At 37.4% G+C, this 144,179-nt stretch overlaps 2 protein-coding genes, 3 long non-coding RNA genes, 1 other non-coding gene and 1 pseudogene across 11 annotated transcripts in view; 2 read left to right on the forward strand and 5 right to left on the reverse strand.

Moving 5' to 3' along the window:
- The window catches only part of LOC145820604 (uncharacterized), a 12,913-nt gene extending 10,426 nt beyond the window's left edge, over positions 1–2,487 (reverse strand). Inside the window, exon 1 of the long non-coding RNA XR_014362486.1 lies at positions 2,267–2,487. This is a non-coding gene — a long non-coding RNA (uncharacterized LOC145820604). The remainder of the gene's footprint in view (positions 1–2,266) is intronic.
- Positions 2,488–37,254: 34,767 nt separating this feature from the next.
- Positions 37,255–38,211, reverse strand: LOC145820612 (uncharacterized). The gene is made up of 2 exons (XR_014362495.1): positions 38,089–38,211; positions 37,255–37,416 (listed from the first exon to the last, which is right to left on the reverse strand). It is a non-coding gene; the product is annotated as an uncharacterized LOC145820612 (long non-coding RNA).
- LOC114284901 (putative disease resistance RPP13-like protein 1) lies at positions 37,923–47,136 on the forward strand. Of its 6 annotated transcripts, none has more exons than XM_082916848.1 (5): positions 37,923–42,482; positions 43,697–43,887; positions 43,979–44,040; positions 44,376–44,444; positions 46,710–47,136. In XM_082916848.1, the coding sequence occupies exon 1, from the start codon at positions 38,178–38,180 to the stop codon at positions 42,447–42,449; it is 4,272 nt and encodes a 1,423-aa protein (XP_082772974.1). In that variant the 5' UTR covers positions 37,923–38,177; the 3' UTR covers positions 42,450–42,482; positions 43,697–43,887; positions 43,979–44,040; positions 44,376–44,444; positions 46,710–47,136. The 6 variants fall into 6 exon arrangements, with proteins under 6 accessions (XP_082772974.1, XP_082772973.1, XP_082772975.1 ...); XM_082916851.1 differs by having other exon boundaries at positions 38,034–42,482; positions 43,712–43,887; XM_082916847.1 differs by lacking the exon at positions 44,376–44,444.
- Positions 47,137–49,745: 2,609 nt separating this feature from the next.
- On the reverse strand, positions 49,746–87,054 carry LOC114308918 (K(+) efflux antiporter 2, chloroplastic-like). Its single transcript, XM_082913398.1, has 16 exons — positions 87,007–87,054; positions 86,105–86,234; positions 76,684–76,780; positions 76,472–76,641; positions 75,125–75,266; positions 74,610–74,660; positions 74,413–74,451; positions 55,695–55,866; positions 55,461–55,551; positions 54,827–54,963; positions 54,658–54,717; positions 54,416–54,535; positions 54,169–54,236; positions 53,661–53,732; positions 51,414–53,375; positions 49,746–50,035 (listed from the first exon to the last, which is right to left on the reverse strand). Exons 1-13 carry the CDS (start codon positions 87,052–87,054, stop codon positions 54,222–54,224), a joined length of 1,272 nt encoding a protein of 423 aa, XP_082769524.1. The 3' UTR covers positions 49,746–50,035; positions 51,414–53,375; positions 53,661–53,732; positions 54,169–54,221.
- Positions 55,227–55,330, reverse strand: LOC114308935 (U6 spliceosomal RNA). Its single transcript, XR_003645639.2, has one exon. It is a non-coding gene; the product is annotated as a U6 spliceosomal RNA (small nuclear RNA).
- Positions 56,487–62,509, reverse strand: LOC145820611 (uncharacterized). Its single transcript, XR_014362494.1, has 2 exons — positions 62,370–62,509; positions 56,487–56,674 (listed from the first exon to the last, which is right to left on the reverse strand). It is a non-coding gene; the product is annotated as an uncharacterized LOC145820611 (long non-coding RNA).
- Positions 87,055–90,166: 3,112 nt separating the features above from the next.
- Positions 90,167–92,662, forward strand: LOC114270354 (serine/threonine-protein kinase BSK3-like; annotated as a pseudogene).
- The last annotated feature ends 51,517 nt before the right edge of the window (positions 92,663–144,179 follow it).

A 144,179-nucleotide genomic window follows, 5' to 3' on the forward strand; every position in this document is an offset into this window, starting at 1 on the left:
TGCTTATCTATGGAAGTGTTGATATAGCTCATATGTTTATTTGTTGAAATGTGGATACAGCTTGTATGCTTATCTGTTGAGATGTTGATACAACAAGTATGTTTATCTTTTGTAAAATGAGAAATGTTTAATGTGAGTCACTGTCTCATATAAGTGGTTGGCCAGGTTCTGAGCCGTTGATGTAAATTGTGAAATTGATAAGAAATGGAAAATGAAATGAAACATGAACATAGTGGTCATGTAATGGGAATGAGTTATGAATTGATTTATGGGAATTAAACACTTATCAATTGCTAATGTTTTAGTTACTGCTCATACTGTGTTTAGCATATCTCTACTGGGCGTTGGCTCACCCTATATGGGACATTATTTTCATGTACAGGTAGCATGTCACCTCCAAGGACATAGTTTGGATGATGATGAGAGTTGAAGACTCTTTTTGTTTATTTTGTTTGTATTACATGTATATCAAGCCAAGGGCTTATTTTGTATAGAGTTAGTACTCTTCTTTTGTGTAACCAAGTGTTAACTTGGAAAGCTGTAAGCCTATAGGGCAATTGCTTTTGTTGTTAACATGTAATACTGCTGTAAGAACTACTCTGATGAATAGAAATGGTTGGTTTCTTTATATCAATGCATGTCTAAAGTGATGGGTTTTATGTATTATTTTGAGGACGTTACACGAGCGGTCTACAAAGCTTTATAAAAATACTAGTTGGCCTCAATGTTCGCTCGAGCAGTGACTTTTCCGCTCGAGTGGCTAGCAAAATTCCTCAACAAATAATTTCCAAACACATTTTCAAAACTTAAACTCTTGCATGAACCAATTCAAACATGTAATTTTATTAATAAAGATGAACCCATGACTAATTTTCTAATTTCTAATACAAAAATCTCTTTGATCATTAAGATTAAAACCAATAATTTCATGAATATAATAATTCTAACATTCTTCTTCGTTGTTTTATAAAACATAAATTAAAACTATAACGCTCCTTCAAAATATTTACATGTAAGAAATTTAAATCAAAATCAAACTAATTTTTGATTCTCAAATATAAATTATAATTTATTTTCATATTGATTGACCTTAACCATGTTTATGAATTAATTCTTTAATTCCTCCAAATTACATGCATGTAGAAATAAGATTCAAATTCATATAAGATATTCAAATTCAAATCCAAAATAATTAATTTTTAATTTAACATCATAAACTTGATCTTAGCTCCAATTCTTCATTTTCTTGTCAATTTCCTAGCAAACATTGAATATATGTAATTCAAATAAAACTAACTAATTTAATATATATTCCAAAATTTGTTTAAATTAAATAAAACTCTTAAATTACATTACATGAATTGGTTAATAATCAAAATCAAAATCCATATTTTCATGAACTCATGGTTTCCAAACTTTTCTTCAAAATCAAATGTATAATAAACTTGCATAGTTCAAATCCTATCAAAACTCATGATGCATGCAAATATACATCTCATATATATCAAGGTTTCCAAATCTAAGCTCAAATTGAAGAATTCTTACAATTATTTCCATAACCATAAATATGCATGTAACCCATTTAATGTTTAGAACCCAATTTCCTTCTATAATTTTGAATCCAATTCAATTTCTTCATCATTTTACGAATTCCTCTTAAATCATGAAATTAAAATTATAAACTCTTTTAAAGAAATATTTGCATGTATGAAATTAGGATCAAAACTACTGATTTTATATTTTTCCCAAGCAAATCATAATTTAATTCTTGAATTACTCTAATTTAGATTTTTATTAATTTTCTTCGTATCTAACCCAAATTTAAACTTATAAGTCTTTTACAGATAAATTAAGGTCTTGTTTGGAAAGACTAAATAAGTTCACACTTTTTATATTTTTTAAGTCACATCAATCAACATCTTCTCTCTACTTTTCTACACATCTTTTTATAAAAAGTCAAAAAGTGTACTTATTTAGAATATCCTAAACAATCTCTAAATCTAAAACCTTGAAATTCTAACATGCATGTAAGGATGAGTTTCAATTTATGAAGAATAACAAAAATTAAACTCTAACTAATTAATTTCCAAATTTATTTCCATAATCTTAAACATAATTCTAATTTTCTTCATCTTCTTGCTAATTCCTATTAATTACATGATTTTTGAGTCCCATTTCATCTTTAATTTCAAGTGTAATACAAGGATTCTATAAAAAAAAAAAAAAAAAAAAAAAAAAAAAAAAAAATTAAGATTGAAATCCTTACCTTTAACCTTCAATAGCTGAATTTCTTTTTAATTCCTTGAATTCCCTCTCATATCTTCATTTAGATCTCTTAAACCCATTTCTCCAAAGCTTTTCCAGCATAGTGGTTTGACTTCTCTCTCTCTGTTCTTCTCTCCCACTCTAAACCGTATACAGCAAAAACAATTCTGAAGAAGAAAAAGGAATAAGCCCACTTCTTCACTTGAAATTGGCACCACGTACACACAAAGCCACTTCCTGATTCAACACTATTCACACGTGCACATAAGGTTCCAATACAACAAGATTAGAAGACTCTAAAATTAACTAAGTTACTAATTAAACCCCACTTGTCTTAATTAAACCCCACTTGTCTTAACTAATTATAATTAACACTTGATTAATACATAATTTGATTAATCACAACTAATTAAAAATCTCACATAATTTACTCTGTCTAATTTGACTTCCATTATAGCCCAATTAATTATATTTAAATTTTTCTGAATAAGATGTTTTATTAAGGCCGGCCTAGTTAGTTTTGTTTTGGTTGTGTTCCCTGCTTTTTTTTTCATATGATCAAAAAAAAAAAAAAAAACTCCCAAAAAGCTCCAATTATTAAATTGAACTTATTATCATAATCAATTTTGGTTTCGTAAATCACCCAGGCCTTCAATTTCAAATCAAATCCAAAATCCTTGTCAATAAATTTTATATTCAAATTGGATACCTCATAAATAGATTTAATCTCTAATAATCATAATTTCTCAAACCTTATAACATAATTAACTCCAATTTGGACCCAGTTAATCAAATCTTGATTTTACTCTGAACCAAATAGTAATTAAATTTCCAAATGGGTCCGCATTTAAAATTAAATTGATTCAACTTATTAATTTCACTTCCTTAAGCCATTTGGACCCTTAATTTCTAATTCCAAAATAAATCAATATTAAAATCAAATACGAATCAAACTCCAAAATTCCCATAAATCCCAAATTACTTTAGAATAATATCCAATTAGAATCCAAATCTCCTTAATCAATTAAACATAAAATCACATATATAATGAGATTGGCTTAATCTAAGGTTTATGCTAATTAAGCTCAATTAATTCATTACGAATCGAACTTTTGTCAAATTCCACCACATGCTCTAAAAAAAATGCTAAACACAAATGTAAAGTCGGCTTTGGTTTTTGGCACCACTAAGGCTATAAATTCTCAGTTCAAAGCCCCCAATTTAAATAGATTTTTCTACACTCAACAGATAAAAATTCATAATCACATAATAACTCATATAATTAAACATATAAATTCATATCAAACACGTAATCATATGAATAATTAAGTATATTATGGGTTGGGTTATTACAGAATTCAATTTTTAAATAATTAATTCCAAAGTACCGTTTTTATCTTCATTTTTAAATATATTTGCAATCACTTATAAAGGATAATTTTGAAATTTTTGAAATTTAAAGTTTTGACTTTTCAAAGTGAACATACATTTTGGGATAATAAAAAATGTAATAATGGATCAATTGTAACTCCCCAACTTCCACGCAATTAATAAATTAAATACTCCTCAAATTTATAATTTTAGATAAACTAATAACCTCAAATGTACCAATCATCTCCAAAAATAATCACACAAATGTTTCTAAAGTATAACTTATACAATTGTCTCTAAAATTAGTATATAGTGGTGGGCTCCAAAATCTCTAACTCAAATAAATCCTTTCATACTTCAATTGCCACTAAATTGCTTCACACCTGAAAAATAAATTAACTCGGGAAATATACAATACGACCGGAATAACAATACTCGGATAGAGAATAAATAAAAAGAGATTCAACAATTTACAACATTGTACAAATGATTCTATATTACCAAGAAATTTACCAAATTGCACAAACGAATAAACTCACATATGATCATTTATCCAAGACCAAATACTTGGTCTTACTCAATACATGACCAGTGACCGACCTTACCCATCTCACCCAAGCACAATCACTTATCCATGTATATTGGTGCAAGCTTATTGGCAGAGTCCACTTGATCCATGTATAGAGCATTTTCATGTCATTCAATCAGACAAATCAATACTATCAATATAGAATAATTTCAGAAAATTTATCAAATGGCCAAACTAATTAAGAGGAATACAAATGAGAAATAATCAAAATAAAACTCTTTATAAAGAGATTTAGAGAAAGCATATTCTATACCAGTCGAATTATCTCAAAAAAATTCATCCACTAACACTTTAATTATCTAATATTGCTCTATAAATCTCCAAAGGCAGCTAATCAAAATTCTAAGATACGGAACAGAAGAAAAGATGAAGGAGAAAGTACGTGGTTTAGTTTTGGAATTGTGATTTCAATAAAAAAGATTAAATTCATAATCAAATAGTACATAATTTAAAACTTAATTTAAATATTATTTTTTAAATTTATAACCAAATACAGAACTCAAAACTCAATTCAAATTCTTTTCAAAACTTCTAACCAAATTTTTTTCAAAACTCTATTTTAGACAAAAAAAAAAAAAAAAAAAATCAATTTTTTTTATTTTGTTTTTTAAAATTATTTTTTATTTAATATTTTTTTCAAAAAATATTTTGCTTATTTTAATTTTTTCAAAAAAAATATTTTGTTATTTTTTAAGTATTGGCTAAATAATTTGTTATGATTTAGATATATATGAGTGGTCCATTTTTTTTTTAATTTTAAAAAATTCAAATATTTAACAAAATCAAAAAAATTTAAGATATTAAAAAATTCAAATATTTAAAAAATAAAATATAATATTTAAAACGAAAAAATTTTAAATATATATTTAAAATAAAAAACTAAAATTTTCTTCAACATTTATAAATGGGGAACTTGTTCATAAATCTCTTTTTACATATTTATGTTCTATTTAGTTTACATTATTTTCTTATGTCCCAATAAATTTTATGGGTGATATAGTTATCAAAATATCCTTAATAATAATATTCACATTTGCAGTGTGAATGTTTACATTGTCAATGTGAATGTTCACACCATCAATGTAAATGTTAACACGTCAATGTGAATATACACATCATCAATATGAATGTTCACACTGTCAATGTGAATATTGACAATGTAAAATATGAAAGTTTACGGCTCCGTTTGGTAAGCCTCTCAAATTATAGTTCCACCCATTGATTTGAGTGTGTTGTTTGTTTTGAGCTTTCAAATCATAATTCTACACCCATTTCTCAAAACTCAATTCAAAACATAGTCATTACTTTTCAAAACTCATAACCAAACACATAATTCAAAACTCTTTTTAAAACTCAATTCAAATAAATATTTTAATTTTGTTAAGATTTTAAATATTTTAATATTTAAACATGTTACAATTTTTTTAATTTTTTAATTTTTTGAATATTTTTAAATATTTTAATTTCAAAATATTACGATTTTAATTTTTTAAATTTTCAAATATTTTATAAAAATAAATTCAAACTCTATTTTATAAAAATGTTTTTAAATATTTTAATTTTTTGGTTATGTATTTGGTTATGATTTGAGTGTGAAGTTGTGAAAGTAGTATGGAGTTCCGAGTTATGTGTTTGATTATGAGTTTTAAAAATAATTTCTTAATTGAGTTTTGTTTTATGTATTTGGTTACGATTTGATTGTAGAGTTGTTTTTAAATTTAAAATATTAACATTTTAAATTATTTAAATTTTTACGATTTAAATTTTTTGAATATTTATTTTAATTTTTTACTTATTAAATTTTTTAGATTATTTAAATTATTTAAATATTTATGATTTAAATTTTTTGAATATTTATTTTGAATTTTTTTTGCCTTTGTAGTATTTCAATTAAAAAATTGATTAATGTTATTTTTTGTTAATAATAAATTTTTTTAATTGAATTTTAAAAAGAGTTTGGTTATGAGTGTTGATCAAAATTTTTAATAGTGTGAAAGTAGTGTGTTTTGTTATGAGTTATAACAATTTGAATTAAGTTTTGAAAACTCTTTCCAAAACTCATAACCAGACAAATTTTCTTACTTCATATGTCAAATCAAACTTTCAAAACTCAATTTCACACTCAATTCAACACTCTATTCAAGAACCATAACTAAACAAATTTTCTACACTCAAATTATAATTTCACAACTCACAAACTCAAAATACAACTCATACTCTCAAATCATATTTACAAAACTCTACCAAACACAACCTATATCATCAAATTGCTAACTGTTCAAAAAATATTTATAAAGGTATAAATATCTATACAATACCTTAAATATGAGAATTAAGATTTACTGGATAATATTCAAATAATAGAACTTATTAGAATACAAGAATATTTTATAGACTAATTGGGATATAAATATTTGAAAAAAAGATTTTTTAATAAATCTTCTATTTTTAAATATTTAAAAATATATAAATTCAAAAAAAATTAAAATATAATTCAAAACACAATTTAAAACGCTTTTTAAAATTTATAATTAAATAATTTTTTCATTTTAAAACTGAAAATATTATTTTACATTTAAATTATAATTCTAAAATCAAATCAAACAAAGCAAACACTCGGCTGAAATAAATGGAGGAGAAAGAAGGAATAAAAAAATTGAAAACAAGGGAAAAAGAATAGAAGCAAAGAACAAGGAAAAGAAAGGAAATGTGAGTGATGGTGATGTGTGAGCACATGGGTTTGTTTGTTTTGGGGAGAAGATAAAACAAATAAATAAAGGAAAAAAAAATTGAAAAGCAGAGAGTGGTCAAGGAGGCTGGCAGCCATGTGCTGTCGGCCACGTTTGCTGGCAAGATATATATATATATATATATTTTTTGCCTTTTCTTAATACCGAAAGAAGGATGGGAAATAATAAAAAAAAATGAATATAAATATAATATTAATAATAATGAGCAGGAGAGATAAATGTTTCGTGTGGTAGAATTTTTTAAATATAATTTAAGAATAAAATTATATCTTAAATTTGTAAGTTTTAAAATTATTATTTGAGTGAAAAATTTATTTGGTAAATGAGTTTTGAAAAGAATTTTAAATTGAATGAAAATTTTTTGATCTGACATATGATATTTGATATAAAAACTTACAACTCATAATCAAACATGCAACTCAAAATTCTATTCAAAACTCATAAAAAATTTTAAAAAATTTGAAAAATATTTTTTTATTGAATATATAAAAATTAACATGTGTCAATTGTACAAAAAAAAATGCACTGTTTTGGTTAATCGGCTAGACAACCAGTGGACGTCCGGTGGGACGACCGGTTAGTTCAAATTTTTCTGCCTTGGGCAATATTTTTCAAAGTGAGCGTATAATTAATTTTTGAAAACCATAAACAAACACGGTATGCAAATCAAAGTCTGGAACTAACGTCTCAAAACTCTACCAAACAAAGCCAAAAATTTCACCTAAAACTCTCACCACCAATTTATTATAATAAGCCCTCATTTGGTTTTCTCGTTGGAGCTAAAAAAACATAAAAAAACAAAATAGGCTACATAAATCAATAAGATAAAATACTACTTTTTATCCATGATCATTACACTTTTTCTCTCACAAAAGTCAAAAAAGTCCCAAAACAAAACCAAACGAGGCTAAAAAAGTCAGGATAAAAAAGTCTCAACACAAAAATTTGATTATATTAGTCAATATCAAACGACTCCTAAATCATAGGTTCTGTTTGGAACGATTTTGGAAATATAATTCTACCCACATATTATAGCTTCATGTTTGGTTCCTATTCTCAAATTGTATTTTCACAATCAAGAGAAAACTCTGTCTCAGGCACGATTTTCAAATTTTTCTTTTTGCAAATTTGGCCTCACCAGACGTCCTACCGGTAGTTCGACCGGTTGATCAGAATAGTGCAAAAATTTTTTATTTTTATTTTATGCAATTGACATGTTAATTTTTATATATTCGAAAAAAATATTTTCCGAATTTTTAAATTTTTTTATGTGCTTTAATAGAATTTTGAGTTGTATGTTTAGTTATGAGTTGTAAGTTTTTGTATCAAATATCATATTTCACATAAAAAATTCCCCACTCAATTCAAAATTCTTTCACCAAACAAATTTTACACATTCAAATCATAATTCCAAAACTCATAAATTCAAAATACAACTCATACTCTCAAATAATATTTACAAAATTCTAACAAACGCAACCAAATACTTCTCATTAAAATATTTAACATCTAAAAAATATGAGATTTCACACCAATAAAATGGGATAAAGATAGTATTATTGAAAGAGTCAAAATTTAAATAAAAAAATATCATCATATATGGGATAAGTAAGTTATATGCATAATAAATAAATATTAGGGTTAATTATAAAATAAAATAAAAATCCAACATTTTACTCGTTTTTTACTTTAAATCTTAGTATTTTTCACTTCAAATTTCAAAACAATTCTACATTACCTTACACAGATGAAGATGGACAGAAGGACTACATTGAAACATGGATAGAACTCCAGAATTTAATTTGTTAAAATTAAAATACTAAAATTTAAAATGAAAAACAAGTAGAATTTGAGGTTAATTTTGTAATTAACCCTTTTTTCTTATGCTTTTTGATGTTCACAAACATAACATCATTATGGAGTGTCAAAATAAGGTGGAAGTGAATTATAATGGTGGGTCCACGGGAAGAAGAAAGTAATGACAAAGTAATTAACAATAATAAAAAATAAATATATAGTAAAAAAAAAGCATTAAGCAAGTCTCTCCCCTAGAAATCATAGCAATGTTGGAGTATTTTATTTGTGGGACTGGAGGATATTGTTAGACTCGTGCGGGTTCACTACAGGTCCTGTTTTGATAATCCGAATCGTTCAATGTGTAGAACTTATCGAGCACTATACACTTGTAAAAAATCACGTTAATCGAATATTGATAGCTATTTTATCGGATCAAATTTTTGTCAACCGTTTATTTTTTTATCATCTTTTTTTTATATACAAAATTGATTTGATCACGTAATTATCAATATCCAATCCATGTGATTTTTTATAAGTATATAGTACTCGACGAGTTCTACACATTAGGCGGTTTAGATTACCGAAATGTGACCCGTAATGGACCCCCACAAGCTCAACAATACCCTATAATCCGATCTGAGATTGGAGGGAAGCCAGACCCTTTATTTGTGGCCCATAACCTTTCTTTGTAGTTTCTCAGGCATTTCTCTACATTTCGCTACCAAATTCTCAAGTTTGAAAAATATATATATATATTTTCAGATAAAACTTCAATATAGGGAGAGTAATGACAAATCAATTACCAATTAAAAAAAAATAATGAAAAAAAAAGCATTAAGCAAGTCTCTCCCTTAGAAATTATTGCAACGGTATCTATTTTATATGTGGCTCATAACCTACCTTTGCAATTTCTCAATCATCTCTCTACATTTCACTAGCAAATTCTCAAGTTTAGAAAAAAAAAATCTATATTTTCAGATAATTAACTTTAATAGTGGGAGAGTAAACATAATAATAGTTAAGATTTTTGTTAAGTTAATGTAAAAAAAAAAAAAAAAGCTGACTATATTTTTGTTTTCAATTATGTTGATGAAGAATATTCAATTAATAGTAATATTATTCACTTTTTTGTGTTGGTATAAATAATTACAGTACTTATTTTTGACGAAAAGTTAATTGTACTTTTATCTCTTAAAGTTTGAATTCTAGATATGTTCTTGATTAAAGACCTTGTTAAATAAGTAGACCTTTTTAACATTTTTGTTTGGTAAAAAAATAAATAAATTGGAACTTGATATGAAAATTTTGTTTAATAAACTGTTTTTGATAATTATTTTTGGGAACAATTCTTTTTTATGTAGTGAAATTAAAAGATCCTTTCAATAAAAAATGTGTAAACATTCACACTTTCTTATTTTAAAAATACAAAATCATTTGATAAAAAAATTGTGAATTTTGACACTTTTTCCCACAAAGATTAATACCAAACTCATCTACAAAAATTCCATAGAGAGAGAGAGAGGGAGGGGAGAAACATTTCATTGTATGTGATATGAGAAAAGCCTCATGCAGGCCAAACAAAAACAATTACTCATTGCTCGTTATAATAAGAAAATAAATATGTGCAAATTTTAATCATTAGTTTCTATAGTTTGGTTTTGGTGTCATTTTAAGACAATTACAAAAATATCCTTCTCTTTTCATTTTTAAATATATATATATATATATATATATAATATTATTTTATAAGGGATAATTTTAAAAAAAATTAAATTTAAAATTTTCACATTTCAAAGTGGACATACATTTAGGAATAACAAAAAATGTAATAACGGAACAATTGTAAAACCCTAATTTTCGGACCGTTAACAAATTAAATACTCCTCAAATTATAATTTAAGATAAATTAATAACCTCAAATGTATCAATCATCTCCAAAAATAACTACACAAATGTCTCCAAAATATAATTTATACAATTGTCTCTAAAATTAATATATAGCGGTAGGTCCCAAAATTTCTAACTCAAATAAATCCTTTGATAGTTCAATCCCCACTAAATTGCTCTCCACCTGAAAAATAAATAAATTTGGAAAGTATATAATATAACAGGAATAACAATACTTAGATATAGAATAAATAAAAACAAATTCTATAGTATTGTACAAATGATTCAATATTACCAAGGAATTTACCAAATTGCACAAATAAATAAACTCACATATGATAATTTATTCAGGACCAAACATCTGGTCCTACTCAGTAGATGACCAGTGACTGGCCTTATCTACCTTACCCAAGCACAATCGCTTATCCGAGCGTATTAGTGCAAGCTTATTGGCAAGATTCACTCGATCCATGTATGAAGCATTTTCATATCATTCAGTCAGATAAATCAACACTTTCAACACAGAATAATTTCACAAAATTTATCAAATGTCCTGACTAATCAAGAGGAATACAAATGAGAAATAATTAAAATAAAATTATTTACAAAGAGATTTAAAGAAACTATATTTTATACCACCTAAATTATCTTAAAACAATTCCTCCGTCATCAATACTTTAATCATTTGATATTGCGCCATAAATCTCCAAAGCTAACTGATCAAAATTTTAAGATCATTTGAAAGGATTGATAAAATCTGTAATTTTTTTCTCAAATAAAAATGTCAATTCTCACTCTAAAATATTTCATGATAATTAATGAGCGAGAGGGAGTTGAAGCAAGTGAACGAAGCAGAAGAAAAGATGGAGGAAAAGCGAGGGTAGTGTTTGGTTTAGTTTTACAATTGTGATTTCAATTTTTTGCAAAATTCATAATCAAATACTCAACTTAAAATTCAATTCAAAAATTATTTTCAAAACTTATAACCAAACATACAACTCAAAACTCTTAACCAAACTCTTTTCAAATTTTTTTTCAAACCTCTATTTAAAAAAAAATTAAAAAAAATGTTTTTTAAAATTATTTTTTATTTTATATTTTTTTGAAAAAATGTTTTTTTCAAAAAAATTTGTTTTTTTTTTTTTTGAACACAAATATTTTTTATTTTTTGTTTTTTCAAAAAAAATATTTTGTTATTTTTTAAGTATTGACTAAATAATCTCTTATGATTTAGGTATATATGTGATTCAAAATTTTTTAAAATTAAAATATTAAAAAATAAAGTAGAATATTTTTAATGAAAAAAATAAAAAATATTTAAAATTAAAATTATATATTTAAAATTTAAAAAATTCTTAAATATTTTTAAATATTAAAACTATAAATTTTAAAATACAATTTAAAACTCAAAATATAACTTACAATTCTTTTTAAAATTCCAAACTTTATTTAAATTTTTTTTAAAATTCATAACAAAATATTTTTTTTTCTTTTTAAAACTTAAAATATAATTTTATATTCAAATCATAATTTTAAAACAACGAAACGGGGCAATATCTCACCAACACTCGGCTGAAATATATAGAAGAGAAAGAAGGAATAAAAAAATGAAAACAAAGGTAAAAGAATAGGAGCAAAGGACAAGAAAAAGAAAGGAAATGTGAGTGATGTGATGGTGATGGTGATGGAGATGGTGATGGGTGAGAACATGGGTTTGTTTGGTGAGAAGATAAAATAAATAAATAAATAAGAATTGAAAAGCAGACAAGTGGTCAAGGAGGCTGGCAGCCATGTGCTGTCGGCCACGTTTGCTGGCAAGAAATATATTTTTTTTCTTTTCTTAATACCGAAGGATGGGAAATAATAATAATAATAATAATAAAAATAATATGAATATAATGTTAAAAATAATGAGCTGGAGGGAGAGATAAAAAGAAATATATAAAGAATTAGGTTATTTTCATCTAAAAAATATCATCACTAAATTATTATATATTATAATAAATTATTAATACCTCATATTAAAATATTTAATAATACCTCTTATTAAAACATTTAATACTTTAAAAATATGAGATTTTACATCAATAAAATGGGATGATGGGAATATCATCAGAAGAGTCAAAATTTAAATAAAAAATATGATCATATATACAAGCACACATGTATATATACAATAAGATATATTAGGGTTAATTATAAAAAAAACTCTAAAGTTTCACTCATTTTTTATTTTAAATATCAGTATTTTTCACTTTAAACCTTAAAATTATTTTTATTACTTTACATAGACAGAGATGGACGGAAGGAACACATTGAAATACGGATACAACTCCAGAGTTTAATTTGTTAAAATTAAAACATCAAAATTTAAAATAAAAAACGCGTAAAATTTTGAGATTATTTTTGTAATTAACCATTATGCTTCTTGATGTTCACAAATAACATCACTATGGAGTGTGAAAATAGGGTGGAAGTGAATTATAATGGTGGTTTCACATGGGAAAAAGAAAGTAGTGACAAATCCATTTTGGCGACTCGGTTTAAAGTTTTTTTTTTTTGGTTTTCTTTTTCCACATCACCTCTTTACTTTTTATATATATTGTTAAAAAAAATTTTAAAAAAGTTAAAGTTTAAACTACTTAAAAAAAAATAGTGAAAAAAGCATTAAGTAAGTCTTTTCCCTAGAAATCATAGCAATCGTGTTTATTTTATTTGTGACCCATAATCTTTCTGTGTAGTTTCACAGTCATTTCTCAACATTTCACTAGCAAATTTTTAAATTTGAAAAAATATATATATTATATTTTTAGATAATTAACTTTAATATAGGGAAAGTAGTGACAAAATAATTACCAATAAACCAAAAAATTAAAAAGTAATAAAAAAAAGCATTAAACAAGTCTCTTTCTCAGATATCGTAACAATGATATCTATTTTATATGTGGTCCATAACCTTCTTTTTTTCTTTTTTCTTTTTTTTTCTTTTTTTTTTTTTTTTTTTTTTGTAGTTTCTCAATCATTTCTCTACATTTCACTAGCAAAATCTCAAGTTTGGAAAAAAAATCTATATTTCAAAATAATTAACTTTAATAGAAGGAGGGTAGACATAATAATAATTAATATTTTTGTTAAGTTAATGTAAAAAAAAAAACGTCTGATTATATTTTTTGGTTTCAATTATGTTGATAAATAATATTCAATTAATACTAATATTATTCACTTTTTTGTGTTGATATAAATTAAAATTTAAATTTTTACAATACTTATTTTCGACAAAAAGTTACTTGTATTTTTATCTCCTAAAGTTTAAATTATGGATTTGTTCCTTATTAAATATCTTGTAAATAATTGAACCTTTTTAACATTTTTGTTTGGTAAAAAAAAAGGAAAATTGGAACTTGATATGAAAATTTTGTTTAATAAACTGTTTTTGATAATTACTTTTGGGAATAAGAACAATCCTTTTTTTTTTTTATAGTGAAATTAAAAGTTCCTTTCAATAAAAAAATGTGTAAACATTCACACTTTCTTATTTTGAAAATACAAAATCATTTGATAAAAAATTGTGAATTTTGACACTTTTTTCCACAAAGATTAATATGAAACTCATCTACAAAAATTCCGTAGAGAAAGAGGGAGGGGAGAAACATTTCATTCACAAAAAATGAGTAATTAGTATGATATGCTTGTGTGTGTGGTATGAGAAAAAGCCTCGTGCAGACCAAACAAAAACCATTACTCATTATAATATGAAAATAAACATGCACAAAATTTAATCATTAGTTTTTATAGTTTTGTTTTTTTTGTCATTTTGATCTCTGTAATTTTAATTAATTCAATTTCAATATTAATTTTTTTTATTATTTCAATTTAAACTAATTGGCCCAATGATTAAGTTTTTTTTTAAAAAAAAAATACAAAAGGCTTGTACATAAGTAGTAAGTAGCATGTGTTATTCTAGTTGGCCACCATGCCTTCCTTAGGACTTAGTCCCAAGGAGGTCATGGGTTCAATTCCTCTTAGAATGGTTGAAGTAAGGGAGTGCAAACACTTAGGTGCTTTGTCAAGGGTGGGGATATTTTCTCCTACAGGTGCTAATCTAACAACTAATATTTGCCAATCAAAAAAAAAAAAAAACTAGCAGGTGTTATACTTTTAAGAACAAAATTATGAATTTTCTTAAGTGAGTCAATCTCAACCATCTCATTAATGATTTTACTTCAAAAACACTAATTGACGTTATTAATTGAATCAAATTAATACAAAATTTAAGATTAAAGTCAATATAAAATGTGAGAATCAAAATATATATGAGACAAAATACAAAAACTCCCAATTTAATTTACCCAATAAATATTACCAATTTTCCTATCCTGATTCTAGGAAAGATCCAAGGCTATAGGTTGGCAAGTTATCAACTTGTAACCTAAGACAAGCAAATAAAACAAACAAAAAAATCAAATCAATGCCCAAAAGAAATGCACATAAATAAATAAATAAATAAATAAAAAGCCATGGTGAAAAAGAATTTTTTTTTATGATTTTCAGGCAAATCTTCGAAGAAAATTTAACTCTTTCTCAAATTCCAGCAGTTGAAAATGTTTTCCAGAATCAACCAACCTCCATAAATAAAGTTCATTATGGAGAATCTTCAAGAAATATTCCTAGAATTGCTCCAACAAGACATTTTTATCCTCGAAGCACTCCTATGGATATTCTCTATGAAGAAGACTTTTTACAGACACAAAAATCCTATCATGGGAAAACCATTTATGAATGGAACATAGATGGCCTTTCAGAATATCAAATATTTAAAGTTTTACATCAAATGATTATGTATTCGACTATTTGTAAACAGAATGAAAACGACGATCATGAGATCGCTCGATTTTTAGTTAATGGTTTTACTGGCATCCTCAAAGGATGGTGGGATAATATCATTACTGATGTCCAACAGACAGAAATTCTTACAGCCTTTAAAAGAATTACAGATCCCTTAACAAACACTGTTCAATTTGAACAAGATGCTGTTTATACTATTATCAATACAATTCTACATCATTTTGTTGGAGCTTCTCTAGATGGTTTAGAAGATAGGAGTAGAGAACTTTTACAGAATTTACGTTGTCCATCTTTATCTCATTTCAGGTGGTATAAAGATGTTTTCATGATGAGAGTAGTCAGAAGATCTGACGCCAACAGTGAACATTGGAAAGCCAAGTTCATTGATGGTCTACCTACCCTCTTTGCAGAAAGAATACGAAAAAAATTAAGGGATAAGCATGGTAAGATGTCTATTCCTTATTCAGAATATACGTATGGTCAACTCATACAAATTGTTACAGAAGAAGGTCTTGCTCTTTGTAATGATTTAAAATTACAAAATCAAATGAAGAAACAGAGTCATAATGAATTAGGCGAGTTTTGTGAGCAATTCGCCTATGATACTAAAATCCAGTATCCTTCTAAACATAAACATAAAAAACAAAAGTATGGAAAATCTTACAAAGATTATTCTAAAAAATACAGAAAAAAGAAATATTATAAACAGCAACCTGTTGTCCAGCAAACCCAGTCTTCTAAGGCTAAAAACAAACAGAAAAAATCTTATCCTAAGAAAGATAAATCTACAGTTAAATGCTATAAGTGTGGTCAAATAGGCCATTATGCTAATTGTAACGCCCTCAAAATAATGACATTAAACCCTTATCTGAGACATTCATTGACATGCAAAATATCCACATTCTTCTATTAATCAGAGTTTCATTACAAAAGTATTACATGTTAACAACAAAAGCAAAATGCCCTACGGGCTTACAGCTTTCCAAGTTAACACTTGGTTACAACAAAGAGTACTAACTCATCTACACATTAAGCCCTTGGCTTGAATATACATGTAATACATCAAAAGAAAATAAACAGCAAAAATCTGCTCGCATCTAGCCTCCCAAGCTATGTCCTTGGAAGTGGCATGCTACCTGCACCTGAAAATGATATTCCCATATAGGGTGAGCCACAGCCCAGTAGAAATACACTAAACCAACCATGAACAATGACTAAAAGTTCAGCAATTGATAGATGGCCAACACTGATACATCCACATAAATCACATTTTTATGCCATACAACCTATGGGTCCAAGTTACCTTTCATTTTTCCTTTTTCAACAGATAAACATATTAGCTCTATCATCATCTTAACAGATATGTATAAAGACAATATCTCACATTCACAGATAAGCATATAAGCTATATCCACACTTCACAAAGATAAGCATATGAGCTCTATCTTTACTTCTCTAGACAAGCATATTAGCTGTATCTACGGAGTTCATCCCCTATCTTCTTCCAATACTATCCGGTTTAGAGGTACATCCCCCATCTCCCCCTAAACCACGGAGTACATCCCCCATCTCCTCCTCTACACATAATGTATACAAACACATTGGTTCTATATACCATCATTCAATACATACAGTTAATGTATTCTATCAACCGTCAAATTCCATGACACATTCCATTGATTAGTTTTCGTTTGCCTAATCATCATGCATTGTCTACAACAATCACGACTATCCTCCACCGATAGCCCAAAGCAGTTATTTCTAAACAGAAAATAAATGCACAAATGGATATTCAATCAACATTTCATTTCGGTGAGTGATAAATAGTTCAACTACACCCTTTAACCCCATACATTCCCAAGCTCAACAATTCCATTTCATTTCCTCATTTCTCACAATTAATTATCCCAATTAATCAAACAATGTAATTAGGTCATTTTCCATGATTAACATTTCAACCCTTAGGTCCTATTTTCATCAATGATTCAACATTAATTCCATTTCTCCATGCCAAACATGCATCTAGGTTTATTATAAATAAAACCCCAACTTTTGTAAAAGTAACACAAAAGCCCCAAACTTTTACAAAGTTACTAAACCAACCCCAACATCTCAAAATACTAAAATTTAAAGACAAAATCCATAGAGAGGAGTAGGATATCCCTACCTCAAATCCGGAGTCCCAAGGGAGAAGATGACAAAACCTAACGTGCTCCAAATCCCGAAATTTTCAGATTAAAATGTAGCCCTCGACGATCAACAACTTTTTTGTAAAGGCCAAAGATGAGCAAATCACTCCTACTAGATCAAAACCTAGAGAGAATGTAGAGTTCTAGAGTGAGAGGCTCAACAATGGTGTTTTTGGAAAAGTAGGAGAGAGAAGAGAAAGTGAAAAAGTGATTTGAAAAGTCAAAACATGGAGCTTTAACCCAGTCGCCCCGCTCGAGCGTCAAACACCCCGCTCGAGCGCCACTCACAGAATCCCGCTCGAGCGTCAACCATCCCGCTCGAGCGGTGGATGCACACTCCCAGAACTTTTACAGAGCTAGGCCTCCGCTAGAGCTTCCAACTCCCCGCTCGAGCGGCACTCACACAACCCCGCTCGAGCGGCCAATCCCACGCTCGAGCGTCCAACACTGCACAGGAAATACTGGATGGGTGCAATTCCCGCTCGAGCGCCAAAATCCCCGCTCGAGCGGACAGGTCAAAATCTGGGCAACTAGTTTTGGTTTCTAAACTCAACCAACCTGTAACAAACCTGTCCAACACATCCCATTACTCAACTACAAAGTAAAAAGGATGTAAACAAGATAATAATCAACTACCAACATCCACGTACAACAAGGGTAAATCCGGGATCGCTATAACCTCCCCCCTTAAAGAATTTCGTCCCCGAAATTAAGCACAAGTTTTCAAAAACAGGTTTTCCTCCATTTTAAACAATGTTACATTTTAACATTCAACAATTCGACCCATTGCCGGTCATCCCATCCCTTTAACAAGAGGCATTTCACAATATGTAAACAACATATGTACTTTCAACATGCATCAACATTACGCATTTTCTTTCCAATTTCAACAATATATTCAACATATATAATGTTACATTCAACTTCCATATGAGGCAAGTTCCAAAACATACTTCCAATAAATCAAACATTTTCAATGTTTCACAACTTAAGACATATATAAAAGCTCTTAAGTTCAACAATAGTTCAGAATTTAAATACAAGATTACATATCAACAAACAAGTCCGGATATTTCTCACGGACTTCCAACTCACGTTCCCAAGTGGCTTCCTCCACTCCGTGATGTTTCCACAAGACCTTCACCAAAGGAATAGTCTTGCCACGCAGGACCTGATCCCGCCTATCCAAGACCCGAACCGGTCTCTCCTCATACGAGGCACCCTCATCTACCTCTAAATCGGTCCAATCCAATACATGTGATGGATCTGGATCATACTTCCGAAGCATACTAACATGAAAGATGTCATGAACTCTGGATAACTGCGGCGGTAAAGCTAACCGATAAGCAACCTCGCCAACCCTCTCAAGGATCTCAAAAGGACCAATAAACCGAGGGGATAACTTCCCACTCTTCCCAAACCTCATCAAGCCTCGCCTAGGTGATATCTTCAGAAAGACATGATCACCTACCTCAAACGCCAAAGGCCTCCTCCTACGGTCAGCATAAGATTTCTGACGACTCTGGGCTGTAACAAGCCTCCTACGGATAAGTTCAACTTTCTCCGTCGTCTCCCTAACCAACTCCGGACCCAACAAAGGTGCATCACCCACCTCGGCCCAACAAACTGGAGACCTACACGGTCGGCCATACAAGGCCTCAAACGGTGCCATACCGATACTAGACTGAAAGCTGTTGTTATAGGCAAACTCTACCAAGGGTAAGTGCCTCTCCCACGTCCCACTGAAGTCCAGGACGCAACCTCGAAGCATATCCTCGAGGATCTGAATAGTACACTCGGACTGCCCATCAGTCTGAGGATGATAAGCCGTACTAAAGGTCAACTTAGTGCCCAAGGCACTCTGCAAACTCTGCCACAACCTGGCGGTAAAACGAGGATCTCTATCTGAGACGATCGTCACTGGGACCCCGTGCAATCTCACTATGTCCCGAATATACAAATCGGCAAGATGATCTACCGAATCTCTCACGCGCATAGGAATGAAGTGCGCCGACTTAGTCAACCGATCTACAACCACCCAAATAGCATCACTACCCCGCTGAGTCCTCGGAAGACCTACAACGAAGTCCATAGTGACATGCTCCCACTTCCACTCGGCAATAGGCAAGGGTTGCAATAAACCCGCTGGCCTCTGATGCTCGGCCTTCACTTGCTGGCAAGTAAGGCACTTCGATACGAAGACAGCCACATCTCTCTTCATACCCCGCCACCAAAACTGGCGACCCAAATCCCAATACATCTTAGTGCCTCCCGGATGCACCGCAAGACGTGAATGGTGAAACTCTCGGAGTACTTCCTCTCGGCAAGACTCCGGCACAAACAAACGGTCTTGGTATTTCACACTCAGGTCGGGATACACCGTCAAACCCTTCTCAACTTTCCCACTGGAGATCTTCTCTCGGAGGGATTCTACCTCAAGGTCACCTCTCTGTGCCTCTAACACTCTAGTCACAAGTGTAGGCTGCGCGACAACGGAAAACAAGGCCGCAGCCTCAACAGATTCGCCCAGTAGCAAATCAAACTCGCCAAGTGCTCCTAACATCTCCCATTCCCGAATGGCTATACAAGCTACATCACTAATGGATTTTCTACTAAGGGCATCGGCCACAACATTGGCCTTTCCCGGGTGATAGTGCAACTCAAAATCATAGTCCTCAATGAACTCCATCCATCTCCTCTGTCTCAAATTCAAGTCTCTCTGTGTAAACAGATACTTCAAACTCTTGTGGTCCGAGAACACCTCGAACTTCTCACCATAAAGGTAGTGCCTCCAAATTTTCAAGGCAAAGATCACAGCCGCTAACTCTAGGTCGTGTGTAGGGTAATTCTTCTCGTGTATTTTCAACTGACGTGAGCCATAAGCTACCACTTTCCCCTCTTGCATCAACACACAACCCAAACCCTCTCGTAAGGCATCACAATAAACCGCATAACCCAACCCTCTCTCCGGGATAATCAACACCAGAGCGGTGGTCAATCTAACTTTCAGCTCTTGGAACGACTTTTCACAAGTCTCACTCCACACAAACTTGACTCCCTTCCGAGTCAGTCTAGTCAACGGTGACGCTAACTTGGAGAAATCTTTCACAAACCGACGGTAATACCCAGCTAATCCCAGAAAACTGCGAATCTCAAACACACTCTTAGGCTGTGCCCAATCTTGCACTGCCTCAACCTTGGATGCATCAACAGACACCCCTTTCCCGGATACTACGTGGCCTAAGAATTTGACTTCCCTCAGCCAGAACTCACACTTCCCAAACTTGGCATACAGCCTATGGACTCTAAGCAACTCAAGCACCACTCTCAAGTGTTCCTCATGCTCCTCCTCAGAAGGCGAATAAATAAGGATGTCGTCCACAAAAACGACCACAAATCGATCTAAGAATTCCCGAAAGATCCGGTTCATCAAGTCCATAAAGACTGCCGGTGCATTGGTAAGCCCGAATGGCATCACCAGAAACTCATAATGGCCATACCGCGTACGGAATGCCGTCTTAGGAATATCCTCCTCCCTGACCCTCAACTGGTGGTAACCCGATCTCAAGTCTATCTTAGAGAAACAACGGGAACCCTTCAACTGGTCAAACAAATCATCTATACGGGGCATAGGGTACTTATTCTTGACCGTAGCCCGATTCAACTTCCGGTAGTCTATACACAATCTCAAGGCACCATCTTTCTTTTTAGCAAAGAGGGCCGGTGCTCCCCACGGTGAAACACTAGGGCGAACAAAACCCTTATCTAGCAATTCCTGGAGCTGAACTTTCAACTCAACCAACTCTGCTGGAGCAAAACGGTAAGGTGCCATAGAAATTGGCACCGTGCCGGGCACTAAATCAATGGAGAACTCGATCTCCCGATGAGGTGGCAAACTAACGAGATCCTCGGGAAAGACGTCCGAGTACTCACAAACTACCCTCGGCAAAACAACCTGGGTTTCATCACACTCACCACTCTCAAAGCTAGCAAGTAGACCACTAAGCTCACTTCGCCCTCGCGAATCATACCCCGGTGGTAAAACACAACCAACCCGGTCTCCCAAGAAATGGAACCACTCCCCGCTCAAGGTACATAACGTGACCCTCTGGCGGTAGCAATCGATAACAGCCCGGTATGACGATAGCCAGTCCATACCCAAAATAACATCAAAGCCCTTCATGGGCATGACAACAAACGAAAAAGGAAGCCTATGGTCGGCGACCTCTATATCACAACCTTTAACACCTTGTTTCAAAATCAACTCACCACCAATAGGCGATACTACACAAATAGGAGATGCTAACTGTGCCAACTCCAATTCCAAAACAGATGCAAATGCAGCAGATACAAAAGAATGAGATGCACCCGTGTCAATCAACACACTAGCAACCGAGTTGCAAAACAGAAAAGTACCTCTCACTACCGATGGAGCCGGTACTAAATCCTGCGCGGTAACAGCATACACGCGCCTGGTAGGCCCCTGATCTACCTGCTCACCCCTCGGAGCAAAAGGCTGCTGCACAGACTGGGATGACGATGCTCCCGGATTGGCCCTCGAGGCCTGCACAGACTGAGTTGGCTGAAAACTCTACGTCTGCCTGGAACCAGACGCTCCCGAAGTGGCACTCAACTATGGGCAAAACCTCTTCAGGTGCCCGGCTGTCCACACTGATAACAAGACAAGGCCTGTCCCCTGCCCAAGCTCTGACTCTGCGGTCTAGCTGAAGAAGAAGCAGCTCTCTGACCCCCACCCTTCTGCGGGCAAACTGAAACCTTGTGACCCAGCTGGCCACACTTGTAACAAGCAAACTCCCCCTGATTGCCTCTCCCCGAGCCTGCACTCGGCACTGGAAAGGTCGATCTAGAAACTGCACCCTGAGGCTACTGAGGGTTATAACCCCTCTGTCTCCTCCCATCACCCTGACTATCCTGGCTCCTCTTGGAGCCTCTCTGCTCTTCTTCCTCTTCCTGCATCATAATTTCCATATGAGCAGCGGCATCTACCAGGTGTCTATACTCTCGGATGTAAGACCCACCAACTCTCAACTTGAGGCCCCGTCTCAACTTTCGCTCGAACTCATAGCAACGGCGTTCCTCAGACGCCACCAGTTCAGGCGCAAACCTGGACAGACTGGTAAAAGTAGCCTCAAACTCGGCCACTGACAAGCCTTGCTGTTTAAGCCGGCTAAACTGATCCCTCAGCTTCTCCCTAGCTGCTGCAGACAAAAACCTCTCCTGAAAAGTATTTACAAACGCCTCCCATGTACCCCCAACACGAGCCTTCTCGTACTTCCACCATTGACCCGCATCTCCCTTCAGTTGGAAGGCTGCCAAGGTCACTTTTAGTGCTCCGTCCTCGATGCCAAGCATCTCGAACGTCTTACTCATTTGCTCTAGCCACTCATCAGTCTTCAGTGGCTCCTTCGGATCCCCGATAAACTCATCCGGATTAGACCGGAAAAACTCCCTCTTCAAGAAAGAAGGCCCTGCCTCAGCTGCCTGATTCCCAGCCCTGAGAATACCCAAAGCTCCTGCTATCTCTCGTGCCAAGGCACTCATAGCCTGTTGACCCGCTGGCTCGGTCACGTTGGCCTGACCAACTCCCTCCTGTACTGCCGGAACCTTCTCCGGTAACGGTACTTCCTGCCTCGCAGGCCTACCACGCCTAGCACCTCTTCCTCGTCCTGACATCCTAATAAAAGTAATACAGAACGTTAGCACATTCATAAATGTGCCGAAACTAAACACTCACGTCCTAATGCACGGACAATAGTAATTCACTCCACGTAAGCACATAAACACATAAGCACTTACGAATTTCATTTCGGGATAATGAAAGTCCCGAGACGTTACTAGAATTCCGGTTAGAAACAGCATTGATCAAGTGCTTTTCCAACAAGACTCCCAGAAACCCAAGGATCCAATCAACATCCTAGAAACTACATTCCATACCCACATAGTCACATAAGCATGTTATCAATTAAGCACATAGCATATGACACTACATCTAAGTCTCTATCAAGCGAGACAAACCCATTGTGATCCTAATCACTTCCCACGTACCCAAAGTATTCGAACCCGGTACGCTTTGATACCAAGTTGTAACGCCCTCAAAATAATGACATTAAACCCTCATCTGAGACATTCATTGACATGCAAAATATCCACATTCTTCTATTAATCAGAGTTTCATTACAAAAGTATTATATGTTAACAACAAAAGCAAAATGCCCTACGGGCTTACAGCTTTCCAAGTTAACACTTGGTTACAACAAAGAGTACTAACTCATCTACACATTAAGCCCTTGGCTTGAATATACATGTAATACATCAAAAGAAAATAAACAGCAAAAATCTGCTCGCATCTAGCCTCCCAAGCTATGTCCTTAGAGGTGGCATGCTACCTGCACCTGAAAATGATATTCCCATATAGGGTGAGCCACAGCCCAGTAGAAATACACTAAACCAACCATGAACAATGACTAAAAGTTCAGCAATTGATAGATGGCCAACACTGATACATCCACATAAATCACATTTTTATGCCATACAACCTATGGGTCCAAGTTACCTTTCATTTTTCCTTTTTCAACAGATAAACATATTAGCTCTATCATCATCTTAACAGATATGTATAAAGACAATATCTCACATTCACAGATAAGCATATAAGCTATATCCACACTTCACAAAGATAAGCATATGAGCTCTATCTTTACTTCTCTAGACAAGCATATTAGCTGTATCTACGGAGTTCATCCCCTATCTTCTCCCAATACTATCCGGTTTAGAGGTACATCCCCCATCTCCCCCTAAACCGCGGAGTACATCCCCCATCTCCTCCTCTACACATAATGTATACAAACACATTGGTTCTATATACCATCATTCAATACATACAGTTAATGTATTCTATCAACCGTCAAATTCCATGACACATTCCATTGATTAGTTTTCGTTTGCCTAATCATCATGCATTGTCTACAACAATCACGACTATCCTCCACCGATAGCCCAAAGCAGTTATTTCTAAACAGAAAATAAATGCACAAATGGATATTCAATCAACATTTCATTTCGGTGAGTGATAAATAGTTCAACTACACCCTTTAACCCCATACATTCCCAATCTCAATAATTCCATTTCATTTCCTCATTTCTCACAATTAATTATCCCAATTAATCAAACAATGTAATTAGGTCATTTTCCATGATTAACATTTCAACCCTTAGGTCCCATTTTCATCAATGATTCAACATTAATTCCATTTCTCCATGCCAAACATGCATCTAGGTTTATTATAAATAAAACCCCAACTTTTGTAAAAGTAACACAAAAGCCCCAAACTTTTACAAAGTTACTAAACCAACCCCAACATCTTAAAATACTAAAATTTAAAGACAAAATCCATAGAGAGGAGTAGGATATCCCTACCTCAAATCCGGAGCCCCAAGGGAGAAGATGACAAAACCTAACGTGCTCCAAATCCCGAAATTTTTAGATTAAAATGTAGCCCTCGACGATCAACAACTTTTTTGTAAAGGCCAAAGATGAGCAAATCACTCCTACTAGATCAAAACCTAGAGAGAAGGTAGAGTTCTAGAGTGAGAGGCTCAACAATGGTGTTTTGGAAAAGTAGGAGAGAGAAGAGAAAGTGAAAAAGTGATTTAAAAAGTCAAAACATGGAGCTTTAACCCAGTCACCCCGCTCGAGCGTCAAACACCCCGCTCGAGCGTCACTCACAGAATCCCGCTCGAGCGTCAACCATCCCGCTCGAGCGGTGGATGCACACTCCCAGAACTTTTACAGAGCTAGGCCTCCGCTCGAGCTTCCAACTCCCCGCTCGAGCGGCACTCACACAACCCCGCTCGAGCGACCAATCCCACGCTCGAGCGTCCAACACTACACAGGAAATACTAGATGGGTGCAATTCCCGCTCGAGCGCCAAAACCCCCGCTCGAGCGGACAGGTCAAAATCTGGGCAACTAGTTTTGGTTTCTAAACTCAACCAACCTGTAACAAACCTGCCCAACACATCCCATTACTCAACTACAAAGTAAAAAGGATGTAAACAAGATAATAATCAACTACCAACATCCACGGACACATGTCCGGATCACTGTACAACAAGGGTAAATCCGGGATCGCTATACTAATCGTTGTAAAGCTAAAATTCAACAAAAATTAAATGAATTAGCTTTAAATGATGATATCCAGCAACAAATCCTTCAGATGCTTTCTGAAGACTCTGATTCAGATTCCACTTCAAATGATGGTATTGCCGCAATATATTCATCATCCTCTGACAGTGATTCTGATTCTTCTCCAGAAATTTGTGCTTGTAAACCACAATTAAATCATATAACAGATGAAGTTAATTATTGGAAAACAATAGTTGAGATGAATGGACTTGATATTAGTGGCCCTAGTATCAATGTTCTTACAGATGATCAGCAACAGATGCTCAATATTGCTGACCAAATAGCAGATCCAGAAATGAAATTAAAATTTCTCGAATTATGTTATCAACAACATAAAAAAAAGGAAGTCTTACCGCCAAAACATTACAGTATGAAAGAAGTTTATAATAGAGTTAAAGGAATTACTGAAGAAAAACCTTTAACAATCCAGGAATTAAAAATGGAAGTAAATGCTTTAAAAGTTGAAATAAAACATTTACAAACTTCCAATATTGCTATTAATTCAGAAATAAAACGAATTAATAACAAGCTTAAAGAATCTACTTCAGAATCAAATCCAGAAAAAGACAAAGAACCTGATTATCTTATGCTTATGAATTCAGTAACGTTTCAGAAATGGTATATCAGAATTACTTTCATGATAAAACCAGATTTCATTATTCGAGATGCTATTGGTCTTGTAGATAGTGGGGCAGATATGAACTGTATTCAGGAAGGATTAATTCCTACTAAATACTTTCATAAAACAACACAATCACTTACAAGTGCAAGTGGTAATTCTTTATATATCCAGTATAAATTACTAGAGGTTTTAATTTGTAATCAAGGATTATGTCTTCCAATTTCTTTTGTTCTTATCAAGAACATGTCCCAAGCCATAATTCTTGGTACTCCTTTTCTATGTTTACTTATGCCAATTTCCAAAATTGATTATGTTGGCATACATACAACCCTAAATAATCAAAAGATTATTTTTGAGTTTATTACAGAACCATACACAAAAGAGCTAGATCAGATTAAAGATTTAGTACCTTTTAAAGAAAAACAAATAAATTTTTTACAGAAAGAAATTAGTTTTTTAACTACAGAACAAAGACTTCAACAGTCTTCCTTCCAGCAAAAAATTAAATCTCTTGAAAAAGAATTTCAAGTTGAAATTTGCAGTGATGTCCCTAACGCATTTTGGAACCGCAAGAAACATATAGTTTCGTTGCCTTATGAACCAGACTATGATGAGCGAAAAATTCCAACTAGAGCTCGACCCAGTCAAATGAAAAAAGAGTATTTAGAATTATGCAAAACTGAAATTAATACTCTTCTCCAGAAAAAACTAATTCGATCCAGTAGATCCCCTTGGAGTTGTACTGTTTTTTATGTAAATAAAAATGCAGAGATTGAAAGAGGTGTACCCAAGTTAGTTATTAATTATAAACCTCTCAATGAAGCCTTACAGTGGATCAGATACCCAGTTCCTAATAAAAAAGATCTTTTAGATCGTCTCCAAGATGCTGTCATATTTTCAAAATTTGACATGAAATCAGGATATTGGCAAGTCCAAATCGCTGAACATGATAGATACAAAACTGCTTTTACAATACCCTTTGGGCATTTTGAATGGAATGTCATGCCATTTGGCTTGAAAAATGCACCATCTGAATTTCAGCATATAATGAATGATATTTTTAATCCTTATACAGAATTTTCAATTTGTTACATTCATGATGTTCTAATTTTTTCCTCATCCATTGACCAGCATATGAAACACTTAAAAAATTTTAAGCATGTTATTATTAAAAATGGTTTAGTTGTTTCTGCTACAAAAATGCAACTTTTTCAGACTACAATCAGATTTTTAGGCCATAATATTCATAATGGCACCATTATTCCAATTAATAGAAGCATGGAGTTTGCATCTAAATTTTCTGATGAAATTAAAGATAAAACTCAATTACAGAGATTTTTAGGTAGTTTAAATTATATTCATGATTACTATCCTAATCTTGCTACTGATGCAGCAATGTTATATTCCGGACTTAGAAAAAATCCTCCACCATGGGGTCCTGAACATACAGCAGCTGTTCAAAAGATAAAAGCTAGAGTAAAGACTCTACCTTGTTTATCTTTGCCAAATCCCGAATGGAAGAAAATTATTGAAACTGACGCCTCAAATCTTGGATTTGGTGGCATTTTGAAACAGTTTAACCCAAATACTAAAAAAGAACTTTTACGTTTCCACTCTGGTATTTGGAATTCAGCAGCAAAAAATTATCCGACAATTAAAAAGAATGTTTAGCTATTATTAAATGTGTTTTGAAATTTCAGGATGATTTATTAAATCAACATTTTCTCATTCGTGTTGATTGTTCAGCAGCTAAACAGATTTTCAAAAAAGATGTTGAAAATTTAGCCCATAAACAAATTTTTGCCTCTTCGCAAGCTCAACTTTCAGTTTTTGATTTTGATATCGAATATATTAAAGGAGAACAGAATTCTCTTCCCGATTTTCTAACTCGAGAATATTTACAGAAATCTCATGCAGAGTAGAGGGCGGGGCTCTGCCAGAAGGGGCCATGGTAGGGGTAATCCCCACAATACAGACTTTCCAGTCCTTGGGACTAATTCCAGTAAACAAGGGGAATCTTCTAGTCGTTCGGCTAAAGATGTCCTCCTTACTCCAGAATCAACATATTTCCAGAGTAATATTGTAGAGGAAACTGTCCTTTACATTAATACAGAAGATATCCAGTGGATGACTGATCCGTGGGAGACTAAACGCCGTTATCTTACCACTCAAAATGCACCACCTCATTTTGATCAATACAGATATGTTTTCGAACAAATACTTACAAATCTTGCATCTGTTCATTTCCAGCATACCTTGGCTGAACCGAACAGGACTGCTAGTCCTATTAATTACAGCAAAGCTACAATCCAGCAAATTTTGCCTATGCAAGCATGGGGTATGCATCCTCATGTCACCAGAACTCTTGACATTCGTAACAAAGAGTCCAGATACAGTTATTAGGATTATATAGATGCTTTTACTCAAGCATTCTATTACATGAATCCTCCTCGGAGCCATTCATGGTTTTTTCGAGTTCTTTCTGATATCCTTTCCCGAAACGATCTCCCAAACTGGTTTCTCGTTTGGTGGGATAAGTTCGGACTTCAACTCGATGCTTTTCCAGATAAGGTAAGGCCTGCATTCAACGAATGGCAAGCAGCTTACAGTAAAATTCCAGTTAATAAAGACATTCCATGTCCAAATCTGTAGCTCATTTTGTTATTAGATTTGGTATCCCATGGATATGGAAATGGGATTTCCAGACTGATTTCCAGAATAAAATCCCCCGCTTAAAAAGAGTTTTCCTTTACAAGTGGTGGAATAAAATGGATGATGCTAAGCCTCATCAAGAATTAATCCAGAAGATCAAAGCCCACACTCAGGCTTGCTGAGATGCCTCTCCAAAATTGATTCCAGCTGCTCCAGTACAAAATCTGTTTGTTCAAATTCAAATGGAATTACAGCAAAAGTTTCCAGAAATATCTGAGCAGGAATTAATTATTAAAAGTATGGATTTCATGAAAGAACAATTCCTGCAATCCCTCTCCAGTGATACAGTTAGCATGAAGTCTGGTTCCAGCACCCATGGAGAAGAAGAACCATTTGGTCCAGTAGGTGATGACAATGAATTTACAGTCCTTGCGGGTGAATCACAGGACCCGAATGATCTAGCCGACCCGACTGAAAATGAACCCAGCCTTGGCGATTTCTGGGATTCTCTTACATGCATGCTTGTAGAAAAGATTGCAAAAGACAAAGGAAAAGGGAAAGAGGACTGATGCTTTCAACTTTTGTCCCCTACTTCAGACAATTCACTTTCCAGCTCTACAAGGTGACAAAATACCTTTCGGCAAAAGAAGATGCATTGTCTGCCATTACTACAGAAGACATACCAGCTATCCCTCCAGCTGGCATTTACCGACAGAAGTAGATAAGGGAATCCAAAGAAGATAGGATGCTCGACTCCACCAACTAACCAGGACACGCCACCTGTCTTGCTTATCTTATCCCTTACTTTATGTTTTTCTATTTAATGGGTAGCCTCAGACTTGTTGAAGGCACCTCGAAATTTTAGTTTTCTAGTTTCATATTCTGTAATCTCTCCATCTCTTCTATTTTCAGTGTGTTTCAAGTTCCAGCTTTGGATTATAATAATAAAAGTATTGTGCTGATCGTAAGTATTTCTCTCTTTGTATTTATTTTTATGCATGTCTGTATATCAAATTAGTATATTAAATGTTTTGTTAGATTTTTGGCAAAATAGAAAAATTAATCTTGAATATTATTTAACAATCTCACCCAATGATTCTTGGAGTATCCGAGAATTAGAAGTGTGTAATAATAAAATAATACAAGTCCAGAATCAGATTCAAGAGCAAATCTGCCTTTTGGCCACGGCCATTCGGCCTCCTCCTCCAGCACAGTAAATTCATGAGACCATAAATGCCATAATTAAGATAAAATAAAACAAAACTATAATAGATAATATTCCTGGGTTAGTGCTTAATGATGGTTAGAATAGAATTAGGGTTAGTGGGACGTCATCCAAGTCGCGTAGTGTCAGACCATTAGGAGAGATTCTGGTTAGGTCATTTGATCACATAAATCATTGACAGACGTGCTAGCTTTAACCTATGTCAAGCACCATTATTGGTACCAGAGCCATGTCTATTGTTTATTATAGTTAATTTTATTTGATTTTAATTATACATTTATGGTCACCATACATCTTAATGAGTACAGTGCCTACAGATAGTGTGTCTACAGTATCCAATCCAGTAGCCAACTCAGAAGCCTCAACCTCTGAGGCAAGGGAACTAGTAGCTTACCAGGAAGTTAAGGAAGCCCTAGATAAGTGGACTATTCCAAAGGTTAAACCAGACACCATATATAAAATTGGTAAATTAAACTTTTTCAGTAAACAAATCATTAAGACATTTGAGTATGCAGCCTCAATCCAGAATGATGATGAAATCATGTATTTGTTACATCTCCAGGATCTCATACCTTTTATGGATAAATTTAAGTATGTCCATATAGGACTTGTCCAGATAGCGTTTAAACCTTTGACACTTTTAGGTCAAAATACTAGTATCCAGTGTACCTTACGTGATGGCAGATGTATCAATTGGAGAGCTTCGCTAATGGGAGCCATTGAAACTAGCTTAGCCCATGGTCCAGTATATTTTGATATATATCCAAATCTAAGTGTAGCCCTGTCAGATCAAAACCTATCTAAGGTTTTGGAATTAAGAACCTTAGCTCATGGATATGAGTATCTTCCAGGATCTCCACCTTTTACAGTTATTTCCAGAATTTATTTGAAGGTATTATCAACCTTAAATCCTTACATTCGGAAACAAAGTCCTCATGGACAAACAGTGTTAATTGACACTAATTTATACAGTAGCCAGGTAGCTGTCCCAAAAATGATTGAATGGGAAAAAATTACCTTTCCAGAACGATGGAAAATTACTAATGCTGTACCTCCCAGACCTATAGTACAACAAAATATCGATGAAATAATCCAGATAGAAAATGGTAATGTTCATCTTCGTTTCCAGAGACCCCCAAGGCAACTTACAAGAAGTATGTCAACAGCCAGTGTTAGGTCTACACCTTCATTCCGCCAAGAATACAGAGTCGATCTACCTGAATCCTCCAGGCATTCTTTTGTAGAAATACCAGTCAGACCTCCTAGTGATACTCCACAGGAGCCAGACCCTGTAGTACAGGGTATACAATTTTCAGAAAATCAAATACCACATGGTATTTATGGATCCAGAAGGCATGATGAGCCTAGGCGACCTTATAGCCCTACAGCCAGTGATATGAATTTTGAAATCTAATGGATTTTACACCAGGAAGTGAAATCAGAAAAACCCTTAATAAGGACTTCCAGAAAGAAGAATACAAAACATTTAGGGAATGGTATTTTAAAACCCATACACATATCCAGTTATCACAGTATAAAATCCAGTATTATGAATATTTGGAAAAATATCAGATTATCCAATCTTTTCCTATTTGGTATGTAGAAAATATTACTCTTACAGAAACACAGGTAAATATACTTGAAAAGATCCAACATACTTGGGTGAGTACTGATGGAAAACAAAGTGTGTCTATCTATTCACCAACTCAACCTTTAGAGCTACTACCAACAAGTAGTGATACGGGTACAAAACCATTAAATATTGCTGCTTATATGGAAGTACCTCACAAATCTCAAAATAGAGATCCATTCCTTGTTCAAGATCTAATTCCCATTATTAAACAACATAATTATACTAATCTGTTTTGTCAGACTGCAGGAAAACAGATGTCCAAAATAGAAGAAACTGTGAATCATATTCGAGATAATTGTCATTTGCAACCAAAATCAGAGGTTAAACAAGAAGTAATTCTAGTAACAATTAAACCTCCTTTAGAAGTAACTAAATTTAAGTTATCTTCTACTAAAAAAGATACAGAATTTATGGATACTTTGGTTGATAAAATTAAAAATCTCAAAATTGGAGAACCATCTTCCATAGGTACCATAAATATGTTAAGAAATAAAAAATTTAGTCCTCAATCTATATTGAAGATAGTTGTTTAGATTCATAGAATTCGGTACAAGTTTATGATAATCTAAACTATTCTTTTCTTTTTTTCTTTTTCTTTTTTTAAATTTTCTATTATTTAGTATTTTCAGAATACTGCTCCACATTATTTATGTTAGAATACTTGTCCAATAGACCTTCTTAAACAAGGCCTAATAAACTCCTTATGTTGTATTTGATTGGAAAAATTGGAAAATAATTTGGAAAAAAAAAGGAAAAGGTAAGTTAAATATGAATAAAATATACCTACATTTTATTTAATTTCACACAACTTTTTTCTTTTTATATCCCTTTCCAAATTCTCCAACCAAACACAATATTAAACTATGACTATTTGCACTGCCCCTCTAAATTTTAAATCTCAAGAGTTAACTACTTCAATGTATTATCTTATTACGTTTAACACATTCCGTTAGAATATTGATAGTGATTTAAAAAAAATTAAATTATGTGTAAAGCATATGACATATTTATTATTTTTTAAGATAATAATACATTTATTTGGTGGTCTTATTTATACTTTATCTCATTTATTTTAGTAACAAAGTACAAACAAATCAAAAAATAAAAACACTCAGTGTGTTTGGTTTGAGTTTTCTGAATTAAATTTTTTGAAAATTGAGTTTTTTGGTCTTCGTATTCTTTTGTTTTTAGTGAATATTTTTAAAATTTAAACATTTTTTTTTACTTTTTTAGATGCACCTCAGTTAGATGTATCTAAAAAGTAAAAAAATTGTGAAAAAATATTTTAAAAAATTAATAAATACATAAAAATACAAAAAATGTACTGAATTCTTGTATTTTTGATATTTAGTGAATTTTTAAAAGATTTTTTTTACAATTTTTTTACTTTTTAGGTGTATTTATGTTAGGTGTGTCTAAAAAGTAAAAAAATTGCTTAAAATATTTAAAAAAAATTAGTAAAAACAAAAAAAAAACACGAAAAATAAGAAAGTAGAATTTTCTGAAAAGTGTTTTCTGAAAAATAAAAACAAGCAAGCTCATCTTAACATATGACTTAGTTGTATGTACATCTCTAATAGAATCGTAACAATCATAACGAAAACGAATTAGCGGGTTTCACAAATTTTGCTCCTCCGCCCGAGCGGCTATTCTCGCGCTCGAGCGGGATTCGTCAACTTTTAGTATATTTTTGCAGTTTTGAAAATGCTGGAAATGTGCATTCCACGCTCGAGCAAAACCTTGTGTCTGACACTTGAGCGGACTGCGGATATTTCAGTTCGATAAGATGACATTTTGAATCACTTTTTCTTTTTTTTCTCTCTCTTAAACTTTTCAAAAAACTTGTTTTTGAACTTCTCTCTCTACAATTCACATTTTCTCTTAGATTTTATCTAGATTTATTGAGATTTCCACCCTAGTGCTGTTGGGATTTCTCTTACAATCGCCGTTATTTATTGAATTAATATGACATAATTGATAAAATTAAAAGGTAAAATTAATTAAATTAAAATAATAGGAGCCAAAATAAATAAATAAAAACGATGTCCCAAAAAAATTGAAAACAAAGGAAAAAGAATAGAAGCAAAGAACAAGGAAAAGAAAGGAAATGTGAGTGATGGTGATGTGTGTGAGCACATGGGTTTGTTTGGGGGAGAAGACAAAATAAATAAATAAAGGAAAAATAATTGAAAAGCAGAGAGTGGTCAAGGAGGCTGGCAGCCAAGTCCTGTGGGCCACGTTTGCTGGCAAGAAATATATATATATATATATATTTTTTTTCCTTTTCTTAATACCGAAAGAAAGATGGGAAATAATAATTAAAAAAATGAGTATAAAAGAGATAAAATTTTGAAAAATTTATTATAAAATCTTTTTTCAGGTGTTTATTTTTTAATTAATTCATAAGATATTCTTGTATTTTAATAAGTTTTATTATTTGAACATTTGATCTACTAAATCCTAATTCTCATATTTAAAAAATTTTATGGACATTTTTACCCTTACAAATATTTTTTGAACAGTTAGTAATTTGGTGATGTGAACATTTATATTTTACAATGTGAACATTCATATTGCCATATGAATGTTCATTCACATTGACATATTAACATTCATATTAACAGTGTAAACATTCACATTGTAGATGCGAATATTATTAAAGATATTTTAGTAATTATATCATTTATAGAACTTATTAGAATATAAGAAAATAATATGAATTAAATAGAACATAGATAGGTGAAAAGAGATTTATGAAAAAGTGTCCCTAAAATTTTTCATTTAAAAATTTCACCACCAATTTATTATAATAAATCATAAATACTTCTCATTAAAATATTTAACATCTAAAAAATATGATATTTCACACCAATAAAATGGGACAGATAAAATGGGAGGAAGAAAGTATCATTAGAAGAGTCAAAATTTAAATAAAAAAAATATCATCATATATACAAGCACACATATACATACACAATAAGATATGTAGGTGTTATATATATATATATATAAATCAATAAATAAATATTAGGGTTAATCATTAAAAAAAAACTTCAACATGTCACTTGTTTTTTATTTCTCAGTATTTTCACTTTAAATTTCAAAACAATTCTACGTTACCTTACACAGACAAAGATGGACAGAAAAGGCACATTAAAATATGGATAGAACTCTAGAATTTAATTTGTCAAAATTGAAATATTAAAATTTAAAATGAAAAACGTGTAAAATCTAAAGTTATTTTGGTAGTTAACTGTTTTTTCTTATGCTTTTTGAAGTTCACAAACATAACATCAATATTCCGATAAAAAAAAAAAAAAAAAAAAACATAACATCAATATGGAGTGTCAAAATAAGGTGCAATTGAATTATAATGGTGAGTCTCACACGTGAGTAGTGACAAAGCAATTAGTAATAAACAAAAAAACAAAAAAAGTAAAAAAAGCATTAAGCTAGTCTCTCTCTTAAAAATCAGAGCAATGGTGTCTATTTTATTTGTGGGACTGGCTTCCCACTATTCTCAGATCAGACTGGAGGGTACTATTGGACTCATGAGGACCCATTACAAGTCCCATTTTGATAATTCGAACCGTTCAATGTGTAGAACTCGTCGAGTATTATATGTTTATAAAAAATCACGTTGATCGGATATCGATAACTATTTCGTCGGATCAAATTTTTGTCAACTGTTTATTTTTTCACCGTATATTTTATTTTATACAAAACTGATTTGATCGCGTAGTTATCAATATCTAATCAACGTGATTTTTTACAAAAAAATAGTACTCGATGAGTTCTGCACATTGAACGGTTCGGATTATTGAAATAAGACCCTTGGTAGCCTCCTAAGGCCCAATAGTACCCTCCAGTCCGATCTGAGACTGGAGGGAAGACCGACACTTTATTTGTGGCCCATAACCTTTCTTTGTAGTTTCTCAGTCATTTTCTTTATATTTCACTAGCAAATTCTCAAGTTTGAAAAATAAATAAATTATATTTTCAGATAATTAACTTTAATATAAGGAGAGTAATGGCAAAGCAATTACCAATAAATAAATAAAAAAAGTAATGAAAAAAAAGCATTAAGCAAGTCTCTCCCTCGGAATCATAGCAATGGTATCTATTTTATATGTGGCTCATAACCTTTCTTTGCAATTTCTCAATCATCTCTCTACATTTCACAGGCAAATTCTCAAGTTCGGAAAAAACTCTATATTTTCAGATAATAAACTTTAATAGAGGGAGAGTAGATATAATAATAGTTAAGATTTTTGTTAAGTTAATGTAAAAAAAAAAAAAAAAAAAGTCTGATTATATTTTTGTTTTCAATTATGTTGATAAAGAATATTCAATTAATACTAATTATTCACTTTTTTGTGTTGGCATAAATTAAAATTTTAAATTTTACAGTACTTGTTTTCGATGAAAAGTTATTTGTATTTTTATCCCCTAAAGTTTGAATTCTGGATCTGTTCCTGATTAAAGACCCTGTTAAATAATTAAACCTTTTTAGCATTTTTATTTGGTAAAAAAAGAAAAAGAAAAGATAATTGGAACTTGATATGAAAGTTTTGTTTGATAAACTGTTTTTGATAATTACTTTGGGGAACAATCCTTTTTTATAGTGAAATTAAAAGATTCTTTCAATAAAAGATCTGTAAACATTCCACACTTTCTTATTTTGAAAATACAAAATCATTTGATAAACAATTTGACAATTTTGACAGTTTTTGCCACAAAGATTAATACGAAACTCATCTACAAAAATTACATAGAGAAAGAGGGAGGGAGAAACATTTTATTCACAAAAATGAGTAATTGGCATGATGTTTGTGTGTGATATGAGAAAAGCCTCATGAACACCAAACAAACACCATCACTCATTACATATTACAATAAGAAAATAAACAAGTGCAAATTTTAACCACTAATTTTTATAGTTTCGTTTTAGTGTCATTTTGATATTTGTCATTTTAATTGATTCAATTTCAATCTTAAATTTTTTATTTTTTCAATTTAACCTAATTGATTGCAATCTTTAAGTTCTTTTTTTTTTTAAAAAAAAAAAATTATGAAAAGTGTACACATAAATAGCATGAGTTACGCTTTTAAGAACAAAATTGTAAATTTTCTTAACTAAGTGAGTCAATCTCAATCATCTCATTAACGATTTTACTTCAAAAACACTAATTGACATTATTAATTGAATCAAATTAATACAAAATTTAAAATTAAAATCAATATTAAATCAATTAAAAATGTGAGAATCAAAATGATATACAAAAACTCCCAATTTAATTTACCCAATAAACATTACCACTTTTCCTATCTTGATTCCAGGGAAGATCCAACAAGGCCACCGGTTAGCAAGCTATCAACTTGCAACCTAACACAAGAAAATAAAACAAACAACAAAATCAAATCAAGGTTAAAAAAAAAAACCAAAACAAAAAAAAAATGATGATGAAAAAGAATATTTTTTTTATGATTGTCAGGCAAATCTTCACAAAAATAATAAAAAATAAAAAATTTAGTCCTCGATTTGTATTGAAGAGTGTTGTTCGAACTCATGAAATTCTCTATAAGTTTTACTATGATAATCTAAGCTATTTGATATAGTGATTATATTATTCCGGTGATCTTTATAATTAATTTTAAATTTCACTTTAATTTCTTTTTTATTTTACTCATAGTATTTTTTTCATTTTAAATTCAATAATAATAAGGAAAAAATCACATTTCAACAACAAAAAAAAAAAATGTATGAACCAAAACCCAAAACTATATTGTCGGGTAAAGATTGGAAAACTGCCAAGCCGCTCTCTACCAACTGAGAAAAACCATGATATATAGAGATATAAATTCATTTGAAAATATTTTAAAAAATAATTGGGTTCTACCAACTTGGGTTCTTTTATTTTTTTAATATACACGTCGTTTTCGCAAAGGGACCTGGAGCCAATGAAAGAAGACGCCATTTTTGACTTATCTCAGCAATCAAAAAATAGTCATTTTGGAGACTGCTAAAGCTTTTTTTCACTCAAGAAAAGTCAGCAACCTCCATCTTTGCTTTGTTTTGCTTTTGCTTCGCTTTGCTTTGCTTTTGCTTCTGATCTGTTGGTTTTTTTCCTCCTGTAATCGGAAACAATGCCTGTAGCAGAGATCTTTCTCTCTGCCTCCGTCAAATTGCTGTTTGAGAAGATGTCCTCTTTTGCCTCCTCCAAATTACCCTCCTTTGAAGGTGTTGATACCCAGCTCACCAATTGGACCAATATGCTGTCTCAAATTCAAGCTCTTCTGATTGACGCGGAGGAGAAGCAAATGCAACATCTAGCCGTGAACCTGTGGCTCGACGATCTCGAGGATCTAGCATATGATTTGGATGATTTAGTGGATGAGTTTGCCACCGAAGCTTTGCAACACAAGCTAAAGGCAAAGCCGCCCCAAGCTAGTTCGAGCAAGGTATGGAACCTCATCCCTCATTTGAAGTCCAGAGATGTTATGTTTAATTTCAAAATGAAGTCCAAGATTGAGGAGATCAATACCAGATTGCACAATAGTTTTCAACAATGTTTGAAACTTAATTTGGTTAAGATTGTTGGACCCCCCACACCTACTAAGACTTGGCAAAGACCAGACTCTACATCATTAATTGATGATCCTCGTGTTTGCGGTGTTTACGGCCGAGAACACGATCAGAGTAGGATAATTGAGTTGCTCGTAAAGGGGGATGTATCAAATCATAGCAACGTTGGCATAATTCCCATAGTGGGTATGGGTGGGATTGGCAAGACCACCCTGGCTCAGATGGTATACAATGATGAAACCGTGAAGAAGCATTTTGATTTGAAAGCCTGGGTCTGTGTGTCAGATGAGTTCAACATTATGAGAATAACAAAATTAATTCTCGAGTCAGTGACTGCCCAGACATGTAATTTTAATGGCTTGGATCAAGTTCAAGTTCAACTGCAGAAGGCTTTGGCTGGAAGGAAGTTCTTAATTGTTTTAGACGATGTCTGGAACAAAAAATACAGTGACTGGAATGTTTTGAAAAAACCTTTCAGTGATGGAGCCCAAGGGAGTAAAGTTGTGGTGACTACACGTAACAGAGATGTTGCAAGAACGATGGGAGCTGTAGAACTTCATGACATTAAGGTCCTATCAGATGAAGATTGTTGGTCGTTGTTTGCACAATGTGCCTTCGAGCATAATAGAAGTATTGATGCAAATCCAAATTTGATATCAATAGGTAAGGAAATTGTGAAGAAATGCAAAGGTTTGCCTCTGGCTGCTAAGACACTCGGTGGCCTTTTACTTGGCAAAGAACGAGATGAGGAATGGGTAGATGTATTGTGTAATAAAATATGGGATTTATCACACGAAGACAGTGACATTCTTCCAGCTTTAAGATTAAGTTACCATCATCTCCCTTCGCATTTGAAGCAGTGTTTTGCATACTGCTCAATAATACCCAAGGACTATGAATTTGAGGAAGAGGAGATAGTCTTGTTATGGATGGCAGAGGGTTTCATTCCGCCAAAAAAAGAGAAACAAATGGAAGATATAGGAGGTAAGTACTTTCGAGAATTGTTGTCAAGGTCTTTTTTCCAGCCATCAAGTACCGATAAAAGCTCTAAATTTATGATGCACGACCTCATCAATGATTTGGCTCAAGTAGTTGCAAGAGATACTTGTTTTAGATTGGAGGATAGATTGAAATATCAGGAGCAGTGCAAAAATATAAAGAAAGCTCGACATTCATCTTACATGCAGAAGTACTGTGAGGGTATGAAAAACTTTGAGATCTTTGACAAAGCCACGCATTTACGGACCTTCTTGCCATTTTCCTTAGAATCTGATTTAGGGTTTCTTTTGGCAAGCAGTGTTCCCCGTAATCTATTCCCGAAGCTAAGACGCTTAAGGGTGCTCAATATGAGTAGATATTCCATCACAGAAGTTCCAAATTCTATTGGAGATTTGAAACATCTGCGGTATCTTAACCTATCCCACACCTCCATTGAAGAATTACCTGAATCACTAGGCTCTCTCTACAATCTACAAACATTGATGTTAAGAGAATGTGGAAAATTGAAAAAGTTGCCAACAGACATGGGAAACCTAATTGATCTACGTCATCTTGATATTACAAATGCACATTCCTTAGAAGAAATGCCACAGGGAATAGGTAAGTTGGTTAATCTTCATACATTGTCCAATTTTATTGTTACTAAAAACAATGGGCTTGGGATAAGAGAGTTGGGAAACTTAATTTATCTTCGGGGGAAGCTTTGCCTATCTGGGTTACAGAACGTGGTGGTTCCATTAGATGCAAGGGAGGCGAATTTAAATGTTAAGAAGGGGTTAGATGTGTTATCAATGGAATGGAGTGTTAACTCAGATGATTCACGAGATGGAAGAGTTGAAACAGAAGTGCTTGACATGCTACAACCTCACAAGAATTTAAAAGAGCTCCATATCAAAGGCTACCTTGGTACAAGATTTCCGACTTGGATAGGAGATCCTCTATTCTCCAATATGGCTGACCTAAGTTTAGATAATTGTGGAAATTGTGCATCCTTGCCACCACTCGGACAACTACCCTCCCTCAAAAAGCTTTACATTAAAGGAATGAGAGTACTAAAGTATGTCGGTTGTGAGTTCTATGGGCAAGGCGGTGTTCAACCTTTTCCGTTACTGGAGACTCTAATCTTTGAGAATATGCTAGAATGGGAGGATTGGTATACTTTTGGAGATCGCAAGGAAGTTCAACCATTCACTCATGTCAAGTATCTCTCCATAATAGAATGTCCCAAACTTCTTAAAATGTTGCCTACTGATCTACCTTGTTTGAATAATCTTAAGATTAGGGACTGCCCCAAACTCTGCTGGATGATGCCCAGGGATCTACGTTGTTTGAATGATCTAGAGATTTCAAAGTGCCCACAATTCCTAGTTGAAGGTTCCAGCAATAGCCTCCCGTCACTCACCTCGATAGCTATGAATGACGTTCCTCTAACAAGCCTTGAAGCAGTCCTTGAGATGAGGAGTATGGTTGATGATGAAGTGATATCGACAAATGCAAAGTCTAAGCATCCGAGTTCAATAACTTCCTTGAGGATTGGGATGGTTAAGAAACTCGAGCTCTTGCCGAAATGGGTTACTCATGGGCTGATGGAAGTCGAAAGATTTTACATTACTAGGTGTGAAGAACTCAAGACACTGTGGAAGAATGAGGCGAGAGTGCAACACAGCTTCCCTGCATTCCGAAGTTTAGCAATTGCAAACTGCCCCCAGCTAGTTTCATTGTTTGAAGAAGATGAGGATGAAGAAAATGAAGGGCAACATCAGCAACAACAAGAAGAGGGACTCCCTAGCATAGTGAGGCTTGAGCATCTAAGAATAGATAATTGTGAAAAGCTGGAGAAACTGCCACGACTGCTACATACCTTCACTTTTCTTCGAGAGTTGCGTGTCTGGAAGTGTCCAAGTCTCGGCTCTTTTCCAGAGACAGGTTTTCCGTGCACGCTGAAAAGACTCGAGATACGTCATTGTGAGGCTCTGCAATCCTTATTCGGGTGGATAACGCAGATTAATGACAATAGTCTTGAAGTGTTAGAGGTTACGAATTGTCCGTCTCTTACGTGGTTGATATCGTGCAGAGGTGGGGGGCTACCACCCACACTCAAAGAGCTTCTGATTTGGGAGTGTAAAAAGTTGGAGGCACTGCTAGTAGAGGAGGGGATGGAAATTAACTGTCCATCTCTTGTGTCTGTTTGGATCAGTGGTTGTGATAGGCTGAAATACTTGCCAGATGCCCTTCCTAATCTCAGGAATCTCAGTCGATTGTGGTTGTATGGGTGTAAGAATTTGGAGTACATTCCGGAAGGATGGTTCCACTCCGCAACAAATCTGAGACAATTGGATATCACGGGATGCAAAAAACTGAAGGCCCTACCACACGGATTGCAGAGCTTCAACTACCTCACTTCTCTTCAACAGCTGGATATGAATATTTCACAATGGAACAACAACTTCAAGAAGATTGGTTTGCACAGCTTACCCTCTCTTAAAACACTGTCGATTTCAGGGGAAGAAGAAGAACATCCTGTGGGTTCCAGCTTTCCGATAGATGGGATGTTGCTGCCCACCTCTCTGATCGTACTTTGGATCCGTAATTTCCGAAATCTGGAGAAGCTATCCTCTAAGTTGTTTCAAAACCTCGCCTCTCTTGAAATACTTGTAATCCTTGATTGCCCTAGGCTCAAATCTTTACCAGTGCAAAGGCTGCCTCCCTCACTTAATAAATTGTCGATCGAGAGATGTCCGAGACTAACAGGGAAGTGTGAAAAGGGGAAAGGCAAATATTGGCCCCACTTAGCTCACATTCCTCAAGTCGAAGTTTATGAAAATGGAAGATGATGGGCACCGCAATGCAAGCAGTCAAATTACCAGGTATCAAAACAGAAACTAATTTGATAAATATAAACATTTAAAAATTATTTTCAGATTTTAAAAACAAAATATTTTTTCAAAAAGTGGAAAATCATAATGAAAAAAATTTGTTAAATTTAAATTTGGAGGACCATTATGGGATGAGTAAATAATTTTTAAAATTTTGGTTGGTTTTGGAGGTTTCAAAAATAGTTTTAAATTTTTAATTCGTATTTTTTTAATATATTGACTCATTTGTTTTATTTTTAAATACATCTAATCTGCATATATTTTTAAAAATTTTAAAAATATTTAAATTTTTTAATAAATATAAAATACATACAAAAATCTATTAAATTTGTATATTTGTTAATATTTAGTGATTTTTTAAATGATTTTTTTTCATAAATTTTATATGGTTTAGGTTTATTTAGATTGAGTGTATCTAAAAACTTAAAAAATATTGATTAAAATACTTAAAAATTTCACTAAAAATAATAAAATATAGATTGAAACTTAAAAACTATTTTTGAAAGCTCCAAAACAAAACAGAGTTTTAAAAATTATTTCAAATTCGAAAACTAAATGACTTTTGGATTTTCAAATTTCTAAAAACTATTTTTAGAATATACAGCCAAACAAATTTTTAGAAAATTATCTTTCAAAATTGATTATGAAAACCAAACCTTAGTTTGGGTTTTCTAGGCTGGTCATTAAAAAGGGCGTCTCCGGTGTACGAAGCTCCCGTTTAAGCGGGGTCTGAGGAAAGGTTGATGTACGCAGCCTTACTCCCACAAGTAGAGAGGCTATTAATAAATTATTTTTGTATTTGTTAAGTTGTTGCCTATCTAGTGACCGGGAAAAGTCAAATTGAAAGTGATTAAGTTGGTACAAATTCTTGTTTGAGGGAGAATTTTTTGGTCAGTCAAATGAGGGTAATGTTAAAAATAAAAAAAATAAAAAATGAAAGAGAATGAAATGCTGTGAAATTATGTAAGTAGTTTGCAAATGCTTAGAAAAATTAAACAATTTTTTTGTTACTATAAGAGCTAACTTAAAAAGTTACAAACAAATATACGCATATCAGGTGTCCAAATTTCATTTTGGTGAGTTGTTCTAATAAATATGGAAACTGAAAACAATTTTAATTGTATACTTGGAGTTACATTTTTTGCATGAAAAGAATTTATTAGAGTATTAAGTTTTATCAATCTATAAGGGATTTTTTGATACAGAAATGTGCTTTCAAGGATCTAAGCACAGAGAAAGACTTCTTCCGATAGATTTCCTCATCTGCTTTTATTCCCAAGGAAACCACAACAAATGGAAGAGTTCTCATTTCTTTCCAACTTCGTGCATTTGTTCCTGGATATCCTGTCCATCCAGTGATTGTTCACTATCCCCTTGTACACTTTGACCAATCCTGGTAAGAATTTTCTTTAGTTGAAACAGTTTTGGTGTTGTCTTTTGTAATATCTTTACCTAATTTGCATCATATGGCCTTTCATTTTGTTTAGGGGAAATATAGCTTTGGGAAAGCTCATGTTTAGAATGTTCAGACTTTCACAATTTCATGGAGGTATGTTGAGTGATTTTTTATTTATCTATAGTTACATATATTGAAAATGTAGTGAGTTTGGCTTCCCCAACTATTTTTGTTTGTAAAATTTTTGGGTAGTATGGTGTATAAGGTGGCAATTTATATATATAGGTTGTTATAGTCATGCCTCATTTTGCTATTTTTATTTTAATTACTAACTCACTCTCGTAGATCATCAATACTGATTATTCATCAGCTTAAATGTACATGCATTTATATGATGTGTCCCTGACTATATTATAATTTGAATTTTGGTTACTGAATAACTTGTGTGTTGTAAAAAGTTGAATGAAGTCATTTATTGAATTGTACAGGTAGAGTATCTTCCTATTTTTTTACCCCTTGAAAATCTGTAGGAAAATGCTGCCCATTTTGCTCGGAGGGTGAGTCGACATTATTTGATTAATCTTTGTTTCCTTGTTGGCTATAGTTGATATTTTAATATTAAGTATATTCTTATACATCAAAGTTTTTAATGGGCACATTACATATAATTTGTTAATTTTTTGTATATTGTTAACATGTTCTGTATTTCATATGCTTAATCTCCTAAGCAATTCAGAACCAGTGGATGTTTAACACACCGTAAATATTGTAATTGAATTTGTGTGATGTTATGTCTACTGCATTTGTGTGTGGAAGCCTGTCCTTTTTTTTCGCATCTCTGCACAAAGAATTAGACAATTGATGAATGGCCTTTGGATTTAAAGTAATATTATATATATACAAAGATCAAAATTTCGTTTCGGTGTGTTGTCTCAAAAAGTACAGAAACAAAAACATCTCGGAAATATTTTATGAAATGAAGATCAAATCGAATGTTTGAAAATATAAATTGAAATATATCTAAATGTATAAAAGCCTAATAATTGATTAATTAAACAAATTGAGATTGGTATAGTCATTCACGTAAAAGAATTAAAAAATTAATGTTACTATGAACTAAAAATTATTAAGTATTGTCAAATAACTCAATTTTATTAAACAAAAATTTCCAATAAGGTCTAAAAATTTACTGAAACAGTAGTAATAAATGTTTATGAAAATTTCTAAATTTGTATAGATACAGTATACTCTTTTGGTATATCACACTATGTTTTGGTATGTTTCACTATGTTTTGGCGTGTTTCAATGAAAACACTAGAATTTTGTTATTCCACTAGTGTTTCGTTTCAGTCTCTTGGAAAATGGAAACACTTCATTTCAATGGAAACAAATGACAATTTTGTTCCTTAGATATATTAAAGATAAATCCATATCAAAAAGTTTTTCATTCATGTGTTGTCAACGTTTTCCATGTTATTTGGTTCCAAACAAATGTCATATGGTACCTATTAAAATTGGGTGTAACTGCACATGCAACAGCCCTCATATCTTCTATGTACACTATGTTAACTTACTACAATTGAAGGAATAGTTTCCTATTGTCCATCTTTAATTTGGAAAAATTTTCCCTTTTGTATTCTTTTACTAGTTGTTGGTGTATTGCCTTGATTCTTAGGGTCAAGTGACCCCACTGGAAATTTGAAAATCTGAAATTATTATTCGGACTTTTTGAAAATTTTATTTTAAATGAGGTCAATCTTGTACACTAAAAGTATGAACTATTTTCATAAAGCATAGAGATTAATATATACTCATGTTACCCTTTTTTTCCTTCTAATATTTTAGTTATTCTTTTTCATTTTCTTCTTTCTTTGAATTCTTTTGTAGGTGTTCACGTGTTATTTACCTTATATATCACTATTTTCCTAATATCCAAGGAGATGATTACGACATTCTGTGACAGTTTAGGAGAGGATTTATGCTTATATTTAAAAAAGGTGGGAAAAAAAAAGAGAGAAGAGAACTTGTGGCATTAAAAAGGAATTGCCAACAAACACGGTGTAGTTTTCTTCAACTAAATTAATTAAACAAATCTTATGTTCAAAGGATATATTTGAATTAAATTTGTTCAAAATTTTAATGAAGGAAAATATTATCCATTTGTGATTTACAGAATCAATTGTTTAACTTTATTAGCATTTATGGAATTTTAGTATTAGTGATGTAAGCGGTCATTTATTTGATTTTTGTAAAAATTAACTATTCTGGTTTTTGCTTTCATTATAGTATTTGTAATTTGGTAACTATAAATTACTTGATCCAGTTTTGTATATTACGCAAGTTTATTAGCATAAATTATGTGTAATTGAAGGTTGATATTAGTAGTGAATTGTTTAATGGACGTTTCTGGCTCCGCAATGGTTGATTCTTAGAACTTATTCTTTGTAATATGGAGAAGAATCGTATTTTTGTGAACTTGATGATTATCTAACAGCACACTCCATTTTTGATTTGTCTTGATTTGCCATTTGAGCTGCCTTGAGTATATATATCATTCTCTCTAAGTTATTTGTGGATATTGAGTTTTTAATCTATCAATTCATCCCTGATGGATATATGCAGACTAGCCATGCTATAGCTACCTCTCTTAATGTTACAAATGAAGAAGTTATTGAAACTGAATGATTTTCATTAGATTGAAAACTCAGATATACAGTACCTTATATACACTCCACATGTTTACAAAATATTTAACTAAAACATCTACCTAACTCACTCTGTTACAACAAGTTGAATTAACACTAGACTTGTTTGATTTGCAGGACAACATATCTCTAGTCTAGTCTTAGATTGAATCCTGGATTGCTGAGTCTTGATTGGTTACACTAACTGTACAAACATCTCATTCCTATGGGGACATCATGCAGCTTGCAAAAGCTTCCGAGTCCAAACAAGTCACTTTTCGTGCTCCATGTGTTTTGGCTTTATAGTTTATCTTGCTTTTAGGTCGCAAAAATGATCTTGTACTTCATTCAAACATTCTATGAAGTGCTAGATTTTAGCTCTTAAACTTAATTTGATGGCCTTTTTCGTGATGGGCCAAGAATATTTGATGCAGCTGCAATGATGGAATTTATATTGTCTCCTTGGGATCTCGTAATGTATTAGGTGTAGGCCTTGAAGCACACCATTTGATGCTTATAATTCCTCTCTTCCAAAATAAATAAGTTGAATCAATGCTTTTATTAATGACTATTGATTAATCTATATATTACTGAATGGAGGAAGGATCATAGATTAATTTGAAAAAATAAAGGTGAAAAACGCACCAGAGAAGTTTTGGAAAAACTGATGTGCCAGTAAAAGGTTTTTTATTCCTTTACTTCTAGCAAGGAGATATTTCCATCTCAAATGGAATCTTGAAATCGATCTTTAAAATGTAAATACAATATTACTTCTATCTATATTAATTGGTTTCTTTTCTATGGTTTCAGTAAACTTTGAATTGTTAATCAATGGAACATGAAAAAATAAAATACCTTGGAAATGAAATTTAAGGTCGTAATTTTGTGGGAAGGAGAGTATAGATGTTTGGTGCATTATGTCTGTGTCATAGCACTTGACATGTACACCTTGAATATTTAGTGAAGGTGTAGATAAGCCAAATCAAGCAATATATCTTGCAGTCCAAATTCTTAAGCATACTTCTAGCTGCTTAACCTTGGCTGGTGAGGAGTAGATTGTTTTCAAACTTGGCAAGAGCTAAGCCAATCTTGCTCAATTGATAAGTGTATCATCATTGCATAATGGGTAATCCATTATGGAAAACTCGAATATCGGTGTAAGGTGCAGGTATGTGTCTAGGTGTTCAATTTATCTAATTCTCATGTCCAAGGACACCACAACATGACTAGATTTCATATTTGTTCAACATTTTTTTTATTCAGTAATGATACGTAGCTCGAAATTTCCAAGTTCGAATTTGCCCCGAATCCAAAACGACGTCGTTTTAAACGGTAGTTTCGTTTTACAAGGGGGTTATTTAATGAAAATTATCTTACCGGTAAGAGAATTTTAATATATCTTATCGGTAAGAGAATCCAAAACGGCATCGTTTTGAGTTTCGAGCCAATTCGAGCCAACTATTTTCGAGCTTCCAAGTATTATTCTTTTTTATTTTATATTTTTTTAGCATAGAATGGTATTTGCTACAAAAAATTGAGCATTTTATGAATGAAATGGAAGTCTAATGCATAGTGATATAGTAAACTCAAACCATTTAGACATTCTTGTTTGGTGCATGTCCAACTAGACATGTCAGTTGCATTTCCCATACGGAACCCTTACCCTTACACACGTGGCATGTCTATGTATCGGGCACATCCATGTGGCTTGTCAAATTATTAATTATTATTTTTTGCAAAACATGATGGGAACACTTCACGAACACATGTCCTATGTCTGAATAATTCTCTTAGAAAATTGATTTGGGTTCAAAGTAAATATAGGGAAATGGGGGAGAGAAGTGAAAAATAAATAAATAGTAAATACACCCACATATAACATCAATGCTTCTCATATCTTTGTGCCCTAACTTAATGTTCATATACATAGCAAATAAATATATATAAAAGAAATTCCGTACCCCCCGTGTTCGTATCTTAATTTTTTGAGAATTCCATGTCCCATGTCTGTACTCATATCCAGGTCTCTTAGGCTACCACTGTGAAACCTAAAAGGATACACGAAAGCACTTCACTTTCAAACTCAACTGAGATATCAAATCCATTCATACATTAGCACCTTCTTGATACACAAAGCCAACCAAATGGAAAACAACAAATATAATTTTTTTTTACTTTAAGCTCATATGATGGAAATCCATCTCTTAGACTGTGTTTGGATCATAAATTTGGGTTTTTTGAAATTTCTATCCAAATCTATTATCCAAACACAATCTTAGTAGATGCATACTACAGAAAGTTTTGGGTGCCTACAATTTTGGATTTTAAGTTTTAGGAGACCTAATCCTCCAAAATTGTCCTAAAATGAATTTTCCTTCACTACAAGAAAATACACCTTCGGCTACTAAAAAATTAGATTTTTTAGTCACCCAATTAGTCGCCGCAGGCATGTTGGCAATAGTATTTGGTGACTAAATTTATGTTGGTTTCTAATTATCTTCTCTTACTAAATCTAACTTAATGCCTAATTGACACCTTTTGACGACTAAAATTGTAGTCGCCGAAAGTTCTTAAATAAAAATAAAGTTCTCTATTAGTGACTAAAATATTTAGTGGCTATTATGTTTTAGTCGCCAATAGAACTACATTTAGCGACTAATGTTTTGGTCGCTATTTTATGTCACATTTAGCCACCAAATAGTTTAGTTGCCATTGTTTTTTATGACTAAACATTTTAATCGCCAAAAAAATAAATATTTTCATCCCATTGTATTTTACGACAAAACATTTTAGTTACCAAAGGATGTCATAAAAGGCTTTTGTTTTTGTTTTTGCTTTTGTTTTTTTTTTTTTTTACTACTAAATATTTAGTCACCAAATATCTTTGCTTGCTTTTTCAACCGCCAAATATTAGTCATCAAAAACTTCACTTTTTTTGGCTACTAAATGTTTAGTTGCCAAAAACTTTATATAGTGTTTTTTTTATTAATTTCGCAACCAACTGTATTTATTCCATCATTAATGCAATATGTACCCTGTATATAAACAAAACAATACATATACCGATTATATTATCATTCCACAATGTGTGCACACACTTCACTTTCAACCATCCAAAAAATTCATATTTAATGTCAAATTCCAAATATAATAGATTTCCATACAAACCAATCATAATCCAACCTCAAAAATAAAATTCCATATGAAATAGAGGATTATTCAAAAACCATATCTTCTGTACACAAAAAAGTAATATCTACAATATCATGCCAAAAGGTAATATGTACCATGCCAAGTTGAGAGTAATCTGTACCACGTGAATAAAGTAAATTGTACCACGCAAAAAAAGTAATCCGTACCGCACAAATAGTTATCTGTACAAACAATAGTAATCTGTAGACAAAAACCAATGTCTTCCGTAGACAAAAAAAAAGCCGTATCCAAAATTCCACGGCAAAAACCATCTGTAAAAATAAAATTACTCATTAGTATTGATTTTTTATTGGCATATTTAAAATTATAAAAGAAAATCATATAAAACTCGAATGTATATATAAAAAAAATTATATAAAACTCAGAGGCATATGCAAGGCAACCAGTTGTCTTTTCAAAGTAATCATTGTAGGTAATTAATCATTAGTTTTGCATTTTCCCCCTCTGAAAACCTTTTTCGACTAAATTTAAGATGTTTTCAACTCTAACTCCCAACCAATGTGTCATATTTACGTACCGTCTATCCCCACAAGTTGTATTTGTCACGAGGAAGCTGCACGTGACATCCATTGACTGGTTTGGGGGCTGTTTTGCATGTTTGCCCTCCGAACGCCCTTTTTTGACTAAATTTAAGGCGATTTCGACTCTAACTCCCAACCTATGCATCCTATTTACAGGCATAACTCTATTGTAGACTTTAATTCCTTTTTACTACTGCTTATCTATGTGTTCTAGATCAAATCAAGGATCATACCTAGGGGATCAAGTGCCCAGAAACTATAGCTTCCTCTTCCCAAAAATAGTAATATTAATATATCTATAATACTTTGAATAATTTAATTTTATATTTCTTAAGTTATTTGCATTCACCAGATCACACTGTTCAGTTGAACTAAAACATCTGTTTCAGATTTGTAAATTAAACTGAAATAGTGCATATGCCATTGGAAAAAAGATGATAGCTCCGAAACTCATGCATAAATGGTCGAAAAAATTGCACCCATTAGTATTTGCTTGAATAAGATTGGCATTTCAAATTATAAAATAAAAAATTATATAAAACTCAAATGTATATAATCTTTTCAAGATTTTGTGAGTCCTAATTAATCATATGTTGCATGTCCGGAGAAGTTGAGAAAAGAAAGCAGAAAGAAGGGGGAAGTGGGTTGCACTTTATTGGTAGAGGCTTCCATGAGAGGGAAAACAATCTAGTTCTATCTACAAATGTAACCAGACAACAATTACAAATAAAAAATAGAGAGCTAGTACTGAAAATGCATGCCCACCTAAAAAGGAACCAGCCAATAGAGCCATTTGATTTTTGTATTTGGCTGTTTTGACACTAAACAGTAAATCCAAGCTTCTCTATATAAAGGCCTTTTAAGGATATAACCCGGGAGCAAAGGATTAGTATCATTCTCTAGTGAAAATATGGAATTAAAGCAATGCTTGTACTTGGAGTACTTCTTTGGGGTTTTGCTACCTCTTGAACATGTTTGCTTTTTCTATGGCAAACAAGACCATCCTTAAACACGGGCAGAACTCTTTTTTTCAACTTTTCAAAACAATAATGTCAATATTTGAATTTTTCTAGAAATTCTAGTATCATATGAATAAAAATGTTCTTACCAAATAGTAGAATGACCATCTCAAGGCTGCAAGAGGCTTGTGAGCCATGAGACCATGTTGTTCAAATGATTGAGTTGTACTTGTGCCTCCCGAGCTTTTTTCCCATCTTCGGCTTGTTTCATCAACTCCTCTCTCTCCCTCATCATCTCTTCATGATCTCTCTTGCCCTCCTCTCTGCCCCTCATCAGCTCTTCATGATCTCGTTGCCGCTCCTCATGAAGAGCGTCCATCTCAGCTCTCATTGCATCCATCTGTTGATCACGAGCTCGTGCCGCAGCATCAAATGTGGAAGAGGGTTGTGGCCCGATCACAAATCCACGCAAGTAATTTTTTTTCTGTCCAAGCACTCGCCTTTGACAGTTCCTCTTGAGTCTTGAGTATCAACTTTAAGGTATTTCCTTCCTATCAACTTTAAGGTGAATATACAAAACAGACCCCTTTTAACTAGGACATGTATGCATATATGCACATTTAAAGAAGTAATTTATATCATACCAAACATGAATCCTATGGATTACAAACCCCGATGCATTTGTAACTACAATATACTTTAGTTCATTGATATTCTATATATATATGATTCTCATGTTTGCCTAGTTAAAAACCACATATTCATATTAAATAATGCTGACTCACTTAAAACAGAATTAAATCAAGTCTTTATTATGTGGACCCTCATACATGTTTGAATCCAATACCCAGGAATTAGTAAAATTAAACAAACAAACAAAAAGAAAGAAAGAGAGCTTAGCTGCATAAAATATCAACGATCAGACAGTAAAATTTGCAAGAAAAATACTTAGTTCATAGAGAGGAAAACTTGATTAACAGCTTCACCAAAAGCCACAAATGCAAACTCTCTACCCGGAGCAAGTAGAAGACCAACTCTTATTGCAGATATGATTGAAATACCAAAAAGTCTACCTGCTACAGCAACCAATATAGTCTTGCCACCAATTAAAAGGTAATGTCCCCATAATTACCAGAAAATTTGAAACAAAAAGTTTTGGATCAATTGACATTCCAACTTGAAACCCAAAGAACAATGGCCGTTAACCAGAGGTATCGGAGCAAACTATTCCTGTTCATCAATACTGTGATCATATCAATCTGTTAAAATTGATAGCGTTCTACTTGCATGGACGAGTAATTTTTTCATTGCTTCTGTAAGAAGACCGGATCTTCTAGAAAGAAAAAGTAATTTATTAGTTAAATTAGACAATAAATGAATCTTATAGAAAGAAGTAATTTGCTACCATCATGAAGAACAGACCCAATAAAAGGCCACGATATGGAGCAAGATCTGATTCAACCCGTAAAGAAAATTACGTTTCCGCAAGAAGCAAACCAGCCAAAAACGCTCCTAATGTCATGGAAAGGCCAGTCTGTTCCATTTATAATAAAAAAAATGCATACACTTAACAGTAGAATGATGTAAAAGAGTAAAACTTAATAACACATCAGCATACCCTAGCTGTAAGGAGACTAGTCCCCAGAATAACAAGGAGCCTATTTGCAGAGAATATTTCAGCATTTTGATTTTCCGCAACTTGCTTATAAATCGGCCAAAGCGGCTGAAAATTAGCATAAGAATGACTAATATCATGAATTTCACAAACGCAAAAGAAATCTGAAAATCCTTGGCTTGTGCACAGTCAAAAGCTACGCCATGGTTATGCATAAACTCAAGTAGACAATAATTTTTATCTTTGATACAACACACTGATGATGCATGATGATATGCTTTATTAAAATTTCTTGAAAGAAGGATACTTGTTGAGAAGTTAATGATATAAATTGCATCGTCAGGCATAAAATGTGGTTTCATCACTTACGATATCATATTTATGTTCAGCAACACAGAGAACTCACCAAGCGCCCTCCAGCAATTATGGCAGTAATTGCAACAATGGCCTTCACAGCAGCTAATCCAAGAGGTTCCGCAATTGCTTGGAAACCAACCTAAAAATGAGGGGAAAATTACCCATAGTAACAACAGAAAAAGAAGAAGCAGCAATAGCACTGGCAGAAACAACTAAAATACCAGTTGCAGCTATCCTACACAAGCTCAAAAGTGAAACAATCTTCAATAATTATTCATTTGACTTTCCCAGGTAGGAAACAAATATAGTTAAGCATCATATGCCTAACAGAGACTGCAGAAGAAAGGGTGATGTGGTAGTTGGCTGTTCATCAATACATGTGGTATGATAACCTAAAATTTTAAGAATCAGTAAGAACTTTTACCCCCCCGCCCCCTTTAGATGAATTCGGTGAAATAAGAGGTGTGAGTATCAGCAGAACCACAACAGCCAAATCCTGGAGGAAAAGGCAAAAAAAAAAAAAAAACAAAAAGGAGCCAATAAAAACAATAGTTCAAAAGAGACAAACACAATCAAATCAGATAATATAACTGACAAAAAAAAACTATGAAGGTGCGATCACATATGATAATTAAGGAACAAATACAGACTAAACTTATTAACGCATTATCTTTATTTCTGCTAATTCAAGCATCTTAAATGCATGTCTTAGATTATGACACCTAAAGGCAGAAATGGTGCAAAAGCATTGGATCAGAACTGTGTTCTACATTACACAGGTGTATGTAGTTCCAAAATGTTCACCTCCAAGACACATAATTATGGCATAGTACAGTTGTACAGTATCAGAAGACACTGTAAATTCCACCAAAAGCAATTCATTCACTTCATGACATCCAAGGTCAACATAATTTCTGAGACCACACAGGTACCTGGAAAGCAAAACAGAAAATGTAGCTCGTCCATGGCGTGACATGCTCTCACCTCATTCCTGCAATACCTGCAGAAAAAATACAATAAAAATAAAATAAAATATTATAAAATTATTCAACTGCCTAATAAAAGCATATCAACCAACAAATTTTGAGTCCTGACTACTTGATCCTAATGGAACAAAGTGACATAAGAACTAAAAATGGGATAGCATGAGAACTTACAAAGCTGCTCATTAACTGTTACTTGAAGGACAACAGCAGTGGAAGATAATGCCAGGCCATCCCCAATGATAATTGCAGCAGGACTGGGCTGACCAGCAATAAAGCGAGAAACTAAGCCAACCACCACTGCGGTCACCAAGACCTGCATTTGTTGTGCACGTTACAAAAAACAAAACTAAGATACAAATGCATCAATGCACATAAAACTGCTGGCTTGTGGTAAAACACAAGTGATAATATTTGAAAAACAAGTTTTCCAACAACCTGAGCAGAGCCCAAACCAAAAACATATTTCTTCATAGAACTCAGTCTTTCAACAGAAAGCTGCAAAATGAAGACAAAATGCTTAGCTTTTCTTTGTGTTATTAGCAGGTCAAATGTCATGGCAAATAGCTGTCTAGAGAAATTAACTTCAAGGTTTGATGGATTCTACCTCCAGGCCAATATTAAACATCAAGAAAACAACTTCAAATTCAGCTATCGCCTTTGTTTCATGTACATGATGAATAATAGAGAGACCATAAGGTCCAATCAATATGACAGCAGTCAAATATCCAAGAACAGGACTGCCTAAACATTGCAACAGATAAAAAACATACATCATCAATGAAACAAATAAAACTCCAAACACATATTAGAAGAAGAAAATGGCCAGAAAATACATGCAGATGATGGCTGAGTCCAAGAACAGTATGATTGTTGTTATCAAACCCATTAAATTGTACTCCTAACAATTATAGTGTTCTACTTCTAGACGTTTACAAAAGCATAATCAATAACAAACAAGGATAATGAAACATGAGCTATGAAATGCCAAGTAGAAAAACCTGGATATAAAAGAGTTCAGATAGTGGCATTTGTATGCCATCCTTCTGCAGGAGCCATGCTAATCCTCTATGTACCATTCCAAATTTATCTGATACTATATAGGAACAATCATGAAGTGCATGTACCTTATACATCCAAACATGAAATCATGCCACATGCTGCAACCAACTTACACTAAAGAAGTCAAAGATGAGGCTTCAATTTAACTACTACAATAATAGATCATGAGATTCAGTTACCTCCAGGGATTTTTTGGAATATAGGCACATATATGACACTTGCAAACAGCAACCACGACATGTCAAAAAGAGAAGCTTCCTCCTCATTTACCTAAAAAAAAGAAAAAATAAAAGAAGAATACTAAATCATGTAAACTGAAACAAAAAATATAATAAAATCCTAAACAAATAAGTAGTATGGAATACTAGGTTCTGAGGGCAAACAAAGTAAGCAAGGGAATTTCAAGCACATGCCTCTTGATAAGGAATCATCTCCATTAGTTTCTTAACTCTCTTGGGCAATTTCCGTATTTGACGAATCAAAGGCTTTGTATTTGATGAGACTTCGTCGATACCAGCGGTAATGATGTCTGGTTGTAGAAATAGCTGGTTAATTCTCTCCACCCGATTGGTGTAAAAGGCAATCCTGTCATAAATCAAAAAATAAACTTTTGTATCAGATATAGAAATCTAATAAATGTTCACAAATCCTGTTACCAGAAATAATTGATGATAAAAATCTAAAATCAGTAACAACCGTCAACTAATATTCAAAGGGATACATGTAATAAATATTACTGTAAAAAGGATCATAGACAGAGAAATTCCATCTTTGAAAACGTTGCATATACCCGGCTCCAATGAGCAATGAGCCAACGACCAGCTTAGGCAATTGCTTCCTTGCAGACTCAATAAGACCATGGAAAAGGGATTGCTGGTGTGAACTCAGTCCCATCTGAAAAGAAGTATGATGCAGAGAAGAAACGAGAAGATTTCTTCAGCAATGCTTTTGGAGCATTAAATGGTGATCCTTCCCTCGTCAAATCCTTCTGTAAATCTTGCTTTTTTGTTTGAACCATGTTCTTTGACTTTTCTGAATCTATTTCAGTATCTTTTGATGACTCTAAACTTATTTTTCCATTTTCTTGATCACTATCTGAAGATAAACTTTTTGGTTCTTCAAAACTCTGCCAAATCCATCAAATTGGGTACCTGGTAAAAGCACAATAACCAAAGAGGTAGCATCAATTTGCACATCTATTTCCCTTTCAATAACACCACCACCTGAATTTCCTTGAATCAACTTTCCCTCCTCAACCAATTCGTCCTCACTTTGTTGTACAATAGTTTCCGCACAATCAACATAAGAAACGGAGACATCTTTTTCGGCTCCTTGTAAGGCAATCTCGGCATCATTTACATATTGTGCTGTAACAACCCCGACCTGTGATTAACTGTTAAACCATGATTAAGGATGCCTAATAAGTTATTAAGAAGAAATTCTGAATTAATTGCATGTGTGTCACATTATTTGTGTTTGTATCTGTCAGTCATAGAAATATCTGTTTGTGTTTCTGTCTTGTTCTGCGAATTGAAGGCCTTTTGGCATCTGATCATGAAATTAACTTGGGTTATGTTTTATTTGGAATTTTTAGAATTTTACGGTAGGTTTGATTGAAATTTAATTCGGAATGAAATAATTAGAATAAAATAAATATAAGTGATTAGCCTAATCAAGAATGAATTAAATCCACTAATTAAACATATATAAAGCCACTATAGCTTCTAGAACCCTTGAATACATTACAATTTACCATCTTTTTGAGTTCTAAACCGTGAGAGAGAGAGAGAGAGAGAGAGAGAGAGAGGAGGAATTAGGATCAAATTTTGGAGAATTGGAAACAATAAGGGAGAATTGCCAGCTAACTTGGAAAATCACTCAAGCTTGCTAGAGTTCAAGGAAATTGAGAGTTGAAGGAAATTGAGAGTTGTATGTAAGAATTCAACTTACATTTTGTAACTTCAAGCTCATTTACATGTGAATTCAAAGGAAATTTAAGATTAATGCCAGAATTAAGCTTAGAAGAGTGAATCAAGAACTATATCATGCCTGCATGCATATATCATAGCATTTTGAGTTAGTTTTCAAAGAATTTCTACATACATGTTCTCATCTTGGTTTTGTTCAAGGAATTCAACATGTTTTTGAACTAAACAACTCATTTGATTATGATTTGAAGGCTTTGAATTCAATTGGTTACATGCATGTTATCCTCGTGTTTTGTTCTTTAAGTTTCAAGTTTACTATTACACAATTGGCATACTTTTGAGCTTTGATTTTGTGAAACGATCTTTAATTCTCAATGCTTTACAAGTTTGAACATGTTTTCCCAAGTTTTGAGCCCAAAAGATGTGTTTTGCAGCTTTGAATTTGAGTTTTGGACTTAGAACATCAATCTGGAAATTCCAAAATTTTGCATCACCGCTCGAGCGACCACCCTTAGCTTTGCATCTCAGCTCGAGCGAGAAGAAGGTGGCTCGAGCGTAAAATTCATGCTCCCAGAAGTTTTCCAAAATTTTGCATACCGCTCGAGCGACCAAAGTTGTGCTCAATCGAGAACCCTGTTTACTTAGTCTTACACTAGAGCGACCATCGAGCATTCGTCGAGCGGAAAAATCATGCAACCAGTACTTTTGCAGACTTTACAAACTGCTCGAGCGGACTCCCTTGTTTTTGAAAATTTGACTAAGTGTTCTGAGTTACATTTTGGCATCCTCATTACATCTTAGGCATTCCTAAGCCCTAATTAAGACATAATAATGAGGATAAAGGCTAGAAACACACTAAGAACGAAACGAAATAAATTAAGTAATATCCGAGTGTGTGTTTCAATATGTGAATCCGTTCCACGTTTGTGTAGGTCACGCGCCGTAAGCTGTTTGATCCATTTGTTCTGCTATCGAAGTTATCTGTGAGTAATAACTCTGTAAAGTTATGTTTAACTTTAATTATTTTCTGATGATATGAAATGATCAGTTTTCTGAAATACTATGTTTTGTATGAATGAATGATTGTCCAAGTTTCTAAAATGTGTTTGTGGCATCCTTAGCATCATATGACATGCGTCCCTTTATGGGTCATCAGAATGTCTTTATAGATCATCGGAAACGTCTCTGTGCACATGAGTCATCGGAATACCTTTATGGCCGTCCGTTTATGGGTCATCGGAATGCCATTATGGCCGTTCCTTTATGGGTCATCGGAATGCCTTTATGGCCGTTCCTTTATGGGTCATCGGAATGCCTTTATGGCCGTCCCTTCATGGGTCATCGGATTTGTTAACGCTAATGGATATACCATGTATGATCATGTGAAATGTATGAACTTTGAACATGAATATGAATATGTATCTGCTTCTGAATAAGAATCTGAATTCTGAATCTGCTATAGGCATCATTCATTAAAACCTTTACTCTGTTATTATTCACTGGGCTCCAGCTCACTGTATTATTTATGTATGTAGGAGACCAGGCACGTGGCCAGGCTCAATGATGATCGCTTAGAATTCTGTTTTGTCGGCCAACCTTTGTGCCTCCCGAGGAGGTTCCGTTAAAAGTCAAGAGGTCAAGTTTTGTGAACATGATGCAAGTTTAATTATTTTCTTTTGTTTGTTTAAAGAACAGCTCTTTTGTGGTATATGGTTGACGATGTAAGCTGGATATGTATATGACATCATATGTGGGTATATGTATATGAGTTTTAAATTTTTGTCCCATGTATGTCAGCACAGCTCAATGGTCTATGTATGTTTTATATTTGCTTTTGCAGCCCCTTATTATGTGATGATCTATTCAGAGGCCTTTGGTAATCCCAGGATTACTGGTCGGTTACGACGCTAAACCTATAGGGACGAGTTTGGATAGTGACGTGTGCCGCCTCAAGTTCAAAAGCAACAGCTTTCTCTGCTAAATGCATGACATTTGCCACATCTTCCTCCGCTTTTAAAGCATTCATTTCCGCTTGCTTTGCAACCTCATAGCTGGTCCACTTCCTTTTGCAATTCCTCTTTTCTGCTTTACAATTGTCTCAGCTCTGCCTCCAAATTTGTCAAAGTAGCTTGACAAACTCTAATATCATCTCGAGCTATGAAGCACGGATACGGACACGGGACACGACGCGAACACGTGAACACTCAAATTTTAAAAAAATAAGGGACACGACACACTGAGGACATGCTCAATATATATAATTATTTATTTATTTATTTATTTACTTTAATATTAAATATCATTTCCAATTTTTTTCTACAAATAAAAATAATTTATTCTATATGTTAATGTTTAGCAAACAAGAATATTAAAAAATATAGAAAAAAATTTATTACTAAAAACAAAAAAGGTAAAAAAAAGAAAAAGAAATAAAGAATAAAAGAGGGAGAGAGTCGAATAAAAAATGAGAGAGCAAACAAGAGAGATGAACATAGAGAGAGAGAGAGAGAGAGATACGAAAGAAACGAAGAATAGAGCACCGAACAGAGGGAAAGAGAGAGTCGAAGAAGATGAACAGGTTCGACGATGAACAGAGAGCACCGAATAGAGGGAGAGAGAGAGAGAGAGAGAGAGAGAGAGTCAAACATACACAAATTGTAAGAACATACCTCGACCTAGCCTCGATCTAGGGCTTTAATAGGTTCTTCCCCTTTCTCTTTCTCTGTCTTCAATGGGTTAGGTTTTCTCTCTGTCTCCTGGGTTAGGGTTTCTCTCTGTTTTCAACGTGTCCATAACGTGTCCAAGAGTGTCCAAAAGAGTGTCTGGCTGCAAAAATTCAAAAAAAAGGGGGGACACATTAGGTAGAGTGTCGGCCACGTGTCCGACTCGTGTCCGTGTCCGTTTCCGACACGTGTCCGACACCCATACGTTGCCTCCGAAGAGGTGTCCGTGCTTCATAAATCTCGAGCAACCAAGACTGCTTCCTCATCTTTCCTCAATATATTCGATTCTTCCCCTCCACTTTCATATTCTAAATCACTCTTTCTTCCTTTCGCAGCTTCTAGTGAATCCACTACCACTTGAAGCCTCGTTTCAGCCAAAGAAAGGGCCATTGTTGCTTTCTGAACAGCTTCTTGAGCAACAGTTTCTTCATTCACAATCTCTTGAATGGTATTGCGCGTAGAATTAACATTATCCCAAGCATTTGCTGCTTCGTCCTTCAATGCTATTGCAGCTTCCGATATTCTCTGAGCCTTCTCCTCAGACATGGTACTGTTTGTTGGAAAATATGGTTTTTTGGTTTGAGGATTGAATGAAAAATTGTTTCATTAAGTTGGTCTCATAAATGAGAGATTGAGAATGATGATTGTGCATTTAACATGTGGTATGGATGTGTGGATGAATGGCCTAATGCTGGAAACCATATGGTATATATGGTGTGGCCTAATGTTGGAAACCATGTGGCACGCATGGCCTAACCATGACGGACACATGGTTTTGGAAGCCATGAGGTACACATGGCCTTGCCATATGTCTTGCCAAAGATGCCTATATAAGGACATGCTCAACATTGTGAAAATGATCACAAAATAAGCTAAGTTCTCTCCTCCTCCCCATTGTGTATAAAAGGAGACCATCCTCTTTGGTTCAAGTACAAAAATTTTTGCTCCCATATTATAGTCAGTCTACTCCTATAATATATTCTTCCTGTGTGAGAGAGTGCTACCATTGTCAGTTCGCCGGAGCTGAGCAGAAGGTGCTTCTGCATTAGCGGGTTCTAAACCGTCGTATCTTGGGAGACAGACGCCGACATACCTCCAGCACTCACGGTGAGGCGGCAAATCTGCTTTAAGGGGACTGTGGTATCACACAAGCTTTGGTTTATTTTCTTTACTATCTTATTTAAGTATTTGATTTTGTTAAATATTTCTGTTCATCAAGTTGTAGTCTCCAGCATGATTTAGATTCATGATTTCTTGTTATGTAATATAAATTTAATTAATTATGAATCTATTCATTTTATTTAATTTACACAATTTGTACAACAATCTAAAAACAGATTATATATTTCCCATGAAATTGGACAAATAGATACATGCTACATGTTTAGATTCCTAATTTCTTACCATGATTTGCATGCTTCTTTATTTTATAATATAATTTTGCATGCTCATAAGTGTTCAAATTTTTTAGTTAAATTGACATGCTTATAATTGTTCTACTTTTTTAGTATAATATACATGTTCATTATTTTCTAGATTTGTAGTTTAATTTGCATGTTATAGATTTTGAGCATGACTTTCCTAGAAAATTATGCATGATTTTATTTCTAGAATTATTTGCATGATTTTATTTCTAGAATTATTTGCATGATTTTATTGTGTAGTAATTATATATAACTCTTGGCTATTAAATTTTAATTTAATTTTTGAGTTATAAGTTTATTGTGCAACTCGTAAAGCTTTTTAATTCTTTACTTCATTTTGCTATTAAGTAGATTGCTAGAAGGTTTAAAATAAGTTATTACTTTTATTGTTTTTTTTTCAATTATTTGTTTTGTATTTTCTTGTGGTTCTCTACCAACTTTCTTTACAGAAATACAGATGCGGAAGGGAATGGGAAAAAAAAAAAAAAAAAAAAACCAAATGAATAGAATTTGGAACTGTAAAACCAATAGTTGGACTACTAACATTTTTGTTGAACAGAAATACCTAAGCGTGGAAAAGGATTTTTGGACCAAAAGAATCCTGATTTGGATTGATTACTTTTCTTTATATTTGAAGCAATTTGTTGCTTGTGTTTTAGTAGTAGTTTGATTTCTACTTTGTAATAGTTTCACCTTAGTGAAAGGAAAGGGGGAACGAAAGAAATTATAAACCTTCGGGTTTAGAGAAAATCTTTGGGATTAATTTATTATTCCCAAAGTGGTTTGGTTTTCTATAATAGAAATCAAAGTTTTGTTAGCATATTATATTAGCCGAAAGTTACACTAGGGTCTGTAATCATTTTGTGCCCTCAGGGATCATCTTGTAATTGTGTTTCTTGTAAACCCTAATCTTCATTTATAAATAGGGGGTGATATTCTATCATACTCTAAGCTGGTTATCCAAGCTTCATGGTATCAGAGCTTCACCTCTAGGGTTAGGATTCAAAACATACCTAGTTGGATCATCTGCTGGGTCGATCTTCAGCCACCGTCGTCATTCTGCTTCGTCTTCGTCTCCGTCTCAGCGTCGTCACTCATCGATCTCAGCTCCTCAGCTCGTCGATCAGCTCCTCAGCTCGTCGATCTCAACTCCTCCAGCGGTTCATCGCTCATTGCCCTCGTCGTCCTCTGTCGTCTTCGTCACTCCTCCCCGATCAGCCCACTCATCCCCTTCGTCGCTCGTCTCCACCCCCCCTCGTCGTCCTCTGATCTCCTACCCAGGTATATATAACTATATCTATCCTGATATATCTATAAATCTAGCCTAATATCTATATTTATATATAAATACATGTATACATAAATAACTCAATATATATATTAAAAAAAAAAAAAACAAACAAACCAAAAAAAAAACAAACAAACAAACAAACAAACAAACAAACAAACAAAAAACAACAAAAAAAAACAAAAAAAAAAAAAAAAAGAAAAGAAAAAAAAAAAGGAAACAAAAAAAAAAAAAAAAAAAACAAACAAACAAACAAACAAAATGGTTTCTTAATGTCTTTATAGTGATCATTGTGCCTGTTATCTACCTTCTGGGTTTGTGATTGCCACTAGTTTTATTGCGGGTTCGGTAGTATTGTATTCATGACAAATTCCACCAGTGTGTCCCCTTCTTCTCAAACACCAAAGAGTGAGTCCCATTCTACCTACTACCATGACTGAGAACCCCAACCCTAGTCTGAAAATCACCACCTCTCTATTTAATGGTCAGAACTACCTCGCATGGTCTCAAAGTTTGACTATGTTCTTGAAGAGCAGAGGGAAGATGGGGTATGTTGATGGCAGGATACAGGCACCTAGTACCACTGACTCAGGTTATGACCAATGGGAGATTACCAACTCTTTGATTATGAGTTGGCTTATCCATTCGATGGTTCCAGAACTTGGTGAGAGCTACTTGTCTATGGAGACTGCCCAGGACGTTTGGGAGGCTGTGGCTGTTACCTATTCCCGCAAAGGGAATTTTTCACAGGCATTTGAGTTGCGCCGCTCTATTGAGAGCTCACTTCAGGGGGAGCAGACTGTTCTTCAGTACTTCACTTTCCTCACCAACGGCTGGAAACGCCTTGACTACCTGGAAGACTATAAACCCGTTTGCCCTACTGATTCTGTCGGGTACAAGAAGTTCATCGCACGGGAACGGGTCTTTAAATTTTTGGCCGGCCTAAATGGGGAGTATGATCCAGTTAGGGGTCAAGTTCTGAGTATGGACACTCTTCTTTCACTTCAGGAGGCATTTGCCTATGTACAAAATGAGGAGAGTCGCCGATCTGCTATGATGTCCCCTGTCTCTACTGACCGTTCCGCATTACTATCTACTCCTCGAGATGGCCTCAGCCTGCCTCCTCCGTCTGTTGCTAAGGAGTCTGTCTTCTGTGATTATTGCAAGAAGCCGCGGCATACTCGTGAGACGTGTTGGAAGCTTCATGGGACTCCATCCGGGGGTCGAGGTGATCGGTCTGGTTCTCGAGGAAGTCGGTCAGGCCCATCTAGAGGACGTGGTTCCTATTCCCGGGCTCATCAGTCTAGTGCCGTTGATACCCTTGATTCTAATTCTACTTCTGTTACCCAAGCTTCTGATACTGAGCTGGAGGATACTTTGCGCCAATTGTTGGACCGCCGATCTTCTACTGCTCTCAGTACCGCTTCCTCGTCCTTTGCCCGCTCAGGTAACTTAGCATCTTCTCCTTGTGCTTTCCTGTGTCATACATCTTTGCCTTGGATTATTGATTCTGGTGCCTCCGATCATATGTCTGGCTCTTCTGATCTTTTCTCTGTCTATAAGCCCTCTTCAGGTCAGGACAAAGTTAGGATTGCCGATGGTACTGTTTCTTCCATTTCTGGAAAAGGTTTAGTCCAAGTCACTCCTACCATACATCTATCTTCTGTTCTCCATGTTCCTAAGTTTTCTGTTAATCTGTTATCCTTAAGTCGTCTTACCCAGGATTTGAATTGTAGTGTGACGTTTTTTCCTGATCATTGTCTTTTTTAGGACCTTGTCACGGGGAGGACGATTGGCAGTGGTAGTGCAGAAAATGGTCTCTACTTCCTAGATCAACCAGACAAACTTGCTTATTCTTCCACCACGTCTTCTACTACCCCCGCTGATTTATGGCTGTGGCATCGGCGTCTTGGGCATCCCTCATTTCATTTACTTAAGCATTTATTTCCTTCTAGTTTCGCAAATCATCATGTGTCTGACTTTCTTTGTGAGTCTTGTCAACTTGGAAAACAACATAGAGCTTCTTTTGCTCCCAGTTTGAATAAAAGCTTCGTTCCTTTTTCATTAATACATTCTGATGTTTGGGGTCCCTCTCGTGTTCTGTCTGTGAAAGGTCATCGCTGGTTTGTTACATTTATTGATGATTTTTCTCGTGCTACTTGGGTGTATCTCATGAAAGATAAGAGTGAGGTTTTCTCTGTGTTTCGCACTTTTCATAAGATGATTTGTACTCAGTTTGGGGCCACTATCAAAATATTTCGTTCTGATAATGGCGGGGAATACATAGCTTCTGGGTTAGGACAATATTTCTCTACTCATGGCATTATCCATCAGACCTCTTGCACCAATACCCCTCAACAAAATGGGGTGGCCGAATGCAAGAATCGGCATCTTCTTGACATGGCTCGGTGCATGTGTTTTTTTATGCATGTGCCTCGGCCCTATTGGGGCGACGCTGTTCTCACCGCTACCCATCTTATTAATCGTCTCCCTACCCAGGTCTTGAACAAACAGGCTCCACTTCACGTCCTCCTCGGTTCTCCGTCCTTGTTTTCTATTCCTCCCAAAATATTTGGTTGTGTCTGTTTTGTCCATGATCACTCTCCCTCTCGTGGTAAGTTGGACCCTCGCTCCCTCAAGTGTGTTTTCCTTGGCTACTCTCCTACTCAAAAGGGGTATAAATGTTACCACCCTTCTTCTCGTAAGTGGTTTGTGTCCATGGATGTCACTTTCTTTGAGTTCCAGTCCTATTTCTTGTCCTCTCCGGTGTCACCGTCCTCATTTCCGGGGGAGCCTTGGTGTGACGTGAGTCCTGTGCCCCCTATGGTGGAACCAGTTGTTCTTGCACCACCCTCTACTACTGTGCTTCCTATGGTGGAACCAGTTGTTCTTGCACCCCCCTCTTCTACTGGGACTATAGAACCCACTGTCACCAAGAATACGGATGGGCATGTTTATGTCCGGGATATAGACAGAAAACAAGTTAACTGGATACACGGGACCGTCTCTGCTACTCCACTGCCATCTCCTGCTTCTGATAAGAGTCTAGGTAACTTTGAATCTCTTGAGTCCATTGATCTTGATGTTCCTATTGCCAAGAGGAAGGGTGTGAGATCTTGTGCTCAACATCCTATCTCACAGTTTGTATCATACTCTCATTTGTCATCCTCATATAGAGCGTTTGTGTCCAATATTTCCTCTGTTAACATTCCTAACCATTTTCAGGATGCTCTTGCTACCTCTGAGTGGAAACTAGCCATGATTGAGGAAATGAAAGCACTTAGGAAGAATGGCACTTGGGAATTGACTGAGTTACCTACGGGCAAACGACCTGTGGGATGTAAATGGGTATATACTGTGAAACACAACGCAGATGGGTCTATTGAGCGTTACAAGGCAAGACTTGTGGCAAAAGGGTTTACTCAGACATATGGCATTGATTATCAGGAGACCTTCGCACCCGTGGCTAAAATGAATTCAGTCAGAGTACTTCTCTCTCTAGCAGCTAATCTAGATTGGCCGCTTTATCAGTTTGATGTCAAGAATGTTTTTCTCCATGGTGACCTCGAAGAGGAAGTATATATGGACATTCCTCCGGGTTTTGAGGATCATCAAACAGAAGGCAAAGTATGCAAACTTCGGAAGTCATTATATGGTCTCAAACAGTCTCCAAGGGCTTGGTTTGAGAGATTCACTCAGGCTATGGTTAAATATGGCTTCAAACAAAGTCAAGCAGATCACACATTGTTTGTGAAACATTCCTCACGCGGTAAGACTACAACACTTATTGTTTATGTAGATGACATAGTTCTTACAGGCAATGATAGTGGGGAAATACCTCTGTTGAAGAAATATTTAGCTCAAGAGTTTGAAATCAAAGACTTGGGAAGCTTGAAGTATTTTCTGGGAATTGAAGTTGCTCGCTCTAAGGATGGGATATTTATCTCACAAAGAAAATATGTGCTTGACCTGTTGAAGGAAACTGGGATGCTTGGCTGCAAGGCATATGCCACCCCACTGGAACCCAATCAGAAATTGGGGGATGATGAAGAAGAAGAAGTTGTGGATAGGGGGAGCTATCAACGATTAGTGGGTAAGCTCATTTACCTATCTCACTCCCGTCCTGATATTGCTGTTGCTGTCAGTGTAGTTAGTCAGTTTATGCATGCTCCTCATCAGATTCACTTTGAGGCTGTCATGAGAATCTTGAGGTATTTGAAGTTTGCTCCTGGTAAGGGTCTGTATTTTTCAAAGTATGATCATCTTCGTGTAGAAGCCTATACAGATGCTGACTGGGCTGGATCAGTAACTGATAGGAGATCAACTTCAGGGTATTGCACATTTGTTGGCGGCAACCTAGTTACTTGGAGGAGTAAGAAACAGAATGTGGTTGCCAGGTCAAGTGCAGAAGCTGAGTTTAGAGCTATGGCACAAGGTGTGTGTGAACTTTTATGGATCAAATTATTGTTGAGTGATTTAGGTATTGATCAGACAGACTCCATGCGGTTATACTGTGACAATAAGGCCGCCATCAACATCGCTCACAATCCAGTTCAACATGACAGGACAAAACATGTTGAGATTGATCGCCACTTCATTAAGGAGAAACTCACTAGTGGTACCATTTGTACTCCTTTTGTCCAGTCTGGTGAACAACTTGCTGACATTCTTACCAAGGGGATTGGGAATAAACCATTTCATGAAATATTAGGCAAGCTGGGCATGAGAGATATCTTCGCACCAGCTTGAGGGAGAGTGTTAGCATATTATATTAGCCGAAAGTGTTAGCATATTATATTAGCCGAAAGTTACACTAGGGTCTGTAATCATTTTGTGCCCTCAGGGATCATCTTGTAATTGTGTTTCTTGTAAACCCTAATCTTCATTTATAAATAGGGGGTGATATTCTATCATACCCTAAGCTGGTTATCCAAGCTTCAAGTTTAGCCTTGGCTAAAGAGTATTTCTGATTTACATTTAGAAATGGCAACTAAGATGGATTTGGTTTCAAACCTTTGTGGTTAAAGGAAGTCTTTGGATTTAATCTATTTATTCCCAAAGTGGTAGAAAATCAAGTATTGGTAAAGTCTTTAGTTATAATCTTATTATTTCTAAAGTGTTTTGTTTTGGGAAAATAAACCAATTTTTATCATTAGATATAATATTTTTGATTTTTATACAGAAATAATGAGCTCAGTTCTGGAAGTACCGATTAACTTTTATGAGTGGTGTAATTCTGATAGTAATTTTTTAATTGCTTGTAAATTTTGTAGCTTGGTTTGTTTTAACCTAGTTTATCCCTTGAAAAACTTAATTCTAAATTTGTTTCCCATGGACTAGGAGTCAACATGCTCTTGAAAGTCTTGTCTAAGGTTAACTGGGTCTTAAGTGGGACCAGTGTGACCCTTCCAGTCTTTCTGGAAACTTTTCTGACCATGTTCAATTCTAGGGTAAGTGGTGAGATCAGTTCTAAATTAAATTTCAGATTTCGGAATTTTCTGGTGTTAAGTTTAGTTTCTGGGAAAAAAACATAATAGTGAAATTCTATTGTGATTTTTCAGAACTGGCTTCAAGAGGTGACAACAGAAAATGTTGTTCCACCTGACAATCTTAAGCCTTGCGAAGTTCTTAAAAGAAGATCTAGAGAGATCAAATGTGATTAAAAGAAATCATAAGATTGCATGATAATATCTCTAAATTACTCAGAGGCAATTAGTATGCTATCCTTGGATTAGCATATATGATTGCTATGTGACTTTACTTAAGAGCAAAAATGAGACAACCCGTTAAGGTGAGTGAATGTATTTTTTGAATTTTTATAATTCTGAATATATTCTTGAATTGGTGGCTCCTAGTGAGTGCAAGATCATTGATCACAGAGACAGAAAAAAACTGGTGGTTCTTAGGGAGACCACTGGCTACACAGTTATGAAATTGTGGTTCCTAGCAGTGAACAGATTACTGATCATACGTCAAGACATGATGATTCCTAGCAATGAAAGAGTCTACTGATCCTATGTCAAGACATTGTGATTCCTAATAGTGGAGTGACTACTGATCACACGCCAAGATATTGTGATTCCTAGTAGTGAAAAGTTTAGTGACCACATGCTAAGAAATTAGTGATTCCTAGTGACAAGACTACTGACCATAATATGAAATTCCAAATATTAAATTATTGAACACTGGATCTGTGTTTCCTAATAGTAAGACTATTGACTTCAAAGTAACTTGTTTAGACCAAACCTGTTTTGGTGCCTTAACTTCAGGAAAAGAACTAACTCCAAATGATGTCCTATTTGTGCCAGACATTCATAAGAACCTTGTCTCGGGATCTCCTAAGCAAGCATGGCTTCCGCATGGTGTTTGAGTCTGATAAGTTCGTGTTGACCAAGAGCGAAGTCTATGTAGGCAAGGGGTATATGTTGGGCAGTATGTTTAAGCTCAATGTAATGACTATTATCCCAAAAAAAAAATGAATGAGAAATCTTCCTCTTCTGCTTATTTACTTGAGTCCCTTGAATTGTGGCATGGTAAACTTAGTCACGTAAATTTTGATTCTTTGCGTAGATTAATCAAATTAGATCGCATACCATCTTTCAAGATTAATCCAAATCACAAGTGTGAAACTTGTGTAGAAACAAAATTGACTAGGACTTCATTTCACTCTATTGAAAGAAGTATCGAGCCTTTAGATTTAGTGCACAGTGATGTGTGTGACTTGAAAGTCGTACAATCATATGGTGGCAACAAGTACTTCATCACTTTTGTTGATGATTGCACTAAATTCTATTATATGTACTTGCTTAAAAGCAAAGACGAGGCGATTGATAAATTTATTCTTTTTAATAATGAAGTTGAGAATCAACTAAACCGAAAGATCAAAGGTTTAAGAAGTGATTGAGGTGGAAAATATGAATCGTCGTTTATTGAGATTTGTGCTCAATTTGGAATTATCCACTAAACTACAGCGCCTTATTCCCCTCAGTCCAATGGTGTTGCTGAGCAAAAAAATAGGACATTGAAGGAAATGATAAATGCAATATTAATAAACTCTGGGTTGCCATAGGACTTGTGGGGGGGAAGCAATTCTCTCCATAAATTACATTCTAAATAGAATACCTCGGAAGAAAGTAGACAAAACTCCGTATGAATTGTGGAAAGGCCGCAAACCTTCTTATAATTTCCTACAAATGTGGGGTTGTCTTGCAAAAGTGGCGATACCCACACCCAAGCGGGTTAGGATAGGTCTGAAAACAATGGATCGCATATTCATTGGTTATACACAGAATAGTAGTGCATATAGGTTTCTTGTGCACAAGTCTGATGTTTCAGATATACACAAGAATACCATTATAGAGTCAAAGAATGCGTCCTCTTTCAAGGACGTGTTTCCTTGCCGAACCCGAGGTGAGGATGAAAGTACTAAAAAGGAACTTAAAGATGATCCTAGTGATAGTGATCAAGATGAAGAAATAGATGAGCCAAGAAGGAGTAAGAGGGCAAGGACTTCACCGAACTTCTTAACTTATAAGTTAGAAGGAGAATCTCAAACTTTTCATGAAACTGCAATTTCACTTGAAAGTCCTTTATAGAAAGAAGCGATTAAAAGTGAAATTGACTCCATCTTATAGAATCATACCTGGGAGTTGGTTGATCTACCCCCAAGCAGTAAGGCCTTGGGGAGCAAGTGGATTTTTAGAAGAAAGATGAAGTCTAATGGGTCAATTGATAAATATAAAACTAAGCTAGTTATCAAAGGATACAAGTAGCGAGCTTGGATTACTTTGATACGTATTCACCTGTGACAAAGATTATATCCATACGCATGGTGATTATGATAACACGTTTACATGATCTGGAGATACATCAAATGGATGTAAAGAAAATTTTCTTAAATGGAGATTTAAATGAAGAAATCTACATGGAGCAACCCGAGGGGTTTTCAGCTCCAGGCCAAAATAAGAAAGTCTATAAGCTTGTCAAGTCATTGTACGGTTTAAAGCAAGCTTTTAAATAATGACATGAGAAGTTTAACAACGCTATGTTGTCAAATGGGTTTAGGATCAATGAGTATGGGAAGTGCGTATATGTCAAAGACACTGACAAAGGTTATGTCATTTTGTGTCCATACGTTGATGACATACTCATTATTGATAGTATTGATGAGATGATTAAAACTACCAAAAGATTGTTAAACTCTAAGTTTGACATGAAAGATATGGGTCTTACAGATGTGATTCTGGGTATTAAGATTACCAGGACATCTTGTGGTATTGTACTTTTTCAATCTCACTATGTTAAGAAGATACTTGCGAAATTAGGTAAATCAGATACGAGTGTGTCTAAGACACCAGTAGACTTGAGTCTACATTTGACCAAGAATAAAAATGAGAGTGTCTGTCAACTAGAATATTCTCGGGTTATTAGAAGTTTAATGTATCTGATGAGCTGTACAAGGCCGGATATAACCTACTCTGTTAGCAGGCTTAGTAGATACACGAATAATCCTAATGCTACTCAGTGGAATGGCATTATATGGGGTGATAGGTTATCTACGCTACACTCGAGATTATGGGCTGCATTATACCAAATACCCAGCGGTACTAGAAAGGTATAGTGATGCTAATTAGATATCTGATATAAAGGACTCCAAATCTACTAGTGATTTTGTGTTTACCCTTGGAAAGGCAGCCGTGTCTTGGAAATCTTCTAAACAGACGTGTATATCGAGATTAACAATGGAATCTGAATTTATTACTTTAGATAAAGCAACTGAAGAAGCTGAATGGCTTTGCCAATTTGTTGAAGGATATTCCACGTTGACCAAAACCTGTGCCTGTTATTTGTATTCATTGTGATAGCTAATCAGCGATTGAACGGGCACAGAGTAACATGTATAATGGAAAGTCTAGACATATCCATCGTAGACATAATTCCATACGACAACTACTCTCTAATGGAGTTGTCTCTTTAGACTATGTAAAGTCTAAAGACAGCATTGCGGATCCGCTAACCAAAAGGTTAACTCGAGAGTTAGTAGAAACGTTATCAAGGGGAATGGAATTAAGGCCTTCAGTTAATGTTACCGGAACGGAAAACCTAACCTAGCTAACTAGAGATCCCAAGATCTAGATTCAAAGGGATAACCTAATTGCGTGTAACGGATGAGTGACTGAAGAGGTAAATCCTCTTACCCATTCCTTTATATAATAATTCCCTGTGAGGGTGGAAGGATAAGTTAATGCTTTTAATGACCTAAGTAATGTGAGTAATCAATCGTGGTGTAGTGAGATACCTTATGTAGGTCACCTATGTGAGTGCAAAGTGAGGCCGCTTCTTTAAGAATTGACAAGGCCAATTCTTTAAAAACACTCACTGAACCAGGCTAGTGTTCTAGGGCCATACTAGACACGCCAGTGAGAACAAGAACAATGGTTGGAGTAACTCCTATGTGAGGTCTATTGTCTTGGTTTACACAAATGACAGAACAGTTCAAGACATCACGTTCACTAGTCAGCCAGTAAATCCGATAGGCATTCACCACGAAAGGTTTAAGGCCAACAGCTACCTTTTCTGATGCAAGGTTAGTCTGTGTGCTCTCTCTCCGAGTCTTTGTTATTAAACGTTACCCATTACTCTTTATTCGGTCAATTTTTATTCATGTGGGGGATTATTGGAAAATATGATTTTTTGGTTTGAGGATTGAATGAAAATTTGTTTCATTAAGTTGGTCTAATGAATGAGAGATTGAGAATGATGATTGTGCATATAACATGTGGTGTGGATGTGTGGATGAATGGCCTAATGCTGAAACCATGTGGTACACATGGTGTGGCCTAATGTTGGAAACCATGTGGCACGCATGGCCTAACCATGACAGACACATGGTTTTGGAAGCCGTGAGGTACACATGGCCTTACCATATATCTTGCCAAAGATGCCTATATAAGGGCATGCTCAACATTGTGAAAATGATCACAATATAAGCTAAGTTCTCTCCTCCTCTTTTTCCCATTGTGTATAAAAGGAAACCATCCTCTTTAGTTGAAGTACAAAAATTTTTGCTCTCATATTATAGTCAATCTGCTCCTATAATATATTCTTCCTGTGTGTGAGAGAGTACTACCATTGTCAGTTTGCCGGAGCTAAGCAGAAGGTGTTTCTGCGTTAGCGGGTTCTAAACCGTCGTATCTTGAGAGACAGACGCCGACATACCTCCAACACCCACGGTGAGGTGGCAAATCTGTTTTAAGGAGACTGTGGTATCACATAGGCTTCCATTTGTTTTCTTTACTATCTTATTTAAGTCTTTGATTTTGTTAAATATTTCTATTTATCAAGTTGTAGTCTCTAGCATGATTTAGATTCATGATTTCTTGTTATGTAATATAAATTTAATTAATTATGAATCTGTTCATTTTATTTAATTTACACAATTTGTACAACACTGTTAAGTCGCGCAACCTCCAATTCCTTAAGCGCCTTCTGCAAAAACTCCCTCAATTCATCCAAAGTCGGCCCCTTCTTCTCTTCTCCTTCCCCAACTTCTTCCCCCGAACCATTATTCAACTCCGGATTGATTAATTCTTCATTATGGCTTTCAACAAATTCTACATTTCAAGCATTACATCAATTGCAGCTATTGAATCGTTGCCCTGACACCGCAACCTAACTACTCCCCTTGATGTCTTAAAGACATTTACAAAGTTACAAATCAAAGACCTACATGAATTATAACCCCACAGATTGTTATCAAAATCTCTTTTACCAAGTACACTTGAATGGACACTACTGTTAGTGCTAGACACAGTTATTTCTTGACCTTATTTTTCAGGTATGATTTTTACATCCCCTAATTATCCTTCTTCATTTTTTAATACATCTATACTATTCTTCTCTCCCATTTTGTAACTACTCTTAGATTATTTGTAATGGCCTGTATATCCATACTACATATTTCAAGCACACTCATGTCAGTGTGCACACCTACAAATATATATATATATATGGATTACGATCCTCTCCATTTCATAGTTGTAATGGACGATGTCCATTACTTAATAAACTACATCAAACAATAGCTCTATGAGGCTTCACCACTAACAAAATGAAAGTGAACTATGTCCTGCAACATCATACCATATAATTCTGCTATTTCAATTTCAACACATCTCAATATTCTCAAAATAAAGCATATTTCAACACATCTCAATATTTATTAAAGTTCTTATATTTCCTCCAAAAAAAATATATATTCGTCATTTCTATTGTATTGGTCATGTACTGTTTAGTCGTACATAGAGAAAATATGCGACAATTCATGTCATATCCAGTAGTTCTAAAAACCCAAAAAAGTGCCCAGAATTTGTAATCAAAGACTAGGATTTACTCATAGTGTGGCCCCGCAATAACAAGGTCAAAATATACACCAATGATTACAAAATCTGAGTCAGAAATTTTGGTTTGGTTTGCTAGACATTTTGTTTCACATGCCAAGATTTGAATTAGGAAACACGGAAGGTACTGTCATGTGTTTGAAACTAGTTATCAATCTTTGAACAGGGGAGGTGGGTTGTCATGTGTTTGACGCTAATGAATTCCAAGGTCATATCTCTTATCAAAGTAATACTTGACGTTACCAAGATGTCCAACTGGGCAATTGAGCATGCCAGGAAAATCAGGGGACTAAACATCCATACAAAAGCAGAGTGCCCTGAGGCTTCAATGAATGAATCCATGTTGAACAAAGTCATTCAAAAGCTAACCTGGTTACTTGAATCAACCCCCCACACAAAACACCCGGCCTGCAAGAAACAGAGCAATATATATATATGTGAATATTAACATCCGAGTTAAAACTTATTCGGTCATTTTGTATGAAAATTCTATAAAGTTACCCGACATGTAATCTAAAGTCATTCCAAAAACAGCAATACAATACAAAGTAGAGGAGAGACTGAACTTTGATGATTTTCTTAAGTCTTTTGTAAGGATAAGGTCTTCAGATCCTGATCTGAATGGCAAAACTTCTGCATCAGTTACAATCACATTGACTGCAAGGCCACACTAATGTTATAAATTCCAAGAAAAAGAAAAAAATAACTTCCTAAAATAAGTATATAAAAAAGTGTAATGCTATACAAGCAGAATTTATGTATTTTTTGAAGGAAAAAAAATGTTAATGCACTAGATGGGTTTTCTGTGTAAATGAACCATTGGTCGCCCAAGCGTGAATGTGTGGCTCTTAGGGTTGTTGGGGCATGGGCGCTCCACGGGCATATTAATTTTCGAACGAAACAAGGAAACTTCTCACATTAAGTTTCAAAAAGTTTAAAAGCAAACCAAACAAACTCAATGTGCCCATAGCACAACACCTATCAGTGTTTCTTCATTTAATCTCTTGAAACCAAAACATTGATCAAATCGCTGCATGTAAATAGATAATTACCTACAAGCGTCGCAAACTCCCTTATGTACCTCAAAATCTGCCTAAACTCTTTTGATGGTATCCCCAAAATGACTTGATATTCATATTCTGATTCATTGATGTCCAAGTAATTGTAAGGGTTACCAGGAGTGCGAGGTTCGTCGAACAAAAGAGGCCTCCTTTGATCAGACACTGAAATGCAGTCAAGTTTGAAACATAAGCAATTTCAAGAAGATCAATCATTGAATTTAAATCTAAACATTTTCCAAAAATAAGCCTGTGGGATATTGCAAAAACCTTTAAAACTCAAAGTAAAACAACATCTTCCTGTTCGTCTTTCTGTAATTGAATTTGTAGTCACAAAAAAAAATTAAAATTAATTAAAATAAAGATTTTGTGAACTTCTATGGGTTTTCCTAAACTTTTTGAGAAATCAATCCAATTTAACATAAACAGAAATTTTCATATTTTAACAGATTTCCAAGAACCAATTTGAAACCAACCGTGAACCATCACATAATTGAACATAAATATGGCTTCACGTGTGTGTGTATATATATATAATAAACACATCACATTATGGTTATGAAATGAAACAAGAAAATGGACTATAAATCTTATCCAATGGTAAGGGGATTTTCAAGAATGAATTCGAGCAAACATAGGCAACCATGTGTCTATTCACATATCTATACATATCTATTCTATTATATAAAGCAAGCATACACCTTATTTCCTATAAATATTTTCACAATTTTTTTTCACTTTTTTTTTTCCTCGAAGAATACCTTCTACATTGAAATAAGTGCTAAACAACTTTTCTTTTTTGATTGGCACCGGGTGTCCTAATCAAAGCCCGACTAATCCCCAGAGATGCACAGCCCTGAGCAAGGAGTTTTCCACAAGTGCATGATTAATTCAAGAGTTTTCCCCATCCGATAACCCCAAGGAATTGTTAGCACCTACGAAGTTTCAATCTCTAAATCTTGGAGGGAGCACACCCCCAAGACCCAATACCTTGTCACCAGGCCAACCCTTGGGGTTTAAGTGCTAAACAATTTTTCTCATTCATAAAACTATCCAAAATTGTTAAACAGTATTCCCCTCCCCCCCCCCCCCCCCCAATCTTCAAACCACCAAAAAAATTTTAAAACACAAAATTACAAACGCATTGCATTTGCACCAACTACATATATATGTGTGCACATGAAGTCAGAATTCTTGAAGGAGAAACTGAGTATTATAACTGATATTCAAGAATCGCTTCATAAAAAATAAGTAATTCAAGAATCAATTAATAAAAAATACGTAATTGAACATAACACATGAAAATCGAATGCATCACACATGAGTCACATGAATTAGGGTTTTGGGACGAAGAACAGAGCAGAGCGTACCGAACTGAGCGTTGTGATGAGTATTGTTGAAGAAGTTGAAATAGATGAGAGTTGTGTCATGAGAATAATTGGCGGAGACAATGAGGGATTCTAGATCATTGGTAGTAGAGAGTAGAGAGCTGAGAAAAGAGAGATCGAGCGATTCAATGCAGTTGTAATTGCAGCGAAATCTATGGAAACTTGAAGAATTGATTTAAAGAAGTGCCATAAACATTCCAGAAACCGATGGAGGGGCCATAAACTTGAAGAATCCATGGCTCTTATTGATATCTGCAATAGCGGCGACACCGCTTTCTTCAGTAGGATAGACTACTTATTAATAAAATAGACTATTTATTATAAAATTATAAATTTCAAGGAAAGATATATAGTTTTTAAAATCACAAAAAAAAACAATAGATATTTTAAATAAATGTTAGAGGTGTACTTATAATTTATTCAAAAATTAAACTAAGGACCCACACAACTTTTCCAACAACAAAAATATACATATATATACTATTTTTTTAACATTTATCCAACATATCATCAGTTTTTTTTAGCAAACAAATTTATCTTAAAAACTAAAAAGTAACAAAAATAATGATAAAAATATAATTACCAAATCAACCCTGGTTTGTTTCAAGTGAAAATATTTTTTAAAAATATTTTTCACAAATTTTATTTATTTATTATTGTTATTATTATTATTATTTTGTATTTATTTGCATTGTTAAAACTAATTTGACAATAGTTGTGCTAGTAGTGTGCGGTGACAGTGGTGATATAAGTAGTAGAGGCTGTTAGGTTCTTTGTGTTGGCAATTTCGCAAACAAACACGTTTGGGTTGTATTGCTGAGCCTTGTTTTGTTCTTAAATTGGTCGAGCGATTTATTATTGTTAATTGTTTTTTTAGACAAGGTCGGCCCAGAGTATTTTCAATATTTTCTAATTGAGCCAACCTTGTCTCCACTTGTTGTAGAATGGTAAATTAGGACTAGTTCTAAGTGATAGATTGAGGAGATGTTTGGGAATTAAATATAAAAAATCACTACGAGTTAAATTATTCTTTTTATTTTTTTCATGTCTTTTCATGAGAAAGTAAAATATATATATATATATATATATTAAAAAGGCCAATTCTCAAACAAGTCCTTAATTATTTATAAATTCTCTATAATTTTTGAATGTATCAATAAATTGTAAAATACTTTGTCTCAATATTTTTTGCAAATATTAATAAATGAAAAAAAACTAATAAATAATAAATTTGACCAATAGAATCGGCTCGTAAATCTTCCCTTGTTAGAATGTCCGAATTAGACGTCCAGTCTGAGTATCAGATTCTCATCACATTGAATTTTTTTTATTTTGGTTTTTTAGAAAATTAATTTTTTTTAATTTATCCATCTATTTATAAATTTCACATGGATAGTTCTCTCTCTCCATATCATACTTGGATTGGAAACCATTTCCCTTCTAATTTTGACAATCCTATACAAAAACATCAAACATTTAATTATGCTAATTTAATTTACTAATTCGCTAATATTCTACCGAATATAATAAATAAAAATAAAAATAATTGAACTATAAACTAAATAAACACAAGTTAAGGATAAATTACATTTTTTCTCATTGAATTATCATTCAATATCACTTTATTCCATCAATTAAAAATTTATACATTTTGTTATATTGAATTATAAATTTGAATAAATTCTATGAAGGAACTATTGCATAAATATATATAAAATTTGACATGTTTTATGCAAGACATCTCAAATATTATAAAATGAGATTATTATTTTTTTTTTTTTACTCATGGAAACAACAGTGATAGTCATTGTGTAAACAATTATAATTGTTGACGTGGGTTAGTCAAACGAAGACCTATTTAAAATATAGATTATCTTTTATGGTTCTAGGAATTAAAAATATTTTTTTGTCTAAATTTTTTATTTAACATAATTAACAAAGTTAATAAAATTATTAACTATTCTCCTACGCAAAATAAAATTATCAGAATTATTAATTGAAATATATTTTTAATATCATTAAAAACTGTTATTTAACTTAATAATTAATTAATTAATTAAAATGATCATTTGTTATACTATTAGAAACTAGCAGTTGACACATACAATGCACATGTTTTTTTTTTCAAAAAATATTTGATGGTACAATGTGTGTTATAAAATAAAATTTTTAATTTTATTTTAAAATTAAAATTAAAGTATAATTTTAATTATTTATTTTAATAATATTGGCACTATCGTTCTATAAAATTGTTACTTGAATACTTATATATATATATATATATATATATATATATATATTAATTTTAGTTAAATGATTTGTGTATTTTGATAATTTTAGTTCAATCGTATTATAAAAGTGTAATTATTATATAATAATTTTGTATGATATATATAAATTATAAAATAGTAAAATAAATACTCATTTTAATATTAAAAATAATACTTAAATTAGAAGAATAATTAGTAACATAAAATTAAAAATATTTTTAATTTTTAATTTTCTTTTATATTTATTTGGAAAATAAAACATGTAGAAATAGAAATTATATAAAATTTATTAAAAAAATTAAATATAAAAATGTTGTAGTTAGATTATCATATAATGATTTTCTATGATATATATATATATATTAAATTATAAGATTGTAAAATAAATACTCTTAATTAAATTAAAATATCAACTATATAAAAGAAATTCAACAACGGCTAATCAAGAAAGAATCACGAGTTTTTTTTTTTAAATATTCTAAAAAAAATAATTTATAGAATTGACCCACTTTTCAAACTATTTGAAAAACTAACCTGTTTTTTAAAATCGCATTTTGAAAATGTAATTTTAAATTGAAATTGTATTTTTAACATGTAATTTCACCTTAAAATCGCATGTTGAAAATGCAATTTATGATGACATAGATTTCACTTTTTGAAATTGCATTTTTAACATGCGATTTCAATGTGAAATTGCATGTTGAAAACACAATTTCAGTTTCAAAATCACATTTTATATCGATCCCGGGTTTTTCCCCTTGTTGTACAGTGATCCGGACTTGGTTCCGTGGGTGTTAGCAGTTGTTTATATCTTATTTCCGTCCTTCAATACTTGTTATTTGAGTTATAAGATGTGATGGGTAGGTTTGTTTTAGGTTGGGAGTGATTGGGAGCAAATGGTTGCTGCCCAGAATTTTGGTCCTTCGCTCGAGCGAGCCTTTTGTCGCTCGAGCAAGCTCTTTGTTTTGGATCCTTCGCTCGAGCCAGCTTTTCTTCGCTCGAGCGAGAGTTGAGTTTTGTGTCTGGTGGCTCGAGCCAGGGTTCCTTCGCTCGAGCGTGCATCTGCGTCTAGTTCTAGACCTGAGAGTTGCATTTCTTGGCTCGAGCGAGCTTTTCTTCGCTCGAGCGAGCTTTTCTTCGCTCGAGCGAGCTAGGGTTTCTTTGCTCGAGCGAGCATTCTATTGCTCGAGCATGCTTCTGGGTTGCAGACTTGAAGTTTCGAGTTATTGGCTCGAGCGAGGGTTTCTTGTGTCTGGTCGCTCGAGCGAGCCTGTTGTATATCAGCAGGCAGCAACGAGTTACACTTAGCATTTTTCATCCTCTTCTTTAAGGTTTCATCCCCTTCTAGTAAGTTTTTAGCCTAGCCTCTTTGTATAAAAGATAGAGGGCGTTGAGGGCATCCTTTTAATATGAAAATTATTGGATTTGGAGCACGTTGGTCTTTGGTCTTCTTCTCCGTTTGAGCTCTAACTTCGAGGTAGGGATACCCTACTCCATCTTATGAGCTTTGTCTTTAAATTTTGGTATTTTGATATGGTGGGGTTGTTGGGTAATTTATGGGAAAGTTTGGGGTTATTGTGTAATTTACAAAAGAGGGGTTTTCAAATATTTGAACCCATGTGTATATGAAGCATTGAAAAATGGAATTTATGTTATGAGATTGGTGAACTCGAACCTTAGGGTTGTTATGTGAATTATGGGAAAATGCCTAATTAGTTTGATAAATTAATTTGTATAATTAATTTTGAGAAATGAGAGATTGAATTGAGAATATTGAAATTGGGAAGTTATGGGATAAAAGGGTGTAGTTGGATTCATTTATCGCTCACCTAGTCAAAATGTTGATATTATATCCATTTGATGCATTTTTTTCTGTCTAAAAATAACTGCTTTGGGCTATCGGTGGAGGATAGTCTTGATTGTTGTAGACAATGCATGACGATTAGGCGAATTAAAACTAATCAATTGAGTATGCCATCGAATATGGCGGTTGGAATATTACATCAAACTTATGTATTGATTGAACATGTATATGATAAACCTTTATATGCATTGTGTTGTGTGAAAGGAGATAGGGGATGTACTCTACGGTTTAGGGGAAGATAGGGGATGGACTCCTAAACCGGACTTTGTTTGGGAGGAGATAGGGGATGTACTCCAGTGATACAGCAAATATGTGTATCTATTGAGGTATTGATATAACAAATCTGTATATCATATATGAAGTATGGAAGTGTTTATTTGAGAATGATACAGCAATTACGTGTATCTAATGTGAGTAAGAAATGTTTAATATGAGTTGTTATCCCATTTGAAATGGAAGTATTGTTAATAAGATATGTAATCTCGATTGAATTATCTGGCCAGGTTCTGAGCCACGTTTATGAAAGAGTTGTTAAGTAAAGGAAAATGAAACTGTAATATGATGTATGTTGGTATATGAGTTTGGACCATCTATTGAACGCTATCATTTTAGTCATTGTTTATAACTGGTTTAGTATATTTCTAGTGGGTTGTGGCTCACCCTATATGGGACATCATTTTCAGGTACAGATAGTATGTCATCTCCAAGGACATAGCTTGGGAGGCTAGAGGCAGATAGACTTTTTGTTGTTTTGCTTTCTTTTGATGTATTGCATGTAAATTCAAGCCAAGAGCTTTATATGTATTTGAGTTAGTACTCACTTCTTGTACCCAAGTGTTGGCTTGGAAAGTTGTAAGCCCATAGGGCCTTTACTTTTGTTGCCAACATGTAATACATTTTGTAATGAACTACTCTGATGAATAGAAAGATGTTTAATTCTCTTATATCAATGCATGTCAAAAATGATGGGTTTTATGTATTATTTTGAGGGTGTTACACATTTTCAAAATGTGATTTCAAAAACAAGTTAGTTTCCCAAATAGTTTGAAAAGTGGGTCAGTTCTCTAATTTTTTTTTTTTTTTAGAATATTAAAAAAAAAACTCAAAGAATCACATAACAACAAATAAAAAGAAAAAATAATGAAAATATCCAAACGATGGATACATCTTAATATGTGAAGTGATTAATCATCTGTAGTACGATGTTAGAACATAAAAGAATTTACTGTTTAATAATTGAAAGGGTAATTCAAGCAGTGAATCCAAACTTTAGAAGTTTCTCGAGAGTATTATTGTTGTGCATGTTTTTTCTCAAGTCAGTTGTGATTATATAAAATAATATATGAAATGAAGTATAATTTCATATATAAAATAATTATAAAATTTAAATGACAAATCCATAATATCGAATAATATAAAATTGGTATTAGACATGGAATAATGCATGAGAAAATAAGAAGAAAAAAAAAGAAGGCAATTTAGTACTAAAAAAATCCTAATACCTTTGAAAGAGTTAAAACGTGAAGTGTAAAATTGGTATTAGGTTTGTGCATTATCTCAATTTACCATGAAAAATATATGTAAAAAAAATATTTGTCAAATAGAATCCATATAATATAGGTAAAGTTAATATAATTTAAATTATGTTTGAATTTATATATAACTCTATATGTAATTAGGAAACTACATGCTAACGTGTCTCTCTTAGAAAAAAGTAAGCATTTATAATATACCAACTAAGCATGGAAAAAAAACTACTTTTAATTATATATGTATATGATTTGAAAAAGTGAGATATACTGTAATAACCCTCACCACTGTCTACTGATAAGTCATTGATTACTGTTAAACTGAGGCTAAATATGTTAATTAACTGACTGACTGAAATCTGAAACTGAATTGATTGAGTATATCTGTTTACTTGTATGTCTATCTGTTTGACTGCCAAATTATCTGTTCATATCTTTGTGTTTAAACTGCTAATTGAAGGCCTTATCGGCGGCTGAACCAGAAATTGATTGATGTTCTATGATCGTTAGAATTTATGCGATTTTATAGCATATTTAATTAAAATGTGATTTGGTACGATTAAATTGAGTTAAATAAAGTTGAATTGCATTGTTGGCCGTATTTACAACTTTGCCCCTTAGTGGACAAATCTAGGACTTGTTTAATTCCTTATATACCACTTGATTCACAACATTTCCTCAGCCTCACCTTGAGAGCAAAACCGACCATAGAGAGAGAGAGAGAGACCTAGAAGAGTTGGTTTCATCTTGAATTTTGCTTGAAATCTTGAGGAATTGAAAGATTAAGTGCATATTTGAGCTTGATTATCTTGCATCCTAGACTTACGGTAAGAACTCACCTTCTTGATTGCTAAATTAAGTCTCATGGTGCATGGTTCATGGAAGTTGAGATTTGAGTCTAGAATTGGTCCATATATGTTGAATTGGAGCCTAGTTCTTGCATGCATGCTTTTATTTTGAAGTTTTGAAGTTGTAGTTCATAATTCCTTACATCCATGTTCATATTTTTACAATGGACCATGAATTCACCATGTTTTTGAAGATATAGACTCTTTTGAGCATGTGTTTGGAGCTTTGAATTGATTTAAACTCTTGCATGTTACACATTCATCATGTTCTTGAGTTTTGATTTGAAATTGAGTTGAATTGACTCACCATTGGGCTTTGATTTCGCAAATTGAGCTTTGAAACTTGTTGTACCTTGAGTTTAGATGTGTTTTCCAGAATTTGGGCCCAAGAGGTCGAGTTTTGAGTTGTTGAATACTTGGTTTGAGCTTGGGAGGGAAATCTGGAAATTTCAGAATTTGGCTTCTTCGGTCGAGCGAAGGATTCCACGCTCGAGCGACCATCGTTTATTCTGAGCTCCGCTCGAGCGAAGGAATGGTGGCTCAAGCGTAAATTACAAGCTCTCAGATTCTTGGTGCACACAGACGCACGCTCGAGCGAGAGAACCTACGCTAGAGCGAGGACTATGCCTTACGCTCGAGCGAGCGTCGAGTGAGCATTGAGCGGGGATTTTCAACATCCAGCACTTTTTGCATTTTTACAGACCGCTCGAGCGAGGAAGTCCACGCTCGAGCGACCCCACTGTTTTGTCAAGCTCGCTCGAGCGAATAAAGCCACGCTCGAGCGAGACCCCTGTTTTTTGAAAATTCTAAAAATGCTTTTAAAGTGCATCTTTGCATCCTCATTTCATCCTAGGCATTCTTAGGCCTAGTTTAAGGCATCTTAATGAGGACATAGATGTAGAACCACACCGAGGCAATTTAGGGATTAAGTTATTATTTTTCCAACTGTGTAGCTTAGTGTGTGTTCAATCTGTAACTGTGTAGGGTTGGCATCTGAGGACGCGTTCTAGCTTAACTGTAGCCCAGAACTCTGTGAGTAATAACTGTGTAAAGATATGTTCAAAAATGATTATCTTCTGAACAATTGAACTGTACTATTTCTAAATTGTTACTGTTAACTGAATGAATGTATGTCCTATATTCTGAACTGTATTGTGGCATCCATAGCAACTACTGTTACTGTTACTGCTACTGTTATAGAGATATCTGTCGGTTCCCATGTTGGAACCACTACTGTTTACTGATATGATGGCCATCATTTACTGTTCGATCTTTTAAGAGCTACTGTTTACTGTACTACTATGCTAATGGATGTACCACATATGACTGTTATGACTGATATACTGAATCAATTGACTGTTTTCAATACTGAAAGGACATTCATTCTTAACCTCTTTACGCATTATGTTATTCACTGGGTTTTAGCTCACTATTTATATATATATATGTAGGTATTCAGGCACCAGACCGGAGCTAGGAGCGTGGGTTAGACTCCCCTTTTGGTCAAGCCAACTACTGTGCCTCACTGCGAGGTTCCGAACCTGCCAAGCCATGGCTTAGGGGTGTTTTAATTTCCCCGTTTGTCACTGTATTTGTTTTGTAATAACTGTATAGACTGAAAGTTTTGTATTGTACTGTTTTAACAAGGATGAGGTCCCTATTCTGAATGATTGTACATTTCTATAGACTGCTTCGTTATGAATGTGCACATGAATGAAAAGTCTTTTTGCATACAGACTGTCACAGCTCTATGGACACTCTTTTAATTACTATATTGGCTTCCGCCAGTCCCTGTACTCTGTACTACTGTATTACTGTTAAGCAGGCCTTCGGTAATCTCGGATTACTGGCCGGTTACGGTACTAAACCCATAGGCCCGGGTTTGGGTCGTGACATGTACTTTCTACAATTACAAGAATAATTTGTATTTTAAATAAAATTATTTATAATTTATCAAAACAATAATAATAATAATTGAGGTATTAAAGTGTAATTTGCCCTTTTTGAAGTGACTTTGGCAAACTTTAAAGGGTGATTCTAGGGAGCTTCTATTTGTACATCCCTATTTCCCTCTTTGCATACATTTAATGATAATTAGTAAAAATTATTATTATGGACATCAAATAAACACATTCGGAAGTTGAATGTCGAAAAAATGAAAAAAAAAATCGGGATGCTACTTCCGAACTAGTTGTTTATTTTTGGAATGCTACTTCCGAACCAATTATTTATTAAAAAAGATGTGTATAGAGTGTAATGGGTGTGTGCAAATAAAAGCTCTCGTGATTCTACTTACATCACTATTTAATCTCTTTACACCCTCCATCTCATTACACCACTAAAAAAAATATAATAATTCTCGTTACACTTCTAATATATTATCAAAACTAACCCTAAATTAATTATTTCATATCTTTATACTACTAATTTTTGTAATGCGGTGCTAAACAATTTATATTATTCCGGTGTTATGCTACTGGAAAAAATAGATCGCTTCAGCATTTTGTTGTTATACATTTATAGAGCCACTTTCTTCTAAACAATGATTTTTTTAATTTGTGGTGGGCCTGTTCGGTAATACAACGCTAATTAATTTGAATTACTCCAGTGCCATGTTATTGGACAATATTTTTTTTCTCAGTATTATGTTGCTATCCAATTAGATGATAACAATAAATTAATTTGGGCCACTTGTGAAGTGTCTATTCAGTGATACATTGTTACACAAATGGGATTACTCTAGTGTCATGTTGCCAAACTACAATAGAGTTGTCTAAGCCCCCGTTGCTGTACATTGAAAGATTTATTTTTTCCTTTAAGCATCCAAACAAAAAAAAAAAATCATAAATCAAACACGCATCTATAAAATCATACATAAAAAGTATCCATACGATGATTCATAAAAACATCAAGCGTACGAATATCCATAAAGTATCCATAAAATCTGTCATTGTTTGCATCCATCAATCAAATATGTTATTACAATTCGTCTTGGTAATTTTTTCCCCCTTAATAGAAATAGACATCCACACTTTTCAGAACCAGTCAACGTCAATCGTTCCCCGTTGATCTTCTATTGTCTCTATAGTAACCACTTATTTTACAAGCAAGTCGTATAAGTCTTGGTTTTCTGTCATTTTCTCCTACATCTAATGTCTTTATAATAATGACAAATCCAATCTTCTTCCTAACGTCATAAGCCCATTTAATTAATATTTCACGACTACTAAAAATCTAAAGATAATAAATATATTTATACGTCAAATTATTAATAAAACTCAATACAAATTAAAAATAAGAAAAAATTGTATTCATAAAAAAAAACTTATTATAATGAATTCATGACTAGAGTCCACTAATATTACAGTACTTGCGTTGTTGCAATGAGTATAAGTATAATCCTTCCAGGCAAAAAAAATAAAAAAAATAAAAAATGAAATTGAAAATACATGGTAATGAGAAGCTGAACAAATTTTAAAAAAGTCGGTGTGGGGTTACCATAAATGTGTCTTTTATTCTGTAGTTGGTTATCAAACTTATATTTTTTGTCCAGCAATGTGATATCAGACTATTTTATTTTGTTCGATTTCGAACTACCGAACGAAAGTCGAGCACCAGGCCAGAAAAACGAGATAAAAATCTACCAAATAAATAAATAAATAAAAACTCGCAATTTCACTTTTTTATGGTTCTTCACCACCGTTTCTTCATCCATTACTTTCTTGAATGATCAAAATACTATGATTTTCAATTTTTTAAAAGAAGTGTGTAAGAGAAAAGAAAAATTAAGAAAGGAAAAAAAGGAGTAAAAATTGAAGATCAAGGAGTATAAGGAGATAACAAAATTTATTTAATTTTAGGGCAAAACACTAATAAATCCCAAATCTTAATTTGTTAAACCATTTGGTCCTGCCTTTTATTTTATAGACTAATAAGTCCTATTTGAATGCTAAAATCTCACTATAGGCATTTTTATGATTTCCCTTCTTTCTGATCATCAACAAACATCAACTACGTTATCAACATCATCAACATCAGCAATGTCATCAAACATTATTCATTAAACATCAAACATTATTCAACATCACCAACATAAAACTTCAAACATTATCCAATATCACCAACATCAAACATTATTCATCAAACATCAAACATTATCCAACATATCAAACATTATGTGATGAATCACATAATGTGTACAGATCTGATGTTGTGATGAATCACTAATGTTGATGAATCTCCTCAAATCTGATGTTGGAATCAAACACGATCATCAAACATTACAACATCAAACTTGATCATCAACATCACAACATCATCAACATCATCAAACTTGATCTACAAATCTGATGTTGGAATCAAACTCGATCATTAAATCATCACCTTGCTCACATAATCGCCGCCGTAAGTCTGCCCCAAAACGCCATTAACGTCGCCGTTGAGCGAGTAAAACTTAAATCCTAGGTCTAAATGTATGAAGCAATCCTCTTTAGTGACTCCATAGTTATGCACTTTCGAATCTTTCTCAGTAATCGGAACAACATTCGCTTCAATTTTGAAATTCCCTTCGACTTTGAACACCATCGAATTGGCTTTGCGAGATCTGGTGATGGAGACACCAAAGACGGCGGCGGGCCGCCAAGTGGCGCCTGAGACGGCGGAGAGGAGGACCGATTTGCCGTCGAAGGAGAGGGATAGTCAGTCGACAGATTCGTCCCAGATTGGGGTTTTTTGGGCGGCGATGATCTGGGTTTTGGATCCCACCGGCGATCGCAAAGAGAGAACCAGAGCAACATCTTGATGATGTCCTGAATTTGTCTGTCTCTCTCTCTCTCAACTCCGACGTATGAAGAAATGGCTTCTTCAGATCTCTCTCATTGTCACTCTCTTCTCTGAAACTCACTTCTCCGATCCCTCTTTTAATGTTACACAATATTGATGTTGTGATGTTTGATGTTGTTTTGATGATGATGGTGTAGTTGATGTTGTTTTGATGGTGATGATGTTGTTTTCATAAATCAGTCCGCCCATGTTTGATGTTGCACAATATTGATGTTGTGATGTTTGATGGTGATGATGTTTGATGTTACACAATATTGATGATTAATGTTGCACAATATTGATGTTGTGTAGTTGATGTAGGTAGTGTTGCTAATGTTCGGAAAGGAGGGAAATCATAAAAAGGACTAAATGGTTTAAGAAAAAACACTCAGAACTAACTAGGGCAACATTTATCAAAATGGGATTTATGATTAATTTTTCCTTAATTTTAACGTTTTGTTCTTAAATGTAATTTCACACATGGATAAAATTGAAAAAAAAAAAAAGAAAAAGAGGAAAAAAGGAAAAAAAAAACTTATATGAAGAGTGTAAAGAGGTAAAATAGTGGTGTAAGTAAAATCACCCAACTTTAAAGTATTCATTTGGCAAAAGTTAAAATGGAGTTTTTTTTTTACTAAAATAATCACAAAAGATAAAATAATTTTTTTAACTCAACAAGACAAAATGTCACATCCAAACCATTATCATTTTATTTTTTCTTATACAAAAATTAAAAAAACAAAAAAAATTTATCTCAAACAAAACTTTTTAACCCTAAACTAAAAAATAAAAATAAAAAACTAAAAAGCCAAAAAAAAAAAGAGAAGAGAAATGTTAAGGATCATGCAATTTTTTTCATGAAAATGATCATGAAAAATTTGTGATCTTTAGATTACCTCGATTAGTATGTGATACTTTATTTTAAGTGTAATCCAAAGGTCATAAATCTTTCATGATCATTTTCATAAAGAGAAAAGTTAGGGATCATGAAAAAATTTTCATGAAAATAATCCTGAAAGAGTTATGATCCTTGAATTACCTTAATTATTGTGTGGTGTTTTATTCTAAGTGTAATCCAAGGGTCACAAAATTTTCATGATTATTTTCATGAAAAGTTTTTCATGATACCTAGTATTACTATTTCATAAAAGACTTTTACCTAGCATTACTGAAAAAACAAACGCACATCGCAAACGAAGCCAAAAGTTCAAACCAACCCGCCCACCAAATGTTAATCAAACCAAAGAGCATAAAGGAGAGTAATCACCCCGACAAAAAAATCTTCAATCCATTATATTTGTAATATCATATAATAAATATTCATGTACATAGATTGACATATGTGTTTGATGTAACTACTTGAATACTTCAATCTTCTCGAAGTTCTTCATGTATTTGCTCTTTGTTTTCATATTGTTTTATCAAAACACGTTTCCTTGCTTTCTATTTTTCTTGCTTTCAAAAAGCACAAAAAATGGGAATATTGAGGCCTTAAAATTCGACAACAGCTTCGATCTCATCGTGCGTAGCATTGTGATGTTTGACTCCAAAATGTGGATTTAGTGGGACATTTAAATTGTTCTTGAATTGATCGAAGAGGGTTTTAAAGAAAATACAGACTTGTATTAGTCTTTACATTCCAAAGAAATCTATTTTAATGCAAATAAAAGGTGTTTTGTGAGCTGTTTGTTTTGTGGGTATTTAGTTTTGGAATGTGGGTTGAGCTGTTTTTGTGGTTTTGAGCTTCATAGTTGACTTGGAAAGAAGGGAGTCTCTAAAAAGGTATGTTTTTCATTACAGACTGTTTGGATTGAGGGGTTTGGTGAGAAAAGAAAGAAAAATGGAGAGAAAAAGAACTTATATGACTTGTTTGGATGATTGAGGAGGTGAGTAACGGTGTGGCAAGTTTTTTGAATTGTGTGTTTGAGTTATGATATGATATAATTACAAATTGCATTTTATTGTCTAATGGGTATTTTTTTTAATGTAATACTTAAATTGAATTTGAATATGATAATAGCCTTTACAAGGTTGAGTTCTAAATGTTTGTTTTAATATCTAAAAGAAATTTTTTGAGTGCCCAACAAGATATATTTTGATAGACAGAGGTGTCTTTATATATGCCTTTCTAATTTCTGTACTCAAATAAATTTGCAGTTGTTGAAGCATACACCTTACACCTCTTAAGAGAGGACTGTTAAAATCTATTCCTGCTTCGGAATTGGTGAGTTTGAGGGCAAAATTGACGTTCTGCTTATGGTTTTATCATTGAGAAACTTGGAAAGGTTGTCACTAATTGACACCGTGTAAAGTATGATTAATTGGATGAGTTTGAATTGAATGAGTTGGATTTGTAATTGATGTCAGGTTTGGTTTGAGAGGCACACATTTGGAGGTGTCCGCTATTTAGACTCTGATCACTGATATTCACATGGGTTCCCAGTCCTCCAAACTCTTGTCATGTTGTTGGGTTTCACAACATAGCACATCTATTGTTGAGGCACCTAATGTTGGTGTGTTACCTTGCCTATCTTTTTTATTTTTATTATTTTTAATTTTTTTTCTTTTTTATGTTAATTGGATGTATGTGTTGGTTGGTTGATATGTCTGCTGTCAGAGAATGAAGAGGAAGAGGTCAGCGACTTGCCTGCATTCCATGAATTCACACTAGAGCAGCTAAAGAATGCCACTTCTGGTTTTGCGGTAGAGGATATTGTGTCGGAGGATGGTGAGAAGGCTCCAAATGTTGTTTATAAAGGGAAGCTGGAGAATCAGCAGAGGATCGCTGTCAAGCGCTTTAAAAAAACAGCTTGTCCAAATGCGAAGCAATTCTTGGTAAAGTCATTCTGAAGAATCTTTCTCATGAGCACATGAATTCATACATTTCTCTTGCATAGTTTTTTGTTATGATCATGCTTTGCCATGCAATGCAATTTACGTGATTAGGTAGGACTACAAATGAAGTCAAGCAAAGCTGAGCTTTGCAATACTTGAGCTTGGCTTTTTTATTTATCTAGCTTGGCTCAACTTGTTAATACTAATCATTCTCGAGCTCAACTCAAAGCTTGATGATGAAGAAAAAATCAGACTTGATAATCAAGCTTGGTGAGCCAGTTAAATATTATTCTATATTACAATTAAGCATATATAACACATTTTACATTATTTAATATATAAACAATATTTATCTTATTGTTTAAGTAAATAATAAACGGGCCGAGCTTATTCTAGCTTGAGCTAAGCTCATTTATTAAACAAGCTTAAAAATCTTGCTCGTACTCATTTATATACGTAACAAACCAAGCTGAGCCAAGCTTGTGAGTAGCTTGGTTCATTTGCAGTCCTAACCATCGGTATCAAATTGTTCTCGGGTGCAAACAAGAAGGTTCAACTGTATTCATTCTTTTTTCTTTCTTTATAGGACCACCCCGAGTTTTTCATTTAGGCTTACATATCTATCCTCTTCTACTTGTGTTGTGAGACTCTGGTTGTTTCTTTTCTCTCTCTTCAGGACAATTATGAAATTGTGTTGTTTCTTAAACCTTTTTTTACCTTAAAAATCCTGCACCACATAATATATTTTTCTTGACCCTTTTATTACATTTTGTGTAGAACTAAAAACAGGTTTTCCTTTTTATTATAAAATTTATATTCCATATCTCCTAATTTGTGAAGAACATTTTTGTGCACTATGAAAATTTGTTCTGCTTTTTTTACTTTTCATTTAATTTGCATTGATCCAGGATGACTTGCATATCCATGTCGGAATCAATGTTCCTTCATATGTCTTGAATAGGTTTTCAATTACCACGTCACTTTTTGTTCATTCTTGACTATAATTTTTTTTCTTTGGCAACTACTGGAAGAAGCGAGGTTGGTTGGCCATCTCTGTAACCATTGGTTGGCAAACTTGCTTGGTTATTGCTGTGAAGATGATGAGATGCTGCTCGTGGTTGAATATATGCCCAACAATACACTCACAAAACACTTGTTTCACTGTAATGGTTTTTTTTTCCCCAGCTAAGTTGAATGTGGCCTAAATGCTTCTTAAGTGTGTCCTAGGAATGTCCAGTGAAAAAACAAGTATTAATAAATAGACACTCCATGTGGCGTGTCAGATGCATGTCCCAGCTCTGTCTGCGTCTTATATGTGTCTAACATTGCTACGACAAAGTGTCCATACTTTATAGCTCACTATTAAATCCAAATTTGTTTATTATAGGTTCCATTAGTATTGTTGTTTTTTACTGGCGTCAATTATTTGCTATATGTTTCCATTATTTCTATATCCTTGGGTAAGTTCCAATCTAATTTGGTGTATTGGATAATGCAATTATTCCTTTGGTTTAGGGGAAACACAACATATGAATTGGGCAATGCGATTGAGGGTGGTTTTATGTTGCACAAGTTCTAGAATATTGTACAAGCAAAGGCTTTTCCGTTTATCATGACCTAAATCCTTACAGAGTTTTATTTGATGAAGTATATATTAAATATTTCCTTAATTTGGACACCTCTATTCACTTGAATTTTACATGGGTTCTTCTATTTATCTTTTTAGAATTTTGCAGGACTGTAATCCTAGACTTTCGTGCTTTGGCCTGATGAAAAGTAGTGGGAATGGAAATATTTACAGTACAAATTTGGCATTTACTCCTCCAGAGTTTCTGAAAACCGGTATGTATTTTCTTGATAAAGGACAATTTTTATGCCCCCAATTTTTTTTAAAATCATGTAGGATCTGTTAGAAGTCTCTTTCATTGAACTTCATTATGATCTCACCTCGTATTTTTGGTTCTTCCTTCTGTTTTGTGGGGAACATGCCTGTTAACCAAGTGTAACGTTATATAGCGATCCCAGGTTTACAGTGATCCGGACATGTGTCCGTGGATGATAGTAGTTGATTATTACCTGGTGTACATCATTTCTTACTTTGTATTTGAGTTATAGGATGTGTTGGGCAGGTTTGTTACAGGTTGGTTGAGTTTAGAAACCAAAACTAGTTGCCCAGATTTTGACCTGTTCGCTCGAGCGGGGGTTTTGGCGCTCGAGCGGGGATTGCACCCATCCAGTATTTTCTGTGCAGTGTTGGACGCTCGAGCGTGGGATTGGCCGCTCGAGCGGGGTTGTGTGAGTGCCGCTCGAGCAGGGAGTTGGAAGCTCGAGCGGAGACCTGGCTCTATAAAAGTTCTGGGAGTGTGCATCCGCCGCTTGAGCAGGATGGTTGACGCTCGAGCGGGAGTCTGTGAGTGACGCTCGAGCGGGGTGTTTGACGCTCGAGCGGGGCGACTGGGTTTAAGTTCCGTGTTTTGACTTTTCAAATCACTTTTTCACTTTCTCTTCTCTCTCCCACTTTTCCAAAAACACCATTGTTGAGCCTCTCACTCTAGAACTCTACCTTCTCTCTAGGTTTTGATCTAGTAGGAGTGATTTGCTCATCTTTGGCCTTTACAAAAAAGTTGTTGATCGTCGAGGGCTACATTTTAATCTGAAAATTTTGGGATTTGGAGCACATTGGGTTTTGTCATCTTCTCTCTTGGAGCTCCAAATTTGAGGTAGGGACATCCTACTCCTCTCTATGGATTTTGTCTTTAAATTTTAGTATTTTGAGATGTTGGGGTTGGTTTGGTAATTTTGTGAAAGTTTGGGACTTTTGTGTTATTTTACAAAAGTTGGGGTTTTATTTATAATAAACCTAGATGCATGTTTGGCATAGAGAAATGGAATAAATGTTGAATCATTGATGAAAATGGGACCTAAGGGTTGAAATGGTAATTATGGAAAATGACCTAATTACATTGTTTGATTAATTGGGATAATTAATTGTGAGAAATGAGGAAATGAAATGGAATTGTTGAGATTGGGAATGTATGGGGTTAAAGGGTGTAGTTGAATTATTTATCACTCACCGAAATGAAATGTTGATTGAATATCCATTGTGCATTTATTTTCTGTTAAGAAATAACTGCTTTGGGCTATCGGTGGAGGATAGTCGTGATTGTTGTAGACAATGCATGATGATTAGGCAAATGAAAACTAATCAATAGAATGTGTCATGGAATTTGACGGTTGATAGAATACATTAACTGCATGTATTGAGTGATTGTATATAGAACCAATGTGTTTGTATACGTTATGTGTAGAGGAGGAGATGGGGGATGTACTCCGCGGTTTAGGGGAAGATGGGGGATGTACCTCTAAACCGGATAGTATTGGGAGAAGATAGAGGATGAACTCCGTAGATACAGCTCATATGCTTGTCTAGAGAAGTGAAGATAGAGCTCATATGCTTGTCTTTGTGAAGTGTGGATATAGCTTATATGCTTATCTGTGAATGTGGGATATAGTCTTTATACATATCTGTTGAGATGATGATAGAGCTAATATGCTTATCTGTTGAAAAAGGAAAAATGAAAAGTAACTTGGACTTATAAGTCGTATGGCATAAAATGTGATTTATGTGGATATATCTGTGTTGGCCATCTATCAATTGCTAATCTTTTAGTCATTGTTCATGGTTGGTTTAGTGTATTTCTACTGGGCTGTGGCTCACCCTATATGGGAATATCATTTTCAGGTACAGGTAGCATGCCACCTCCAAGGTCATAGCTTGGGAGGCTAGAGGCGGGCAGATTTTTTGTTATTTAAGTTCCTTTTGATGTATTACATGTAAATTCAAGCCAATGGCTTAATGTGTAAACGAGTTAGTATTCTTTTGTTGTAACCAAGTGTTAACTTGGAAAGCTGTAAGCTTTTAGGGCATTTGCTTTTGTCGTTAACATGTAATACTTTTTGTAATGAAACTCTGATAAATGAAAGAATGTGGAACTTTTACATATCAATGCATGTCTTTATTGATGGGTTCAATGTTGTTATTTTGAGGGCGTTACACGTTATTTGTCTTCTACTTTTCTTCTACAATGGTAAAAGAAATTAGCTTTCAGAGTTAAGCACAAATGCATATTTATCTTGTTTTTGTTATATTTTCTGTTTTCTTTGTTTTCATTTTTCATGTTTTTGGAAACAAAAACAATAAAAAGTTCAACCCATCATTTTCAAATTGTTTCTGTTTTTGCTAGTTTTCAAAAATTCAGTTGTTTCCTAAAAGGTGGATTGTTTCTAGAAAATTGTATTGAAAAAAGTTCCCCAAACAACTTTTCTGTGTTTTTTGGAAAGTGAAAACAGAAAACAAAAAAATGATCACAAAATCAAACAAGCTTTTGGTTAAGTTTTCAAAATAGGTTTTTTGAGTTTAATGAAAAAAATCAAAAACACTAATCATTTTCATATAGGAAACAAAAACAATAAAAAGTTCAACCCATCATTTTCAAATTGTTTATGTGTTTGCTAGTTTTCAAAAATTCAAAAACAACTTTTGTTGTTTCCTAAAAGGTAGATTGTTTTTAGAAAATTGTATCAAAAAAAGTTCACCAAACAAGTTTTCTGTGTTTTTCAGAAAGTGAAAACAGAAAACAAAAATACAATAACAAATTCAAACAAACTTTTGGTTGAGTTTTCAAAATATGTTCTGAATTTAATGAAAAAAAAAACACTAATCATTTTCATATTTTGGGCAAATTTTTTTTTATCTTTTTGAATTTTTTTTTTGGTGTTTATTTTCATCAAACTAAACTGAAAGCAGATTATGAAAACTCAACCAAACAAGATAAGATACTTCTTTTGGTGGATGAGATTAATTATTTATCTGGTTCAAAATTCTCTTGATGTCATTGATGACAAATTTGATGTTTCACACTCCTTTGTTACTTGGATGTTTTAAATAGCCCAAATGATGTTTAGATTACTATTCTTGCTTCATATGCTGGTCTTCTTTGTAAAGGTACAGAGACACTAGAAGGTTTAAATAGCCCAAGTTTCTCTGCCTTCCATATACTTCCCACTCTCCCAGAGAAATTTCTCTGCCTTTCCACAAAATTACATCTCCAGAGAAATTTTAGACTCAACACCCCAGATAAATTTGAAAAATTTCTCTGACTTCACCGGCCTTCCTACAAAATTACCTCTCCAAACAAATTTTAAATTTCTCTGGCCTCCTTGGCCTTTCATGGACTCTCCAAATTTCTTTGCCTTCCATATACTTCCCACTCTCCAGAGAAATTTTGAAATTTCTCTGGATCAACCCAGAAAAATTCTCTGAGAGAGAAATTTCAGTTCAAACCCAGAGAATTTCTTTGGATCAACCCAGAGAATTTCTGGCTTTATTCACAAAATTTTTTTATGTTTGTTCTCAATTTTAAATAAGAGAAAATTGTTTTAACCAAACTAGAAAAAATTTAGCACAATGATTTTCACTGGCCAAACTAGGACTTCATCACAAATATGAATAAACAACAGCAGCAACCAATATATATATATATATATACATATATAAAATTAAAATGTGTTTTTGTGCAAAGAGAAATCAATTAATGAAGAACCTAAACCATGAGCATAGAATCCTTGCTTTGCTGTGACTGCGAGCACCTGAAGACAAACATCATGACAACAATAAACAGAACAACAAAGAACACAATCGCAATCGCTCTTTGTTCGGATTTAGAATCAGTCGATGCCGATTATGATGAATTGAGTTTCTGATGAGATGTTCTTGGTATACCAGTACTAGTACTGTGATAGGATTGGTGACTATAGACAGTATTGTATGTAGCTTGATCTTGAAGAACTCCTATGGCGATCATTATTATTTGTATGGACAGCGTAACCTCCTATCTTGCCCCTCCAAAACTGAATCGTCATGGAAGGTAGAGATCATCAGCAAAACTAACAGTTCCGCCATAGCCGTAAACATCGTCGTCATCGTCTTCTTCACCATTGAGTTGTTGACGGAGGCGATGTCGACCGTTGTTTGCCATTTTTATAGAGAGAGAAGGAGAAGATTGGTGAGTGCTAGGGTTTAAACAGTATCGAAGTAGAGAAAGAAATCAAGTTTGATTTGAGATAGTCAAATTTCTCTGTGATATATCGGTGTGGGATTAAAGGACCTTAGACATCATAAAATAATATTGTGAATCTATTTCATTACTAAAAATGAGAGAGAGACTTTAGACTAATTTTCCCTATTACAAATTAGTAAAAAACCCTCCCCAATTAAGATTTTATTACAAAAAAAAATCTTTTAAATTTTTATTGAGAAAAAAAATATTTTATTTCGTTGTGTGTTTAAATTAGTATTAGAGTCTAATTTTCAGTCTTGTCAATAAATTATATGAATATTAGATATATCGAAAAAATAGAATTCGATAATTTAAATAATAACATTTCTCTACAAATAGTAATAGAACAAAATAATACATTAATTAAGTAATAAAAAAAATTAGTGAAAAGCTTACAAACAACAAATAAAATTATAAACGAAATTTTGCATATAATACTAAATAAAAGTAAGCACGTATCTGTTGTAGAAAATAAGTAAAAAAATACTATAGATAATTACCCTTATCTTTATAAAGGAAATTCAATATATGGATTGACGCCCACTTTTCAAAGACAGAATAAAAATTTAAGATTTTTTTGAAATAAAATTTTAACTACATATGGTTTTTTACTAATTAATATTTACAGGCTTAAATTTTATTTTTGTAATCCTTTTAAGGATTAAATAAATTTGAATTAAATACTTTAAGGACTTAATGGATTCAATCGATAATTTAAGGACTAAATATACTATGATTTATATACTTTAAGGACCTAGTAGACACAATCAATGATTTAGGGACAAAATAGACAATTCGGCGATAGTGTAAGGGTATAAACTATAAAGTATAATAAACCATTTACTTATCAACAAAACCTTTTTTTCTTTTTAGCAGTCAAACCATTTAAATCAAGTTTCAATTTTTAGCAGTTAAATCAAATTAAACTATGGGTAATTCTTGGTTATCACGTAGGAAATACATTTCTTCTACCTTTAGTATGATTTCCTTGGAGGAAGATCCTCTTCTATGGCACTACTACAACTACCAGTTGCATAATTAATACTTCAGTTAAAAACAACAATGATTTGTACTTGGTCCCATCATGTTTAGTACAAGTAACCAGAAATTAATGGCCGTTGCCAAACGACTTTTGTGTGATGACCAATCCTGGTTAATGGATAGCCCAATGCAAAAACTTCACAGCTAAGGACAATGATTTACCACACTTGTCAGCTATTCATCGCACATTGCCCTCACATTCCCAAGTGTGAAAACCAAATTTGCATCTTATTCTATAGTTAAAAAATCAGTCATCAGTCACTACAGTTAAATAACGTCCTTATTTATCCATCAGAAAGATCATAACAATTATGGTCCGCTAAGTTGATTGGAGTGCAATTCACAGCTGCATCAGCCAATTTATTTTTTCAGTTGTTAGAAAAAGGATCCCGGATTTGACAGGTAGCTTGAAACACATCCAGACCCCAATCTCCTTATTTTCTTTCTTTTGCTTTTCTCCTCACCCATTCTTACATTGAAGAGCTACAAAACTCAATTTCTATCCTTACATTGAAGAGCTATGAAACTCAATCTCTATTTTAGTCTTACACTTACAGAGATCAAATAATAATCAACTACACCCAAAAATTGTATCTCATTCTCAGAGTTAAGAGTCCATTTCGCGTGCTTTATAACAAAAACAATAATTGTTAAAGAAAAATCATAGAAGAGGTATCCTTCAAAGGAAAAAAAATTAATAAATATATATATAATTATATATGTAAAGAGGAACCAACAGAAATTCCCACAACGCAACCAATCAAATGTAATTATGTAACCTCAACCTCACATTGCAAACACCCCATAACCCCAAACCAAACATGGCATAAAAGGGATGCATAAATTCTCTTTACAGACCCTCTCTTTGCTACGTTACCCACCTCTTTGTGTGGAGATCTAACAGACCACTATAGTGCCACTCTAACTGCTAGAAAAGACCCGCAATTTCTAGAATGCAGCAACCATAATGCCAAGATCCAATTGAGATTTACCCAGCCCACCCTCTAACTAGCCAAATCTCCAACTAAAATGTGGTTAAGCCTCAAAATTTACCATAAGGATGGCAACTCATTATATTGCCACATAATATTTTTATCTTGGTCACATCATATTTGGGTCTCTGCTTTAGCAGGAAGAGCAACAAGTTCAGCCTTTGTATCTTAACAGTCCTAGACTCTTTACAAATTGCATTTTACAAAACATCATTTAGACTCAATAAAAACAAATTGCAAAAAAACATGCAGAGTACAAAAGGAAAAACCCAGGACAGTGAAACATATTAATAGAGATTGGACAATAAGATATGAAAGATCATGTGAGAAAGAAACTGAAGCTTGCAGGGAAGGACGAAAGAAATACAATCCTCATCACAACTTTTTTAAACTACATGTAATCCCCAAACCCAAACCCGAGTAAATTTTTCCAATTCCTTTAGAAAGACAAGAAATTTAATTTAGTTACACCCCATTATTAGAACATGCAATAAATTAAACCTAAAACCCAACTGAGATTGTCAACATGTAAAATAAGGTAAAACTATAGAATAAATGATTTGGTTATCATTAAAATGTATCAATAAATAACCCGCCAAATGAATTCCACTTGCACTGCTAATATATACTCAAATAGCAAAAAGAGAAGATCATAATGTATCAAAAAGAAACCCCAGAAATAAAATCACTGAATAAATACATTAATACTGATGCATCAACCAAACACATCCAGAAATAGAATCACAGAAAAATCAAATAACAAATTTCCAGCAGCCACAAGATCTGACATTTAATAACAGTACAGCCACTCTCATTTTCAACCCATTAGAAATAAACCAATATATGAAATTTTTAATACCAAATAAAATTGAGTGAACAAATTAATATACTGAAAAGAGTAGATCATAATGTAGCGAAAAGAGTAGATCATAATGTAGCAAAAAGAAAACCCATAAATAAAATCACTGAATATATTAATTAATCCTACAAAAACAAAACAAAAATAAATAAATAAATAAATCAATGCATCAACCAAAAACCCCGAAATAGAATCACACAAAAACCAAATTAAAAAATTTCCAGTAACCACGGATCAATTGCATTCTCAACCCATTTGAAACAAACCCAAATATGAAATTTTCAACACAAAATGGAAACTTTATCAAAAAAGAGTTGAATTATATTGTATGGGGAGCAAATATTCCGGCGAGCCCGTACTCCTTTCTTCCGAGCTCCGAGTCTATCCGATCGTCCTGCGAACACAACGACGGTGAACTACCCGGCGGTGTGTGGCCGGAAAACCCCTCCGACAGTCAAGTTAGCACACACCCAGGGATAGAGAGAGAGAGAGAGGAGAGTGTTCAGTGTTTAGTGTATCGCACCAAAATGGTCATGTTCAGCATGGGGGGCGCAGACATGCTTATATACCTTCTGCCCCCCAAATCTACTCCCATTAGTCTCTTGACACGTGGTGCTGCTACCCCATCTGTCAACACAAATCTAGCAATCACCACCTAACCAAACTGTCAGGATATGTCGACGGGACCTGGCAGACCGGCGGAACCACCTCGGCCTTTCCCGTCCGTGATGCGCTACATGCCCGAGTGCTCTACTAACCGAGCTCCATATCGACCGAGCTCGGTTGCATTCCGGCAAAGCTGAGCTCGAGATAGGTCACGTCGGTTAACAAAAGGGCTTCCTGCCGAGCTGAACGCGCAAGCCTTCCTGCCGAGCAACTCAAGCAGCACGGTTCCTACCTATTTAGGTTCAGGTAGCTCGGTCCAGCGCAGTATTGGGTTTTAACCGAGCAGCCCCATCTCCGAGCAAGCCCAAAGCTATCTTGGTCCAAACGCGCTCGGCCTTAAATTTTTCCAGCCCTCACCATGGCCCATTCCCAGCTCATAAATCTCCCTTTCAATTGCCCCTTAATTCCGTCCGCACAAGCGTGACTGGGATTACCTGTTCTGACCGGGGTAAATTCTTCCAAGGTCCTCGGTCTGCAAGACGGCAACCGGGCTAGTTGAGATGCCTGGCTCCCAAACTTGCCCGGTCGACGCCTCAACTGCCGTCTTGTCTCTTCAGTACTGATGCCGCCGCCATCATGACACGTGTCGCGCATTGATTGGCCTCGAGCAGCCAACCCTCACGTCCCTTTACATTCAAATTTTTGGCGGTTCTTCACCCCTACAAACACGCCATATCCTCTTCCATTTCATTCTTACTGACTCCCCTTCAACTTTCGACGTTCCAGAGCTCCAACGCTTGACCTCCATTCTTGTTCTTATTCTCCGTTTGTGCGTGAAGACTTAGATTCAACCCTTTTCCTGGTAAGTCCTTCGAGCCCTTTATTGCTATTTCATTTGATATTTCACATTTTAGGGCACTAAATCCGTAGGTTTTAGGATATAGCTCCCCAAACTCTCCCATGCCCCTTGTTCTCCTTGCTATTCTTCAACTTCTCTGATGAACACCTAAAGATTTGGGGCGGACCGGGCTCCAGGTCTTCTTTTGATCCCAAAAAACGTTAAGACCGAGCAAATTACAAGTTTGCCAAAACCTTAGTAGAAACCGAGGTAGGCAGAAAACTTGGCCACTCGACCGGGCTGACATCTGGTCCGCTTGAGTGACCGAGCTCCTTGGTTTGTCTTTGCGACCGAGGTGGTCTGGTACTCTTCCTGACCGAGCTAAAGTCAAGCTCATTTTGCGCGATCGCGCTTCCACTTATAATTACCCTCCTTTTCCTGCAGAGTCCAAGGGGACCACTGACCTGTCACGCCCTCAAAATAACCCATTATATATATATCATTGACATGCATTCTTTAAAGAAAACAATTTATTAATACATTCATCAGAGTATTACTAAATAAACGCATTACATGTAACATCGAATAAAATGCCCTACAGGCTTACATCCTTCCAAGCCAACACTTGGATACAAAAATATGAGTTCTAACTCAATACAAGAAAAGCCCTAGGCTTGAATGTTTACATGTACTAATAAATAAAGACAATTAACTAAAGATAGTCTTCCTCAAATCCAAAAGCCAAACCCTCCCAAGCTAAGTCCTTGGAGGTAGTTTATCACCTGAACCTGAAAATGATGTTCCCATAAAGGGTGAGCCACAACCCAGTAGAAATATACTAAACCACATATAAGCAATGAATAAAGCCATAGCATTCAACAGATGGTTAACCAAGATAATCAATTACTTCATTTTACAGTCTCATGACACTATTGTCTACGACACGATTTACTTTCCAACTTTATCAACATGGCTCAGAACCTGGCCAAACTTACAACAGTGAATTATATATATATATCATATTCACATTCTTCCATTATCAACAAACAAATGAGACTCAAGCTCAAATCAAAACACTTCATACTTCCAGATTGATACACATTTTAGTGCTGTATCAATAAAAACACTTCTATATAAATAAGCACACATAAAAGTGATGCTAATGGAGTCCATCCCCTATCTCCTCCCAAACAAAATCCGGTTTAGAGGTCCATCCCCTATCTTCCCCTAAACCGTGGAGTACATCCCCTATCTCCTCCCACACAAAACAATGTATGCAAATGCAATGCTCAATCAATACACGTATTTTCTGTATCAATGCAATAGTCAAAATTAATGACTTAACCAATGTGATTAGTTTCAGTTATTCCTAATCCACATGCAATGTCTACAACAATCACGACTATCCTCCACCGATAGTCCAAAACAGTTATTTCTAGACTGGAAATAAATATACCAACAATTCAACAGGCGAGTGATTTACATTATTCAACTACACCATTTAATCAACAAATTTCCCAAGTTCATGAATTTAACCAATTTCCCCAATTCCCTTAAATTAATTATACAAATTAATTAATTAATACAACTAGGGTTTTTCCCAAAATTTCCAAAGTATTCCCAACATATCAAAATACCAAAACTTAGAACAAAACTTATAAAATGGAGTAGGAAATCCCTACCTCGAAGAAAACAACCCAAATGGAGAAGACAGAGATGAATACCCAAATACCAATGTGCTCCAAATCGCCAAATGTTCAGATTAAATGAAAGCCCTCGACTCCCTTTATCTTTTTAATAAAGCAACTAGGGTAGAAACACACTCTAAATAGATCAAACCTAAGAGAGAAGGTGAGTGGGGAGAGAGAGAAGTCGGACCTAGGGTTTGGAATCAAAAAGAAGATGAAAAAGACTGATCAAAACCCGCTGCTGCGTATATAAACTGGACAGGCTCGCTCGAGCGAAGACTTGGTCGCTCGAGCGACCAGACACAGAGAAGCTACGCTCGAGCCAAGGAAGCCTTGCTCGAGCCAATAACCCAAAAGCTCGCTCGAGCGAAAGAAAACTCGATCGAGCGAAGAACTCAAACCCTCAGGTCTGTAACTAGACACACGCTCGAGCGAAGGAACTATCGCTCGAGCGAAGAATGAACTAACTCGCTCGAGCGAAGAAAAGCTCACTCGAGCCAAGAATGCGAAGCTACAGGTCCAAACCAGACGCAAACTCTCGCTCGAGCTACCAAACCGCGGCTCGAGCGAAGAACCAAAAACAACATCTCGCTCGAGCGACAAACTCCTCGCTCGAGCGAAGATCCAAAATTCTGGACAGCAACACTTGGTTTCTAAACCCAACCAACCTGAAACAAACCTGCCCAACACATCCTATAATTCCAAATGAGAAAATAAGGGACAACAACAACAACAATTATACAATGACAGAATCTACGGAACCTAAGTCCGGATACAATAATCAAATGGGAAAAGACCGGGGTCGCTATAACCTCCCCCCCTTCAAAGAATTTCGTCCCCGAAATTAAGCATAAGTTTTTGAAAACAGATTCCCCTTTGTTTTTTTGACAATTCATTAGTAAACATCTTGACCCAAAACTGGTCATTTCATCTCTTTATCAAGAGGCATCTCACATTATATATATAAAACAACATATACTCAACCTGTATCATTATTATGCATTATTCCTTTCAATGTTAGCAATTCCCATATCAAATTCAATTTCAAGATATATACAACACATTCAACAATGTAATCAACATCTGCAATGTTACACTAAACTTCTATAATAAAGCTAGTTTCAAGATACACCCATTTACCAAAACATACTCAATGTTTTACAACTTAAGACATTTATAAGCTCTTAAGTTCAACAATATTACAAAATCTAAATACAAGATTACAAATCAATAAACATGTCCGGGTATTTTTCGCGGACTTCCAACTCACGTTCCCAAGTAGCTTCCTCCACTCCGTGATGTTTCCACAAAACTTTCACCAAAGGGATGGTTTTGCCTCGCAAAACTTGGTCCCGCCTATCCAAGACCCGAACCGGTCTCTCCTCATACGAAACATCCTCATCAACCACTAAATCGGTCCAATCCAACACATGTGATGGATCCGGCTCATACTTCCGAAGCATACTCACATGAAACACATCATGTACTCCGGACAACTACGGTGGCAAAGCTAAACGATAGGCAGCCTCGCCAATCCTCTCAAGGATCTCAAAAGGACCAATGAACCGAGGGGACAACTTCCCGCTCTTCCCAAATCTCATCAAACCCCGTCTAGGTGATATCTTCAGGAAGACATGATCACCCACCTCAAACACCAAAGGTCTCCTCCTACGGTCGGTATAAGATTTCTGACGACTCTGTGCTGTAACAAGCCTCTTACGGATAAGCTCAACTTTCTCCGTCGTTTCCCTCACCAACTCCGGACCCAACAGAGGTGCATCACCCACCTCAGCCCAACACACAGGAGATCTACACGGTTGGCCATACAAGGCCTCAAATGGTGCCATACCGATACTAGACTGGAAACTATTGTTGTAGGCAAACTCCACCAACGGCAAGTGCCTCTCCCACGACCCACTAAAGTCTAGAACACAACCCCGAAGCATATCCTCAAGGATCTGAATAGTACGCTCGGACTGTCCGTCAGTCTGAGGATGATAAGCTGTGCTAAAGGTCAACTTAGTGCCTAAGGCACTCTGCAAACTCTGCCACAACCTGGCAGTAAAACGAGGATCTCTATCTGAGACGATCGTCACTGGAACCCCGTGTAACCTCACTATGTCCCGAATGTACAAATCAGCAAGATGATCGACTGAATCTCTCACGCGCATAGGAATGAAGTGCGCCGACTTAGTCAACCGGTCTACAACCACCCAAATAGCATCACTACCCCGCTGAGTCCTCGGAAGGCCCACAACGAAGTCCATAGTGACGTGTTCCCACTTCCACTCGGCAATAGGCAAGGGTTGCAACAAACTCGCTGGCCTCTGATGTTCAGCCTTCACTTGTTGACAAGTAAGGCACTTAGATACGAAAGTTGCCACATCTTTCTTCATACCTCGCCACCAGAACTGGCGACCCAAATCCCGATACATTTTAGTGCCTCCCGGATGCACCGCAAGGCGTGAATGATGGAACTCTCGGAGTACCTCCCCTCGACAAGACTCCGGCACAAACAGACGGTCTCGGTATCTCACACTGAGGTCGGGATACACCGTCAAACCCTTCTCAACCTTCCCACCGGAAATCTTCTCACGAAGCGATTCTACCTCAAGATCACCCTTCTGAGCCTCTAACACTCGAGTCACAAGTGTAGGCTGTGCAACAACAGAAAACAAGGCCGCAGCCTCAACGGATTCGCCCAAAAGTAAATCAAACTCCCCAAGTGCACCCAACATCTCCCATTCTCGGATGGCTATACTAGCTATGACACCAACAGGTTTTCTGCTAAGGGCATCGGCCACCACATTGGCCTTTCCCGGATGATAATGCAATTCAAAATCATAATCCTCTATGAACTCCATCCACCTCCTCTGCCTCAAGTTCAAGTCTTTCTGTGTAAACAAATATTTCAGACTCTTATGATCCGAGAACACCTCGAACCTCTCACCATAAAGATAATGCCTCCAAATCTTCAAGGCAAATATCACAGCTGCTAACTCTAGATCATGCGTAGGGTAATTCTGCTCGTGAATTTTCAACTGACGTGAGCCATAGGCAACTACTTTTCCTTCTTGCATCAACACACAACCCAGACCCTCTCGTGAGGCGTCACAATAGACTGCATAACCCAACCCTCTCTCTGGAATAATCAATACTGGAGCGGTGGTCAGTCTAACTTTCAACTCCTGGAACGACTTTTCACAAGTCTCACTCCATACAAATTTGACTCCCTTCCGAGTCAACCTAGTCAAAGGCGAAGCTAATCTGGAGAAATCTTTCACAAACCGACGGTAATACCCAGCTAACCCCAGAAAACTGCGGATCTCAAACACACTCTTAGGCTGTGCCCAATCTTGCACTGCCTCAGTCTTGGATGTATCAACAGACACTCCTTCCCCAGAAACTACATGGCCTAAGAACTTGACCTCTTCTAGCCAGAACTCACACTTCCCAAACTTAGCATAAAGCTTATGGGCTCTAAGTAACTCAAGCACCACTCTCAAGTGTTCCTTGTGCTTCTCCTCAGAAGGTGAATAGATAAGGATGTCGTCCACGAAGACGACTACAAAACGATCTAAAAATTCCCGGAATATCCAGTTCATTAAATCCATAAAAACTGCCGGTGCATTGGTGAGCCCAAATGGCATCACCAGAAACTCATAGTGGCCATACCGCGTACGGAATGCCGTCTTCGGAATATCCTCCTCCCTGACTCTTAACTGATGATAACCCGATCTCAAGTCTATCTTCGAGAAACAACGGGAACCCTTCAACTGATCGAACAGATCATCTATACGAGGCATAGGGTACTTATTCTTAACCGTAGCGCGATTCAATTTCCGGTAATCTATGCAAAGTCTCAAAGCACCACCTTTCTTTTTGACAAAGAAGGCCGGTGCTCCCCACGGTGAAACACTAGGACGTATATAACCCTTGTCTAGTAACTCCTGGAGCTGAATCTTCAACTCAACTAACTCAGCTGGGGCAAAACGATAAGGTGCCATAGAAATCGGCGCCGTGTCGGGCACTAGGTCAATAGAGAATTCAATCTCCCGATGCGGTGGCAAACCAACAAGATCCTCGGGAAAGACGTCCGAGTACTCACAAACCACCCTTGGCAACACAATGTAAGTCTCATCATCCTCACTAATCGAAAGGTTAGCAAGTAGACCACTAAGCTCACTCCGTCCTCGCGGAACATACCCTGGTGGCAACACATTACCAACCCGGTCCTCCAAAAAATGAAAATACTCTCCGCTCACGGTACAACAAGTGACCCTCTGGCGGTAGCGATCAATAACAGCCCGGTATGACGATAACCAGTCCATATCCAAAATAACATCGAAACCCCTCATAGGCATAACTACAAAGGAAAATGGGATCCTATGATAATCAACCTCTATATCACAACCCCTAACACCTTGTTTCAAAATCAATTCACCCCCAAGAGGTGACACTACACAAATAGGAGATGCTAACTGTGCTAACTCCAACTCCAAAACAGATGCAAATGCAGCAGACACAAAGGAATGGGATGCACCCGTATCAATCAAAACATTAGCAACCGAGTTGCAAAACAAGAAGGTACATCTCACAACTGATGGTGCCGGCACAAGATCCTGCGCGGTAACAGCGTACACGCGCCCAGACGACCTCTGATCAACCTGCTCACCCCTAGGAGCATAAGATTGCTGCACCGACTGGGACGATGAAGCCCCCTGATTGGCCCTCGAGGCCTGACCCGACTGAGCTGGCTGTTGACCCTGAATCTGCCTCAAACCAGATGCACCAGGTGTGCCACCCAACTGCGGGCAATACCTCTTCATATGCCCTGGCTGACCACACTGATAACACGAGAGTGGCTGGCCTCTACCCTGACTCTGGCTCTGAGATCAAGCCGACGATGATGCTGCTCTCTGCACTCCTCTCCTTTGAGGACAAACTGGAGACTTGTGGCCCAGCTGGCCACACTTGAAACTGGTAATGTCTCCCTGACTGCCTTTCCCCGAACTAGCACTCGGCACAGGAAAAGTCGATCTAGAAAAGCTACCCTGAGACTGCTGAGGATTAAAACCCTTCTGTCTCCTACCATCACTCTGACCATCCTGACTCCTCTTGAAGCCCTTCTGCCCTTCCTCCTCCTCCTGCATCATGATCTCCATATGGGCTGCAGCATCAACCATACGCTCATAATCCCGAATCATAGTTCCCCCAACTCTCAGCTTGAGGCCACGCCTCAACTTCTTCTCGAACTCGATACAACGACGTTCCTCAGACGCCACTAACTCAGGTGCAAACCTGGACAAGCTAGTAAATACAGCCTCAAACTCGGCCACTGAAGAACTCGACTGCTTAAGCTGGCAGAACTGGTCTCTCAGCTTCTCCCTAATTGCTGGAGATAAGAACTTCTCCTGGAAAGCATTCACAAAAGCCTCCCACGTAACTCCTATACGACCCTTAGTAAACTTCCACCACTGACCCGCATCCCCTTTCAACTGGAAAGATGCCAAGGTCACTTTCAACCCCTCGTCTTCGATGCCAAGCATCTCAAACGTCTTCGTTGTCTGTTCGAGCCATTCATCTGCCTTAAGCGGCTCTTTAGGATCACCCACAAATTCATCCGGATTAGACCGGAAGAACTCCCTCTTCAGAAAGGAAGGTCCTGCATCCGCAACAACAACCTGAGCTTGATTCTCAGCTCTGAGAATGCCTACTGACTCCCTGAATGCCCCTGCTATCTCTCGGGCTAGAGCGCCCATAGCCTGCTGGCCTACTGGCTCGGCCACATTGGCCTGGCCAATTCCCTCCTGAACTGCCGGAATCTCCTCTGGCACAGGCACCTCCTGCCTACCCGGCCTACCACGCCTACCGCGTCCTCGTACTCGTCCTGACATCCTAACATTAGCACATTAATAAATGTGCCGAAGCTAAACACTCGCGTCCTAATGCATTGGACAACAATAATTCATTCCACGTAAGCACATAATCACATAAGCACCTACGAACTTCATTCCCGGATAATGATAGTCCCAATGCGTTACTATAGTTCTGGTTGGAAGCAGCAGTGATCAAGTGCCTTTCCAACAAAACTACTAGAAACTTAAGGGTCCAATCAACATCCTAGAAACTACATTCCATACCCACATAATCACATAAACATGTTATCACATAAGCATATAACATTACGCTAAGTCTCTATCAAACGAGACGAACCCAATATGATACTAATCACTTCCCACGTACCCAAAGTATTCAAACCTGGCTCTGATACCAAGTTGTCACGCCCTCAAAATAACCCATTATATATATATCATTGACATGCATTCTTTAAAGAAAACAATTTATTAATACATTCATCAGAGTATTACTAAATAAACGCATTACATGTAACATCGAATAAAATGCCCTACAGGCTTACATCCTTCCAAGCCAACACTTGGATACAAAAATATGAGTTCTAACTCAATACAAGAAAAGCCCTAGGCTTGAATGTTTACATGTACTAATAAATAAAGACAATTAACTAAAGATAGTCTTCCTCAAATCCAGAAGCCAAACCCTCCCAAGCTAAGTCCTTGGAGGTAGTTTATCACCTGAACCTGAAAATGATGTTCCCATAAAGGGTGAGCCACAGCCCAGTAGAAATATACTAAACCACATATAAGCAATGAATAAAGCCATAGCATTCAACAGATGGTTAACCAAGATAATCAATTACTTCATTTTACAGTCTCATGACACTATTGTCTAAGACACGATTTACTTTCCAACTTTATCAACATGGCTCAGAACCTGGCCAAACTTACAACAGTGAATTATATATATATATATCATATTCACATTCTTCCATTATCAACAAACAAATGAGACTCAAGCTCAAATCAAAACACTTCATACTTCCAGATTGATACACATTTTAGTGCTGTATCAATAAAAACACTTCTATATAAATAAGCACACATAAAAGTGATGCTAATGGAGTCCATCCCCTATCTCCTCCCAAACAAAATCCGGTTTAGAGGTCCATCCCCTATCTTTCCCTAAACCGTGGAGTACATCCCCTATCTCCTCCCACACAAAACAATGTATGCAAATGCAATGCTCAATCAATACACGTATTTTCTGTATCAATGCAATAGTCAAAATTAATGACTTAACCGATGTGATTAGTTTCAGTTATTCCTAATCCACATGCAATGTCTACAACAATCACGACTATCCTCCACCGATAGTCCAAAACAGTTATTTCTAGACTGGAAATAAATATACCAACAATTCAACAGGCGAGTGATTTACATTATTCAACTACACCATTTAATCAACAAATTTCCCAAGTTCATGAATTTAACCAATTTCCCCAATTCCCTTAAATTAATTATACAAATTAATTAATTAATACAACTAGGGTTTTTCCCAAAATTTCCAAAGTATTCCCAACATATCAAAATACCAAAACTTAGAACAAAACTTATAAAATGGAGTAGGAAATCCTTACCTCGAAGAAAACAACCCAAATGGAGAAGACAGAGATGAATACCCAAATACCAATGTGCTCCAAATCGCCAAATGTTCAGATTAAATGAAAGCCCTCGACTCCCTCTATCTTTCTAATAAAGAAACTAGGGTAGAAACACACTCTAAATAGATCAAACCTAAGAGAGAAGGTGAGTGGGGAGAGAGAGAAGTCGGACCTAGGGTTTGGAATCAAAAAGAAAATGAAAAAGACTGATCAAAACCCGCTGCTGCGTATATAAACTGGACAGGCTCGCTCGAGCGAAGACTTGGTCGCTCGAGCGACCAGACACAGAGAAGCTACGCTCGAGCCAAGGAAGCCTTGCTCGAGCCAATAACCCAAAAGCTCGCTCGAGCGAAAGAAAACTCGATCGAGCGAAGAACTCAAACCCTCAGGTCTGTAACCAGACACACGCTCGAGCGAAGGAACTATCGCTCGAGCGAAGAAAAGCTCGCTCGAGCCAAGAATGCGAAGCTACAGGTCCAAACCAGACGCAAACTCTCGCTCGAGCTACCAAACCCCGGCTCGAGCGAAGAACCAAAAACAACATCTCGCTCGAGCGACAAACTCCTCGCTCGAGCGAAGATCCAAAATTCTGGACAGCAACACTTGGTTTCTAAACCCAACCAACCTGAAACAAACCTGCCCAACACATCCTATAATTCCAAATGAGAAAATAAGGGACAACAACAACAACAATTATACAATGACAGAATCTACGGAACCTAAGTCCGGATACAATAATCAAATGGGAAAAGACCGGGGTCGCTATAGACCAATACCGAGGCTCTCAAAGACCGAGCAGCCATCAAACACCTGTCTGTGCCAAACCACCTCAACCGAGCTAAACAAGCCGGCTACGCATGGGGCGTTACCGCTTCCTTGTCGACACTCCGGTTGTCCTGGCCGCGTTCCGGGAAGAGTACGGTATCCCGGATGACGTACATTTAGAGCTCGGCATTAAGGACACAACCCTATGGGGCAGATTAGACCAGTGTCCCTTCACTGTGCTGTCCATTATAGAAAGGGGCCTCCGCTTCCCGGTTAACCCGCTGATAATATGCGAATTCTTGCGGTGCACCGGGCTAGCTCCAACCTAGGTCACAACCAACACTTACAGAATAATCAACAGGATCCACGAATTGAATAACCGGCTAGGAACCAACCTAGGACTAGCCGAGATACTGCGCCAGTATACCCTCGGGCATACAGGCGATGGCCTTGCCTACTATTTAAAAATCAGACTGGACAAGGAGAAGATAGTGACCGGCACCCCAGACAAGGACTTGCACGACGATGACTTTTTCTGGGTGTTTGGTAACTACAAAACAGCCGACGTACCGGGCTGGTTTATCAGCAAGAATTTCGGCGAGACATGTAAGCCGTGCTAACTGCTCGGTCAATTTATCTTTCTTCACTATTCTTTACTTGACATTTTTTCTTCTTTCCTCAGCAATCGAAGCCTTGCAAGCCCACTATCATTATCCCAACGAAGCAGCTATCAGAACCATGCTCCGCTACCACAACCGGGATTGCCACGAGCTCCTCGGTTACAAACTAACATACAGATATTCAGCTCCACGCCGGAGTAAAGTAGACTTTCTTTGCGCTCCATCTCTACCTCCCGATCCCACATTACCAGACGTGCCATTCATCCGGTTGACCGAGGTAGAAGAGATGGCCAAAAGAAGCCGCATCAAAAACCTCATCACCGCCACCTCCACTGAGATACCGAGCATCCCGACCCGCTCTCCTGCTGCCGGGCAATCTAGCGGAACCGTGGTCGCACTGGCGTCTCCCGCCGCCGGGCAAGCCAACAAAGACAACCGCCGGGCTGGCAAAAGGCCACGTGCAGACCCTTCCGTTGAGCTAGTTGCGGAGTTCAGCATCAAACAACCTACCGTGATAACGGACCCAACTCCGCCGTGGAGGCCCCAACTCAAGCACCGGGGTAAAGAGATCCCGACGACAGCTTCTGTCAAAGGAGACAAGGAGCATCTGCTCGCCTTTGACCTCACCAAAGCCTTGCTGCTACTGAGCGACGTGGTCGACAGCGACCATGTGCCGGACACCCGGTTGGTGAAATCCTCGGCCAAGTCTATGACCAGGGTAAGAACTTTGCAAACTTTGTTTAAATTTTTCCAAGTGTTTGCTCGGTTTCTTCCAAGTGTTTGCTCGGTTTCCTCTCTAATCAAACTTTCCTCTTGCAGGCTATCCAGAAACAACACTTGGTCCTGGAGTGCATTCACCGACTCCGGCAGAAGGCCACCGACTCTGCCAGCCAAGTCGAACGCCTTCAGGCCGAGCTGGGGCAATCAAAGACTTCGCTCGAGATGGCAAATTTTGACAACTCAAGGTTGCTCGGCCAGCTTGGTGTTGCCGAGCAAGAGAAGGATGCACTCAAGACCGAGGTGGAGAGGTTGAAGCAATCCAGAAAGGAGGAGCTGGAGGATGTAAACAATGCGAGCTTCAAGGAGGCCGAGGAGAGCTACACAAAGCAAGTTCATGCCATCCAAGACATATACTTCCAGGTGGGTTAGAAGGCTGCTTGTGAATAGCTCGGCCAAGGATCTGGGACGACGTGTTTGCCTCTCCTCCTGCTGTTTTCCTGCCGACGTACCTAGTACCATATGTCAATGACATCTTCAGCGCGTTGCAGGCCGAGGCTGAGGAAGAAGAAGCTGAAGATGCCGAGGAGAATGCGGAGGGTGACAACCGCCCAAATCAGGCCGGCCAGGAGAAGACTGGCGCCCAGGTGACCACAACCACGGTTGACTTGGAGGTCTCGACTGGGGATGAATTCACAGACCTTTCCCCCCTAGCTTAGTTTCCTTTGTCTTCTTTCTTTTTTGTTTGAACATGTAACCGGGCTATCTGCCCCACCTCCTGTAATTATTTTGCACATCAATGAAAAAGTTCAATTTTCAACAAGTGTTTGCACGGTCTTCAAGCTAAATAACTTCAGCCGGACAAAATACTTCGGCAAACAAAAAAACCATTTTGTTGAACTTATTTAACTGGAAAAGACATCTCGGTTTGAATCATAAAGTTGAGTAAATCATTGACTCAGTCAACCGGAGTAAAGTATCTCGGTTGAAGTTTCACAAAAGTTGAATAAATCTTCAATTTAGTCAATCGGAGTAAAACATCCCGGTTAAAGTTCAAAGAGGTTGAGCAAATCATCAACTTAGTCAACCGGAATAAAACATCTCGGTTTAAATCTCAAAGTTGAGTAAATCAACTCAACTAACCGGAGTAAAACATCTCAGTTGGAATCTCAAAGTTGAACAAATCATCAACTTGTTTGACCGGAGTAAACATCTCGGTTCAAATCTCAAAGTTGAATAAATCAACTCAACTAACCGGAATAAAACATCTCGGTTGGAATCTCAAAGTTGAACAAATCACCAACTTGTTTGACTGGAATAAACATCTCGGTTTAAATTATAAAGCTGAACAAATCATCAACTTGTTTGACCGGAGTAAACATCTCAGTTTAAATCTAACAATAAGCAACGAAAATGCGCAGAATGCTGGAGCAAAGACAAGACACTTCTATATATTGACAAAAAGAATATTACATTATGAAGTGCGAGGCCAAAAATTCCTATGCACAAAAAGAACACAAACTATGAAAAACTAAAAATAGTACAGTTTGAGGTTGGCCGTATTCCATGGCCGGGGTATTCCTTTGCCCTCTAAATCCTCCAAATGATATGCCCCCTTGCCCGCTAGACCGATTATCTTGTAAGGTCCTTCCCAGTTTGCCTTCTCCTGGCACCAGGGTATTGCCCATGACCTTCCTTAAAACCCAGTCGCCTACTTTGAACGGTCTGGGGTGCACCGTCTTGTTGTATTTTCTTGAAAGCTCTTGTTGGTAGGCGGCATGGATGAGAGCCTTTTCCTGGCGTTCTTCCACTAGGTCCAATTCTAGGGCGATCGCTTCAGAGTTCAGCTTGAGCTAAAAACTTTTACTGCGGAGGGTGGGCATACCGATTTCCAAAGGGATGACTGCCTCCATGCCATACGCCAAAGCAAAAGGAGTTTCCCCGGTGGATCGCCGCAGGGTCGTTCGGTATGCCCAAAGAACGCTTGGGAGTTCCTCGGCCCATTTTCCCTTGGCTTTCTCAAGCCTTTTTTTTCAACCCATCAAGAATGGTCTTGTTTGATGCTTCGGCTTGACCGTTAGACTGCGGATAAGCCGGGGTAGAGTTGTAGAATTCGATTTTCAAGTCTTCACAAAATCTTCTGAATAGGCGGCCGTCAAATTGGGTGCCGTTATCAGAGATCAGAATTTTGGGGACGCCAAACTGTGTTACCACGTTCTGCCAGACAAACCGTTTTACATCCTTCTCCTTGATCGTTGCCAAAGGCTCAACTTCCACCAATTTGGTGCAGTAGTCTGTGGCCGCGATAAAGAACTTCCGGTTGCCTGGTGCTGTCGGGAGTGGTCCCACTATATCCAGCCCCCACATCGCAAAGGGCCAAGGGCTGGTGAGGGGAAGAAGTTCTCTGGTCGGTTGGTGAATTTGATGGGCAAACTTTTGGCATTTCTCACATTTGCGAATATACTTCTGGGCGTCTGCTTGCATGCACGGCCACCAATATCCTTGCGAGATAGCTCGGTGGGCCAAAGATCTGCCCTCTATGTGACTGCCGCAGATGCCCTCGTGAATTTCGTACAGGAAAGCCTCCATGCTGCTCGGATGTACACATTTGAGATAGGGACCAGTGAAAGACTTCTTGTATAGAGCACCAGATGGAGAGAGCCAAAACCGCTCTGACTTCACCCGGTCTTTATGTGCTTCCTTTTTGTCGGTGGGGAGGGTCCGATCTTTAAGGAAGAGGATAATTGGGTCCATCCAGGAAGGACCTAGTTCGGTGTAGAGTACTTCTGTCTGCTCGGCTTCCTCAATGCTGGGTCTCGGAAGGAATTCAATCAGGAGAGGGCTGGGAGATGTGTTATCGACATGGAAGCGAGGCCGGCTAATTCATCTGCTCGGCCGTTTTCTTCACGGCTAACCTGTTAGACCCTTATTGCCTGGAATCGCTTGATGTGGTCTCTTACCAGAGCTTAGTACTTTGCCATCCTGTCGTCTTTAGCTTCGTAAATCCCAGAAACTTGGTTAACCACAAGTTGGGAATCACTATAAACCATTAGCTCGGATGCGTGCATCTGAAGCGCACTCGTGAGCCCAGCCAAAAGTGCCTCGTACTCAGTCTCATTGTTTGATGCTGAGAATCCAAGAGTGATAGAGTGTTCGATGGTCAGTTCGTCCGGCGAAATCAAAACTATGCCCAGCCCGGCACCGTGGTGGTTAGAAGCCCCATCTACGAAAAGTTTCCACATTTCGTCCACAAAGAGTTTCCAACATTCTGAGGGGTCCTGGGAGGCTTGCAGGTGGATGGGCGCATGGTCACTCGGCTGTGCGGGGTCAGGTTCAATGCTGATCAGTTCCACTTCCTCCCTTTCTGGCGATGCAGCAACGGACAGAGCAGGTTGGTTGGTAATACCCAACTCCGTCGTCGCGTCGCCGGGCTGTAGTGTCGTACTAGCTGAAGGTTCTTCGGCGAGGCGCGCAAGTTCCGCGTTGCCAACATCGCCGGTAGCAAGGTTATACTTACGTAGAAGATAGGGAGGTGCTTGATTCCTTCCGACCGGGCAAGCACCGCACTAACTGCATGCTGAGAAATGACTAGATAAAGGTAAAGTTCCTCGCCGGGCTTCGGTGTTACCAATAGTGGTGCTAAAGACAGATACTCTTTGAGCTCGGCTAATGCCCGATCACATTCTTCATCCCATGAGAACTTTGTTTTCAAGGCTTGAAAGAAAGGGCGGCAGTGATCTGATGACCGACTTATGAATCGGTTAAGCGCGGCGGCCATTCCGGCCAGATGCTGCACGTCCTTAGCCGAGCTCGGCTGCTTTAATTCTTGTACGACTCTGATCTGTGTGGGGTCTGCCTCGATGCCTCGATTCGTGACTAGGAAGCCTAAGAATTTTCCGGATCCCACGCCAAAGGCACACTTGGACGCATTCAGACGTAGCTTGTGTCGTTTGAGAATGGCGAACATCTCGGCCAAGTCGGACAAGTGGTCGGCTTGATGCCGGCTTTTGACCACCATATCATCAATATAAGCCTCCATTGTCCAGCCAAGCAAATGAGAGAACATTTTGGTCACCATCCTTTGGAAAGTTGCCCCGACGTTCTTCAAACCAAAAGGCATGACTCGGTAGCAGAAGAGTCCCCTGGGAGTAATGAAAGAGGTGATCTCACGATCGGGGCCATGCGTTGCAATCTGATGATAGCCGTGGTAGGCGTCCAAAAAACTGAGCCTGTTATGCCCAACCGTGAGATCGACAAGCTAGTTTATTATGGGCAGAGGAAAGCTGTCTTTGGGGCAAGCACGGTTGACGGTCTTGTAGTCGACGCAAACTCGCCACTTCCCATTCTTTTTAGGTACAACGACCGTGTTTGAAATCCACCGAGGGTAGTGCACCTCCTGAATAGCTCGTGTCTCAAGCAAGTTCTTTACCTCTTCTGCAACTACCTCGGCATGGTGTAACGTCGATCTCCTCGTTCTCTGAATGGCCGGCTTTGCCCCGGGAAAAACATTGAGGTGATGGCAAATAAAACTCAAATCGATGCCGGGCATGTCATAAGGCGACTATGCGAAAACTTCGATATTTGCCATCAAAAACTCCACCATCACAGTCCTCTCTTGGGCGGTAAGGCTTGATCCGAGCAAGAACTTGTTCGGGCTCTCCTTGTCAATCCGCAGTTCCACAAACTCTTCAATGGCTTTGTCCTCAGCCTTAGTGCCCACGTCATCAAGGACTCCCCGGTCTTCCGATCCTTCAATCATTTGGACGAAGCTCGGCTCTCATTTACTGCCACGAAGCATTGCTTCGACATGACCTGATCGCCCCAAACTTCTTCAATTGCCCCCATAGTCGAGGGAAATCTCATCACCTGATGGTAGGTCGACACTACGGCTTGCATAGCGTGAAGCCATCCCTTTCCAAGGATCGGGTTATATGTAGACGGCACTTGCAATACCCAGAACTCCACTTGCTTGACCACGGATCCTGCTTTGACTGACAGAATAATTTTTCCCAAAGGCCACTCCGGCTGAGAGTTGAAACCAACCAGTGGCGAAGTTGTCGGGGCCAAGTCTGTATCTCGGAGTTTGAGCTGTTTGAACGCGTCGTAATATATGATCTCGACCGAGCTTCCCTGGTCGATCAAGATGCGCTTGACTTCGAATTACTTGACGCGGAGTGTGACCACTAAGGCATCGTTGTGCGGCGTCTGAATGCGCTCTAGGTCCCTTGTAGAGAAACTGATCACGTCTCTCTTCGGTCTTCCCCCTCTTGACCGCGGGCTGGACCGACAAAACTTCCCTCACGTGTTCTGCCTTCTTGATCATACCTCGAAGCTCGCATACACGCGCCGGCTCCACTATGCCATGGATGACATTAACAACTCCTTGTGGGGGCGCCTCCAGGTCATCCAGTCCACGCGGGTCAACCGGGGCTTGATGTGTGGCCTTCACGCCCCCATCAATGTAAAGGTCCAAGTGTCCGGCTACGACTAGCTCCTCCAGGTGTTGCTTCAGAGGCAAACAGTCCTCTGTCCGATGTCCGCGCTCCCGGTGGAATGTGCAACGGTACCGCGGATTGAAGCCTTTTTGCGTATCGCCTAACTTAGCGGGAAACCGGACGTAATCCTTGTCACAGATTTCACTGAGTATGCGATAGATTGGAATCTTAAAGACCGTGGTGATGCCTGTCCGAGCTTTCAATCTTCTGTTTGCGTCAGCTTCGTCGTTGCGAGGGTATTCATCTCGGTCATTCCGCCGTCCCCTACCCCGGTTTCGACGATTTGAACCTTGGTCAGATTCCTCGGCACGATCATTTGACCGGTTGGCCTCCTGTCCAACTGCGTGCACCTTGCCAGCAGACCTTTTGTCTGTTGCTACCTGAGTTGCCTTCGCGGTAGACGCGGCCGCATCATCTTCTACTCGGATGTGCTCATTGATGCGCTGCATTAGTTGGCCCATGGATGTCGGCTAGTGCATGGTAAGCGAGTCCTGCAGTCTATGTCCGACCGGGAGACCACGCTTATATTATGTGATTGCCAGGTTGACCGGGCAATCCAAGATCTCGTTGAAGGTTTCCCAGTATCTGGAGTTGTATGCCTTGAGTGTGTCACTCGGCTCCATCTTGACACTAAGAAGGTGGTCAACTTCCTTTGGCGTTCTGGTGTTGGTTTTGAAACGCGTCACAAAGGCTTCCGCCAATTGCTACCACCTTTCGATGCTCCCCTCCGGCTGCCTCTCAAACCATTTCAAGCCCAGCTCGCCCAAACTTGACGGGAAGATAAGGCACATAAGAGTGTCATTCCGCCTATGTCCGGCCATGACCTGTCGGAAGTGGCTTACATGCATGTATGGATCGGTCTTTCTGTCGTAGAGCGTGAACTTTGGTTGGTGAAAGCCCGCGGGAAGCAGTGTTGTTTCTATCTCTAGGGAGAAAGGAGTGGTGCTCAGCCTTGCCAAATACGTGTCTGGAGGAGGAGGCACAGCTAGGCGGGGTGGAAGCATTACGACCTCTTCACTGGCGCGACCCCTATAGGATAACTGCTGGAATGCCGGTACCCACTGAGTCTTCCGCCGGCGAGTGTAGACACCCCATTTTTGACCGTCCTCAAGACTTGGACGTCACCGTTTGAACACTCGGTGATTATCCATGTTTGTGTTCGTTTGGAGTTCCCGGAAGTCTCGGCTTGCGCGCCTTGCTTCAGGATCCCCGAACTCGACCGTTTAGTGTCTGGTTTTGCACCAAACACTTGCATCTTGCCCTTGAGAGGCAGGGTGGGGCTTGTAGACCATCCCTACCCATCACCGGCAGTGGCTAGAGGCCACCGGCTGGTGTTTGCTGCCACCGGCAATATAGTTTGCCGGCCGGCACTATTTGTTGCCGGTCAGCACTTTTTTGTGCCGGTCGGCACTCTTTTTGGCCAAGATGGCATTTTTGGCCGGCCGATTGCTGTTCATCTACTTTTGCAGATATTTTTAGACAGCTGTCTTGCTTTTGCTCCCCTCCATACATGTGTATGGAGGGATCTCCCTCTTGCAAAGCTTGTCTTGTAAGCTTTACAAGAGATATAGAGAGAAGCTCTCTCTAAGGCAAAAAAAGAGGAAGGACTTTAGACATTTTTAGAGAGAAAAGGGACAGAGAGAAGCTCTGGTTTTAGGGTTTGAGTTACATATATTTTCTATCTCTCTTTCCCTCTCATTTGTTCACTAGGTGTTTTGTGTCTTACTATTGCACACAAACACCTAGTGTTTCACCTTCCTCTTGAAACTAGGGTTCTAAGGGTTTGTTCTTGAGTTTCTTGACTGGTTTGGAGCCAAAGGAGGCCATTGGAGCATCATTTGTGAAGAAGGCTTCAAGGGTGAGATTCTAGTCCTTTTTTCCCCCATTTTTGCATTGATTTTATACCTATCTTAGAGCTGTTTTTGTGATTATTGTATAACATAAAAAATTTCTATTTTTAGGCCCTCTTTATTGTTTATTAAGAGTGTTTTGTTGTTTGAGGGTTGTTGACCACCCTTAGGCCTCAAAAGGCCTCATTTTGAGCCATTTTGTGTTAGCTCCGGGATTTTGGTGTTGAGGTCTCTTCACCACTGAAATCTTGAGGGATTTCAGTGGTGAAGATGATGCTTTGAAGTCCCAAGAAGGAGAGGGCCACCCCCTCTCCTTGTTGTCCTTGAAAAGGACATATTTTGGCCTCTTAAGGAAGCCTATGCTTGAGTGTGTGTTGAGCATGTTTGGTTTGTTTTTCATGCTTATATATCCATGATATAACATGATTTTAAGTTGGTTTTGGAACCCCATGCATGCTTAGCATAGTTGCCATGTAATGCCTTGTTTGTGCCTTAATGTGCCTTAGGTTGTTAGCCTTTGTTGGAGCATGTTTTAGGCTTAGTCTTGTGAAGATTATGTGCTTATTTTGCCATGTTCTAGGTCTGTCCATAAGTGTTTGGGTCGATTTTAGCATGCATTATATAGCTCCTTTGTATTTGGGCTTGTTGGCCTTGAGCATGTGCATGTGTAGCATGCCATCTTTGCATTGTTTTGGTGATTTGGGATCATTCTATATGCTATTTCAGTCCCATTTCCATGCTTGTTTGATTGCCTTGCATGCCTCTTTAATGCTTTGGAAGCATGTGTTGCATGCTCCATGTTTTGGTGTTTATGCATGCCTTTGATTTTGAGTTACTTAGATGCCATCTAAGTGGTCCTTAAGCCTTGAATTGATGCTCCAAAACTCTGTTTTTGGTTGATAAGCTCATACCATGTTTAGTCTTGTAAGTGTATTTCAATGCTCCTTGGATTTGCTTTGAACACTTAGACTATTTGTTGCATGTTTAGCTTGATTTGTTGCTTGGTTTGACACCATGTATTAACATGATTTTCAGAGCTTATGTTGCATGTTTTTAGTCCATGAATGTCTCTTTCAAGTATGCTTGAATGTTGCTTGCTTTGTGCCTAAGTATTGGGTCTTAACATGTGTGTGTGTGCATGTGTGCTTAGCATCCATTTTGGGCATTAATGGCTACTGTTTTAGGCCTATTTTAGAGCTGCCTAATTCATGTATAAGACCACCTTTCCATCTATTTGTATTGCCATATGTATGCTTGTATGCTTGCATAAGTGCCTTGCCATGCCATGTTGCATCCTTAGCTTGTATGCCTAGGTTGCATTGCATCTTGCATGCATTCCTTGTCCCTTGACTTGGGTGATAGGGATTGGGAGTTTTGTTTGATTGGTTTGCATACATTTGGAATCAAAGTTGCATACTTGGTTCTTTGGGCCATCATGCATGGAAATGCGTAATTGGTGGTCCGAGAACCGAGGCACATGTCCCTTTGAGTCATTACAATGATAAGAGACATGGTTGGTGCATACATGCTTTGAATCGTGCTGCCATGCCTTGTTTTGCCCTCTGTTGCTGTGAGTTGCAGGTTCTGCAGGCTTTCTTTGCCGACCGGCAGTGTAAGGTGCCGGCCGGCAACCTTTTCTCTGCCGACAGATTCAATTTTGTGCCGATGGACACACACCAGTGCCGGTGGTGATTCCACTTAGCCGGTGGTACTCCCCAGTGCCTAGGGATGCAACCCTGAGGTTTTGACAGCCTCCAGAGGAGTGAAAGAAGGAAAACAGAGGCAGCTTGCGCATGGCGGCGCATTTCTCGAGGCGTTTTACTGTTTTCCTAGATTAGTTAATTTGTTAATTAATTAATTTGTAATATTAATTAGCTTGCGTAGTTAATTAATTTGTAATATTTATTCGGTCCCTCCGAGTGAGGGCAAATCTGTAATAAGTGTGCGTGAGTGTGTGTATGTCTTCCAACCTCACGTCTTTCTTCCCTTTTACTTACCCGCTTTAATGGTTAGTATTAGGGCACGTTTAATTTAGCATACCTTATGCTATGCATGTGTGCATCCATGCATTTGTATTGCATGCATTAGGCTCGGTACATCACGCTAACTGCATCAATACTTCAATTCCCAAACTGAATACGTGATAATTGTGCATTTTCACATGACATGTTTAGGATAGCCGAGCCTATTCTAGCAACACTTTGTATGCGATGCATTAGGCACTTAACATGGACTTGGATCATGCATGTTTGCTAACAAGTTCTTTGTTTTGGCATGGAGTACGATGTAAGTATTTCCGCTTTAGCATATCGCATGAGTGTGAATGTTGCCATGACAGCATGCTTAACATGTGGCTAGATGCTTATGTGTTAAAATGTTTTGAATGCCTGTGGGTGAAGGTTGGATTGTTTGAGTTGGAAAAACTCGTTGAAATCCGTATTTTAGCCTACTTGCGAGTAGCAAAATCCAAAGCATTTTCAAACCGAAAGGATATGCAATGTTTATTTCCAAATTAGGCAATCTAGTCTATACTTGTTTGCTGCGCGCATAACATAGTAATTCTAGGCTAATAAATGGAATAAGAACACATAGCGTTTTCAAAATCGGATATCATGGTTAGTAGAGGCCGGTCTTCGGACCGGGCGAAAGGGGGTGCTCATAGCTGACCTTCCCCGATCGTACCCAAGCTCCCGAGCCGAGACAACTCCGGTGATGACGGACATGTGGCCTTCGGCACCGAGTCAGGGTTTCCTAAATTTCCCCATTTTAAAAAAAATATTTAGGTGGCGACTCTGTATCTGGCGAAGCAGTCCATGTTTGGCACTACTTTTTCAAAAATCTGTTTCTCAAAACGATTTGCCAGATTTGGACTCTTTGGTTCAGATTAAGAACCGTGACACGAAATCGAGAGTCCGAACTGTGGCGAGGTTCCCCCCCGCGGGCTTGTTACAGTTTCTGGCGACTCTGCTGGGGATTTTAGAGAGCTTGACTCGAACTCGTGATATCCTGTTTTGATCTCATTTATGTGTTTCTTTGCATTGCATGTGCATTGGTGCGCCTAGGAACACAGTGTTTGCCATCTGCCATTCCTGAACGGTTTGCCGGAGGCTTGTCTTGTCAAGGCATGTCCATAAGGTTGACCGACTATGGGCTCTGACAGCATGGGAACACAAACCCCGGTTTACCGGGGCACCCCTTTTGACCATTCGACCTAGTGCATATTCGGATCCATAGTGACCATTCCAAGCTAGGACAGGTTGCTTACCCGATGCTAAGTTGTTTGAAACCGCTGTGTGCGTAGTGAAACCCTAGCTCCTGACAAGATAGGACAGGGAAACCTTACCCCAACATAGGGGTGTTTTGTTCTCTTTACTTGCTATGTGCTTTTAGAGTGTTGCTCTACAGGAACGCACGTGTCAGTTTGCAAGTTTGAGTATCAAACCTGGGGACACCAGTATCAGTATCAGTTGTGAGAATCAGTTATCCGCGGGTATCGGTTCAGTTTTCGGGAACAGTGACTTCTGGGAACAGTGATCGGCAGTAGGGTACAGTTGTTTGGCTACACCCGTGTTTGATCAGTTTGGGCTGAAATGCTGTCTGTTTTTCTTTCAGTTCAGAGAGTTGCAGAGTTGATACAGAATAGCCAGTGTCTCCCCTTGCTGAGGCAGGATTTATGGCGGCACAAAGTTCAGAAGAAATTGTGGTTATGGCAGCTGTATCGGAGCAGGGAACCGCTCCGCAGAGTGAGGCCAGCATCAGTATGTCATACCCGCCCAGGTCGCCCGTTGTGCACCCAGTTTGGGCTCCCCAGTTATACCAGGCTCGTGAGCCCACCACCTTCGAATTGATGGGGATGATAGGCGATCTCCAAAGGTCTGTGGCGGACCTCGCCTATGGAATATCGGCTTCACCGCCAGCGGCGTCATATGCCAGGAATTTCATACCACAGGAGCCCCCGCTACTGGGGCGGATTGTGATAGAGCTCAGCCAGCCAGAGGTAGCTTCCAGCTACAGCCGCGACGTGCTAGCATCGACCCAGACCCTTGATCAGGCTGAGGCCAAAGGAAAGGACAAGGCAAAGGTAGACGCCGACCCTATTGAACAACTGCTGTGGGCAGTCGAGGCTCTGAAAGTCAGAGGGATGAACAAGCAACAAACATCTGCGATCGTGATCAAAGCTGTGGATGATGCTTTCCCCGCTCCAATCAAAGGCAGTTCAAGCTAGGCAGAAAACCGGGATGGGCCCCGTCATGCCCAGACAATTCCAGTAGTTCCCAACCCTGCACTGGGGAAGGTTCAAAAAGCCAAGGCAGCGCCAGCTGATCCTTTTGCCAGCGCATCTGGCAAGAATCCTCAAACTGCAAAGTACCTGCCCCGAGGGCGCAGGGTCTTTCACGACCTCCACATGCCTCTGTCTAGGGCATTGCTAATACTGGCGAAGAATGGGCATCTTAAGCCTTTGGAGCCCCGGCCACTCCCGAAGAATCTCCCCACCACTCATGATGCTACCTTGTACTGCGCGTACCATCAACAGTCCGGTCACAGTACCGATGGATGCTCCCGCCTTCGTCACGAAGTGCAGGATTTGATTGATAACAAGGTTATCCTACCACCCACCTCAGCCAAGCCCGTTACCACCCAGTTGCTGGATTTCGAGGGCTCAGATACTGCGAGTATGTAAAGTGAACCGCCTGCGAGCAACATTTGGTATATTTTGGATGAAGCGTCTGGCACGCATTTTTGAGCATCGGTGAAACCGAGTTTTGTAAATCCTGGCTTGGATGTCGAGTCAGTCTTTTGTTTTGAGTCTGTCTCTTTGTCTTGAGTCAGTCTTTTTTGCTTAAGGGTCTGTCTTGTTGTATCGAGTCAGTCCCCGTTGTATATAATACCAGGTGATTCTGGGGTTGTTGTCCCGAACACCGTTTTGTTTTGTAATTATCTATTTTTGTTTTGAGTCTGTTTCTGCCGAGGGGCCAGTTGCACCAACAAAGCCGATTGAAACAGCTGCTGCTATCTCACACTTCATGATTGCTTTTAGCATAAGTGCCAGAGAATTTGATTGGGCTGACAGTACATCTCGCCTGCTCTCCTGCGCGCCAAACTCATTGCATTAACCTAAGTTTTCCAAAAAACAAACTTTTGAACACTGCGGTGATGAAAACGAAGAGGGAGGAATTCCTCGGGTTTTGCAAAATTTTGATCATTTTGAGAGAAAGAAAGGCGTGCTAAGCCTTTTTATGAATGAAATCATGCTTGTCGGCGTGAGTACTGGGAAGGATCCTGGCCTGATCCAGATTGGTTCCACACTATCTTTGGCGCGAGCGATTTGTCGCTTTCTTAAAAACTTTCAAAAGCAAATGTTTTACGCGGCCCTGTGAAGACCTGTGTGGAATCGCTCTTGAGATTGCGCAGCCTAGGATCGCTCTTAGCCTCAAGATTCAATCTACTTGTTCTCTGACTTTGAACCCGTTCAGAACATTCAGAAAGTTCAACGGACAAACGCCATGAAAGGCCCGTGTGGCCAGTTTTGAAGCAGCCCTCGAGCAAGAGGCACCAAAGCCGAATCGGAAGGAGTAGATCTCGCCGGAAGAAGCTCGTGGAGTAACCGGGATGGATACTTCCGCAAATCATTGCAACAGCCGTTCTCCTAGACACAGAGAGGCTTCAATTTCAAAAAACCATTTGGCATGGACTTGCTACACTTTTACCCTTTGAGAGGCTCGCTGGGTCGAAAACCCGAAAGGGCGGCCCAGGCAAAAGTTAGAGCAAGAGAAGAATACAAAAAAAAAAAAGAAAAAAAAAGAGGAAAAAATACAACAATGAAAAGAAAAGAAAAAATGAAAAAAAAAAGAAAGAAAAGAAAAGATAAAAAAATGAAAAGAATTGAAAAGAAAAGAAGAACAAAAGCTCGCAAGGTCGAAAACCCGCAACGGGCGCCTTGGCAAAAGTTAGAGCCTAAAAAGGAGAGGTTAATACTCGAGTGTACCTTAACCCCCGGAACTACGTAAGGCTTGATTCCTATGTTTGGGATACGTAGGCAACTTCATCATGAAGTCCAGCCCCCAACGCTTTCATAGCGTCTCAGTCCATGCAATGGTTTCGATTTCATCCCAAAGTTCAGTGGCCAACACCCTTCAAGGTGATTGTGTCCATATATGTATTGTGACCGTCTTCATCATCTCTGTGTCCAAGAGCTCGACCACCGCCAATGAAGACTGTGTGCGGATTGCTGCGGCACCACCCAAATAAGGGGCAACTTTCCATTGCCACAAGCCGTCGTGAGACGCCATTCAAACTAGGGGCAACTTTCCGTTGCCTCCCACCCCCCCTTTAAACCAGGGGCAATTTTCCATTGCCTCCGATCCGAGGTTGCACATCTTGAGGAGTGAGTTCCATGCTCGTTGAGCATTGACTGTTTGAAAAATAGTTTTTGAAAATTTTTACTGAGGTTGACTATTTTCTCGAAAACTATTCCATTTTCCAAAATTAGACCATTGTCTTGGACCCAAAAAGGAAAATTTTCAGTGCTTACAGCCTGACTTGCACGGTTTTCAAATCAAAAAACGAACAAGTACGTTAATCCGACTCTCATTTTGATCAAAACTGTTTTAGTAGAAAGCAAAAACAAAGAATGGTTAAAATGATGAACTAGGGGCACAGTTGAGCCAGGCGTTCTGTCTTTCCCCCGTCACCGACGTACTTGCCAGAAGAGCACTCTGCCCGCCAGAAGAAATAGCTGTGAGCTAACGGCATCGGGCATGAACCCACACCTTTCTATTTATCCATCAATCACCCCGGGGAGGGATGAAAAATGAGAGAATGAAGAATAGAGAGGTGTAAGTTGAGAGAAAAGTGAGGAAAAGGGTTTTGAAAAAAAAAATCGAGCTCGAGAGCCGAGTGATGTGAGAATCACAAATCAGAAAGGGTGGGAAAAAACACCCAGATTGAACTGGCTCCTCGTGGTCCGAGGTCCCCCATCTTCGTTTACGCGTCTGTGTGTCATGTCTCTTTGATTTGACGATCTCGTCTTTTGTTTTTAGTCTTTCCCGAGTGTGTCTCGTTGTGTTTAGGTCGTGCACCTATATTTGAGTCCTCCCTGCTGTGTTCAGTTGTAGGCTCGATATCCCGGTTTGGAAAACCCTCTTTTGATTTCAAAAATCATTTATGCTCAGAATGCTGTGCCATTCTCTACATTTGAGCATGTTTCAACCATAGCTGGTTTCACCTTTGAAGCCCGTCTTGTCAGATTGGGCTGTTTGTTTGAGAATTGCTGTGTGCAGAATGAACCGAATGCTGTGTTATGGGTTGTATGCGGATTAATCCCCAGTAGAGCAAGGGCTGTGTGTCCAGAATCAGGCAGTGGGTTGCTTGGGTGTATTTTGCTGTTGGCTGTTTAAGTTATCTGGTCATTACAGTGCGAGTGTTCAATTTTCAGATAACCAATCATTTTCATTTACATTGAGGTGTAACATGATGAGATGCGATGCAATGCATGAGATGTGTAAGTGTAAACACTTTTTCAGATAAAAAGTCCGTTTTATTTCATTATCTTTTCAAATGTACAAGTTTTGGAAACAAAAATCTGCCTGCGGCAGTACAAGGCAATCTATCTACCGACAAAAAGAAAAGTACAAGAAAAAAGAAGAATATAGCAAAAATCTGCATCCATATCGAGCACTCCGGGGGGGGCCGTCAGTCCGTCCTAGTCCTCTTCCTGGACGAGGGTCCAGGAGCATCATCAGCGTCGTCGTCAGAGTCCGAGCTAGAACCATCTCCGGTCTCCTCCTCCGATGATTCGGACTCCGCCTCTGCCTCCGCCTCTGAATCCTCGTCGTCATCGTCCGGGACTGGAGCTCGCGAGCTACTCCCGACGTGAGTACGCCCTCCCCTGGTACGGGGAAAAATCCTGCCCCCCTCATCTCTCCCCCGAGCAGGGACAGAAGGCCCAGCTGGAGCACCTCCTGCCATGGGAATCTGGAAAGGAGGCTGAAAAAGTACACAAAAGTGAAATGCATCAGTATACTGTAGACAGTTTATCAGTGCAGAATGCAATGCAGAGTACAGTGTAGGAATGCCGTGAGCAGTTTAACAGTGCAGAATGCAGTGTGTGAGTACAGTGTATGAATACTGTGAGCAGTTTAACAGTGCAGAATACAGTGTATGAGTACAGTATGAGAATGCCGTGAGCAGTCTATCAGTGCAGAATGCAGTATATGAGTACAGTATGAGAATGCCGTGAGTAGTTTATCAGTACAGAGTACGGTGCAGAATGCAGTGTATGCAGTGTGTCAGATGCTGTGAGATCAGTGTATCAGGTGTTGTGCCGTGCGTCAGATTATGTAAAGCGGTGTATGAATGGTTTGAGGCCAATGTCAGAAGAACATACCGGTATGCTGTAGACGGCTAGGAGGTCAAATGTCCGCTGGAGCATCCCCATCATCGAGGCATTCATCGCCAACGACTGACGGGTGTACCCAGAAGAAGCCTGCAAAAGTATCAGATGCATCAATATTCTGTGGAATATCAAGTAAACTGAAATGAATAACTGTACAAAATGCAGTAGAACATACCGGAGGTAAGTCGGGGACATCAATGAACTCGTGACCAGCCAGTGGAGGGGCGAAGGGGATCTGATAGGTCGACCCACCCTGCCCCTGGAAAGTCAGTACAGCAGGTAGGGCAGGCCAGCCAGCTCCTCGTCCTTCCTGCACTCTACCCCTACCACGGACCCGGGCCCTCCTCGAAGATCCAGCCCCTGCTCCCGCTCTGGCTCCAGCCGCCGATGCTACAGGCCTGGCCCCCTCTGCTCGACGACCGCTCAGGGGGCGCATCAGGTACGACCGCACGTACTCCTGATAGTCGCCGGTGCCTCGGAAGCCGGCCTCCTCCCAGCCGATGGAGTAATCATCCAGCTGCTCAGTGGTGAGCCCCTCGGTCTCCCTCATCTCTGCAGGAGGGTGAGCCGGGACTATCTGCTCAGGTAACCCGCGGGTCTGGCGTAGAAAACGCTCCCCCAGGTACCAAGCCCGACAGACCGGGCCCTCAAGCAAGATCCGAAAACGCGAGGTCTCCTCCGCACCAGGGAACCGACCCCGCATCGCCGCCGGCAAGGAAGCCCATGGCCGCCATGTGATCTGAAAATGACAGGCAGTTTGTCATCTACTGTTATTGAAATATGCAGTGGGAAAGCGAAGCTAAATGAACTGAAAGTAAAGCATACCTCCGCGGGGGTGATGGTATCGAAATATCGGCGGAAGAAGCCGAATGTCTCCCGTGGTCGCCGAGTGCATCTCCCGTCGAAGCGACTCGAGAACGGGACAGCCGGAGGAGGCTCCGCAACTGGCACGGGGGCAAGCCTAGGAAAGTAGGCGTAAACCCACAACTGCAAAACAGATGTCAGTGTGACTATCAGATAAAGCAGGATATACAGAATAAAGCAGAAATGGCAGAGCCGTGTGTTGTGCAGTGTATTGTGTGCAGTGTACAGTGTGAGCAGTGTACAGTCAGTGTAAAACAGAATGTATGTGTGTGCCGTGTGTACAGTATACAGCAAGTGTAGAGCAGACTACAGTGTGTGCAGTGTACAGAGTACAGAAAGTACGAGACATAAATGAAAAAGCGGAGAAGAAATGTACCTCCCAAGCCCGCCAGTAGCCTCCAAGCAGCTGGCCGCTGCCGCGAGAAGCCGAGCTCATGTACCCGTAAAGGGTGGCCAGAGCAGCGCCGCCCCAATTGTAGTGCAGAATATCCCGGACGTCCGCCAGTGCGCTGAGAAGACAGAGAGGCACGGTGTTCGCCCGGTCGGCGAAGATGGTGGTCCCGAACAGGAACATGAGGAAGCCGCGAGCATACCTCTCCTCGTCCTCCGGGGTCATCTGCACCTCCTCCTCCAATGCGGGCTGGACCCGAAACTGTACCTCGAACCAGGAGTATCGAACGAAACCTGGACGAGCTAGTGGTGGCGCCTCCCCCAACAGATAAACCTGAGCGGCGGTCCACTCATCCATGTCGGTGTCGAAAGGGATCGGATCCCCCCCTACCCCGATGCCTGTGAGCATCGAGAAGTCATAAGGGGTCATCGTCATGTCCCCTGCAGCAGAAAAGTGGAAAGAATCGGTGGTGTCCCACCACCTCTCCGCCAAAGCAGCAAGAAGAGGTCTGCATGTGGACAACCTAGAGAGCCCTCGGCAGAAGGTGCCGAAGCCCGCCCGATCCACGATGCGTTGGACCGCATCAGGGAGCTCATCATACCACTCCCGTGCACCAGTATTCCCATACCCGCGAATGGTATGGGAACCCTCCTGCAAACAGAAAATGACAATTGCAAGACAACATTCAAAATGCAGTTTTGAAAGGACAGATATGGCATGTATGCAAATTTGTCAGATTCAGGCAAATACCGGGTGCCGGTGTGCTTACAGTGAAATACGTGTGCTGTGTCAGCGTGTTTGGGTGTTTCAGAACAGATGTAGCATGTGTGCAAATCTAACAGATTCAGACAAATACTGGGTACCAGTGTGTGTGCAGTAGAATACAGTGAGTGCAGTGTGTTTGAGTGATTCAGGGCTAGTGCAGTGTGTGTGCATGTGTCAGTCTCAAACAGATATCAGTTGTATGTATGTTTACAGTCAACTACGGTCTACGGCATATCAGTTTTCAGCAGTTAAAGAATACAACTAACTATGACAGTTTTGTATCCTACATTGCGGAAAGTAAAGCAGAAGAAAGAGATTTACCTCGGAAGTGCCGAATGAAAGGTGGGAGGTGGGCTCACGCAGCAGTAGCTCAGGCGCCACATGCCTCTCGAAACTCTGAAACTGGCGTAGGCCGTCTGGGGGCAGAACATGGATCGCCGGCCGGTAGGTCGCCGGGTCGAATGGGCGCTCGCTCAGTGGTAGGAGCTCGACCCCGGGATCTATCTCGTGGTCCGGGGGAGTCCCGCCACGTGGAATGTCGTCCACCATGTAGAGAGTGGTGTGAAAATGGCCGGAAAAGGAAAATCGAGCCGGAATACGAAGAGTCAACTGAAAAGTCAACTCCCGAGAGGGTCGAAAATGGCCGGGAAGGCCGGAATGTGAAAAGGCATGGAAATGAAGAGGAAAGTGGGGGGAACAAACCCCTAAAAGGCGAGAACGCCAAACGAGGCACCGAAACAAGAATGTGATCGGTTGAAAATGTCCGAAACGCGAAGGAAATCGCGAATCCGACGACGAAACGGGCGTAGAACGCGAAGAAACGGAGAAACGGGGAAGGAAAAACGCTCTAGAGAGAGAGTGTGAAGGTTTTCGGCGGTGGAAAAGTAAGGAATAGGGTTTTGAAACCCTATTTTAAAAACACCCAAGGTGAAAAGTCAAAACTGCCCCGCATCAGTAACTGTTTGCCGGTCGGCAATGTTTTGTGCCGGCCGGCACTTTTTTGTGCCGATGAACTTATCTTGATGCCGGTGGCCAGCCGGTGGCCTCCCCTTTCGGCCGGTGATGTTCCCACAGCCTTGTTTAGGCCATGTGAGAAGTTTGTGGTCTTCATAGCTCAAGAAAGTGCAAGAAAGTGCATCTCCGACGTTCAACCGGCCTCCGTTCTGACCGCAGGCCGTGTCTCCAGTGCGTAGCACTCGAATTCGTGCAAGGTGTATCCTTTTGGTATCCTTTTAAATTCAAAAGTTGCCCCATGTGTGTTGCACGAGTTCATCACACTACTTCGGTGCATTGCATCGCGCTGTCGTGCGCCACTCATTTGCATTGTTATGCACGTGTTACATGCGTCACAACACGCACCCCTTTGCATTGTCGTGCACATTTCTCGTGCATCATCATTGCATTTCCATTCCATACATTGTCATGCATTCCGGAATACGTGCGTTGTTGCGCATTTAAGCCCATTTACACTCCGTGTGACATGCGTGTCGCACCTAGCATCGCACTGTTTTGTGCACCCCGCTTGCATCTTGCATGTATCAATTTCGCGCTGTTTTGCGCATCTCATTGCATTTTGCATGCATTCCATCGCACTGTCCTGTGCACTCGCGTTGCCTAACGCATTGCGCTATTTTGCGCATCATCCCACCGTGATCTACGGTCTGGCGAGACCTTAAACACGCACGGTCTGGCGAGACCTTAAACACGCATGGTCTGGCGAGACCTTAAACACGTACGGTCTAGGAGACCTTAAATCCTAGGGAGGTATGAAACCTCCGGTGCATTGATGTGCACGTTTTTTTTTATTTTTTGGCATATAAGTCCATTTGCATTAACTTACATTTCATACGGCATGCGTGCCTCATTCTTGCATTGTCATACATATTGCTAACAATATTGTACCTGTTAAGTTTGTTTTCTTTTCAGGAACGATATTGTATGTACGGTTCATTTGAGGCTGGAGCGACCAGACGAACCGGACAGGTACTTTACGGTCTGGCGAGACCTTAAACACGCCTGGTCTGGCGAGACCTTAAACACGTACGGTCTAGGAGACCTTAAATCCTTGGAAGGTGCAAGACCTTTAATGCATTGGTGTGCGCACTATTGCTTTGTACATGTCGAAAGCCGCGTGTTGTCGCGCATTCCATGCAACATGCATCACTTGCATCATTTGCATTTCAAAAAAACAAGAACAAAAAAAAAAAACGTGCATTGTCATGCATACATTTTGCATCCCGGTCTAGGAGACCTTAAATCCTCTGAAGGTACAATTCCTTCGGTGTTTGTCGTGCCCGAACGACTTTCGGTGGTCTGGTAAAGCCACCTGCCTATGTTTGCGATGAGTTCCTAGAAGACCAACTGGGACGGTGGAAACTAGAGTTCGAACGGCTTATGCCTAGAACGCAAAGGTTCGGAAGTTCCGAGACTAAAGTCTAGTTTAAATACCCAGAGGTTTACACTCGGCTTGAAATCTGTATGGAAGCCCCATAGGTTGAGGCGGCATGTCTACGCCTCAGTTCTGGATACTGAACCAACCTAGTATGTCACCCTGTTGGTAAGATAGGGAAAGTTGCAATCATAGTCATTGCATCATAGTGCATTGTCATGCATTTCCATTGTAGCTCACATGCATCCATTGCATTTTCCCCAGTAGATCGCATCATACTGCATTGTCATGCATTTTGTAAATATCCACTCCATTGCATATTTGTAGATATTGCATTGTAGATTGCATGCATTCATTGCATCACCTTCCATCCATGGCTTGCGCCTTTCCAGGTTGAGCTTGGTCTGGTATGTGCCCTTACTTTTCATGTTAAAACACAGTTCTGCATGTGTATCGCGCCAATTCCACGCTGATATGTTGGTTGAGGGTTGCGGCACCTTTTCTGTGTTACACATGGCTCGTATGTGTCCATGCCTTTCCTAGGCAAGATTTGGTTTGGCTTGCATGCCATATCCATTGTATTCATATCCATTCCATTGCATATTTATAGATATTGCATTGTAGTTTGCATGCATTCATTGCATCACCCTCCGCCTATGGCTTGCGCCTTTCCAGGTTGAGCTTGGTCTGGTATGTGCCCTTACTTTTCATGTTAAAACACAGTTCTGCATGTGTATCGCGCCGATTCCACGCTGATATGTTGGTTGAGGGTTGCGGCACCTTTTCTGTGTTATACATGGCTTGTATGTGTACATGCCTTTCGTAGGCAAGATTTGGTTTGGCCTGCGTGCCATATTCATGTATTACATTGTAGTGTAATTTTTGCATCCGGCATTAGGATCGTAGTCCTTTCTCCAGCGGGTTGTTTCCCTACTTATGTCAATTCCACCCAATACTTGTTCTTGCGTCTGTCTACAATGCTCACAGTTCAGTTGACCGTTCTGTGGTAGACAGACTTGTTATCTCCATCAATCTATTTGACATAGGTGTGGCCCCGAACCGCTCGTGATTGGATCACGATTCAAATGCTTTGCATGTAGCTTGCATTGTTTCAATTACATTGCATCTTCATTTGCATTGTTTATACATTGTTTTGTATATATTGCATTTCGTTTTGCATCCATTTGCATTGTCATGCATGTTGCTAACCATATTGTACCTGTTAAGTTTGTTTTCTTTGCAGGCACGATATTGTATGTACGGTTCATTTGAAGCTGGTGCAACCAGACGAGCCGCACAGGTATTGTATCTCTCGAGTGAGACGTATTGAGAATTCCATAATTCTCTTACATCCTTTCTGCATTGTAGTGTAGTTTGGTGTGTGCTAGCTTAAAACCGTCGCTTGTATGCTTCGTTACAGCTTTATTTGCATGATCATAAGTTATGCTCGGCTCCGTGCATTGTCTTACATTCTGCCCCTGCCTTCGGGCGCATATCTTATTTGTCTTGTATGTTTGTCTGAGTCTTCGGCCTTGTCAAAAATGGGTCGTCTCTGGGCTTTGACATTCACTCCCGTCATTGTTATGACTTTCGAGTTCTGTCAAAGAGGGGCAACTGTAGACACCCCATTTTTGACCGTCCTCAAGACTTGGACGTCACCGTTTGAACACTCGGTGATTATCCATGTTTGTGTTCGTTTGGAGTTCCCGGAAGTCTCGGCTCGCGCGCCTTGCTTCAGGATCCCCGAACTCGACCGTTTAGTGTCTGGTTTTGCACCAAACACTTGCATCTTGCCCTTGAGAGGCAGGGTGGGGCTTGTAGACCATCCCTACCCATCACCGGCAGTGGCTAGAGGCCACCGGCTGGTGTTTGCTGCCACCGGCAATATAGTTTGCCGGCCGGCACTATTTGTTGCCGGTCAGCACTTTTTTGTGCCGGTCGGCACTCCTTTTGGCCAAGATGGCATTTTTGGCCGGCCGATTGCTGTTCATCTGCTTTTGCAGATATTTTTAGACAGCTGTCTTGCTTTTGCTCTCCTCCATACACGTGTATGGAGGGATCTCCCTCTTGCAAAGCTTGTCTTGTAAGCTTTACAAGAGATATAGAGAGAAGCTCTCTCTAAGGCAAAAAAAGAGGAAGGACTTTAGACATTTTTAGAGAGAAAAGGGACAGAGAGAAGCTCTGGTTTTAGGGTTTGAGTTACATATATTTTCTATCTCTCTTTCCCTCTCATTTGTTCACTAGGTGTTTTGTGTCTTACTATTGCACACAAACACCTAGTGTTTCACCTTCCTCTTGAAACTAGGGTTCTAAGGGTTTGTTCTTGAGTTTCTTGACTGGTTTGGAGCCAAAGGAGGCCATTGGAGCATCATTTGTGAAGAAGGCTTCAAGGGTGAGATTCTAGTCCCTTTTTCCCCCATTTTTGCATTGATTTTATACCTATCTTAGAGCTATTTTTGTGATTATTGTATAACATAAAAAAGTTCTGTTTTTAGGCCCTCTTTATTGTTTATTAAGAGTGTTTTGTTGTTTGAGGGTTGTTGACCACCCTTAGGCCTCAAAAGGCCTCATTTTGAGCCATTTTGTGTTAGCTCCGGGATTTTGGTGTTGAGGTCTCTTCACCACTGAAATCTTGAGGGATTTCAGTGGTGAAGATGATGCTTTGAAGTCCCAAGAAGGAGAGGGCCACCCCCTCTCCTTGTTGTCCTTGAAAAGGACATATTTTGGCCTCTTAAGGAAGCCTATGCTTGAGTGTGTGTTGAGCATGTTTGGTTTGTTTTTCATGCTTATATATCCATGATATAACATGATTTTAAGTTGGTTTTGGAACTCCATGCATGCTTAGCATAGTTGCCATGTAATGCCTTGTTTGTGCCTTAATGTGCCTTAGGTTGTTAGCCTTTGTTGGAGCATGTTTTAGGCTTAGTCTTGTGAAGATTATGTGCTTATTTTGCCATGTTCTAGGTCTGTCCATAAGTGTTTGGGTCGATTTTAGCATGCATTATATAGCTCCTTTGTATTTGGGCTTGTTGGCCTTGAGCATGTGCATGTGTAGCATGCCATCTTTGCATTGTTTTGGTGATTTGGGATCATTCTATATGCTATTTCAGTCCCATTTCCATGCTTGTTTGATTGCCTTGCATGCCTCTTTAATGCTTTGGAAGCATGTGTTGCATGCTCCATGTTTTGGTGTTTATGCATGCCTTTGATTTTGAGTTACTTAGATGCCATCTAAGTGGTCCTTAAGCCTTGAATTGATGCTCCAAAACTCTGTTTTTGGTTGATAAGCTCATACCATGTTTAGTCTTGTAAGTGTATTTCAATGCTCCTTGGATTTGCTTTGAACACTTAGACTATTTGTTGCATGTTTAGCTTGATTTGTTGCTTGGTTTGACACCATGTATTAATATGATTTTCAGAGCTTATGTTGCATGCTTTTAGTCCATGAATGTCTCTTTCAAGTATGCTTGAATGTTGCTTGCTTTGTGCCTAAGTATTGGGTCTTAACATGTGTGTGTGTGCATGTGTGCTTAGCATCCATTTTGGGCATTAATGGCTACTGTTTTAGGCCTATTTTAGAGCTGCCTAATTCATGTATAAGACCACCTTTCCATCTATTTGTATTGCCATATGTATGCTTGTATGCTTGCATAAGTGCCTTGCCATGCCATGTTGCATCCTTAGCTTGTATGCCTAGGTTGCATTGCATCTTGCATGCATTCCTTGTCCCTTGACTTGGGTGATAAGGATTGGGAGTTTTGTTTGATTGGTTTGCATACATTTGGAATCAAAGTTGCATACTTGGTTCTTTGGGCCATCATGCATGGAAATGCGTAATTGATGGTCCGAGAACCGAGGCACATGTCCCTTTGAGTCATTACAATGATAAGAGACATGGTTGGTGCATACATGCTTTGAATCGTGCTACCATGCCTTGTTTTGCCCTCTGTTGCTGTGAGTTGCAGGTTCTGCAGGCTTTCTTTGCCGACCGGCAGTGTAAGGTGCCGGCCGGCAACCTTTTCTCTGCCGACAGATTCAATTTTGTGCCGATGGACACACACCAGTGCCGGTGGTAATTCCACTTAGCCGGTGGTACTCCCCAGTGCCTAGGGATGCAACCCTGAGGTTTTGACAGCCTCCAGAGGAGTGAAAGAAGGAAAACAGAGGCAGCTTGCGCATGGCGGCGCATTTCTCGAGGCGTTTTACTGTTTTCCTAGATTAGTTAATTTGTTAATTAATTAATTTGTAATATTAATTAGCTTGCGTAGTTAATTAATTTGTAATATTTATTCGGTCCCTCCGAGTGAGGGCAAATCTGTAATAAGTGTGCGTGAGTGTGTGTATGTCTTCCAACCTCACGTCTTTCTTCCCTTTTACTTACCCGCTTTAATGGTTAGTATTAGGGCACGTTTAATTTAGCATACCTTATGCTATGCATGTGTGCATCCATGCATTTGTATTGCATGCATTAGGCTCGGTACATCACGCTAACTGCATCAATACTTCAATTCCCAAACTGAATACGTGATAATTGTGCATTTTCACATGACATGTTTAGGATAGCCGAGCCTATTCTAGCAACACTTTGTATGCGATGCATTAGGCACTTAACATGGACTTGGATCATGCATGTTTGCTAACAAGTTCTTTGTTTTGGCACGGAGTACGATGTAAGTATTTCCGCTTTAGCATATCGCATGAGTGTGAATGTTACCATGACAGCATGCTTAACATGTGGCTAGATGCTTATGTGTTAAAATGTTTTGAATGCCTGTGGGTGAAGGTTGGATTGTTTGAGTTGGAAAAACTCGTTGAAATCCGTATTTTAGCCTACTTGCGAGTAGCAAAATCCAAAGCATTTTCAAACCGAACGGATATGCAATGTTTATTTCCAAATTAGGCAATCTAGTCTATACTTGTTTGCTGCGCGCATAACATAGTAATTCTAGGCTAATAAATGGAATAAGAACACATAGCGTTTTCAAAATCGGATATCATGGTTAGTAGAGGCCGGTCTTCGGACCGGGCGAAAGGGGGTGCTCATAGCTGACCTTCCCCGATCGTACCCAAGCTCCCGAGCCGAGACAACTCCGGTGATGACGGACATGTGGCCTTCGGCACCGAGTCAGGGTTTCCTAAATTTCCCCATTTTAAAAAAAATATTTAGGTGGCGACTCTGTATCTGGCGAAGCAGTCCATGTTTGGCACTACTTTTTCAAAAATCTGTTTCTCAAAACGATTTGCCAGATTTGGACTCTTTGGTTCAGATTAAGAACCGTGACACGAAATCGAGAGTCCGAACTGTAGCGAGGTCCCCCCCCCCCCCCCCGCGGGCTTGTTACAGCGAGCCCGCTCCTTCAAGACTTCCCGCAAATCCTCTAAACGAGCGGAGTAAGAGTACCCCGACATCGTCGCCGGACGTGAGGGTTGGTAAGTGCTGTCATGCGCGTTGGATTTCTCTACGGGGGCGTCAAAATCTCCAACCTTGTAACTTCTGGTGATTGAGAGGGACGGGGTATGCCGCTGGCTCTAACTGTCTGAACGGCGGGGTTGGGTGCACTCACCGTGGTCTCCCACTCCAGCTACACCCTTCCCTTTGACATGCCGCTTAAGATCCTCTATTTCCGCCGCCATTCTCCGGATGATGGCTTCTTGGTCTCTTAGCTTGTGTTCCAGACGTCTGGCATGTGATTCTCTCCGCCGCCGGTGACCGTCTGGACTCCGAGAATGCCCAAAGCTTTTTCCGCGCTTATCCTGCGCGTCTTTTGAATGTCCTCCTGGGGAAGTCTCTAGGTCTGCCATGTTCTGAACGGCGGGGAGTCTGTCTCTCCGTCTGGGTGACTCCGGGATAACTCCGTCGATGGCGAACAACGGAATCTCATCGTTGTTCGCCATGGACGGTGATTAGATGAGCTGAGAAGACAAGGTTTTGTCTAACAAGTTCCCACAGACGGCGCCAATTGTACAGGGAGCAAATATTCCGGCGAGCCCGTACTCCTTTCTTCCGAGCTCCGAGTCTATCTGATCGTCCTGCGAACACAACGACGGTGAGCTACCCGGCGGTGTGTGGCCGGAAAACCCCTCCGACGGTCAAGTTAGCACACACCTAGGGATAGAGAGAGAGAGGAGGTGTTCAGTGTTTAGTGTATCTCACCAAAATGGTCATGTTCAGCATGGGAGGCGCAGACATGCTTATATACCTTCTGCGTCCCAAATCTACTCCCATTAGTCTCTCGATACGTGGTGCTGCTATCCCATCTGTCAGCACAAATCCAGCAATCACCACCTAACCAAACTGTCAGGATATGTCAACGGAGCCCGACAGACCGGCGGAACCACCTCGGCCTTTCCCGTCTGTGATGCGCTACATGCTCGAGTGCTGTACTAACCGAGCTCCATACCGACTGAGCTCGGTTGTATTCCAGCAAAGCCAAGCTCGAGATAGGCCACGTCGGTTAACAAAAGGGCTTCCTGCCGAGCTGAACGTGCGAGCCTTCCTGCCAAGCTAAACGCGCAAATCCTCCTGCCGAGCAACTCAAGTAGCACGGTTCCTACCTGTTCAGGTTCAAGTAGCTCGGTCCAGCGCAATATTGGGCTTTAACCGAGCAGCCCCATCTCCGAGCAAGCCCAAAGCTATCCTGGTCCAAACGCGCTCGGCCTTCAATTTGTCTGGCCCTCACCATGGAAGATCATAATGTATCAAAAAGAAACCCCAGAAATAAAATCACTAAATAAATACATTAATACTGATGCATCAACCAAACACATCCAGAAATAGAATCACAGAAAAATCAAATAACAAATTTCCAGCAGCCACAAGATCTGACATATAATAACAGCACAGCCACTCTCATTTTCAACCCATTAGAAATAAACCAATATATGAAATTTTTAATACCAAATAAAATTGAGTGAACAAATTAATATACTGAAAAGAGTAGATCATAATGTAGCGAAAAGAGTAGATCATAATGTAGCAAAAAGAAAACCCATAAATAAAATCACTGAATATATTAATTAATCCTACAAAAACAAAAAACAAAAAATAAAATAAAAATAAATCAATGCATCAACCAAAAAACCCCGAAATAGAATCACACAAAAACCAAATTAAAAATTTCCAGTAACCACGGATCAATTGCATTCTCAACCCATTTGAAAAAAACCCAAATATGAAATTTTCAACACAAAATGGAAACTTTATCAAAAAAGAGTTGAATTATATTATTACCTCAATGAAATGGGGACGAAGGTCCTTAAGAACAGCTCAATGTAGCGAAAAGAGTAGATCATAATGTAGCAAAAAGAAAACCCATAAATAAAATCACTGAATATATTAATTAATCCTACAAAAACAAAAAACAATAAAATAAAATAAAATAAATCAATGCATCAACCAAAAAACCCCGAAATAGAATCACACAAAAACCAAATTAAAAATTTCCAGTAACCACGGATCAATTGCATTCTCAACCCATTTGAAACAAACCCAAATATGGAATTTTCAACACAAAATGGAAACTTTATCAAAAAAGAGTTGAATTATATTATTACCTTAATGAAATGGGGACGAAGGTCCTTAAGAACAGCTCGCATCTTGCAGTACTTGGAGTTCTGAATATGCCCATTTTGGTCAAGAGGTCTCTTGTTGTTCTTTTGAGGCAAAGGAGGAAGATGAGGAGGATGGAGATTTTGGGTTGTGTTTGGTGGGTTTGGAATTGGGTTTTGAGTAGGCAATGTCGTTTGGGCAGTTTCAGATTCTTCCATTGGTTGAGGAATGAGATTTTGAGATGGGTTTGGTGGGTTTGTATTTGGGGGGTTTTGGGTTATGTTTGGATCTGGGTTTTGAGATGGGGGTGTTGTTTGGGGCGGTTGAGGTTGTTCCATGGATGGAGAAGGTTGAGGAGGGAGGTTTTGGGGTGTGTTTGAATCTGGGATTTGGGTTGGTAGTGGTGTAGTTTGGGCGGGTTTGTTAGGTTCTTCCATGGACTTGTGTGTTTCTTGGGAGTGTAAAGAATTGTTTCAGAAGGTTCGAAGCGATAGCTTTGTTTGCGCTCTCGGGTCGGAGTTATCTAGGTAATGGAGAGAGAGCTAGAGTGAATCTTGGGAGGTGTTTGGTTGTGAGTGTTATTTTAACCCAATAGTGTTGGGTCTTTTGGACAAGATTATAGTTGGGGTCTGAATTTTTTTTTGTTTTTTTTCCCACCACATATAAACACGGTTACAAACAAATTGAGTGAAGTTGAGTTTTACCAAATTTGAGTACAGCTCATTTATTTATTAAGAGAAATATTAGGAATTATGAAAAAAATTTCATAAAAATGATTATGAAAGATTTATGATCTTTGAATTACCTTGATTAGTGTGTAGTACTTTATTCTAAGTGTAATCCAAGGATCACAAAACTTTCATGATTATTTTCATGAAAGGTTTTTCATGATACCTGTCATTGCTGATTTATTAAGCTCAATTATTTAATTCGAGTTCTACTTGATAATTAATCAAGTTTAAGATCGGCTCAATTCATTAATATTAATTAAGTTTGAACTTCACTCGAAGCTTAATAATAATTTTTTTTTTACAAAAATGCTTCATGCCCCCTTTTCCCCCCACCCCTTTGACCCCCTCTCTTTCTCATTGGTTACATTTTCTTTTTCTTTTTTCTTTTTTTCCTGCTCCTCCAATCACCATCTGCCATGTGTTTGTGGGGTTGTGGAGGTAGTGATTAGAGGGGGTCTCTATCATGACTCTTATTTTGGGATGTTTAGATCCCTCAGCCCAACACCCATATATCACAGAGAAATTTGATATATCAGAGATCCCTTACAACTCTCTCTCTCTCTCTCTCTCTCTCTCTACAACACTTTCTCTCTTTGCACAAACTATGTTGATCATCTCTTCCTCGCCTCAAAGATACGTCTTCTCCACCACAGCTAGGGTTTCCTCGTCTTCTTCAGTCTCCTCGTCTTCCAAGCTCAGCTTGATCTCTTGCTAGTTGCCTCTTCGATCAAGCATTTGCAAGTTTTTGTGCTTCGTGGTTTGCTGCTCTTCGAAGGCTAGAGGAATGGTGGAGATGGTGCAGGACAAGGAGTTTGCGGTGGCTGTTGCTGCCTCTAGCTCCACAGTGGACCTCGACCTTCATCGTCGATTCGCAAGGTGATGGACTTTGATCTCAAGGTCCTGCCGACATTGGATGAGGCTGGTGAAGATGATCTAGACCTTCGTCGATAATGATGATGATGATCGATAGGTTCAATATACATATATATAGGGTCTTGACCTCTGGTGCAGACAGGTTGATTCTTATTCATTGAGGGGCAATTGCCACAATAAAGAGAAGGAGCACAGTCGGTGGGATAAGAACACAAGTCTAGAAGCAGTGTAGTTATTGGAAATAAGTTCAATTATCCAAAAGAAAGTGAAATTTACATATATATATATATATATATATATAGAGAGAGAGAGAGAGAGAGAGAGAGAGAAACCTTTCAATTTCCATTGGAGCAACCAATAAAAGTGATGGAGAAAACCGAAAAAATGAGGAGTAAATGAAAGAGGTACCAATTTGCAAGAGCTCTGCATCTGCTTATACAGTTCTTCGCAATTTCTGGTGATAGAATTATTTAGGGAAACTAATTCTCGTTTAATGAAATCACATAATCTTTTCATATTCTTGTTGAATTATGTACATGTTTCGAATGTGTATCTGTTACTTTGCTTGTACACTGTATTCTAGAGTACTTTAAAACTTTGTATTATGAAGTTTTTCTTGTTTTCCTAGAAACATGCTATTATTTATTTTTCCATTTATGTAGATGGTCATTACATTGATATAGATTTTTTTTTTTTTTTTAATCTTTCAAGAGATTTCACTTCATCCTAGTTCCCAGATTGAATTTTACATAGTGGTTACTTGAGCAAATAGAGTAATAATGAAGGACGTGGATTTTCTTTATCAAAGGTTCTTTGGTTGTGTTAGGAGCTATATTATTCTGGCAGATTGATTCTTGTTTTTTTTTTTTTTTCTAAAGTAAACTTAGAATTTTCTCCCTCATGTGTTTGCGAACAAAGAAACGATTGTGGGCCTGTAGAATCAACATGGTTACTGCATATGCAGAAAGATAAAGGGTACTAAAAAATCTCACCTTGTCCTTAGGTAGAGAGAGAGAGAGAAAAAAACTTGTTATTACAATTAAGAGAAAATTATAATTATTACAAATTTCTTTGGATTTTTGTGTTGTACTTTTTATGTGTTTTTATATTGAACAAGTAATTTTTCGCCTATTTTACATGGCAACCAAACAAACTTTATGTTTTATGGTTCACTTGAAATCCAGAGAAAATCTCTAGACTAGAATATAGAGAATTTCTCTCTGTCATGTTTAATTTTCTCTGGACTATGTGAGTTTTATTTGGATGTGTGAATTTTCACTGGATTGTGTGAATTTTCACTGGATTGTGTAAATTTTCTCTGGATATGTGAATTTTCTCCGAACTGTGTGAATTTTCTTTGTGCCAACTTGCACTTCATAGTTTTCACACTTGTCTTGACAGGTAACAAAAATACCCAACAGAGAAAATCTAAAAGCTAAGAAGGTGTCCAATAGAAACCCATATTCATGTTTGTTCTTTTATATAGCGATCCCGGTTTTTCCTTCCTTTGTATACTGTATTCTAGACTTGGTTTCGTGGATTTGTTTTGTATCATTATCACTTCTAGCCTTTACTCTTTGTATTTGAGTCTTGGGTTGTGATGGGCAAGTTTAAAACAGGTTGGTTGCACTTTGAAACCAAAAGGTGATGCCCAGGTTTTTGCCTTCACGCTCGAGCGGAAGTTTTAACGCTCGAGCGGGCTTTTCGTTGTTGCTTCTCCGCTCGAGCGGGAGTTTTTACGCTCGAGCGTGGTTTTCCATCTCCCAGCACTTTACTCTGCAGTCCGTCCGCTCGAGCGACATTTTTTTTACGCTCGAGCGTGATCTCTTGATTTTGTCCCTCCGCTCGAGCGGAGAGTTTTACGCTCGAGCGGATACCATCGCCTGCAAAACTTCTGGAAGGGTGCAATCGACGCTCGAGCGGCTCTTTTCACGCTCGAGCGTGAGTCTGTGTCTTACGCTCGAGCGGGGTTTTTCACGCTCGAGCGTAGAGTCGACTACATCAGTCCGTGATTTCACTTTTTGGATCACTTTTTGACCTACTTTTTCTTTCTTAACTTTTAAAAACCGCCATTTGAGAGTTTCTCTCTCTCTCACCTTCTCTCTAAGATTTGATCTATTCCTTGGGGTCTTCTACCCTAGTTCCTTTGAAAGAAAGGTAGAGCTTCGCGAGAGCTTTCTTTTAATCTGAAAAAGAGAGGATTTGGAGCACTTTGGAATTTGAGTCTTCATCTCCGTCTTCTCCATTCGGGTTATTTTCTTCAAGGTAGGGATTTCCTACTCTATTTCATAAGTTTTGTTCTAAGTGTTGGTATTTTGATAAATTGGGGTTACTTTGATAATTTTGGGAAAAACCCTAGTTGTTTAAATTAATTAATTTGTATAATTAATTTAAGGGAAATTGGGGAATTTGGTTAAATTCATGAAATTGGGAAATTTATTGATTAAATGGTGT

Source organism: Camellia sinensis, chromosome 2, assembly GCF_055761805.1.
Source record: "Camellia sinensis isolate YWXY chromosome 2, ASM5576180v1, whole genome shotgun sequence".
Lineage (NCBI taxonomy): Eukaryota > Viridiplantae > Streptophyta > Magnoliopsida > Ericales > Theaceae > Camellia > Camellia sinensis.

Coding starts and splice junctions, on each gene's coding strand:
- LOC114284901 (XM_082916848.1), top strand. CDS start 38,178: ATGCCTGTAGCAGAGATCTTTCTCTCTGCCTCCGTCAAATTGCTGTTT.
- LOC114308918 (XM_082913398.1), bottom strand. CDS start 87,054: ATGTTTGATGACATTGCTGATGTTGATGATGTTGATAACGTAGTTGAT. Junction 76,642..76,683: donor CCTCCATCGGTTTCTGGAAT/GTTTATGGCACT, acceptor AAGTTTCCATAG/ATTTCGCTGCAATTACAACT. Junction 54,536..54,657: donor TTGGTTTGGGCTCTGCTCAG/GTTGTTGGAAAA, acceptor CAACAAATGCAG/GTCTTGGTGACCGCAGTGGT.